This window comes from Struthio camelus, chromosome 3 (genome assembly GCF_040807025.1).
Source record: "Struthio camelus isolate bStrCam1 chromosome 3, bStrCam1.hap1, whole genome shotgun sequence".
In the NCBI taxonomy this organism is placed as follows: domain Eukaryota; kingdom Metazoa; phylum Chordata; class Aves; order Struthioniformes; family Struthionidae; genus Struthio; species Struthio camelus.
Window position 1 is genome coordinate 2,090,988 of NC_090944.1, and position 144,179 is coordinate 2,235,166.

A 144,179-nucleotide genomic window follows, 5' to 3' on the forward strand; every position below is an offset into this window, starting at 1 on the left:
CTCCAGTTGTCCAAGAGAACTGTGGCAATGTCTCCCTGTGGCTAGAGGAATTTGGGAGCAGACTTGGAGCTAATTCTGAACTTCCCAGAAGTCATCTGAAAAGCACTGAGCATCAAGAAAGAAAGGAGCTAGAGCTCCTGGAGGAGGCAATGAGTAAAGCTCTGGCCCCTGTGCTAGCAAACCTGAAACAGGCATTTTCCATGCCTCATCTGAAAGCTTGGAACTGGAAACCTCATACAATCGGAGTTGAAGGGCTGCACGGCTGCTGGAAGCAATGCCCGTTGTGCAGCGCTCTTTGCACAGACACAATACGTGCTCCTGATGGGGACCACAGTGTTCACTTCCATCGCCCTCAAGTCCTCAATGGTAGCCAGTGGGTTAGAAGAAATCGGTTTGTCCCTGCCCTTTGCTCCAGTCTTGTAGCAAGTCACTGTTGCCTCGTGCTTGAGGATAACAAGGAAGCTGCCTATACAAAGTCTAGAGAAGCAGGAGCAGCTTCTGCCAGTTGGAGCCTCACGCCAGAAAGCTCCCCGCAGGCATGCTGCAAATGGCTTGTGTGCCGTTTCCGCTCACAATTGCAACAAGATTGCTGTGCACAATTGGAGGGCACAGCAGCAACCCGTCCAGAAGGGGAAAAGTGCCCAAAGGAAGAACGAGCCACGGGCTCGGCATGGGCTTGTCAGGGACGACTCTGGGCTTTGGTTGGGCTTTGTGCTGGCGGGAGCTGTGTTGGGGCTGGCCTTGGCGGGCTGCGCCTTGTTGGGGTTTGGGTGAGAGCAGCGTCAGGTGGGGCCTGGGGGTGCCCTGGCAGACCAGGTGTGTGGAAGTGATGTGGCCATGGCATCACAATGCCGGGGTCTTTCTGGAGGTGGGGCTGGGGGAAGTGCTGCTGTCACTTTGCCTGCGAGCGAGCGAGCGAGCGAGTGTGCGAGCGAGTGCGCGAGCAGGTGGAGAGCGTGGCGTTGAGCTGGGGCGAAGGAGCAAGGCAGCGGGGTAAGAGGTGGCTCCTTCCGTCTCTCTGCAGTCTCTCCTCCCCTCGGGGCGCTCTCCCTGGCTTTGTCGCCCCCCCAGCGCCCACCACCCGCTGCACGCTCCCTCGGTGGGCACAAGTGCCACAATCAGGCAAACGTCCCCGCCGCGAAGCCCAGCCACGCTCGGGCACCATTCTGCGCCCTTGCTGCTCACCACCCGGTGTCCCCGCGTCACACGTGGGAAAGCAGCGGCGGGAGCGGGCAGCCAGGCAAGGCCGACGGAGTGAGGGCACCGTGCCCTGCTTTTTGCAGAGTTGCTCTCGGCGGCCTTTGGCTCTTCTCCTGGTGTCAGATTGACGCTGTCGATCTTGGGGTGCGGAGGAGCGTGCACAGGGTGAGCCGCAGAGCAGAGCGGAGCGGTCAGGGTCGGGGGAGGTTGGTGGAGGGGCGTTGGAGGGGCGGTGGGGAGCAGGGCTTTGGGGGCTGCTGGTCTGCCTTGGTCGGGGAGGGGGAGGGTGGCTGCAAGGGGCGGCGTGCTCAGAGGTGGGTGCTGTGTTTTGGGTGGCACTCTTGGAGCAGGACGTGGAGGCGGAGCGCTGAGCAGGCTGCACGCTCGCGGCGCGCTTCCGGTGGCGGCATGGAGCCTCGGAGGCTGAGCATCGTGGGCGAGTTTGTGGTGCTGAGCTTCTTTGTGGTGTGCCTGGCCCACATGCCCTCGGTCGTCAACGTCTTCACGATCCTGTGCATAGCGGTGGTGTTGGTGCCGGCGGGGAAAAGGCCCTGGCCCAAGGTAGGAGTCAGCCTGGGCATGGCCCCGAGCTGGCGCGGGCAGCGAGAGGGCTGAGGCCGCGGCAGCACCTGCAGCAAGGGCAGCCTGATGGTGCTGCGCGCAAGCCTGCCTCCAGCCTCAGCTCTGCGTGCCCCGCGCAGCCCTTCCGCGAGCAGGGCGCCTCTTGGCGCAGCTTGGATGCTCGCCACTAAGGCAGCGCTCTCTTGGGCTGTGCAGGGGCCTCGCGGCAGTGCTGGCAGCCTGGGCAACGGCAGCGTGGACGAGCCCGGAGGTGAGCAACCCCGGCCCAGAGCGTAGGCGCGCTCGGCAGCGCCTCCCGGCCAAGACAGCCCAGCGCCGCCAGCGCCCACCGCCCTCGGCCCCAGCTGGGGCTCCGCCGACGGGCTGCCCTCGCTCACTGCCTCTCTGCCTCCTCTTCCAGCAGCCTCCTTCCTGCCCACGGTGGACACGCAGGACTGTGCAGCCAGCCGGCAGGCAGGGTAAGCGGAGGCGTGGCCTGCAGGGGGGCTGCCCCACAGCCCTGGCCAGGCCCACCGCAGGCAAGAGCCCGATGCAGCCCAGAGCCACAGACCTGCGCCTGGCCTGGGCCCCCCAAAGAGCAGGGCATGGCATGGCTAGGGCTGGGGTCGACGCGCGGGATGCCCAGGACATGCCGCATGCCTGCTGCTCACCAACTGGGAAGCCCCTTTGCTCCTTGCCCACTGCTGCAGCCCTGGCCCCAGCGCCCCCTCCGCCCGCACCCTGGCACCCTTTAGCATCTGCTGCCACCAGGGCTTCCCCCTGGGGCACCCAAGGCAGCCTCCTCACCTCCTTTCTCCCTCCCAGGCTCACAAGCGAGGACACCTTGCCCCCTCGCCACTTCCTGCCGACCTCCGAGCCACACACGGATGGATGGAAGTTGGATGGTCCTCTCCCACTGCCACCAACCTCCATCCTGCTGGACGCTCCCCCAACACCTGCAGCAGTGCTGGGTGAGCTGCTTGTGCCCACAGCCCTCCCGCCATCCCCACCACGCAGGCGGGTCCGCTTTGGGCGCAACCAGACCGTGTTGCTCAGCGAGGAAGGACACGAGCTGCTGGACTGCCTCCCCAAAGCCCCACACCTTGACTGGCCAGCCCACATCCCGCGCCGGTCCATCCTGCACTGTGCCTGGGCACCCGTCCCGCTGGCAGGGGAAGGCACAGTGCGGCCAGTTTCGCCCCCCGGGCAGTCCGAGGAGGAAGAGGACGAGGAGCCAGCGTGTGCCACCTCCCTGCAGCGCTGGCCCACCATGCAGCTCTGGAGCCCACCACCGGAGGCGCCCTCCCCTCCCGCTCCAGCCACCGGCTGCACAGCGGCCCTGGCCTGCCTGCTGTGCCCAGCCTGCCCAGCCTGCCCTGCAGGCGCCTTCAGAGGGCTGCGCAAGGGCCTCCGCAGATGCGCCTCCTTCCTGCGAGGGCCACGGCGAGTGCTCAGGAGGCGCCAGGCAAGGGCCAGCTGATTGGGGCCAGCAGCAGGCTCCGCGCCTGGGCACACGTGCCAGTAACCAGCGCCCGCGGAGCTAGACGCCTTCGCCACCTCCGGGCCAGCGTCAATAAACCTCTGAGCAAGACTCTGCGGGAGGCGAGAGTGAAACACCATGTGAAGTGAAAAGAAGGCGGCGCAGGAATGCTCCCTGAGTCTTAGGAAGCCAGCCGTTCCCCGAACTCAGGCTTTCCTGCTCCTGACAGGGCTGAGTAGAGCAGCAACATGCAAAAACATGTCTCCAGAACAGAAGTTTAAATGCTTAGCTCAGATGAACCATCACATAGGAAACTGGCTGTCAGAAGAAGTCCGTGAGATCCTTACAAAGCGCAGTGGATGTGATCCTGGGGGCACTCTGGAGCAAGATCTGAATTCCCCTGTGAATGGAGACTATGTAGCCTCCAACAGTGATCTGCAGAAAGAAGTTATAAAACAGGGGAGAATTGATATCGGTCAGGGGGCTGAGCGGAAAGATTCATCCAAGCCATCACCCTCAGCAGAACAGTGGGAGGATCCTAAAAGGAATGAGCGTTCCAGAGGCCAAGAGGTCTTCCACTTGATCAAACACCCGGGACTAGAAAATTGCTACGCAAGGAAAAGGGGGAGGGCAGATCTTCAGGTTATCGACAAGACTGCCCTGTGTGACAGCCAGCCCAGGATTGGCAGTGAATACCCCTTCCCTTTTCGGCACAAGCTGCTGATGCTGGACTACCGTGGAAGGTATCTGGTTTGCCAGGAGGATGGCAAAGCAAAAGAAGGCGTTCTGAGCACTCCGAATGCAACAAGCCTTGGCACTGAGTGCTCAGATAATGCCTCAGATATTGACAGTGAGTTTTTCAATGCTGAGCGTGAAGAAGGGGATGCCTCTGTTACAGCAGGTCTGACACACATACATGCCATGGACCTCCAGGTGGCGATGTTTCATGGTGCCCCTGATTTCACGAGCCAGTACATTTCAACAAACCTCGCTTTGTGCCACTTGGCGCTCCCCCTCCTGCTACCAAATCCATGCACCGCACCAAGAGAGTTCCCTCAGCCAAGTTAAAAAGAGCTGGAAAGCCACGGAACAATTGGGAAAGCAGACCACAATTCAGAGGAGCAGACCACAATTCAGAGGCACAAAAACAAACCGATTGATCAGGCAGACACACCCATCATGTCCTTCATACGGATCGGGAGTTCTCCTTCCTCTTCCAAGGCTCAGCTCCTGAATGCTCTGCCGACTAAACACAAACACGACACTTTCTTCCACCGACATTGCAAAGGCAGCACCAAAGGCTGTCTTCTAATGACAGGTGTTGTGCAGATCTCTTGGTCCTGTGCCAGTGGCAGTGCTGATGGCACTTTTGACGGCTGTGTTGCTTTTTGTAACCTGCATGGGGATGCTAGAGGTCATGAACAACAATTGCCGTTTTTACAGCAGATCTCTTCTGTGAAGGAGGCTCTCAGTTAGCTGAGTCTGACCAGAGTGACAAGAAAGGCATGAACATTGTACGTGACCTGTGGCAGTCTCAAAAGCCTTTGATTTGTCTTTTCACTGAAGAAGAGAATGTTGCATGTGGCCGATCTAGCCAGAATGTAAAAAGAGGTATCCAGAACAGAAACAAAGCAGAATTGGTAGAGGAGCTGGTAAAAACAATCAGAGACCTGCTAGCAAGGTCAAACAACCTTTTAAGGCTTGATGCTTGTCAGGACACAGCTCGCCAACGTGGATTTATTGTGGCTAAAGAGGCAGAAGAGTGTGTGAGAGCCAAAGCAAAGGCAAGAACCTTGGTGGGATTCTTGACAAAGGAGAAATTGTGTTTGAGATCAAGTCACAGCTACTGCCTCTTCAAGGACAACTATGGTACCCATGGTGTAAAAAGGAGAAAGAGCTCCCCCGCTTGCAGGAAAAGAGGAACAAGAACATAGAACATCATGGGAGCCAAACTGAGCCAGAGAAGTGTGCAGGACGAAGAAAGCAACTCGACAGAGCGTTCCCCCTCAAGCAGCTGATGAAATCAGTCCTCGCTTTTCTCCAGGCACAGTCAAGAGACACCAAGAAATACTTGCTGCAGTGGATGAAGGTCTTTAGGGATGACCTGTCCTCTGAGCACGTGGAGGAACTTCAGAAAGAGTTTCATCAGTGAAGGTATCAAATCCTGGAAATAAAGAAAAGCAAGGAAAAAAACCACTCTGAAAACAGCATTGATGAATAAGTTAGAAGCCCTCTCCAATGCAGTCAATGATTCATCCATTGGTCTCAAGCGTCTTTTGAGAGAAGTAGGGCAGATTCGTGAAGCTCTAGAATCCTTGAACTCAAAAGATGAATGTTTTTGCAAACTACCTGACGTGGCAGTCGATCTGATGGTTTCAGGGTATGCCCTTGAAGTGGTGGATGGTGATGCTTCGTCTGTACGGTGACGATGGCTTGGGGCAATCTTTGACAAGTTAATTGAGAAGCTAGGGGAGAGAAGAGCGTTTGTTCTCTCAGTGCTTGGCATCCAGAGCCCGGGGAAGTCAAGCCTGCTGAATGCCATGTTTGGTCTGCAGTGGAACGTCAGTGCGGGGAGAGGCACGCGGGGAGTGTTTATGCAGCTGCTTCAGGTGGATGAGAAACCCCAAGAGGCTGTGGACTTTGATTACAGGCTGATTGTTGACACAGCAGGACTTTGTGCCATGGAGGTGGCCAATAAGCAGTCACTTAATGATAACAATGAGCTAGCCACCTTTGGCATTGGCATTGGCAACATGACTCTGATCAATATCTTGGGAGAAAATCCTGGAGACATGCAAGATGTCCTTCAGCTAGCTGGGCAGGCTTTTCTCCGCATGAAGCAAGTCAATCTTTCGCCAAGCTGCTGCTTTGTGCACCACAATGTTGCAGAAATAACTGCCCAGGAACAAAACATGCAAGGACAAAGACGCCTGCAGGAAAAGCTGGAGGAAATGGCAGGGACAGCCACCCAGCCGCCCAGCAGGCATTCTGCCATGTCACCCACAGTCACTACTTTGCTCACCTCTGGGTGGCAAGGAAACCCACCCAGGGCCCCACCCAACCCCACACACAGCCAGCACGTGCAGCAGTTAAAGAGCACAATTCTCCAAGCTGCCAAGAAGGGATCGCAGGGCACTATTTCAAGGCTCTCGAGCTTGAAAGTTCGTATGAGTGACTTGTGGAAGGCTCTGCTGAATGGAAAGTTTGTTTTCCCTTTCCAAAACACTCGGGAAGTTGCCGCAGACAACAGCTTAGGAACAACCGACAGCCAGTGGACCTGGCAGCTGGGGAGCCACATCCTAGACTTGCAAATGAAACGGAACAATCGGATTAGAAAGGGAGACGTTCCGCATGTGACTCGAAGAAGCTTTATGGAGGAAGTGCAAGATAAATATGAGACCCTCTGGAAAGGCTTGGAACCGTATTTCAGGGAAGATGACGCCAGTGGGCTTTTGATTCAGCGGAAAGCAAGCATTGAAAATCAACCGCAAGATCTGAGAGAAGCACTTGTGGAAGAGACACAGAGAAAGTCTGCCGAGTTCATTGAACGGGAGAAGAATCCGAGCAAAGGGCATCAGAAGAAGCCAGAATGTGAACACGAGCTTGTCAAGAGAAGGCAACTGGTGGCCTGGTCGCTAAAGAAGGAAGAGCTGCATGAAGAAAAGCTGCGGCAACACTTGGCTAGCCTCTGGAAACAATGGCTCTACAAAGTATCTTCCAGTGCACCTCCTCCTGCAGAACCAAACATAAACCTCCCTAGTGAGACCACTGTGCTGGAACATTTCAAGCAAGAGCCAAACAGAGAGGAAGAAATAAAATGCTTCTTGCCAAAGGATGCATTTCCCATGGCATCCCTTGCAGGCAGTGCAAGAGATCATTGCTGCGGGAAGCTGCATTTCATTTCATCGCTTTGTATTTCAGATGCTAGTCGTACTTCCCAAAACATGTCTACAATAAACTCGCGGGCTAGCCTTCTGGTCAGGGTGTCTGCTGGTGCTGGGCTTGTGGCGGGGGTGCAGGGGGGAGTGGGGCGTTGTGTTGGGGGTGCTGGTCTTGTCGTGGGGGGTGCAGAGGGGAGTTGGGCCTTGTGTTGGGGGTGCTGGTCTTTGTTTTGAGGTGCAGAGGGGATCTGGACCTCGTGTTGGGGGTGCATAGGGGATCTGGGTGTTGTTGTGGGGGTGCTTAGAGGAGGTGGGCCTTGTGTTGGGGGAGCTGGGCTTGTCATGGGGGTGCAGAGGGGATCAGGGCCTTGTTTTTGGGGTGCTGGGCCTTGTTTTGGGAGTGCTGGGCTTGTTGTGGGGGTGCTGAGGGGATCAGGGCATTGTGTTGGGGGTGCTGGGCATTGTGTAGGGTTTGCTGGGCTTGTTATGGGGGTGCAGAGGGGATCTGGGTCTTGTTTTGGGGGCGCTTAGAGGACGTGGGCCTTGTGTTGGGGGTGCTGGGCTTGTCGTGGGGGTCCTGAGTGGTCATGGTGTTGTATTGGGGGTGGTGGGCCTTGTTTTGGGAGAACTAGGCTTGTTTTCAGGGTGCTTAGGGGATCTGGGCCTTGTTTTCGGGGTACGGTGGGGATCTGGGCATTGTTTTGGGTGTGCTGGGCCTTGTCATGGGGGTGTTGAGGGAATCTAGGCCTTTTTTTGGGGGTGCGGAGAGGGTTACGGAGCACTCGACCAGGTTGCCCTGAGAGGTTGTGGAGTCTCCTTCCCTGGAGATATTCAAAAGCCGCCTGGCCCAATCCTGGGCAATATGCTCCAGAGGACCCTGGCTGAGCAGGGGCGTTGGACTCCAGGATCTCCGGAGGTCCCTTCCAACCTCCACCATTCTCTGAGCCTGTGATTCTGTGAAATGTTAAGGCTAAAATTTTAACACTCACATCCCAGAAGTTTTCTTTTCCTTTCTTCTCAGAATTGGTTCCCATCGATGGTCGAGCCCATCACACATCTTCCACAATCACCTGTAATGTGCTCATGTAGTGTTCAAATGCTATAGGTCATATGGTTGCTACAGGGGTTGGTTCACCTAGTTGATTTAAACCAGTTGAGGGAATGGTTAGAACGTACAGCTAGCAATCTGGTTTTGGAGCTAAGGAAAGGTTTTGCACATTGAGTGACTACTCCCCAAATTACAGCTTGGTTGCCACTGCCCACGCACACAGGGAGCCCCATTCCCCTTGGGATCATTCCAGTTAATATGAAAGAGAGAATCAACTGTATCGGGAATAATACCAACGGTGCGTCTATATGATTGGGGCCTGGGCATACAAGTCTCAAACTCCCATCTCTCCATCATATGTCTAGCAAGCCAAGAATCTTCCACAAGACTTGAACTGGAGGAATGTGTGGGATCAAAACTGTCATGTCACCTGGGGGAGTGAACCAGACACCGTGCGTAGGGCCTACGAAATAGATGGCTCAGTGTTACAGTGGGGACAACAAACAATTGTACTCGGGACCTGAGAGGACCACTCCCTGAGAGAGACCTGCCCAATCGAAGCTATTTCCAAGCAGGTGGTCCTGAAGGGAGCACTGCCCTTCAGGAAAAAGCCTTTGCGCAGCTGCGCTATTACCAGAACGGAGCAGCTTCACGACCACATCACACAGCTCATCAGCCTCCCCATCGACACAAAGGAACAGGAGCCAATGCATGACAACCAAAGTTGCATTCATGACAGACTGCATGAAATAGGAAAACAGGTGGACTCGGCAGCCAGGAACTCCACATATGTCTTCACTCATGGATACAGAAGACATTCAGCAGTGTCTCTAGGCAAAGTGGCAGCAGAAAGGTTGGCAAAGATGCAGAAGGCTTTCACAAGAGCAAACGACCGCACTTTCTACCTGCGGGGCCAGAGAGAAGACTTCTTCACAAGTTTCCACATGTCCTGCCAAGCAGTGCCCTCTATCACAGCAGTTGCTGATTTTTTTTATGTGACGAGCTTTCAGGAGCTCTTTGACAGGCAGTGTCTGTGAAGACTGCTCTTGATATAGCCTGGGAAAGGAGCTCTAACTCTCCAGCTTTCAATGGCCATCGATCTCAACTAGAAACGGCTATTCTCCTCTCTCTTGCGGAGGAAGAGAATGGTGAGAAGTTCAGGCAGCACATTCATTTCCCCCAACATGTTTTAGAAGGTTTCGTTGAGAAGTGTGTTAACAACTATTGCTTAGACAAGAACAATTCAAGGCTGAAGAACTTGTTCCATGTTTCCCTGAATTCATTCCAGACTCTTGTTGCTGCTGCTAGCTTTGCGCCTACAACTCCAGTTGTCCAAGAGAACTGTGGCAATGTCTCCCTGTGGCTAGAGGAATTTGGGAGCAGACTTGGAGCTAATTCTGAACTTCCCAGAAGTCATCTGAAAAGCACTGAGCATCAAGAAAGAAAGGAGCTAGAGCTCCTGGAGGAGGCAATGAGTAAAGCTCTGGCCCCTGTGCTAGCAAAGCTGAAACAGGCATTTTCCATGACTCATCTGAAAGCTTGGAACTGGAAACCTCATACAATCGGAGTTGAAGGGCTGCACGGCTGCTGGAAGCAATGCCCGTTGTGCAGCGCTCTTTGCACAGACACAATACGTGCTCCTGATGGGGACCACAGTGTTCACTTCCATCGCCCTCAAGTCCTCAATGGTAGCCAGTGGGTTAGAAGAAATCGGTTTGTCCCTGCCCTTTGCTCCAGTCTTGTAGCAAGTCACTGTTGCCTCGTGCTTGAGGATAACAAGGAAGCTGCCTATACAAAGTCTAGAGAAGCAGGAGCAGCTTCTGCCAGTTGGAGCCTCACGCCAGAAAGCTCCCCGCAGGCATGCTGCAAATGGCTTGTGTGCCGTTTCCGCTCACAATTGCAACAAGATTGCTGTGCACAATTGGAGGGCACAGCAGCAACCCGTCCAGAAGGGGAAAAGTGCCCAAAGGAAGAACGAGCCACGGGCTCGGCATGGGCTTGTCAGGGACGACTCTGGGCTTTGGTTGGGCTTTGTGCTGGCGGGAGCTGTGTTGGGGCTGGCCTTGGCGGGCTGCGCCTTGTTGGGGTTTGGGTGAGAGCAGCGTCAGGTGGGGCCTGGGGGTGCCCTGGCAGACCAGGTGTGTGGAAGTGATGTCACCATGGCATCACAATGCCGGGGTCTTTCTGGAGGTGGGGCTGGGGGAAGTGCTGCTGTCACTTTGCCTGCGAGCGAGCGAGCGAGCGAGTGTGCGAGCGAGTGCGCGAGCAGGTGGAGAGCGTGGCGTTGAGCTGGGGCGAAGGAGCAAGGCAGCGGGGTAAGAGGTGGCTCCTTCCGTCTCTCTGCAGTCTCTCCTCCCCTCGGGGCGCTCTCCCTGGCTTTGTCGCCCCCCCAGCGCCCACCACCCGCTGCACGCTCCCTCGGTGGGCACAAGTGCCACAATCAGGCAAACGTCCCCGCCGCGAAGCCCAGCCACGCTCGGGCACCATTCTGCGCCCTTGCTGCTCACCACCCGGTGTCCCCGCGTCACACGTGGGAAAGCAGCGGCGGGAGCGGGCAGCCAGGCAAGGCCGACGGAGTGAGGGCACCGTGCCCTGCTTTTTGCAGAGTTGCTCTCGGCGGCCTTTGGCTCTTCTCCTGGTGTCAGATTGACGCTGTTGATCTTGGGGTGCGGAGGAGCGTGCACAGGGTGAGCCGCAGAGCAGAGCGGAGCGGTCAGGGTCGGGGGAGGTTGGTGGAGGGGCGTTGGAGGGGCGGTGGGGAGCAGGGCTTTGGGGGCTGCTGGTCTGCCTTGGTCGGGGAGGGGGAGGGTGGCTGCAAGGGGCGGCGTGCTCAGAGGTGGGTGCTGTGTTTTGGGTGGCACTCTTGGAGCAGGACGTGGAGGCGGAGCGCTGAGCAGGCTGCACGCTCGCGGCGCGCTTCCGGTGGCGGCATGGAGCCTCGGAGGCTGAGCATCGTGGGCGAGTTTGTGGTGCTGAGCTTCTTTGTGGTGTGCCTGGCCCACATGCCCTCGGTCGTCAACGTCTTCACGATCCTGTGCATAGCGGTGGTGTTGGTGCCGGCGGGGAAAAGGCCCTGGCCCAAGGTAGGAGTCAGCCTGGGCATGGCCCCGAGCTGGCGCGGGCAGCGAGAGGGCTGAGGCCGCGGCAGCACCTGCAGCAAGGGCAGCCTGATGGTGCTGCGCGCAAGCCTGCCTGCAGCCTCAGCTCTGCGTGCCCCGCGCAGCCCTTCCGCGAGCAGGGCGCCTCTTGGCGCAGCTTGGATGCTCGCCACTAAGGCAGCGCTCTCTTGGGCTGTGCAGGGGCCTCGCGGCAGTGCTGGCAGCCTGGGCAACGGCAGCGTGGACGAGCCCGGAGGTGAGCAACCCCGGCCCAGAGCGTAGGCGCGCTCGGCAGCGCCTCCCGGCCAAGACAGCCCAGCGCCGCCAGCGCCCACCGCCCTCGGCCCCAGCTGGGGCTCCGCCGACGGGCTGCCCTCGCTCACTGCCTCTCTGCCTCCTCTTCCAGCAGCCTCCTTCCTGCCCACGGTGGACACGCAGGACTGTGCAGCCAGCCGGCAGGCAGGGTAAGCGGAGGCCTGGCCTGCAGGGGGGCTGCCCCACAGCCCTGGCCAGGCCCACCGCAGGCAAGAGCCCGATGCAGCCCAGAGCCACAGACCTGCGCCTGGCCTGGGCCCCCCAAAGAGCAGGGCATGGCATGGCTAGGGCTGGGGTCGACGCGCGGGATGCCCAGGACATGCCGCATGCCTGCTGCTCACCAACTGGGAAGCCCCTTTGCTCCTTGCCCACTGCTGCAGCCCTGGCCCCAGCGCCCCCTCCGCCCGCACCCTGGCACCCTTTAGCATCTGCTGCCACCAGGGCTTCCCCCTGGGGCACCCAAGGCAGCCTCCTCACCTCCTTTCTCCCTCCCAGGCTCACAAGCGAGGACACCTTGCCCCCTCGCCACTTCCTGCCGACCTCCGAGCCACACACGGATGGATGGAAGTTGGATGGTCCTCTCCCACTGCCACCAACCTCCATCCTGCTGGACGCTCCCCCAACACCTGCAGCAGTGCTGGGTGAGCTGCTTGTGCCCACAGCCCTCCCGCCATCCCCACCACGCAGGCGGGTCCGCTTTGGGCGCAACCAGACCGTGTTGCTCAGCGAGGAAGGACACGAGCTGCTGGACTGCCTCCCCAAAGCCCCACACCTTGACTGGCCAGCCCACATCCCGCGCCGGTCCATCCTGCACTGTGCCTGGGCACCCGTCCCGCTGGCAGGGGAAGGCACAGTGCGGCCAGTTTCGCCCCCCGGGCAGTCCGAGGAGGAAGAGGACGAGGAGCCAGCGTGTGCCACCTCCCTGCAGCGCTGGCCCACCATGCAGCTCTGGAGCCCACCACCGGAGGCGCCCTCCCCTCCCGCTCCAGCCACCGGCTGCACAGCGGCCCTGGCCTGCCTGCTGTGCCCAGCCTGCCCAGCCTGCCCTGCAGGCGCCTTCAGAGGGCTGCGCAAGGGCCTCCGCAGATGCGCCTCCTTCCTGCGAGGGCCACGGCGAGTGCTCAGGAGGCGCCAGGCAAGGGCCAGCTGATTGGGGCCAGCAGCAGGCTCCGCGCCTGGGCACACGTGCCAGTAACCAGCGCCCGCGGAGCTAGACGCCTTCGCCACCTCCGGGCCAGCGTCAATAAACCTCTGAGCAAGACTCTGCGGGAGGCGAGAGTGAAACACCATGTGAAGTGAAAAGAAGGCGGCGCAGGAATGCTCCCTGAGTCTTAGGAAGCCAGCCGTTCCCCGAACTCAGGCTTTCCTGCTCCTGACAGGGCTGAGTAGAGCAGCAACATGCAAAAACATGTCTCCAGAACAGAAGTTTAAATGCTTAGCTCAGATGAACCATCACATAGGAAACTGGCTGTCAGAAGAAGTCCGTGAGATCCTTACAAAGCGCAGTGGATGTGATCCTGGGGGCACTCTGGAGCAAGATCTGAATTCCCCTGTGAATGGAGACTATGTAGCCTCCAACAGTGATCTGCAGAAAGAAGTTATAAAACAGGGGAGAATTGATATCGGTCAGGGGGCTGAGCGGAAAGATTCATCCAAGCCATCACCCTCAGCAGAACAGTGGGAGGATCCTAAAAGGAATGAGCGTTCCAGAGGCCAAGAGGTCTTCCACTTGATCAAACACCCGGGACTAGAAAATTGCTACGCAAGGAAAAGGGGGAGGGCAGATCTTCAGGTTATCGACAAGACTGCCCTGTGTGACAGCCAGCCCAGGATTGGCAGTGAATACCCCTTCCCTTTTCGGCACAAGCTGCTGATGCTGGACTACCGTGGAAGGTATCTGGTTTGCCAGGAGGATGGCAAAGCAAAAGAAGGCGTTCTGAGCACTCCGAATGCAACAAGCCTTGGCACTGAGTGCTCAGATAATGCCTCAGATATTGACAGTGAGTTTTTCAATGCTGAGCGTGAAGAAGGGGATGCCTCTGTTACAGCAGGTCTGACACACATACATGCCATGGACCTCCAGGTGGCGATGTTTCATGGTGCCCCTGATTTCACGAGCCAGTACATTTCAACAAACCTCGCTTTGTGCCACTTGGCGCTCCCCCTCCTGCTACCAAATCCATGCACCGCACCAAGAGAGTTCCCTCAGCCAAGTTAAAAAGAGCTGGAAAGCCACGGAACAATTGGGAAAGCAGACCACAATTCAGAGGAGCAGACCACAATTCAGAGGCACAAAAACAAACCGATTGATCAGGCAGACACACCCATCATGTCCTTCATACGGATCGGGAGTTCTCCTTCCTCTTCCAAGGCTCAGCTCCTGAATGCTCTGCCGACTAAACACAAACACGACACTTTCTTCCACCGACATTGCAAAGGCAGCACCAAAGGCTGTCTTCTAATGACAGGTGTTGTGCAGATCTCTTGGTCCTGTGCCAGTGGCAGTGCTGATGGCACTTTTGACGGCTGTGTTGCTTTTTGTAACCTGCATGGGGATGCTAGAGGTCATGAACAACAATTGCCGTTTTTACAGCAGATCTCTTCTGTGAAGGAGGCTCTCAGTTAGCTGAGTCTGACCAGAGTGACAAGAAAGGCATGAACATTGTACGTGACCTGTGGCAGTCTCAAAAGCCTTTGATTTGTCTTTTCACTGAAGAAGAGAATGTTGCATGTGGCCGATCTAGCCAGAATGTAAAAAGAGGTATCCAGAACAGAAACAAAGCAGAATTGGTAGAGGAGCTGGTAAAAACAATCAGAGACCTGCTAGCAAGGTCAAACAACCTTTTAAGGCTTGATGCTTGTCAGGACACAGCTCGCCAACGTGGATTTATTGTGGCTAAAGAGGCAGAAGAGTGTGTGAGAGCCAAAGCAAAGGCAAGAACCTTGGTGGGATTCTTGACAAAGGAGAAATTGTGTTTGAGATCAAGTCACAGCTACTGCCTCTTCAAGGACAACTATGGTACCCATGGTGTAAAAAGGAGAAAGAGCTCCCCCGCTTGCAGGAAAAGAGGAACAAGAACATAGAACATCATGGGAGCCAAACTGAGCCAGAGAAGTGTGCAGGACGAAGAAAGCAACTCGACAGAGCGTTCCCCCTCAAGCAGCTGATGAAATCAGTCCTCGCTTTTCTCCAGGCACAGTCAAGAGACACCAAGAAATACTTGCTGCAGTGGATGAAGGTCTTTAGGGATGACCTGTCCTCTGAGCACTTGGAGGAACTTCAGAAAGAGTTTCATCAGTGAAGGTATCAAATCCTGGAAATAAAGAAAAGCAATGAAAAAAACCAGTCTGAAAACAGCATTGATGAATAAGTTAGAAGCCCTCTCCAATGCAGTCAATGATTCATCCATTGGTCTCAAGCGTCTTTTGAGAGAAGTAGGGCAGATTCGTGAAGCTCTAGAATCCTTGAACTCAAAAGATGAATGTTTTTGCAAACTACCTGACGTGGCAGTCGATCTGATGGTTTCAGGGTATGCCCTTGAAGTGGTGGATGGTGATGCTTCGTCTGTACGGTGACGATGGCTTGGGGCAATCTTTGACAAGTTAATTGAGAAGCTAGGGGAGAGAAGAGCGTTTGTTCTCTCAGTGCTTGGCATCCAGAGCCCGGGGAAGTCAAGCCTGCTGAATGCCATGTTTGGTCTGCAGTGGAACGTCAGTGCGGGGAGAGGCACGCGGGGAGTGTTTATGCAGCTGCTTCAGGTGGATGAGAAACCCCAAGAGGCTGTGGACTTTGATTACAGGCTGATTGTTGACACAGCAGGACTTTGTGCCATGGAGGTGGCCAATAAGCAGTCACTTAATGATAACAATGAGCTAGCCACCTTTGGCATTGGCATTGGCAACATGACTCTGATCAATATCTTGGGAGAAAATCCTGGAGACATGCAAGATGTCCTTCAGCTAGCTGGGCAGGCTTTTCTCCGCATGAAGCAAGTCAATCTTTCGCCAAGCTGCTGCTTTGTGCACCACAATGTTGCAGAAATAACTGCCCAGGAACAAAACATGCAAGGACAAAGACGCCTGCAGGAAAAGCTGGAGGAAATGGCAGGGACAGCCACCCAGCCGCCCAGCAGGCATTCTGCCATGTCACCCACAGTCACTACTTTGCTCACCTCTGGGTGGCAAGGAAACCCACCCAGGGCCCCACCCAACCCCACACACAGCCAGCACGTGCAGCAGTTAAAGAGCACAATTCTCCAAGCTGCCAAGAAGGGATCGCAGGGCACTATTTCAAGGCTCTCGAGCTTGAAAGTTCGTATGAGTGACTTGTGGAAGGCTCTGCTGAATGGAAAGTTTGTTTTCCCTTTCCAAAACACTCGGGAAGTTGCCGCAGACAACAGCTTAGGAACAACCGACAGCCAGTGGACCTGGCAGCTGGGGAGCCACATCCTAGACTTGCAAATGAAACGGAACAATCGGATTAGAAAGGGAGACGTTCCGCATGTGACTCGAAGAAGCCTTATGGAGGAAGTGCAAGATAAATATGAGACCCTCTGGAAAGGCTTGGAACCGTATTTCAGGGAAGATGACGCCAGTGGGCTTTTGATTCAGCGGAAAGCAAGCATTGAAAATCAACCGCAAGATCTGAGAGAAGCACTTGTGGAAGAGACACAGAGAAAGTCTGCCGAGTTCATTGAACGGGAGAAGAATCCGAGCAAAGGGCATCAGAAGAAGCCAGAATGTGAACACGAGCTTGTCAAGAGAAGGCAACTGGTGGCCTGGTCGCTAAAGAAGGAAGAGCTGCATGAAGAAAAGCTGCGGCAACACTTGGCTAGCCTCTGGAAACAATGGCTCTACAAAGTATCTTCCAGTGCACCTCCTCCTGCAGAACCAAACATAAACCTCCCTAGTGAGACCACTGTGCTGGAACATTTCAAGCAAGAGCCAAACAGAGAGGAAGAAATAAAATGCTTCTTGCCAAAGGATGCATTTCCCATGGCATCCCTTGCAGGCAGTGCAAGAGATCATTGCTGCGGGAAGCTGCATTTCATTTCATCGCTTTGTATTTCAGATGCTAGTCGTACTTCCCAAAACATGTCTACAATAAACTCGCGGGCTAGCCTTCTGGTCAGGGTGTCTGCTGGTGCTGGGCTTGTGGCGGGGGTGCAGGGGGGAGTGGGGCGTTGTGTTGGGGGTGCTGGTCTTGTCGTGGGGGGTGCAGAGGGGAGTTGGGCCTTGTGTTGGGGGTGCTGGTCTTTGTTTTGAGGTGCAGAGGGGATCTGGACCTCGTGTTGGGGGTGCATAGGGGATCTGGGTGTTGTTGTGGGGGTGCTTAGAGGAGGTGGGCCTTGTGTTGGGGGAGCTGGGCTTGTCATGGGGGTGCAGAGGGGATCAGGGCCTTGTTTTTGGGGTGCTGGGCCTTGTTTTGGGAGTGCTGGGCTTGTTGTGGGGGTGCTGAGGGGATCAGGGCATTGTGTTGGGGGTGCTGGGCATTGTGTAGGGTTTGCTGGGCTTGTTATGGGGGTGCAGAGGGGATCTGGGTCTTGTTTTGGGGGCGCTTAGAGGACGTGGGCCTTGTGTTGGGGGTGCTGGGCTTGTCGTGGGGGTCCTGAGTGGTCATGGTGTTGTATTGGGGGTGGTGGGCCTTGTTTTGGGAGAACTAGGCTTGTTTTCAGGGTGCTTAGGGGATCTGGGCCTTGTTTTCGGGGTACGGTGGGGATCTGGGCATTGTTTTGGGTGTGCTGGGCCTTGTCATGGGGGTGTTGAGGGAATCTAGGCCTTTTTTTGGGGGTGCGGAGAGGGTTACGGAGCACTCGACCAGGTTGCCCAGAGAGGTTGTGGAGTCTCCTTCCCTGGAGATATTCAAAAGCCGCCTGGCCCAATCCTGGGCAATATGCTCCAGAGGACCCTGGCTGAGCAGGGGCGTTGGACTCCAGGATCTCCGGAGGTCCTTTCCAACCTCCACCATTCTGTGAGCCTGTGATTCTGTGAAATGTTAAGGCTAAAATTTTAACACTCACATCCCAGAAGTTTTCTTTTCCTTTCTTCTCAGAATTGGTTCCCATCGATGGTCGAGCCCATCACACACCTCCCACAATCGCCTGTAATGTGCTCATGTAGTGTTCCAATGCTATAGGTCATATGGTTGCTACAGGGGTTGGTTCACCTAGTTGATTTAAACCAGTTGAGGGAATGGTTAGAACGTACAGCTAGCAATCTGGTTTTGGAGCTAAGGAAAGGTTTTGCACATTGAGTGACTACTCCCCAAATTACAGCTTGGTTGCCACTGCCCATGCACACAGGGAGCCCCATTCCCCTTGGGATCATTCCAGTTAATATGAAAGAGAGAATCAACTGTATCGGGAATAATACCAACGGTGCGTCTATATGATTGGGGCCTGGGCATACAAGTCTCCAACTCCCATCTCTCCATCATATGTCTAGCAAGCCAAGAATCTTCCACAAGACTTGAACTGGAGGAATGCGTGGGATCAAAACTGTCATGTCACCTGGGGGAGTGAACCAGACACCGTGCGTAGGGCCTACGAAATAGATGGCTCAGCGTTACAGTGGGGACAACAAACAATTGTACTCGGGACCTGAGAGGACCACTCCCTGAGAGAGACCTGCCCAATCGAAGCTATTTCCAAGCAGGTGGTCCTGAAGGGAGCACTGCCCTTCAGGAAAAAGCCTTTGCGCAGCTGCGCTATTACCAGAACGGAGCAGCTTCACGACCGCATCACACAGCTCATCAGCCTCCCCATCGACACAAAGGAACAGGAGCCAATGCATGACAACCAAAGTTGCATTCATGACAGACTGCATGAAATAGGAAAACAGGTGGACTCGGCAGCCAGGAACTCCACATATGTCTTCACTCATGGATACAGAATACATTCAGCAGTGTCTCTAGGCAAAGTGGCAGCAGAAAGGTTGGCAAAGATGCAGAAGGCTTTCACAAGAGCAAACAACCCCACTTTCTACCTGCGGGGCCAGAGAGAAGACTTCTTCACAAGTTTCCACATGTCCTGCCAAGCAGTGCCCTCTATCACAGCAGTTGCTGATTTTTTTTATGTGACGAGCTTTCAGGAGCTCTTTGACAGGCAGTGTCTGTGAAGACTGCTCTTGATATAGCCTGGGAAAGGAGCTCTAACTCTCCAGCTTTCAATGGCCATCGATCTCAACTAGAAACGGCTATTCTCCTCTCTCTTGCGGAGGAAGAGAATGGTGAGAAGTTCAGGCAGCACATTCATTTCCCCCAACATGTTTTAGAAGGTTTCGTTGAGAAGTGTGTTAACAACTATTGCTTAGACAAGAACAATTCAAGGCTGAAGAACTTGTTCCATGTTTCCCTGAATTCATTCCAGACTCTTGTTGCTGCTGCTAGCTTTGCGCCTACAACTCCAGTTGTCCAAGAGAACTGTGGCAATGTCTCCCTGTGGCTAGAGGAATTTGGGAGCAGACTTGGAGCTAATTCTGAACTTCCCAGAAGTCATCTGAAAAGCACTGAGCATCAAGAAAGAAAGGAGCTAGAGCTCCTGGAGGAGGCAATGAGTAAAGCTCTGGCCCCTGTGCTAGCAAACCTGAAACAGGCATTTTCCATGACTCATCTGAAAGCTTGGAACTGGAAACCTCATACAATCGGAGTTGAAGGGCTGCACGGCTGCTGGAAGCAATGCCCGTTGTGCAGCGCTCTTTGCACAGACACAGTACGTGCTCCTGATGGGGACCACAGTGTTCACTTCCATCGCCCTCAAGTCCTCAATGGGACCCAGTGGGTTACAAGAAATCGGTTTGTCCCTGCCCTTTGCTCCAGTCTTGTAGCAAGTCACTGTTGCCTTGTGCTTGAGGATAACAAGGAAGCTGCCTATACAAAGTCTAGAGAAGCAGGAGCAGCTTCTGCCAATTGGGGCCTCACGCCAGAAAGCTCCCCGCAGGCATGCTGCAAATGGCTTGTGTGCCGTTTCCGCTCACAATTGCAACAAGATTACTGTGCACAATTGGAGGGCAAAGGAGCAGCAACCCGTCCAGAAGGGGAAAAGTGCCCAAAGAAAGAACGAGCCACGGGCTCGGCATGGGCTTGTCAGGGACGACTCTGGTCTTTGGTTGGGCTTTGTGCTGGCGGGAGCTGTGTTGGGGCTGGCCTTGGTGGGCTGCGCCTTGTTGGGGTTTGGGTGAGAGCAGTGTCAGGTGGGGCCTGGGGGTGCCCTGGCAGACCAGGTGTGTGGAAGTGATGTCGCCATGGCATCACAATGCCGGGGTCTTTCTGGAGGTGGGGCTGGGGGAAGGGCCGCTGTCACTTTGCCTGCGAGCGAGCGAGCGAGCGAGCGAGAGTGCGAGCGAGTGCGCGAGCAGGTGGAGAGCGTGGTGTTGAGCTGGGGCGAAGGAGCGAGGCAGCGGGGTAAGAGCTGGCTCCTTCCGTCTCTCTGCAGTCTCTCCTCCCCTCGGGGCGCTCTCCCTGGCTTTGTCGCCCCCCCAGCGCCCACCACCCGCTGCACGCTCCCTCGGTGGGCACAAGTGCCACAATCAGGCAAACGTCCCCGCCGCGAAGCCCAGCCACGCTCGGGCACCATTCTGCGCCCTTGCTGCTCACCACCCGGTGTCCCCGCGTCACACATGGGAAAGCAGCGGCGGGAGCGGGCAGCCGGGCAAGGCTGACGGAGTGAGGGCACCGTGCCCTGCTTTTTGCAGAGTTGCTCTCGGCGGCCTTTGGCTCTTCTCCTGGTGTCGGATTGACGCTGTCGATCTTGGGGTGCGGAGGAGCGTGCACAGGGTGAGCCGCAGAGCAGAGCGGAGCGGTCAGGGTCGGGGGAGGTTGGTGGAGGGGCGTTGGAGGGGCGGTGGGGAGCAGGGCTTTGGGGGCTGCTGGTCTGCCTTGGTCGGGGAGGGGGAGGGTGGCTGCAAGGGGCGGCGTGCTCAGAGGTGGGTGCTGTGTTTTGGGTGGCACTCTTGGAGCAGGACGTGGAGGCGGAGCACTGAGCAGGCTGCACGCTCGCGGCGCGCTTCCGGTGGCGGCATGGAGCCTCGGAGGCTGAGCGTCGTGGGCGAGTTTGTGGTGCTGAGCCTCTTTGTGGTGTGCCTGGCCCACATGCCCTCGGTCGTCAACGTCTTCACGATCCTGTGCATAGCGGTGGTGTTGGTGCCGGCGGGGAAAAGGCCCTGGCCCAAGGTAGGAGTCAGCCTGGGCATGGCCCCGAGCTGGCGCGGGCAGCGAGAGGGCTGAGGCCGCGGCAGCACCTGCAGCAAGGGCAGCCTGACGGTGCTGCGCGCAAGCCTGCCTCCAGCCTCAGCTCTGCGTGCCCCGCGCAGCCCTTCCGCGAGCAGGGCGCCTCTTGGCGCAGCGTGGATGCTCGCCACTAAGGCAGCGCTCTCTTGGGCTGTGCAGGGGCCTCGCGGCAGTGCTGGCAGCCTGGGCAACGGCAGCGTGGACGAGCCCGGAGGTGAGCAGCCCCGGCCCAGAGCACAGGCGCGCTCGGCAGCGCCTCCCGGCCAAGACAGCCCAGCGCCGCCAGCGCCCACCGCCCTCGGCCCCAGCTGGGGCTCCGCCGACGGGCTGCCCTCGCTCACTGCCTCTCTGCCTCCTCTTCCAGCAGCCTCCTTCCTGCCCACGGTGGACACGCAGGACTGTGCAGCCAGCCGGCAGGCAGGGTAAGCGGAGGCCTGGCCTGCAGGGGGGCTGCCCCACAGCCCTGGCCAGGCCCACCGCAGGCAAGAGCCCGATGCAGCCCAGAGCCACAGACCTGCGCCTGGCCTGGGCCCCCCAAAGAGCAGGGCATGGCATGGCTAGGGCTGGGGTCGACGCGCGGGATGCCCAGGACATGCCGCATGCCTGCTGCTCACCAACTGGGAAGCCCCTTTGCTCCTTGCCCACTGCTGCAGCCCTGGCCCCAGCGCCCCCTCCGCCCGCACCCTGGCACCCTTTAGCATCTGCTGCCACCAGGGCTTCCCCCTGGGGCACCCAAGGCAGCCTCCTCACCTCCTTTCTCCCTCCCAGGCTCACAAGCGAGGACACCTTGCCCCCTCGCCACCTCCTGCCCACCTCCGAGCCGGACACGGATGGATGGAAGTTGGATGGCCCTCTCCCACTGCCACCAACCTCCATCCTGCTGGACGCTCCCCCAACACCTGCAGCAGTGCTGGGTGAGCTGCTTGTGCCCACAGCCCTCCCGCCATCCCCACCACGCAGGCGGGTCCGCTTTGGGCGCAACCAGACCGTGTTGCTGAGCGAGGAAGGTCACGAGCTGCTGGACTGCCTCCCCAAAGCCCCACACCTCGACTGGCCAGCCCACATCCCGCGCCGGTCCATCCTGCACTGTGCCTGGGCACCCGTCCCGCTGGCAGGGGAAGGCACAGTGCGGCCACTTTCGCCCCCCGAGCAGTCCGAGGAGGAAGAGGACGAGGAGCCAGCGTGTGCCACCTCCCTGCAGCGCTGGCCCACCATGCAGCTCTGGAGCCCACCACCGGAGGCGCCCTCCCCTCCCGCTCCAGCCACCGGCTGCACAGCGGCCCTGGCCTGCCTGCTGTGCCCAGCCTGCCCAGCCTGCCCTGCAGGCGCCTTCAGAGGGCTGCGCAAGGGCCTCCGCAGATGCGCCTCCTTCCTGCGAGGGCCACGGCGAGTGCTCAGGAGGCGCCAGGCAAGGGCCAGCTGATTGGGGCCAGCAGCAGGCTCCGCGCCTGGGCAGAGGTGCCAGTAACCAGCGCCCGCGGAGCTAGACGCCTTCGCCACCTCCGGGCCAGCGTCAATAAACCTCTGAGCAAGACTCTGCGGGAGGCGAGAGTGAAACACCATGTGAAGTGAAAAGAAGGCGGCGCAGGAATGCTCCCTGAGTCTTAGGAAGCCAGCCGTTCCCCGAACTCAGGCTTTCCTGCTCCTGACAGGGCTGAGTAGAGCAGCAACATGCAAAAACATGTCTCCAGAACAGAAGTTTAAATGCTTAGCTCAGATGAACCATCACATAGGAAACTGGCTGCCAGAAGAAGTCCGTGAGATCCTTACAAAGTGCGGTGGATGTGATCCTGGGGGCGCTCTGGAGCAAGATCTGAATTCCCCTGTGAATGGAGACTATGTAGCCTCCAACAGCGATCTGCAGAAAGAAGTTATAAAACGGGGGAGAATTGATATTGGTCAGGGGGCTGAGCAGAAAGATTCATCCAAGCCATCACCCTCAGCAGAACAGTGGGAGGATCCTAAAAGGAATGAGCGTTCCAGAGGCCAAGAGGTCTTCCACTTGATCAAACACTCGGGACGAGAAAATTGCTACGCAAGGAAAAGGGGGAGGGCAGATCTTCAGGTTATCGACAAGACTGCCCTGTGTGACAGCCAGCCCAGGATTGGCAGTGAATACCCCTTCCATTTTCGGCACAAGCTGCTGATGCTGGACTACCGTGGAAGGTATCTGGTTTGCCAGGAGGATGGCAAAGCAAAAGAAGGCGTTCTGAGCACTCCGAATGCAACAAGCCTTGGCGCTGAGTGCTCAGATAGTGCCTCAGATATTGACAGTGAGTTTTTCAATGCTGAGCGTGAAGAAGGGGATGCCTCTGTTACAGCAGGTCTGACACACATACATGCCATGGACCTCCAGGTGGCGATGTTTCATGGTGCCCCTGATTTCACGAGACAGTACATTTCAACAAACCTCGCTTTGTGCCACTTGGCGCTCCCCCTCCTGCTACCAAATCCATGCACCGCACCAAGAGAGTTCCCTCAGCCAAGTTAAAAAGAGCTGGAAAGCCACGGAACAATTGGGAAAGCAGACCACAATTCAGAGGAGCAGACCACAATTCAGAGGCACAAAAACAAACCGATTGATCAGGCAGACACACCCATCGTGTCCTTCCTACGGATCGGGAGTTCTCCTTCCTCTTCCAAGGCTCAGCTCCTGAATGCTCTGCCGACTAAACACAAACACGACACTTTCTTCCACCGACATTGCAAAGGCAGCACCAAAGGCTGTCTTCTAACGACAGGTGTTGTGGAGATCTCTTGGTCCTGTGCCAGTGGCAGTGCTGATGACACTTTTGACGGCTGTGTTGCTTTTTGTAACCTGCATGGGGATGCTAGAGGTCATGAACAACAATTGCCGTTTTTACAGCAGATCTCTTCTGTGAAGGAGGCTCTCAGTTAGCTGAGTCTGACCAGAGTGACAAGAAAGGCATGAACATTGTACGTGACCTGTGGCAGTCTCAAAAGCCTTTGATTTGTCTTTTCACTGAAGAAGAGAATGTTGCATGTGGCCGATCTAGCCAGAATGTAAAAAGAGGTATCCAGAACAGAAACAAAGCAGAATTGGTAGAGGAGCTGGTAAAAACAATCAGAGACCTGCTAGCAAGGTCAAACAACCTTTTAAGGCTTGATGCTTGTCAGGACACAGCTCGCCAACGTGGATTTATTGTGGCTAAAGAGGCAGAAGAGTGTGTGAGAGCCAAAGCAAAGGCAAGAACCTTGGTGGGATTCTTGACAAAGGAGAAATTGTGTTTGAGATCAAGTCACAGCTACTGCCTCTTCAAGGACAACTATGGTACCCATGGTGTAAAAAGGAGAAAGAGCTCCCCCGCTTGCAGGAAAAAAGGAACAAGAACATAGAACATCATGGGAGCCAAACTGAGCCAGAGAAGTGTGCAGGACGAAGAAAGCAACTCGACAGAGCGTTCCCCCTCAAGCAGCTGCTGAAATCAGTCCTCGCTTTTCTCCAGGCACAGTCAAGAGACACCAAGAAATACTTGCTGCAGTGGATGAAGGTCTTTAGGGATGACCTGTCCTCTGAGCACTTGGAGGAACTTCAGAAAGAGTATCATCAGTGAAGGTATCAAATCCTGGAAATAAAGAAAAGCAATGAAAAAAACCACTCTGAAAACAGCATTGATGAATAAGTTAGAAGCCCTCTCCAATGCAGTCAATGATTCATCCATTGGTCTTAAGCGTCTTTTGAGAGAAGTAGGGCAGATTCGTGAAGCTCTAGAATCCTTGAACTCAAAAGATGAATGTTTTTGCAAACTACCTGAAGTGGCAGTCGATCTGACGGTTTCAGGGTATGCCCTTGAAGTGGTGGATGGTGATGCTTCGTCTGTACGGTGACGATGGCTTGGGGCAATCTTTGACAAGTTAATTGAGAAGCTAGGGGAGAGAAGAGCGTTTGTTCTCTCAGTGCTTGGCATCCAGAGCCCGGGGAAGTCAAGCCTGCTGAATGCCATGTTTGGTCTGCAGTGGAACGTCAGTGTGGGGAGAGGCACGCGGGGAGTGTTTATGCAGCTGCTTCAGGTGGACGAGAAACCCCAAGAGGCTGCCACCTTTGGCATTGGCATTGGCAACATGACTCTGATCAATATCTTGGGAGAAAATCCTGGAGACATGCAAGATGTCCTTCAGCTAGCTGGGCAGGCTTTTCTCCGGATGAAGCAAGTCAATCTTTCGCCAAGCTGCTGCTTTGTGCACCACAATGTTGCAGAAATAACTGCCCAGGAACAAAACATGCAAGCACAAAGACGCCTGCAGGAAAAGCTGGAGGAAATGGCAGGGACAGCCGCCCAGCCGCCCAGCAGGCGTTCTGCCATGTCACCCACAGTCACTACTTTGCTCACCTCTGGGTGGCAAGGAAACCCACCCAGGGCCCCACCCAACCCCACACACAGCCAGCACGTGCAGCAGTTAAAGAGCACAATTCTCCAAGCTGCCAAGAAGGGATCGCAGGGCACTATTTCAAGGCTCTCGAGCTTGAAAGTTCGTATGAGTGACTTGTGGAAGGCTCTGCTGAATGAAAAGTTTGTTTTCCCTTTCCAAAACACTCGGGAAGTTGCCGCAGACAACAGCTTAGGAACAACCGACAGCCAGTGGACCTGGCAGCTGGGGAGCCACATCCTAGACTTGCAAATGAAACGGAACAATCGGATTAGAAAGGGAGACGTTCCGCATGTGACCCGAAGAAGCCTTATGGAGGAAGTGCAAGATAAATATGAGACCCTCTGGAAAGGCTTGGAACCGTATTTCAGGGAAGATGACGCCAGTGGGCTTTTGATTCAGCGGAAAGCAAGCATTGAAAATCAACCGCAAGATCTGAGAGAAGCACTTGTGGAAGAGACACAGAGAAAGTCTGCCGAGTTCATTGAACGGGAGAAGAATCCGAGCAAAGGGCATCAGAAGAAGCCAGAATGTGAACACGAGCTTGTCAAGAGAAGGCAACTGGTGGCCTGGTCGCTAAAGAAGGAAGAGCTGCATGAAGAAAAGCTGCGGCAACACTTGGCTAGCCTCTGGAAACAATGGCTCTACAAAGTATCTTCCAGTGCACCTCCTCCTGCAGAACCAAACATAAACCTCCCTAGTGAGACCACTCTGCTGGAACATTTCAAGCAAGAGCCAAACAGAGAGGAAGAAATAAAATGCTTCTTGCCAAAGGATGCATTTCCCATGGCATCCCTTGCAGGCAGTGCAAGAGATCATTGCTGCTGGAAGCTGCATTTCATTTCATCCCTTTGTATTTCAGATGCTAGTCGTACTTCCCAAAACATGTCTACAATAAACTCGCGGGCTAGCCTTCTGGTCAGGGTGTCTGCTGGTGCTGGGCTTGTGGCGGGGGTGCAGGGGGGAGTGGGGTGTTGTGTTGGGGGTGCTGGTCTTGTCGTGGGGGGTGCAGAGGGGAGTTGGTCCTTGTGTTGGGGGTGCTGGTCTTTGTTTTGAGGTGCAGAGGGGATCTGGACCTTGTGTTGGGGGTGCATAGGGGATCTGGGTGTTGTTGTGGGGGTGCTTAGAGGAGGTGGGCCTTGTGTTGGGGGTGCTGGGTTTGTTGTGGGGGTGGAGAGGGGATCAGGGCCTTGTTTCTGGGGTGCTGGGCCTTGTTTTGGGAGTGCTGGGCTTGTTGTGGGGGTGCTGAGGGGATCAGGGCATTGTGTTGGGGGTGCTGGGCATTGTGTAGGGTTTGCTGGGCTTGTCATGGGGGTGCTGAGGGGATCTGGGTGTTGTTGTGGGGGTGCTTAGAGGACGTGGGCCTTGTGTTGGGGGTGCTGGGCTTGTCGTGGGGGTCCTGAGTGGTCATGGTGTTGTGTTGGGGGTGGTGGGGGTTGTTTTGGGAGAACTAGGCTTGTTTTCGGGGTGCTAAGGGGATCTGGGCCTTGTTTTCGGGGTGTGGGCCTTGTTTTGGGGGTACTGGGCTTGTCCTAAGGGTGCTGAGGGGATCTGGGCCTTGTTTTCGGGGTACTGAGGGGATCTGGGCATTGTTTTGGCGGTGCTGGGCCTTGTCATGGGGGTGTTGAGGGGATCTAGGCCTTTTTTTGGGGGTGCGGAGAGGGTTACGGAGCACTCGACCAGGTTGCCCAGAGAGGTTGTGGAGTCTCCTTCCCTGGAGATATTCAAAAGCCGCCTGGCCCAATCCTGGGCAATATGCTCCAGAGGACCCTGGCTGAGCAGGGGCGTTGGACTCCAGGATCTCCGGAGGTCCCTTCCAACCTCCACCATTCTGTGAGCCTGTGATTCTGTGAAATGTTAAGGCTAAAATTTTAACACTCACATCCCAGAAGTTTTCTTTTCCTTTCTTCTCAGAATTGGTTCCCATCGATGGTTGAGCCCATCACACATCTTCCACAATCACCTGTAATGTGCTCATGTAGTGTTCCAATGCTATAGGTCATATGGTTGCTACAGGGGTTGGTTCACCTAGTTGATTTAAACCAGTTGAGGGAATGGTTAGAACGTACAGCTAGCAATCTGGTTTTGGAGCTAAGGAAAGGTTTTGCACATTGAGTGACTACTCCCCAAATTACAGCTTGGTTGCCACTGCCCACGCACACAGGGAGCCCCATTCCCCTTGGGATCATTCCAGTCAATATGAAAGAGAGAATCAACCGTATCTGGAATAATACCAACGGTGCGTCTATATGATTGGGGCCTGGGCATACAAGTCTCCAACTCCCATCTCTCCATCATATGTCTAGCAAGCCAAGAATCTTCCACAAGACTTGAACTGGAGGAATGTGTGGGATCAAAACTGTCATGTCACCTGGGGGAGTGAACCAGACACCGTGCGTAGGGCCTACGAAATAGATGGCTCAGCGTTACAGTGGGGACAACAAACAATTGTACTCGGGACCTGAGAGGACCACTCCCTGAGAGAGACCTGCCCAATCGAAGCTATTTCCAAGCAGGTGGTCATGAAGGGAGCACTGCCCTTCAGGAAAAAGCCTTTGCGCAGCTGCGCTATTACCAGAACGGAGCAGCTTCACGACCGCATCACACAGCTCATCAGCCTCCCCATCGACACACAGGAACAGGAGCCAATGCATGACAACCAAAGTTGCATTCATGACAGACTGCATGAAATAAGGAAACAGGTGGACTCGGCAGCCAGGAACTCCACATATGTCTTCACTCATGGATACAGAATACATTCAGCAGTGTCTCTAGGCAAAGTGGCAGCAGAAAGGTTGGCAAAGATGCAGAAGGCTTTCACAAGAGCAAACGACCGCACTTTCTACCTGCAGGGCCAGAGAGAAGACTTCTTCACAAGTTTCCACATGTCCTGCCAAGCAGTGCCCTCTATCACAGCAGTTGCTGATTTTTTTATGTGACAAGCTTTCAGGAGCTCTTTGACAGGCAGTGTCTGTGAAGACTGCTTTTGATATAGCCTGGGCTCATACAATCGTAGTTGAACGGCTGCACGGCTGCTGGAAGCAATGCCCGTTGTGCAGCGCTCTTTGCACAGACACAATATGTGCTCCTGATGGGGACCACAGTGTTCACTTCCATCGCCCTCAAGTCCTCAATGGGACCCAGTGGGTTAGAAGAAATCAGTTCGTCCCTGCCCTTTGCTCCAGTCTTGTAGCAAGTCACTGTTGCCTTGTGCTTGAGGATAACAAGGAAGCTGCCTATACAAAGTCTAGAGAAGCAGGAGCAGCTTCTGCCAGTTGGAGCCTCACGCCAGAAAGCTCCCCGCAGGCATGCTGCAAATGGCTTGTGTGCCGTTTCCGCTCACAATTGCAACAAGATTGCTGTGCACAATTGGAGGGCACAGCAGCAACCTGTCCAGAAGGGGAAAAGTGCCCAAAGACAGTTGTGATCTCTGAGCTGGAACAGCTATCCCCTCCACATAGCATCTCCCAGCACCAAAACGGTCTGCAATGGCAATGGCCTGAATGTATTGGCATCCCTTGCCGGCAGTCCAAGAGATCACTCCTGCTGGAAGCTGCATTTCATTTCATCCCTTTGTTTTTCAGGTCCCAGTCTTACTTCCCGAAACATGTATGCAATCAACTCAAGCTTTCAGCAAAGAACTCAAACAATAGCCAGCACAGTTGGCAAGATACAAACATGGGTATTTTGGACTTCTGGACTCCATGAAGCAGAGTCTCTGCTGAAGTCTGTGCTTTTAAAGTCCAACTGGACTGATAGGATCCCCTCATCTGATGGCCTCGGCAACAAACATGTCACGGAATGTCACCCTTCACCAAGGTCTCTCTCTTGTGTTTGATCCTGTGGCTCTGCTCTGTCTGTAACACATGTTCCCACGTTCATAGCTCTGTACCAGCAACAAGCAGTAAAAGGGGCCTGTTGCCTGCTCTCGCTTCCTGACGTTCTCCTTGTATGTGGGAAGCATCGTGCGGGTGCTGGCGGGGAGGTTGTGGGGAGAGAAAGTGCTAGGTGCCTTTGGGAAGGTCTTCTGCAGGAGCCAGGCCTGAAGCCCCCTTACGAAGCCTTGCTGCAGAGTGCAGGCGTCTCCTGCTGAGCCTGGCAAGAGCTGGTCGCACTCTCCTGTGGCAAGTCAGGTCCAGTACGCTCGTCTGCACGGGCAGGACTGGAGGCTGTTGTCCCAAGAGGGCCACCTCTCCCTCCTGGCTCAGCTGGTGCACATAGAGATTTGCACGGCTCCTGCCACAGACGCGCAGAGATTGAAGCAATGTGGGATGAGGGCCAGGGCGCATACAAGGTGTGAAAAGCAGCAGAGCGGCTGCAACGCTAGTCAGGCTCTCTCCTGGTGCTGGGCTTGTCATGGGGGTGCTGAGGGCATCTGGGCGTTGTGTTGGGGGTGCTGGGCTTGTCGTGGCGGTGGAGAGGGGACGTGGGCCTTGTGTTTGGGGTGCAGGGCCTGTTGTGGGGGTCCTGAGTAGTCAGGGCGTTGTTTTGGGGGTGCTGGGACTTGTTTTGGGAGAGCTAGGCTTGTTTTGGGGTGCTGAGGGGACCTAGGCATTGTTTTGGGAGTGCTGGAGGTATCTGGGCCTTGTATTGGGGGTGCTGGGCTTTTCATGAAGGTGCTGAGGGGATCTGGGCATTGTGTTGTGGGCACTGGGCTTGTTGTGGTGCTTAGGGGATCTAGGCCTTGTGTTGGGCGTCCTGAGAGTATTGGGGCCTTTTTCTGGGGGTGCTGGGTCTTGTTTTAGGGGTGCTGGTCTTGTCGTTGGGGTGCTGAGGGGATCTGGGCTGTGTTTTTGGGGTGCTGGGCATTGCTTTTGGGGGTGCTGGGCATTGTGTTGGAGGTGCGGGGCTTTTTTTGGGGGTGTGGAGGGGATCTGGGCCTGGTTTTAGGAGCGCTGAGGGTATCTGGGGCTTTTATTGGAAATGCTGGTCTTGTCATGGGGACGTTGAGGGGATTTGGGCCTTGTATTGGGAGTGCTGGGCTTTGTGTTGGGGGTTCTGATGGGATCTGTGTCTTTTTTGGGGGGTGGTGAGGGGATCTGGGCCTTGTGTTAGTAGTGCTGAGGGGATCTTGGCCTTGTTTTGTGAGTGGTGGGTCTTGTTTTGCACGTGCTGAGGCGATCTGGGCATTGTTTTGGGGGTGCTGGGCCTTGCTGTGGGGGTGCTGAGGGGATATGTTGGGGGTGCGGGGCTTGTGTTGTGGGTGCTGAGGAGATCTGGGCATTTTGTTGGGGGGCTGGGCTTATGGTGGTGCTGAGGGGATCTGGGCCTTGTGTTGGGGGTGCTGGGCTTGTTTTGGGAGTGCTGAGGGGATCTGGGCCTTGTATTGGGGAGAGCTGGGCTTGTCGTGGGTGTGCTGAGGAGAGCTAGGTGTTGTTTTAGGGGTGCTGGGGCTTGTTTTGGGAGTCCTGAGGGGATCTGGGCCTTGTGTTGGGGGTGCGCGGCTTGTCATGGGGGTGCTGAACGGGATCTGGGCCTTATGTTTGGGAGTGCTGGGCCTTGTTTTGGGGGTGCTGGGCCTTGTTTTTCGAGTTCTGGGCTTTGTTTTAGGGTGCTGAGGGGATCTGGGCCGTGTGTGGGGCGTTCCTGAGGGGATCTGGACGTTGTATTGGGGGTCAGGGCGCATACAAGGTGTGAAAAGCAGCAGAGCGGCTTCAACGCTAGTCAGGCTCTCTCCTGGTGCTGGAGACAGTGGGGTGGGGGGACAAGCGGCAGGTCCTCGTCCCAGGAGCTGCCCAAGACGTGGGCACTCGTCGTGGCGCCAAGGGGAGAAGCCATCTGGCAAGCAGCGCCCAGGAGGCCGTACCGGGGCGGTCCGGCTGGATTTCCTGCCACAGACAGCTCTCGCCACGCCAGCCAGAAACGCAGCAGCCTCCACCGCAGCCTTCTCCATCGCCAATTGTTATTGGAGCGGCTCTTGGAGGGGCAAGGGGGAAAGGATTCCCCACATTTTCACTTTTTTGGGGGAGGGGGTGGCACATTTCCTTTCTGATTTGCAACTATTTCTTTTTTTTTTCTCCCTGTCTTTTGGCAGATGGAGGGTGGTGGTTGCCCATATTTGAGCAGCTTGTGTGCAGGTTTTTAAAATGTATTTCCTGAGGAAGTTTTTTACAGGCTTGAAACTCTCCAGGTTTTTTTCCAGCAGTTTTTTTTTTGGTCTTTTTCTTCTTCCTCCCCCACAAGCAATCACCCATAGGGGTCATTTATTTACTTACACACTGTGGGTTTTATTTATTTACCCATGGGAAGGTGGCTGGGTTGGGGTTTGGCTGTTCTTTGTTTTTCAGCAGCTCCCCCTTTCCCCTCACCCTCCCCCCCCCCCCGCCATTTCCTTGGGGCGTTCCTGATTAATTTTCACTCGGGGGTTACAGAGTCAGGCGCAGGGGCAGGGGGTGGGATGCCCTCTCCCCCCGAGCAGCTGGTTGTGGCTCCATTACTCCTTTTCTCCGGAGCCCGTTTTCTCTGGGCATTTCCTCACTCCCTGCTGGCCCGGGGAAGCTTCTAGAAGGTGCCGGAGCAACAGCTGCGGTAGGAGCCTCCTGATTGGTGGGTGTGGGAGTGTTAGCTGTGTCCTGATTGGCGGGTTGTGGATGGCAGCGTGGGGCGGGGAGTGAAGCCTTGTCTGTCCCTGCTGAGGGGATCTGGGGGTTGTGGGGGGTGCGGGGGGGATCTGGGGGTTGGGGGCGCTGGGGGTGTTTTGGGGGCAGAGAGGCGGGAGGCAGGGCAAGGGGAGGCCTTGGCTGCAGAGGTCTGCCCCTGCGGCAGGTGCTGGAATGGGGAGGGCACTAGTGTGTGCCTGTGGCCTGGGCAGGTGCTGCAGGAGCGGGGGGAGGCGCAGGCCGGGGCAGAGCAGGATGCAGCCCAGAGGCAGAGAGGTGGGCATGGCCGTGCTGAGCTGCCGAGGCCAAGAGAGGATTGTGGTGGGGGGGTGCTGAGAAGAGGGCAACAGCAACATCTGCACTGCACAGGCAGAGCCGGCTCCGTTGTGCTGACAACCAGGCGGTGCTGGTGAGCGATGAAGGCCATGAGCTGCTGGACTGCCTCCCAAAAGTTGCACACAAAGAGTGGCCGGCGCACGTGAGACATCGCCAGCGCATCGTGCAGAAGCCTCCAGAGGCCCAGAGCGCAAACTGGGCATGAGGTGCAAGCTGCCTCGGCCCTCAGGTGCCCAACGGGACAGGGCCTGCGAGATTGCTGGTGGGGCGCTGCTGGCGCATCGGAGGCTCGAAGGCATCATCTTGGGCTGCTGCAGAAGGGCAGGTGAGAGGCAAGTGGGGGACGGAGCAGGCGCAGAGGCGGCAAGAGGCGGAGAGCAAGGGCTTGCCTGAGAAGAAGCAAGGGGCTGCTGCTCATGCAAAAGAGCCAGCAGCACACTCGTGCTGCACTAGTGCGAGAGCTCTGCCGAGGACAATTTGAGGCAGAGAGAGAGGAAGGAGGAGGCTGGAGGTGAGCAACCGCATGCAAGAGTGAGTGCGGCACTGTGCAGTTGGTCGCAGCAAGAAATCGCCGCCACTGCCGGCGCCCACGTGCCTCTGGCGCAGGCAAGGCTTGGCAGAGGAGCTGCCCTCGCTCACTCTGTGTGTGCCTCTTCTTGCAGCAGCCTGTGTGGTGCACAAGGAAGCGGAGGAGGAGTGTGGAGCAAGGCAGGAGGCAGGGTAGGCAGAGGCCTTGGCTGCAGGGCATCAGGCTGTGCGAGAGACCGTGATGCAGGGGGCTCCCTGAATGTGTGCCTGTGGGCCTTGCAGCTGCGGCGTGGCCCTGGGGAGACTGAGGGCAGGATGGAGCCCAGAGGCAGAGAGGTGCTCATGGCGTGGCTGAGGTGCAGAGGCCAAGGAGGGGATGGGTGTTGGGAGTGCTGAAGAGCAGGCAATGGCTTAGGGAGGGCCAGGGTAAATGGAAAGGCTGCCGCAGAGCTGCCCGAAAGGCTGCCTGGTGCTGAGACACAGCCCAGGCGCCCAGTGCAGGTGTGTCTGCAGGGCCCCTCTGTGCGGCAAGGCTGAGTGCCTTTGGGGCCTGCCTGGCGCAGGGGTGCCTGCTCAGGGGCAAAAGGGAGCCCTGAGGGAGGGTTGTCACCTGCTTTCTGCCTCCCAGGTGGAGCAAAGAAACATTGGGCAGCATGCGAGTGGCCCCATGCTGCCTATGGAAGATGCCCAGGTAGTGCTGGCTCTTGCCTGGCCAACAGCAGCCCCTGGCAGTGGCTCTGGTGGCTCTCAGCTAGGCAGGAGTGCTGAGGCAGAGGTGTGGTGGCATGCCACTCAGAGGGGAAGGCAGAGCTGTGACTGTGTCGCTGCGTGTGCTGCCAAGGGGCTGTGGGCAAGAGGAGCGGCCACATGCCTCGTGCCTTGTTGTGACCCAGGTGAGCTGCAGCTCCAAGCATCTGCGGAGGCCTCCGGAGGCGTGGACAAGAACAATCGGGAAGCTGCATGAGCCATGGCACACGCAGTGGTGGAGGGCATGCAGGCTGCCTGCCGGGGGGTGAGTAGCCCCATTCAAGAGGCTGCAGCTGAGGCTTTCAAGGAGCCATCGACACAGTCTCTGCACTCCCAAAACAAAGCGCAGATCCCCTCAGGATGCTGATAAGCCCAGTACCCCGAACATAACACCCAGAACCCCTCAGCACCCCCAACACACCGCCCAGATCCCCGCTACAAAACCCAGGTCATGCCCAGCACCCCAAATACAAGGCCCAGATGCCCACAGCACCCCCATGACAAGCCCAGCACCCCCAACACAAGGCCCAGATCCGCTCGGAAACCCCAAAACAAACCCCAACACCCCCACCACAACGCCCCGATCTCCTCAGCACCCCCACCACAACGCCCAGATCCCCTCAGCAACCCCAAAACAAGGCCCAGATTCCCTCAGCAAACCCATTACAAGACCAGCTCCCCCGACACAAGGCCCACATCCCCTAAGCACCCCCAAAACAAGGCCCAGCACTCCCAACACAACGCCCCGATCCCCTTCAGTACCTCCAACACAATGCCCAGCTCCCCTCTGCACCCCCAAAACAAGGCTAGCACCCTGCATGACAAGCCCAGCACCCCCAAAACAAGCCCATGATCCCCTCAGCACTCCCACAAGCCCAACACAACAAACACACGGCCCAGATCTCCTCTGCACCCCCAACACAAGGCCCAGCACTCCCAAGACAAGGCCCAGAGCCCTCAGTACCCCCATGACAAGCCCGACACCCCCGCAACAAGACCCAGATCCCCTCTGCACACCCACCACTATCCCAGCACCCCCACCACAAGCCCAGCACCCCAAACACAACGCCCAGATCCCCTCAGCACCTCCACCACAAGCCCAGCACCCCCAACACAATGCCCCGATCTCCTCAGCACCCCCACCACAACGCCCAGATCCCCTCAGCACCCCCACCACAAGCCCAGCACCCCCAACACAATGCCCAGATTTCCTCTGCACCACGGAAAAAAGGTCCAGCACCTCGAAAACAAAGCCCAGATCCCCTCAACACCCCTAACACAAGTCCAGCACCCACAACACAATGCCCCGATCCCCTCAGCAATCCCAAAACAAGGCCCACATACCCTCAGCACCCCCAAAACAATGCCCCAGATCCCCTCAGCACCCCCAAAACAAGGCCCAGCAACGCCAACACAACGCCCAGCTCGCCTCTGCACTTCCACAAAAAGCCCAGCAGCCTGCATGACAAGCCCAGCACCTCAAAACAAGCCCCATATTCCCTCAGCACCCCCACAAGAAGGTCCAGATCCCCTCAGCACCCCCATGACAAGCCCAGATCCCCTCTGCACTCCCACAAGCCCAAAACAACAAACACACAGCCCAGATCCCCTCTGCACCCCCATAACAGGCCCAGCACCTCCACCACAATGTCCAGATCCCGTCAGCACGTCCACGACAAGCCCAGCACATCCAACACAAGCCCCAGATCCCCTCCGCACTCGTACAACACACCCAGCACCCCCAACACAAGGACCAGATCCCCTCAGCACCACTATGACAAGTCCAGCAGCCACAACACACAGCCCAGATCCCCTCAGCACCCCCACCACAAGCCCAGCACTCCCACAACAAGCCCTGCACCTCCAAAACAATGCACCGATCCCCTCAGCACCCCCACCACAAGCCCAGCACCCACAACACAATGCCCCAGATCCCCTCAGCTACCCCAAAACAAGGCCCACATCCCCTCAGCAAACCCATTACAAGACCACCTCCCCCGACACAAGGCCCACATCCCCTCAGCACCCCTAAAACAAGGCCCAGCAACTCCAGCACAATGCCCAGCTCCCCTCTGCACTTCCACAAAAAGCCCAGCAGCCTGCATGACAAGCCCAGCACCTCAAAACAAGCCCCATATTCCCTCAGCACCCCCACAAGAAGGTCCAGATCCCCTCAGCACCCCCATGACAAGCCCAGATCCCCTCTGCACTCCCACAAGCCCAACACAACAAACACACAGCCCAGATCCCCTCTGCACCCCCATAACAGGCCCAACACCTCCAATGCAAGCCCCAGATCCACTCCGCACTGGCACAACACGCCCAGCACCCCTAACACAAGCCCAGATACCCTCTGCACCCCCACAACAAAGCCCAGCACACCAAACACAATGCCCAGATCCCCTCTGCACCCCCACCACAAGGCCCTGATCCCCTCTGCACTCCCAAAACACATCCAGCACCTCGAAAACAAGCCCCTGATCCCCTCAGTACCCCCAATACAAGGCCCCGTTCTCCTCAGCACCCCCACCACAACGCCCAGATCCCCTCAGCACCCCCACCACAAGCCCAGCACCCCCAACACAATGCCCAGATCTCCTCTGCACCACGGAAAAAAAGGCCCAGCACCTCGAAAACATGGCCAGATCCCCTCAGCACCCCCACTACAAGCCCCGCATCTCCAAAACAATGCCCGAGATCCCCTCAGCAGCCCCACCACAATGCCCAGATCCCCTCTGCACCCCCAACGCAATGCCCACATGCCCTCAGCACCCCTATCACAAGCCCAGCACCCCCTACAAAATGCCCCGATCCCCTCAGCACCCCCACCACAAGCCCAGCACCCACAACACAATGCCCCAGATCCCCTCAGCAACCCCAAAACAAGGCCCTGATCCCGTCTGCACTCCCAAAACACATCCAGCACCTCGAAAACAAGCCCCTGATCCCCTCAGTACCCCCAATACATGGCCCCGTTCTCCTCAGCACCCCCACCACAACGCCCAGATCCCCTCTGCACCCCCACAACAAAGCCCAGCACCTCAAAAACAATGCCCAGATCCCCTCAGCACCCCCACCACAAGCCGAGCACCCCCAACACAATGCCCATATCCCCTTCAGTACCCTCATGACAAGACCAGCACCCCCAACACAACACTCAGCTCCGGTGAGCAGCCCGAAAACAAGCCTAGCACCCCCAACACAACACCCAGATCCCCCAAAACAAGTCCCAGCACCTCCAACACAACGCCCAGCTTCCCTCTGCACCCCCAAAACAAGCCCAGCACCCGCAACACAAGCCCAGCACCTCGAAAACAAGCCCAGATCCCCTCAACACTCCCACAAGCTCAACACAACAAACACACAGCCCAGATCCCCTCTGCACCCCCATAACAGGCCCAACACCTCCAATACAAGCCCCAGATCCCCTCCGCACTCGCACAACACGCCCAGCTCCCCTAACACAAGCCCAGATCCCCTCTGCACCCCCACAACAAAGTCCAGCACCACCAAAACAAGGCCCTGATCCCCTCTGCACTCCGAAAACAAGGCCTAGCACCCCTAAAATAAAACCTAGCTTTCCTCAGCACACCCACGACAAGCCCAGCTCTCCCCCATACAAGCCCAAATCCCCTAAGCACCCTCCATGACAAGCCCAGCACTCCCAACACAATGTCCAGATCCCCTCAGCACTCCCACAAGTTCACCACAACAAACACACTGCCCAGATCCCCTCAGCAGCCCCAACACAAGGCCCAGCACTCCCAAGACAAGGCCCAGACCCCTCAGTACCCCTATGACAAGCCCAACACCTCCGACACCATGCCCACATCCTCTCAGCACTCCCACAACAAGCCCCAGATCCCCTCGGCACTCCCACAAGCTCAAAACAACAAACACGCAGCCCAGATCCCCTCTGCACCCCCATAACAGGCCCAACACCTCCAATACAAGCCCCAGATCCCCTCCGCACTCGCACAACACGCCCAGCACCTCAAAAACAATGCCCAGATCCCCTCAGCACCCCCACAACAAAGCCCAGCACCTCAAAAACAATGCCCAGACACCCTAAGCACCCCCAAAACAAAGCCCAGCACCCCCAACACAACGCCCAGATCCCCTTCAGTACCCTCATGACAAGACCAGCACCCCCAACACAACACTCAGCTCCAGTGAGCAGCCTGAAAACAAGCATAGCAACCCCAACACAACACCCAGATCCCCCAAAACAAGGCCCAGCACCTCCAACACAATGCCCAGCTCCCCTCTGCACCCCCAAAACAAGGCTAGCACCCTGCATGACAAGCCCAGCACCCCCAAAACAAGCCCATGATCCCCTCAGCACTCCCACAAGCCCAACACAACAAACACACGGCCCAGATCTCCTCTGCACCCCCAACACAAGGCCCAGCACTCCCAAGACAAGGCCCAGAGCCCTCAGTACCCCCATGACAAGCCCGACACCACCGCAACAAGACCCAGATCCCCTCTGCACACCCACCACTATCCCAGCACCCCCACCACAAGCCCAGCACCCCAAACACAACGCCCAGATCCCCTCAGCACCTCCACCACAAGCCCAGCACCCCCAACACAATGCCCAGATCCCCTCAGCACCCCCACCACAAGGCGCTGATCCCCTCTGCACTCCCAAAACACATCCAGCACCTCGAAAACAAGCCCCTGATCCCCTCAGTACCCCCAATACAAGGCCCCGTTCTCCTCAGCACCCCCACCACAACGCCCAGATCCCCTCAGCACCCCCACCACAAGCCCAGCACCCCCAACACAATGCCCAGATCTCCTCTGCACCACGGAAAAAAGGTCCAGCACCTCGAAAACAAAGCCCAGATCCCCTCAACACCCCTAACACAAGTCCAGCACCCACAACACAATGCCCCGATCCCCTCAGCAATCCCAAAACAAGGCCCACATACCCTCAGCACCCCCAAAACAATGCCCCAGATCCCCTCAGCACCCCCAAAACAAGGCCCAGCAACGCCAACACAACGCCCAGCTCGCCTCTGCACTTCCACAAAAAGCCCAGCAGCCTGCATGACAAGCCCAGCACCTCAAAACAAGCCCCATATTCCCTCAGCACCCCCACAAGAAGGTCCAGATCCCCTCAGCACCCCCATGACAAGCCCAGATCCCCTCTGCACTCCCACAAGCCCAACACAACAAACACACAGCCCAGATCCCCTCTGCACCCCCATAACAGGCCCAGCACCTCCACCACAATGTCCAGATCCCGTCAGCACGTCCACGACAAGCCCAGCACATCCAACACAAGCCCCAGATCCCCTCCGCACTCGTACAACACACCCAGCACCCCCAACACAAGGACCAGATCCCCTCAGCACCACTATGACAAGTCCAGCAGCCACAACACACAGCCCAGATCCCCTCAGCACCCCCACCACAAGCCCAGCACTCCCACAACAAGCCCTGCACCTCCAAAACAATGCCCAGATCCCCTCAGCACCCCCACCACAAGCCCAGCACCCACAACACAATGCCCCAGATCCCCTCAGCTACCCCAAAACAAGGCCCACATCCCCTCAGCAAACCCATTACAAGACCACCTCCCCCGACACAAGGCCCACATCCCCTCAGCACCCCTAAAACAAGGCCCAGCAACTCCAGCACAATGCCCAGCTCCCCTCTGCACTTCCACAAAAAGCCCAGCAGCCTGCATGACAAGCCCAGCACCTCAAAACAAGCCCCATATTCCCTCAGCACCCCCACAAGAAGGTCCAGATCCCCTCAGCACCCCCATGACACAGCCCAGATCCCCTTTGCACTCCCACAAGCCCAACACAACAAACACACAGCCCAGATCCCCTCTGCACCCCCATAACAGGCCCAACACCTCCAATGCAAGCCCCAGATCCACTCCGCACTGGCACAACACGCCCAGCACCCCTAACACAAGCCCAGATCCCCTCTGCACCCCCACAACAAAGCCCAGCACACCAAACACAATGCCCAGATCCCCTCTGCACCCCCACCACAAGGCCCTGATCCCCTCTGCACTCCCAAAACACATCCAGCACCTCGAAAACAAGCCCCTGATCCCCTCAGTACCCCCAATACAAGGCCCCGTTCTCCTCAGCACCCCCACCACAACGCCCAGATCCCCTCAGCACCCCCACCACAAGCCCAGCACCCCCAACACAATGCCCAGATCTCCTCTGCACCACGGAAAAAAAGGCCCAGCACCTCGAAAACATGGCCAGATCCCCTCAGCACCCCCACTACAAGCCCCGCATCTCCAAAACAATGCCCGAGATCCCCTCAGCAGCCCCACCACAATGCCCAGATCCCCTCTGCACCCCCAACGCAATGCCCACATGCCCTCAGCACCCCTATCACAAGCCCAGCACCCCCTACAAAATGCCCCGATCCCCTCAGCACCCCCACCACAAGCCCAGCACCCCCAACACAATGCCCCAGATCCCCTCAGCAACCCCAAAACAAGGCCCAGATCCCCTCAGCAAACCCATTACAAGACCAGCTCCCCCGACACAAGGCCCACATCCCCTCAGCACCCGCAAAACAAGGCCCAGCAACTCCAACACAACGCCCATATCCCCTTCAGTACCCTCATGACAAGACCAGCACCCCCAACACAACACTCAGCTCCGGTGAGCAGCCCGAAAACAAGCCTAGCACCCCCAACACAACACCCAGATCCCCCAAAACAAGGCCCAGCACCTCCAACACAATGCCCAGCTTCCCTCTGCACCCCCAAAACAAGCCCAGCACCCGCAACACAAGCCCAGCACCTCGAAAACCAGCCCAGATCCCCTCAACACTCCCACAAGCTCAACACAACAAACACACCGCCCAGATCCCCTCTGCACCCCCATAACAGGCCCAACACCTCCAATACAAGCCCCAGATCCCCTCCGCACTCGCAAAACACACCCAGCACCCCCAACACAAGGCACAGATCCCCTCTGCACCCCCACCACAAGCCCAGCACTCCCAACACAACGCCCCGATCCCGTTCAGTACCCTCATGACAAGACCAGCACCCCCAACACAACACTCAGCTCCACTGAGCAGCCCGAAAACAAGCCGAGCACCCCCAACACAACACCCAGATCCCCCAAAACTAGGCCCAGCACCTCCAACACAATGCCCAGCTCCCCTCTGCACCCCCAAAACAAGGCTAGCACCCTGCATGACAATCCCAGCACCCCCAAAACAAGCCCATGATCCCCTCAACACTCCCACAAGCCCTACACAACAAACACACGGCCCAGATCTCCTCTGCACCCCCAACACAAGGCCCAGCACTCCCAAGACAAGGCCCAGAGCCCTCAGTACCCCCATGACAAGCCCGACACCCCCACAACAAGACCCAGATCCCCTCTGCACACCCACCACTAGCCCAGCACTCCCACAACAAGCCCAGCACCCCCAGTGCAAGACCTAGCTCTCCTCAGCACCCCCACCACAAGCCCAGCACCCCCAACACAACGCCCAGATCCCCTCTGCACCCCCACCACAAGGCCCTGATCCCCTCTGCACTCCCAAAACACATCCAGCACCTCGAAAACAAGCCCCTGATCCCCTCAGTACCCCCAATACAAGGCCCCGATCTCCTCTGCACCCCCACTACAAACCCAGCACCTCCAAAACAATGCCCCGATCACCTCAGCAGCCGCACCACAAGCCCTGAACCCCCAACGCAATGCCCAGTTCCCCTCAGCACCCCTACCACAAGCCCAGCACCCCCACCACAATGCCCCGATCCCCTCAGCAACCCCAAAACAAGGCCCAGCTCCCCTCAGCAAACCCATTACAAGACCAGCTCCCCCGACACAAGGCCCACATCCCCTAAGCACCCCCAAAACAAGGCCCAGCACTCCCAACACAATGCCCCGATCCCCTTCAGTACCTCCAACACAATGCCCAGCTCCCCTCTGCACCCCCAAAACAAGGCTAGCACCATGCATGACAATCCCAGCACCCCCAAAACAAGCCCATGATCCCCTCAGCACTCCCACAAGCCCAACACAACAAACACACGGCCCAGATCTCCTCTGCACCCCCAACACAAGGCCCAGCACTCCCAAGACAAGGCCCAGAGCCCTCAGTACCCCCATGACAAGCCCGACACCCCCACAACAAGACCCAGATCCCCTCTGCACACCCACCACTAGCCCAGCACTCCCACAACAAGCCCAGCACCACCAGTGCAAGACCTAGCTCTCCTCAGCACCCCCACCAAAAGCCCAGCAGCCCAAACACAACGCCCAGATCCCCTCAGCACCCCCACCAGAAGGCGCTGATCCACTCTGCACTCCCAAAACACATCTAGCACCTCGAAAACAAGCCCCTGATCCCCTCAGTACCCCCAATACAAGGCCCCGATCTCCTCAGCACCCCCACCACAACGCCCAGATCCCCTCAGCACCCCCACCACAAGCCCAGCACCCCCAACACAATGCCCAGATCTCCTCTGCACCACGGAAAAAAAGGCCCAGCACCTCGAAAACATGGCCAGATCCCCTCAGCACCCCCACTACAAGACCCGCATCTCCAAAACAATGCCCGAGATCCCCTCAGCAGCCCCACCACAATGCCCAGATCCCCTCTGCACCCCCAACGCAATGCCCACATGCCCTCAGCACCCCTATCACAAGCCCAGCACCCCCTACAAAATGCCCCGATCCCCTCAGCACCCCCACCACAAGCCCTGCACCCCCAACACAATGCCCCAGCTCCCCTCTGCACTTCCACAAAAAGCCCAGCAGCCTGCATGACAAGCCCAGCACCTCAAAACAAGCCCCATATTCCCTCAGCACCCCCACAAGAAGGTCCAGATCCCCTCAGCACCCCCATGACACAACCCAGATCCCCTCTGCACTCCCACAAGCCCAACACAACAAACACACAGCCCAGATCCCCTCTGCACCCCCATAACAGGCCCAACACCTCCAATACAAGCCCCAGATCCCCTCCGCACTCGCAAAAGACACCCAGCACCCCCAACACAAGGCACAGATCCCCTCAGCACCCCCACCACAAGCCCAGCACTCCCAACACAACGCCCCGATCCCGTTCAGTACCCTCATGACAAGACCAGCACCCCCAACACAACACTCAGCTCCACTGAGCAGCCCGAAAACAAGCCGAGCACCCCCAACACAACACCCAGATCCCCCAAAACTAGGCCCAGCACCTCCAACACAATGCCCAGCTCCCCTCTGCACCCCCAAAACAAGGCTAGCACCCTGCATGACAAGCCCAGCACCCCCAAAACAAGCCCATGATCCCCTCAGCACTCCCACAAGCCCAACACAACAAACACACGGCCCAGATCTCCTCTGCACCCCCAACACAAGGCCCAGCACTCCCAAGACAAGGCCCAGAGCCCTCAGTACCCCCATGACAAGCCCGACACCCCCACAACAAGACCCAGATCCCCTCTGCACACCCACCACTAGCCCAGCACTCCCACAACAAGCCCAGCACCCCCAGTGCAAGACCTAGCTCTCCTCAGCACCCCCACCACAAGCCCAGCACCCCCAACACAACGCCCAGATCCCCTCTGCACCCCCACCACAAGGCCCTGATCCCCTCTGCACTCCCAAAACACATCCAGCACCTCGAAAACAAGCCCCTGATCCCCTCAGTACCCCCAATACAAGGCCCCGATCTCCTCAGCACCCCCACCACAACGCCCAGATCCCCTCAGCACCCCCACCACAAGCCCAGCACCCCCAACACAATGCCCAGATCTCCTCTGCACCACGGAAAAAAAGGCCCAGCACCTCGAAAACATGGCCAGATCCCCTCAGCACCCCCACTACAAGCCCCGCACCACCAAAACAATGCCCCAGATCCCCTCAGCAGCCCCACCACAATGCCCAGATCCCCTCTGCACCCCAAATGCAATGCCCACATGCCCTCAGCAACCCCTATCACAAGCCCAGCACCCCCTACAAAATGCCCCGATCCCCTGAGCACCCCCACAACAAGCCCTGCACCCCCAACACAATGCCCCAGATCCCCTCAGCAACCCCAAAACAAGGCCCACATCCCCTCAGCAAACCCATTACAAGACCAGCTCCCCCGACACAAGGCCCACATCCCCTAAACACCCCCAAAACAAAGCCCAGCACCCCAAACACAACACCCCGATCCCGTTCAGTACCCTCATGACAAGACCAGCACCCCCAACACAACACTCAGCTCCACTGAGCAGCCCGAAAACAAGCCTAGCATCACCAACACAACACCCAGATCCCCAAAAACTAAGCCCAGCACCTCCAAAACAATGCCCAGATCCCCTCAGCACCCCCACCACAAGCCCAGCACTCCCACAACAAGCCCTGCACCTCCAAAACAATGCCCAGATCCCCTCAGCACCCCCACCACAAGCCCAGCACCCACAACACAATGCCCCAGATCCCCTCAGCTACCCCAAAACAAGGCCCAGATCCCCTCAACAAACCCATTACAAGACCACCTCCCCCGAAACAAGGCCCACATCCCCTCAGCACCCCCAAAACAAGGCCCAGCAACTCCAACACAATGCCCAGCTCCCCTCTGCACTTCCACAAAAAGCCCAGCAGCCTGCATGACAAGCCCAGCACCTCAAAACAAGCCCCATATTCCCTCAGCACCCCCACAAGAAGGTCCAGATCCCCTCAGCACCCCCATGACAAGCCCAGATCCCCTCTGCACTCCCACAAGCCCAACACAACAAACACACAGCCCACATCCCCTCTGCACCCCCATAACAGGCCCAACACCTCCAATACAAGCCCCAGATCCCCTCCGCACTGGCACAACACGCCCAGCTCCCCTAACACAAGCCCAGATCCCCTCTGCACCCCCACAACAAAGCCCAGCACACCAAACACAATGCCCAGATCCCCTCTGCACCCCCACCACAAGGCCCTGATCCCCTCTGCACTCCCAAAACACATCCAGCACCTCGAAAACAAGCCCCTGATCCCCTCAGTACCCCCAATACAAGGCCCCGTTCTCCTCAGCACCCCCACCACAACGCCCAGATCCCCTCAGCACCCCCACCACAAGCCCAGCACCCCCAACACAATGCCCAGATCTCCTCTGCACCACGGAAAAAAAGGCCCAGCACCTCGAAAACATGGCCAGATCCCCTCAGCACCCCCACTACAAGCCCCGCACCACCAAAACAATGCCCCAGATCCCCTCAGCAGCCCCACCACAATGCCCAGATCCCCTCTGCACCCCAAATGCAATGCCCACATGCCCTCAGCAACCCCTATCACAAGCCCAGCACCCCCTACAAAATGCCCCGATCCCCTGAGCACCCCCACAACAAGCCCTGCACCCCCAACACAATGCCCCAGATCCCCTCAGCAACCCCAAAACAAGGCCCACATCCCCTCAGCAAACCCATTACAAGACCAGCTCCCCCGACACAAGGCCCACATCCCCTAAACACCCCCAAAACAAAGCCCAGCACCCCAAACACAACACCCCGATCCTGTTCAGTACCCTCATGACAAGACCAGCACCCCCAACACAACACTCAGCTCCACTGAGCAGCCCGAAAACAAGCCTAGCATCACCAACACAACACCCAGATCCCCAAAAACTAAGCCCAGCACCTCCAAAACAATGCCCAGATCCCCTCAGCACCCCCACCACAAGCCCAGCACTCCCACAACAAGCCCTGCACCTCCAAAACAATGCCCAGATCCCCTCAGCACCCCCACCACAAGCCCAGCACCCACAACACAATGCCCCAGATCCCCTCAGCTACCCCAAAACAAGGCCCACATCCCCTCAGCAAACCCATTACAAGACCACCTCCCCCGAAACAAGGCCCACATCCCCTCAGCACCCCCAAAACAAGGCCCAGCAACTCCAACACAATGCCCAGCTCCCCTCTGCACTTCCACAAAAAGCCCAGCAGCCTGCATGACAAGCCCAGCACCCCAAAACAAGCCCCATATTCCCTCAGCACCCCCACAAGAAGGTCCAGATCCCCTCAGCACCCCCATGACAAGCCCAGATCCCCTCTGCACTCCCACAAGCCCTACACAACAAACACACAGCCCAGATCCCCTCTGCACCCCCATAACAGGCCCAACACCTCCAATACAAGCCCCAGATCCCCTCCACACTGGCACAACACGCCCAGCTCCCCTAACACAAGCCCAGATCCCCTCTGCACCCCCACAACAAAGCCCAGCACACCAAACACAATGCCCAGATCCCCTCTGCACCCCCACCACAAGGCCCTGATCCCCTCTGCACTCCCAAAACACATCCAGCACCTCGAAAACAAGCCCCTGATCCCCTCAGTACCCCCAATACAAGGCCCCGTTCTCCTCAGCACCCCCACCACAACGCCCAGATCCCCTCAGCACCCCCACCACAAGCCCAGCACCCCCAACACAATGCCCAGATCTCCTCTGCACCACGGAAAAAAAGGCCCAGCACCTCGAAAACATGGCCAGATCCCCTCAGCACCCCCACTACAAGCCCCGCATCTCCAAAACAATGCCCGAGATCCCCTCAGCAGCCCCACCACAATGCCCAGATCCCCTCTGCACCCCCAACGCAATGCCCACATACCCTCAGCACCCCTATCACAAGCCCAGCACCCCCTACAAAATGCCCCGATCCCCTCAGCACCCCCACCACAAGCCCTGCACCCCCAACACAATGCCCCAGCTCCCCTCTGCACTTCCACAAAAAGCCCAGCAGCCTGCATGACAAGCCCAGCACCTCAAAACAAGCCCCATATTCCCTCAGCACCCCCACAAGAAGGTCCAGATCCCCTCAGCACCCCCATGACACAACCCAGATCCCCTCTGCACTCCCACAAGCCCAACACAACAAACACACAGCCCAGATCCCCTCTGCACCCCCATAACAGGCCCAACACCTCCAATACAAGCCCCAGATCCCCTCCGCACTCGCAAAAGACACCCAGCACCCCCAACACAAGGCACAGATCCCCTCAGCACCCCCACCACAAGCCCAGCACTCCCAACACAACGCCCCGATCCCGTTCAGTACCCTCATGACAAGACCAGCACCCCCAACACAACACTCAGCTCCACTGAGCAGCCCGAAAACAAGCCGAGCACCCCCAACACAACACCCAGATCCCCCAAAACTAGGCCCAGCACCTCCAACACAATGCCCAGCTCCCCTCTGCACCCCCAAAACAAGGCTAGCACCCTGCATGACAATCCCAGCACCCCCAAAACAAGCCCATGATCCCCTCAACACTCCCACAAGCCCAACACAACAAACACACGGCCCAGATCTCCTCTGCACCCCCAACACAAGGCCCAGCACTCCCAAGACAAGGCCCAGAGCCCTCAGTACCCCCATGACAAGCCCGACACCCCCACAACAAGACCCAGATCCCCTCTGCACACCCACCACTAGCCCAGCACTCCCACAACAAGCCCAGCACCCCCAGTGCAAGACCTAGCTCTCCTCAGCACCCGCACCACAAGCCCAGCACCCCCAACACAACGCCCAGATCCCCTTTGCACCCCCACCACAAGGCCCTGATCCCCTCTGCACTCCCAAAACACATCCAGCACCTCGAAAACAAGCCCCTGATCCCCTCAGTACCCCCAATACAAGGCCCCGATCTCCTCTGCACCCCCACTACAAGCCCAGCACCTCCAAAACAATGCCCCGATCACCTCAGCAGCCGCACCACAAGCCCTGAACCCCCAACGCAATGCCCAGTTCCCCTCAGCACCCCTACCACAAGCCCAGCACCCCCAGCACAATGCCCCGATCCCCTCAGCAACCCCAAAACAAGGCCCAGCTCCCCTCAGCAAACCCATTACAAGACCAGCTCCCCCGACACAAGGCCCACATCCCCTCAGCACCCCCAAAACAAGGCCCAGCACTCCCAACACAACGCCCCGATCCCCTTCAGTACCTCCAACACAATGCCCAGCTCCCCTCTGCACCCCCAAAACAAGGCTAGCACCCTGCATGACAAGCCCAGCACCCCCAAAACAAGCCCATGATCCCCTCAGCACTCCCACAAGCCCAACACAACAAACACACGGCCCAGATCTCCTCTGCACCCCCAACACAAGGCCCAGCACTCCCAAGACAAGGCCCAGAGCCCTCAGTACCCCCATGACAAGCCCGACACCCCCACAACAAGACCCAGATCCCCTCTGCACACCCACCACTAGCCCAGCACTCCCACAACAAGCCCAGCACCCCCAGTGCAAGACCTAGCTCTCCTCAGCACCCCCACCACAAGCCCAGCACCCCCAACACAACGCCCAGATCCCCTCTGCACCCCCACCACAAGGCCCTGATCCCCTCTGCACTCCCAAAACACATCCAGCACCTCGAAAACAAGCCCCTGATCCCCTCAGTACCCCCAATACAAGGCCCCGATCTCCTCAGCACCCCCACCACAACGCCCAGATCCCCTCAGCACCCCCACCACAAGCCCAGCACCCCCAACACAATGCCCAGATCTCCTCTGCACCACGGAAAAAAAGGCCCAGCACCTCGAAAACATGGCCAGATCCCCTCAGCACCCCCACTACAAGCCCCGCACCACCAAAACAATGCCCCAGATCCCCTCAGCAGCCCCACCACAATGCCCAGATCCCCTCTGCACCCCAAATGCAATGCCCACATGCCCTCAGCAACCCCTATCACAAGCCCAGCACCCCCTACAAAATGCCCCGATCCCCTCAGCACCCCCACAACAAGCCCTGCACCCCCAACACAATGCCCCAGATCCCCTCAGCAACCCCAAAACAAGGCCCACATCCCCTCAGCAAACCCATTACAAGACCAGCTCCCCCGACACAAGGCCCACATCCCCTAAACACCCCCAAAACAAAGTCCAGCACCCCAAACACAACACCCCGATCCCGTTCAGTACCCTCATGACAAGACCAGCACCCCCAACACAACACTCAGCTCCACTGAGCAGCCCGAAAACAAGCCTAGCATCACCAACACAACACCCAGATCCCCAAAAACTAAGCCCAGCACCTCCAAAACAATGCCCAGATCCCCTCAGCACCCCCACCACAAGCCCAGCACTCCCACAACAAGCCCTGCACCTCCAAAACAATGCCCAGATCCCCTCAGCACCCCCACCACAAGCCCAGCACCCACAACACAATGCCCCAGATCCCCTCAGCTACCCCAAAACAAGGCCCAGATCCCTCAACAAACCCATTACAAGACCACCTCCCCCGAAACAAGGCCCACATCCCCTCAGCACCCCCAAAACAAGGCCCAGCAACTCCAACACAATGCCCAGCTCCCCTCTGCACTTCCACAAAAACCCCAGCAGCCTGCATGACAAGCCCAGCACCTCAAAACAAGCCCCATATTCCCTCAGCACCCCCACAAGAAGGTCCAGATCCCCTCAGCACCCCCATGACAAGCCCAGATCCCCTCTGCACTCCCACAAGCCCAACACAACAAACACACAGCCCACATCCCCTCTGCACCCCCATAACAGGCCCAACACCTCCAATACAAGCCCCAGATCCCCTCCGCACTGGCACAACACGCCCAGCTCCCCTAACACAAGCCCAGATCCCCTCTGCACCCCCACAACAAAGCCCAGCACACCAAACACAATGCCCAGATCCCCTCTGCACCCCCACCACAAGGCCCTGATCCCCTCTGCACTCCCAAAACACATCCAGCACCTCGAAAACAAGCCCCTGATCCCCTCAGTACCCCCAATACAAGGCCCCGTTCTCCTCAGCACCCCCACCACAACGCCCAGATCCCCTCAGCACCCCCACCACAAGCCCAGCACCCCCAACACAATGCCCAGATCTCCTCTGCACCACGGAAAAAAAGGCCCAGCACCTCGAAAACATGGCCAGATCCCCTCAGCACCCCCACTACAAGCCCCGCACCACCAAAACAATGCCCCAGATCCCCTCAGCAGCCCCACCACAATGCCCAGATCCCCTCTGCACCCCAAATGCAATGCCCACATGCCCTCAGCAACCCCTATCACAAGCCCAGCACCCCCTACAAAATGCCCCGATCCCCTGAGCACCCCCACAACAAGCCCTGCACCCCCAACACAATGCCCCAGATCCCCTCAGCAACCCCAAAACAAGGCCCACATCCCCTCAGCAAACCCATTACAAGACCAGCTCCCCCGACACAAGGCCCACATCCCCTAAACACCCCCAAAACAAAGCCCAGCACCCCAAACACAACACCCCGATCCTGTTCAGTACCCTCATGACAAGACCAGCACCCCCAACACAACACTCAGCTCCACTGAGCAGCCCGAAAACAAGCCTAGCATCACCAACACAACACCCAGATCCCCAAAAACTAAGCCCAGCACCTCCAAAACAATGCCCAGATCCCCTCAGCACCCCCACCACAAGCCCAGCACTCCCACAACAAGCCCTGCACCTCCAAAACAATGCCCAGATCCCCTCAGCACCCCCACCACAAGCCCAGCACCCACAACACAATGCCCCAGATCCCCTCAGCTACCCCAAAACAAGGCCCACATCCCCTCAACAAACCCATTACAAGACCACCTCCCCCGAAACAAGGCCCACATCCCCTCAGCACCCCCAAAACAAGGCCCAGCAACTCCAACACAATGCCCAGCTCCCCTCTGCACTTCCACAAAAAGCCCAGCAGCCTGCATGACAAGCCCAGCACCCCAAAACAAGCCCCATATTCCCTCAGCACCCCCACAAGACGGTCCAGATCCCCTCAGCACCCCCATGACAAGCCCAGATCCCCTCTGCACTCCCACAAGCCCTACACAACAAACACACAGCCCACATCCCCTCTGCACCCCCATAACAGGCCCAACACCTCCAATACAAGCCCCAGATCCCCTCCGCACTCGCACAACACGCCCAGCTCCCCTAACACAAGCCCAGATCCCCTCTGCACCCCCACAACAAAGCCCAGCACACCAAACACAATGCCCAGATCCCCTCTGCACCCCCACCACAAGGCCCTGATCCCCTCTGCACTCCCAAAACACATCCAGCACCTCGAAAACAAGCCCCTGATCCCCTCAGTACCCCCAATACAAGGCCCCGTTCTCCTCAGCACCCCCACCACAACGCCCAGATCCCCTCAGCACCCCCACCACAAGCCCAGCACCCCCAACACAATGCCCAGATCTCCTCTGCACCACGGAAAAAAAGGCCCAGCACCTCGAAAACATGGCCAGATCCCCTCAGCACCCCCACTACAAGCCCCGCATCTCCAAAACAATGCCCGAGATCCCCTCAGCAGCCCCACCACAATGCCCAGATCCCCTCTGCACCCCCAACGCAATGCCCACATACCCTCAGCACCCCTATCACAAGCCCAGCACCCCCTACAAAATGCCCCGATCCCCTCAGCACCCCCACCACAAGCCCTGCACCCCCAACACAATGCCCCAGCTCCCCTCTGCACTTCCACAAAAAGCCCAGCAGCCTGCATGACAAGCCCAGCACCTCAAAACAAGCCCCATATTCCCTCAGCACCCCCACAAGAAGGTCCAGATCCCCTCAGCACCCCCATGACACAACCCAGATCCCCTCTGCACTCCCACAAGCCCAACACAACAAACACACAGCCCAGATCCCCTCTGCACCCCCATAACAGGCCCAACACCTCCAATACAAGCCCCAGATCCCCTCCGCACTCGCAAAAGACACCCAGCACCCCCAACACAAGGCACAGATCCCCTCAGCACCCCCACCACAAGCCCAGCACTCCCAACACAACGCCCCGATCCCGTTCAGTACCCTCATGACAAGACCAGCACCCCCAACACAACACTCAGCTCCACTGAGCAGCCCGAAAACAAGCCGAGCACCCCCAACACAACACCCAGATCCCCCAAAACTAGGCCCAGCACCTCCAACACAATGCCCAGCTCCCCTCTGCACCCCCAAAACAAGGCTAGCACCCTGCATGACAATCCCAGCACCCCCAAAACAAGCCCATGATCCCCTCAACACTCCCACAAGCCCAACACAACAAACACACGGCCCAGATCTCCTCTGCACCCCCAACACAAGGCCCAGCACTCCCAAGACAAGGCCCAGAGCCCTCAGTACCCCCATGACAAGCCCGACACCCCCACAACAAGACCCAGATCCCCTCTGCACACCCACCACTAGCCCAGCACTCCCACAACAAGCCCAGCACCCCCAGTGCAAGACCTAGCTCTCCTCAGCACCCGCACCACAAGCCCAGCACCCCCAACACAACGCCCAGATCCCCTTTGCACCCCCACCACAAGGCCCTGATCCCCTCTGCACTCCCAAAACACATCCAGCACCTCGAAAACAAGCCCCTGATCCCCTCAGTACCCCCAATACAAGGCCCCGATCTCCTCTGCACCCCCACTACAAGCCCAGCACCTCCAAAACAATGCCCCGATCACCTCAGCAGCCGCACCACAAGCCCTGAACCCCCAACGCAATGCCCAGTTCCCCTCAGCACCCCTACCACAAGCCCAGCACCCCCAGCACAATGCCCCGATCCCCTCAGCAACCCCAAAACAAGGCCCAGCTCCCCTCAGCAAACCCATTACAAGACCAGCTCCCCCGACACAAGGCCCACATCCCCTCAGCACCCCCAAAACAAGGCCCAGCACTCCCAACACAACGCCCCGATCCCCTTCAGTACCTCCAACACAATGCCCAGCTCCCCTCTGCACCCCCAAAACAAGGCTAGCACCCTGCATGACAAGCCCAGCACCCCCAAAACAAGCCCATGATCCCCTCAGCACTCCCACAAGCCCAACACAACAAACACACGGCCCAGATCTCCTCTGCACCCCCAACACAAGGCCCAGCACTCCCAAGACAAGGCCCAGAGCCCTCAGTACCCCCATGACAAGCCCGACACCCCCACAACAAGACCCAGATCCCCTCTGCACACCCACCACTAGCCCAGCACTCCCACAACAAGCCCAGCACCCCCAGTGCAAGACCTAGCTCTCCTCAGCACCCCCACCACAAGCCCAGCACCCCCAACACAACGCCCAGATCCCCTCTGCACCCCCACCACAAGGCCCTGATCCCCTCTGCACTCCCAAAACACATCCAGCACCTCGAAAACAAGCCCCTGATCCCCTCAGTACCCCCAATACAAGGCCCCGATCTCCTCAGCACCCCCACCACAACGCCCAGATCCCCTCAGCACCCCCACCACAAGCCCAGCACCCCCAACACAATGCCCAGATCTCCTCTGCACCACGGAAAAAAAGGCCCAGCACCTCGAAAACATGGCCAGATCCCCTCAGCACCCCCACTACAAGCCCCGCACCACCAAAACAATGCCCCAGATCCCCTCAGCAGCCCCACCACAATGCCCAGATCCCCTCTGCACCCCAAATGCAATGCCCACATGCCCTCAGCAACCCCTATCACAAGCCCAGCACCCCCTACAAAATGCCCCGATCCCCTGAGCACCCCCACAACAAGCCCTGCACCCCCAACACAATGCCCCAGATCCCCTCAGCAACCCCAAAACAAGGCCCACATCCCCTCAGCAAACCCATTACAAGACCAGCTCCCCCGACACAAGGCCCACATCCCCTAAACACCCCCAAAACAAAGCCCAGCACCCCAAACACAACACCCCGATCCTGTTCAGTACCCTCATGACAAGACCAGCACCCCCAACACAACACTCAGCTCCACTGAGCAGCCCGAAAACAAGCCTAGCATCACCAACACAACACCCAGATCCCCAAAAACTAAGCCCAGCACCTCCAAAACAATGCCCAGATCCCCTCAGCACCCCCACCACAAGCCCAGCACTCCCACAACAAGCCCTGCACCTCCAAAACAATGCCCAGATCCCCTCAGCACCCCCACCACAAGCCCAGCACCCACAACACAATGCCCCAGATCCCCTCAGCTACCCCAAAACAAGGCCCAGATCCCCTCAACAAACCCATTACAAGACCACCTCCCCCGAAACAAGGCCCACATCCCCTCAGCACCCCCAAAACAAGGCCCAGCAACTCCAACACAATGCCCAGCTCCCCTCTGCACTTCCACAAAAAGCCCAGCAGCCTGCATGAAAAGCCCAGCACCTCAAAACAAGCCCCATATTCCCTCAGCACCCCCACAAGAAGGTCCAGATCCCCTCAGCACCCCCATGACAAGCCCAGATCCCCTCTGCACTCCCACAAGCCCAACACAACAAACACACAGCCCAGATCCCCTCTGCACCCCCATAACAGGCCCAACACCTCCAATACAAGCCCCAGATCCCCTCCGCACTGGCACAACACGCCCAGCTCCCCTAACACAAGCCCAGATCCCCTCTGCACCCCCACAACAAAGCCCAGCACACCAAACACAACACCCAGATCCCCTCTGCACCCCCACCACAAGGCCCTGATCCCCTCTGCACTCCCAAAACACATCCAGCACCTCGAAAACAAGCCCCTGATCCCCTCAGTACCCCCAATACAAGGCCCCGTTCTCCTCAGCACCCCCACCACAACGCCCAGATCCCCTCAGCACCCCCACCACAAGCCCAGCACCCCCAACACAATGCCCAGATCTCCTCTGCACCACGGAAAAAAAGGCCCAGCACCTCGAAAACATGGCCAGATCCCCTCAGCACCCCCACTACAAGCCCCGCATCTCCAAAACAATGCCCGAGATCCCCTCAGCAGCCCCACCACAATGCCCAGATCCCCTCTGCACCCCCAACGCAATGCCCACATGCCCTCAGCACCCCTATCACAAGCCCAGCACCCCCTACAAAATGCCCCGATCCCCTCAGCACCCCCACCACAAGCCCTGCACCCCCAACACAATGCCCCAGATCCCCTCAGCAACCCCAAAACAAGGCCCACATCCCCTCAGCAAACCCATTACAAGACCAGCTCCCCCGACACAAGGCCCACATCCCCTCAGCACCCGCAAAACAAGGCCCAGCAACTCCAACACTACGCCCAGCTCCCCTCTGCACTTCCACAAAAACCCCAGCAGCCTGCATGACAAGCCCAGCACCTCAAAACAAGCCCCATATTCCCTCAGCACCCCCACAAGAAGGTCCAGATCCCCTCAGCACCCCCATGACAAGCCCAGATCCCCTCTGCACTCCCACAAGCCCAACACAACAAACACACAGCCCACATCCCCTCTACACCCCCATAACAGGCCCAACACCTCCAATACAAGCCCCAGATCCCCTCCACACTCGCACAACACGCCCAGCTCCCCTAACACAAGCCCAGATCCCCTCAGCACCACTATGACAAGTCCAGCACCCCCAACACAAGGCCCAGATCCCCTCTGCACCCCCACAACAAAGCCCAGCACCTCAAAAACAATGCCCAGATCCCCTAAGCACCCCCACAACAAAGCCCAGCACCCCGAACACAACACCCAGATCCCCTCAGCACCCCCATGACAAGCCCCGCACCCCCAACACAACGCCCAGATCCCCTTCAGTACCCTCATGACAAGACCAGCACCCCCAACACAACACTCAGATCCCCCAAAACAAGGCCCAGCAACTCCAACACAACGCGCAGCTTCCCTCTGCACCCCCAAAACAAGCCCAGCACCCACAACACAAGCCCAGCACCTCCAAAACAAGCCCATGATCCCCTCAACACTTCCACAAGCTCAACACAACAAACACACAGCCCAGATCCCCTCTGCACCCCCATAACAGGCCCAACACCTCCAATACAAGCCCCAGATCCCCTCCACACTCGCACAACACGCCCAGCTCCCCTAACACAAGCCCAGATCCCCTCAGCACCACTATGACAAGTCCAGCACCCCCAACACAAGGCCCAGATCCCCTCTGCACCCCCACAACAAAGCCCAGCACCTCAAAAACAATGCCCAGATCCCCTCTGCACCCCCACAACAAAGCCCAGCACCCCAAACACAACGCCCAGATCCCCTCAGCACCCCCATGACAAGCCCAGCACCCCCAACACAACGCCCAGATCCCCTTCAGTACCCTCATGACAAGACCAGCACCCCCAACACAACACTCAGATCCCCCAAAACAAGGCCCAGCAACTCCAACACAACGCCCAGCTTCCCTCTGCACCCCCAAAACAAGCCCAGCACCCGCAACACAAGCCCAGCACCTCCAAAACAAGCCCATGATCCCCTCAACACTCCCACAAGCTCAACACAACAAACACACAGCCCAGATCCCCTCTGCACCCCCATAACAGGCCCAACACCTCCAATACAAGCCCCAGATCCCCTCCGCACTCGCACAACACGCCCAGCACCCCCAACACAACGCCCAGATCCCCTTCAGTACCCTCATGACAAGACCAGCACCCCCAACACAACACTCAGATCCCCCAAAACAAGGCCCAGCAACTCCAACACAACGCCCAGCTTCCCTCTGCACCCCCAAAACAAGCCCAGCACCCGCAACACAAGCCCAGCACCTCCAAAACAACCCAATGATCCCCTCAACACTCCCACAAGCTCAACACAACAAACACACAGCCCAGATCCCCTCTGCACCCCCATAACAGGCCCAACACCTCCAATACAAGACCCAGATCCCCTCCACACTCGCACAACACGCCCAGCTCCCCTAACACAAGCCCAGATCCCCTCAGCACCACTATGACAAGTCCAGCACCCCCAACACAAGGCCCAGATCCCCTCTGCACCCCCACAACAAAGCCCAGCACCTCAAAAACAATGCCCAGATCCCCTCTGCACCCCCACCACAAGGCCCTGATCCCCTCTGCACTCCCAAAACACATCCAGCACCTCGAAAACAAGCCCCTGATCCCCTCAGTACCCCCAATACAAGGCCCCGTTCTCCTCAGCACCCCCACCACAACGCCCAGATCCCCTCAGCACCCCCACCACAAGCCCAGCACCCCCAACACAATGCCCAGATCTCCTCTGCACCACGGAAAAAAAGGCCCAGCACCTCGAAAACATGGCCAGATCCCCTCAGCACCCCCACTACAAGCCCCGCATCTCCAAAACAATGCCCGAGATCCCCTCAGCAGCCCCACCACAATGCCCAGATCCCCTCTGCACCCCCAACGCAATGCCCACATGCCCTCAGCACCCCTATCACAAGCCCAGCACCCCCTACAAAATGCCCCGATCCCCTCAGCACCCCCACCACAAGCCCAGCACCCCCAACACAATGCCCCAGATCCCCTCAGCAACCCCAAAACAAGGCCCACATCCCCTCAGCAAACCCATTACAAGACCAGCTCCCCCGACACAAGGCCACATCCCCTCAGCACCCCTAAAACAAGGCCCAGCAACTCCAACACAATGCTCAGCTCCCCTCTGCACTTCCACAAAAAGCCCAGCAGCCTGCATGACAAGCCCAGCACCTCAAAACAAGCCCCATATTCCCTCAGCACCCCCACAAGAAGGTCCAGATCCCCTCAGCACCCCCATGACAAGCCCAGATCCCCTCTGCACTCCCACAAGCCCAACACAACAAACACACAGCCCAGATCCCCTCTGCACCCCCATAACAAAGCCCAGCACACCAAACACAATGCCCAGATCCCCTCTGCACCCCCACAACAAAGCCCAGCACCTCAAAAACAATGCCCAGATCCCCTCAGCACCCCCACAACAAAGCCCAGCACCCCGAACACAACGCCCAGATCCCCTCAGCACCCCCATGACAAGCCCAGCACCCCCAACACAACGCCCAGATCCCCTTCAGTACCCTCATGACAAGACCAGCACCCCCAACACAACACTCAGATCCCCCAAAACAAGGCCCAGCAACTCCAACACAACGCCCAGCTTCCCTCTGCACCCCCAAAACAAGCCCAGCACCCGCAACACAAGCCCAGCACCTCCAAAACAAGCCCATGATCCCCTCAACACTCCCACAAGCTCAACACAACAAACACACAGCCCAGATCCCCTCTGCACCCCCATAACAGGCCCAACACCTCCAATACAAGCCCCAGATCCCCTCCACACTCGCACAACACGCCCAGCTCCCCTAACACAAGCCCAGATCCCCTCAGCACCACTATGACAAGTCCAGCACCCCCAACACAAGGCCCAGATCCCCTCTGCACCCCCACAACAAAGCCCAGCACCTCAAAAACAATGCCCAGATCCCCTAAGCACCCCCACCACAAGGCCCTGATCCCCTCTGCACTCCCAAAACACATCCAGCACCTCGAAAACAAGCCCCTGATCCCCTCAGTACCCCCAATACAAGGCCCCGTTCTCCTCAGCACCCCCACCACAACGCCCAGATCCCCTCAGCACCCCCACCACAAGCCCAGCACCCCCAACACAATGCCCAGATCTCCTCTGCACCACGGAAAAAAAGGCCCAGCACCTCGAAAACATGGCCAGATCCCCTCAGCACCCCCACTACAAGCCCCGCATCTCCAAAACAATGCCCGAGATCCCCTCAGCAGCCCCACCACAATGCCCAGATCCCCTCTGCACCCCCAACGCAATGCCCACATGCCCTCAGCACCCCTATCACAAGCCCAGCACCCCCTACAAAATGCCCCGATCCCCTCAGCACCCCCACCACAAGCCCTGCACCCCCAACACAATGCCCCAGATCCCCTCAGCAACCCCAAAACAAGGCCCACATCCCCTCAGCAAACCCATTACAAGACCAGCTCCCCCGACACAAGGCCCACATCCCCTCAGCACCCCTAAAACAAGGCCCAGCAACTCCAACACAACGCTCAGCTCCCCTCTGCACTTCCACAAAAAGCCCAGCAGCCTGCATGACAAGCCCAGCACCTCAAAACAAGCCCCATATTCCCTCAGCACCCCCACAAGAAGGTCCAGATCCCCTCAGCACCCCCATGACAAGCCCAGATCCCCTCTGCACTCCCACAAGCCCAACACAACAAACACACAGCCCAGATCCCCTCTGCACCCCCATAACAAAGCCCAGCACACCAAACACAATGCCCAGATCCCCTCTGCACCCCCACAACAAAGCCCAGCACCTCAAAAACAACGCCCAGATCCCCTCAGCACCCCCACAACAAAGCCCAGCACCCCGAACACAACGCCCAGATCCCCTCAGCACCCCCATGACAAGCCCAGCACCCCCAACACAACGCCCAGATCCCCTTCAGTACCCTCATGACAAGACCAGCACCCCCAACACAACACTCAGATCCCCCAAAACAAGGCCCAGCAACTCCAACACAACGCGCAGCTTCCCTCTGCACCCCCAAAACAAGCCCAGCACCCGCAACACAAGCCCAGCACCTCCAAAACAAGCCCATGATCCCCTCAACACTTCCACAAGCTCAACACAAACACACAGCCCAGATCCCCTCTGCACCCCCATAACAGGCCCAACACCTCCAATACAAGCCCCAGATCCCCTCCACACTGGCACAACACGCCCAGCTCCCCTAACACAAGCCCAGATCCCCTCAGCACCACTATGACAAGTCCAGCACCCCCAACACAAGGCCCAGATCCCCTCTGCACCCCCACAACAAAGCCCAGCACCTCAAAAACAATGCCCAGATCCCCTAAGCACCCCCACCACAAGGCCCTGATCCCCTCTGCACTCCCAAAACACATCCAGCACCTCGAAAACAAGCCCCTGATCCCCTCAGTACCCCCAATACAAGGCCCCGTTCTCCTCAGCACCCCCACCACAACGCCCAGATCCCCTCAGCACCCCCACCACAAGCCCAGCACCCCCAACACAATGCCCAGATCTCCTCTGCACCACGGAAAAAAAGGCCCAGCACCTCGAAAACATGGCCAGATCCCCTCAGCACCCCCACTACAAGCCCCGCATCTCCAAAACAATGCCCGAGATCCCCTCAGCAGCCGCACCACAATGCCCAGATCCCCTCTGCACCCCCAACGCAATGCCCACATGCCCTCAGCACCCCTATCACAAGCCCAGCACCCCCTACAAAATGCCCCGATCCCCTCAGCACCCCCACCACAAGCCCTGCACCCCCAACACAATGCCCCAGATCCCCTCAGCAACCCCAAAACAAGGCCCACATCCCCTCAGCAAACCCATTACAAGACCAGCTCCCCCGACACAAGGCCCACATCCCCTCAGCACCCGCAAAACAAGGCCCAGCAACTCCAACACAACGCCCAGCTCCCCTCTGCACTTCCACAAAAACCCCAGCAGCCTGCATGACAAGCCCAGCACCTCAAAACAAGCCCCATATTCCCTCAGCACCCCCACAAGAAGGTCCAGATCCCCTCAGCACCCCCATGACAAGCCCAGATCCCCTCTGCACTCCCACAAGCCCAACACAACAAACACACAGCCCACATCCCCTCTGCACCCCCATAACAGGCCCAACACCTCCAATACAAGGCCCAGATCCCCTCCGCACTCGCACAACATGCCCAGCACCCCCAACACAAGCCCAGATCCCCTCTGCACCCCCACAACAAAGCCCAGCACACCAAACACAACACCCAGATCCCCTCTGCACCCCCACAACAAAGCCCAGCTCCTCAAAAACAATGCCCAGATCCCCTCAGCACCCCCACCACAAGGCCCTGATCCCCTCTGCACTCCCAAAACACATCCAGCACCTCGAAAACAAGCCCCTGATCCCCTCAGTACCCCCAATACAAGGCCCCGTTCTCCTCAGCACCCCCACCACAACGCCCAGATCCCCTCAGCACCCCCACCACAAGCCCAGCACCCCCAACACAATGCCCAGATCTCCTCTGCACCACGGAAAAAAAGGCCCAGCACCTCGAAAACATGGCCAGATCCCCTCAGCACCCCCACTACAAGCCCCGCATCTCCAAAACAATGCCCGAGATCCCCTCAGCAGCCCCACCACAATGCCCAGATCCCCTCTGCACCCCCAACGCAATGCCCACATGCCCTCAGCACCCCTATCACAAGCCCAGCACCCCCTACAAAATGCCCCGATCCCCTCAGCACCCCCACCACAAGCCCTGCACCCCCAACACAATGCCCCAGATCCCCTCAGCAACCCCAAAACAAGGCCCACATCCCCTCAGCAAACCCATTACAAGACCAGCTCCCCCGACACAAGGCCCACATCCCCTCAGCACCCCTAAAACAAGGCCCAGCAACTCCAACACAACGCTCAGCTCCCCTCTGCACTTCCACAAAAAGCCCAGCAGCCTGCATGACAAGCCCAGCACCTCAAAACAAGCCCCATATTCCCTCAGCACTCCCACAAGAAGGTCCAGATCCCCTCAGCACCCCCATGACAAGCCCAGATCCCCTCTGCACTCCCACAAGCCCAACACAACAAACACACAGCCCAGATCCCCTCTGCACCCCCATAACAGGCCCAACACCTCCAATACAAGCCCCAGATCCCCTCCGCACTCGCACAACACGCCCAGCTCCCCTAACACAAGCCCAGATCCCCTCAGCACCACTATGACAAGTCCAGCACCCCCAACACAAGGCCCAGATCCCCTCTGCACCCCCACAACAAAGCCCAGCACCTCAAAAACAATGCCCAGATCCCCTAAGCACCCCCACAACAAAGCCCAGCACCCCGAACACAACGCCCAGATCCCCTCAGCACCCCCATGACAAGCCCAGCACCCCCAACACAACGCCCAGATCCCCTTCAGTACCCTCATGACAAGACCAGCACCCCCAACACAACACTCAGATCCCCCAAAACAAGGCCCAGCAACTCCAACACAACGCCCAGCTTCCCTCTGCACCCCCAAAACAAGCCCAGCACCCGCAACACAAGCCCAGCACCCCCAATACAAGGCCCAGATCCCCTCTGCACCCCCACAACAAAGCCCAGCACCTCAAAAACAATGCCCAGATCCCCTCTGCACCCCCACCACAAGGCCCTGATCCCCTCTGCACTCCCAAAACACATCCAGCACCTCGAAAACAAGCCCCTGATCCCCTCAGTACCCCCAATACAAGGCCCCGTTCTCCTCAGCACCCCCACCACAACGCCCAGATCCCCTCAGCACCCCCACCACAAGCCCAGCACCCCCAACACAATGCCCAGATCTCCTCTGCACCACGGAAAAAAAGGCCCAGCACCTCGAAAACATGGCCAGATCCCCTCAGCACCCCCACTACAAGCCCCGCATCTCCAAAACAATGCCCGAGATCCCCTCAGCAGCCCCACCACAATGCCCAGATCCCCTCTGCACCCCCAACGCAATGCCCACATGCCCTCAGCACCCCTATCACAAGCCCAGCACCCCCTACAAAATGCCCCGATCCCCTCAGCACCCCCACCACAAGCCCTGCACCCCCAACACAATGCCCCAGATCCCCTCAGCAACCCCAAAACAAGGCCCACATCCCCTCAGCAAACCCATTACAAGACCAGCTCCCCCGACACAAGGCCCACATCCCCTCAGCACCCGCAAAACAAGGCCCAGCAACTCCAACACTACGCCCAGCTCCCCTCTGCACTTCCACAAAAACCCCAGCAGCCTGCATGACAAGCCCAGCACCTCAAAACAAGCCCCATATTCCCTCAGCACCCCCACAAGAAGGTCCAGATCCCCTCAGCACCCCCATGACAAGCCCAGATCCCCTCTGCACTCCCACAAGCCCAACACAACAAACACACAGCCCACATCCCCTCTACACCCCCATAACAGGCCCAACACCTCCAATACAAGCCCCAGATCCCCTCCACACTCGCACAACACGCCCAGCTCCCCTAACACAAGCCCAGATCCCCTCAGCACCACTATGACAAGTCCAGCACCCCCAACACAAGGCCCAGATCCCCTCTGCACCCCCACAACAAAGCCCAGCACCTCAAAAACAATGCCCAGATCCCCTAAGCACCCCCACAACAAAGCCCAGCACCCCGAACACAACACCCAGATCCCCTCAGCACCCCCATGACAAGCCCCGCACCCCCAACACAACGCCCAGATCCCCTTCAGTACCCTCATGACAAGACCAGCACCCCCAACACAACACTCAGATCCCCCAAAACAAGGCCCAGCAACTCCAACACAACGCCCAGCTTCCCTCTGCACCCCCAAAACAAGCCCAGCACCCGCAACACAAGCCCAGCACCTCCAAAACAAGCCCATGATCCCCTCAACACTCCCACAAGCTCAACACAACAAACACACAGCCCAGATCCCCTCTGCACCCCTATAACAGGCCCAACACCTCCAATACAAGCCCCAGATCCCCTCCGCACTCGCACAACACGCCCAGCTCCCCTAACACAAGCCCAGATCCCCTCTGCACCCCCACAACAAAGCCCAGCACACCAAACACAATGCCCTGATCCCCTCTGCACTCCCAAAACACATCCAGCACCTCGAAAACAAGCCCCTGATCCCCTCAGTACCCCCAATACAAGGCCCCGTTCTCCTCAGCACCCCCACCACAACGCCCAGATCCCCTCAGCACCCCCACCACAAGCCCAGCACCCCCAACACAATGCCCAGATCTCCTCTGCACCACGGAAAAAAAGGCCCAGCACCTCGAAAACATGGCCAGATCCCCTCAGCACCCCCACTACAAGCCCCGCATCTCCAAAACAATGCCTGAGATCCCCTCAGCAGCCCCACCACAATGCCCAGATCCCCTCTGCACCCCCAACGCAATGCCCACATGCCCTCAGCACCCCTATCACAAGCCCAGCACCCCCTACAAAATGCCCCGATCCCCTCAGCACCCCCACCACAAGCCCAGCACCCCCAACACAATGCCCCAGATCCCCTCAGCAACCCCAAAACAAGGCCCACATCCCCTCAGCAAACCCATTACAAGACCAGCTCCCCCGACACAAGGCCCACATCCCCTCAGCACCCGCAAAACAAGGCCCAGCAACTCCAACACAATGCCCAGCTCCCCTCTGCACTTCCACAAAAAGCCCAGCAGCCTGCATGACAAGCCCAGCACCTCAAAACAAGCCCCATATTCCCTCAGCACCCCCACAAGAAGGTCCAGATCCCCTCAGCACCCCCATGACAAGCCCAGATCCCCTCTGCACTCCCACAAGCCCAACACAACAAACACACAGCCCAGATCCCCTCTGCACCCCCATAACAGGCCCAACACCTCCAATACAAGCCCCAGATCCCCTCCGCACTCGCACAACACGTCCAGCTCCCCTAACACAAGCCCAGATCCCCTCAGCACCACTATGACAAGTCCAGCACCCCCAACACAAGGCCCAGATCCCCTCTGCACCCCCACAACAAAGCCCAGCACCTCAAAAACAATGCCCAGATCCCCTAAGCACCCCCACAACAAAGCCCAGCACCCCGAACACAACACCCAGATCCCCTCAGCACCCCCATGACAAGCCCCGCACCCCCAACACAACGCCCAGATCCCCTTCAGTACCCTCATGACAAGACCAGCACCCCCAACACAACACTCAGATCCCCCAAAACAAGGCCCAGCAACTCCAACACAACGCGCAGCTTCCCTCTGCACCCCCAAAACAAGCCCAGCACCCGCAACACAAGCCCAGCACCTCCAAAACAAGCCCATGATCCCCTCAACACTTCCACAAGCTCAACACAAACACACAGCCCAGATCCCCTCTGCACACCCATAACAGGCCCAACACCTCCAATACAAGCCCCAGATCCCCTCCACACTCGCACAACACGCCCAGCTCCCCTAACACAAGCCCAGATCCCCTCAGCACCACTATGACAAGTCCAGCACCCCCAACACAAGGCCCAGATCCCCTCTGCACCCCCACAACAAAGCCCAGCACCTCAAAAACAATGCCCAGATCCCCTCAGCACCCCCACAACAAAGCCCAGCACCCCAAACACAACGCCCAGATCCCCTCAGCACCCCCATGACAAGCCCAGCACCCCCAACACAACGCCCAGATCCCCTTCAGTACCCTCATGACAAGACCAGCACCCCCAACACAACACTCAGATCCCCCAAAACAAGGCCCAGCAACTCCAACACAACGCCCAGCTTCCCTCTGCACCCCCAAAACAAGCCCAGCACCCGCAACACAAGCCCAGCACCTCCAAAACAAGCCCATGATCCCCTCAACACTCCCACAAGCTCAACACAACAAACACACAGCCCAGATCCCCTCTGCACCCCCATAACAGGCCCAACACCTCCAATACAAGCCCCAGATCCCCTCCGCACTCGCACAACACGCCCAGCACCCCCAACACAACGCCCAGATCCCCTTCAGTACCCTCATGACAAGACCAGCACCCCCAACACAACACTCAGATCCCCCAAAACAAGGCCCAGCAACTCCAACACAACGCCCAGCTTCCCTCTGCACCCCCAAAACAAGCCCAGCACCCGCAACACAAGCCCAGCACCTCCAAAACAACCCAATGATCCCCTCAACACTCCCACAAGCTCAACACAACAAACACACAGCCCAGATCCCCTCTGCACACCCATAACAGGCCCAACACCTCCAATACAAGACCCAGATCCCCTCCACACTCGCACAACACGCCCAGCTCCCCTAACACAAGCCCAGATCCCCTCAGCACCACTATGACAAGTCCAGCACCCCCAACACAAGGCCCAGATCCCCTCTGCACCCCCACAACAAAGCCCAGCACCTCAAAAACAATGCCCAGATCCCCTAAGCACCCCCACAACAAAGCCCAGCACCCCGAACACAACGCCCAGATCCCCTCAGCACCCCCATGACAAGCCCAGCACCCCCAACACAACGCCCAGATCCCCTTCAGTACCCTCATGACAAGACCAGCACCCCCAACACAACACTCAGATCCCCCAAAACAAGGCCCAGCAACTCCAACACAACGCCCAGCTTCCCTCTGCACCCCCAAAACAAGCCCAGCACCCGCAACACAAGCCCAGCACCCCCAATACAAGGCCCAGATCCCCTCTGCACCCCCACAACAAAGCCCAGCACCTCAAAAACAATGCCCAGATCCCCTCTGCACCCCCACCACAAGGCCCTGATCCCCTCTGCACTCCCAAAACACATCCAGCACCTCGAAAACAAGCCCCTGATCCCCTCAGTACCCCCAATACAAGGCCCCGTTCTCCTCAGCACCCCCACCACAACGCCCAGATCCCCTCAGCACCCCCACCACAAGCCCAGCACCCCCAACACAATGCCCAGATCTCCTCTGCACCACGGAAAAAAAGGCCCAGCACCTCGAAAACATGGCCAGATCCCCTCAGCACCCCCACTACAAGCCCCGCATCTCCAAAACAATGCCCGAGATCCCCTCAGCAGCCCCACCACAATGCCCAGATCCCCTCTGCACCCCCAACGCAATGCCCACATGCCCTCAGCACCCCTATCACAAGCCCAGCACCCCCTACAAAATGCCCCGATCCCCTCAGCACCCCCACCACAAGCCCTGCACCCCCAACACAATGCCCCAGATCCCCTCAGCAACCCCAAAACAAGGCCCACATCCCCTCAGCAAACCCATTACAAGACCAGCTCCCCCGACACAAGGCCCACATCCCCTCAGCACCCGCAAAACAAGGCCCAGCAACTCCAACACTACGCCCAGCTCCCCTCTGCACTTCCACAAAAACCCCAGCAGCCTGCATGACAAGCCCAGCACCTCAAAACAAGCCCCATATTCCCTCAGCACCCCCACAAGAAGGTCCAGATCCCCTCAGCACCCCCATGACAAGCCCAGATCCCCTCTGCACTCCCACAAGCCCAACACAACAAACACACAGCCCAGATCCCCTCTGCACCCCCATAACAGGCCCAACACCTCCAATACAAGCCCCAGATCCCCTCCACACTCGCACAACACGCCCAGCTCCCCTAACACAAGCCCAGATCCCCTCAGCACCACTATGACAAGTCCAGCACCCCCAACACAAGGCCCAGATCCCCTCTGCACCCCCACAACAAAGCCCAGCACCTCAAAAACAATGCCCAGATCCCCTAAGCACCCCCACAACAAAGCCCAGCACCCCGAACACAACACCCAGATCCCCTCAGCACCCCCATGACAAGCCCCGCACCCCCAACACAACGCCCAGATCCCCTTCAGTACCCTCATGACAAGACCAGCACCCCCAACACAACACTCAGATCCCCCAAAACAAGGCCCAGCAACTCCAACACAACGCCCAGCTTCCCTCTGCACCCCCAAAACAAGCCCAGCACCCGCAACACAAGCCCAGCACCTCCAAAACAAGCCCATGATCCCCTCAACACTCCCACAAGCTCAACACAACAAACACACAGCCCAGATCCCCTCTGCACCCCTATAACAGGCCCAACACCTCCAATACAAGCCCCAGATCCCCTCCGCACTCGCACAACACGCCCAGCTCCCCTAACACAAGCCCAGATCCCCTCTGCACCCCCACAACAAAGCCCAGCACACCAAACACAATGCCCTGATCCCCTCTGCACTCCCAAAACACATCCAGCACCTCGAAAACAAGCCCCTGATCCCCTCAGTACCCCCAATACAAGGCCCCGTTCTCCTCAGCACCCCCACCACAACGCCCAGATCCCCTCAGCACCCCCACCACAAGCCCAGCACCCCCAACACAATGCCCAGATCTCCTCTGCACCACGGAAAAAAAGGCCCAGCACCTCGAAAACATGGCCAGATCCCCTCAGCACCCCCACTACAAGCCCCGCATCTCCAAAACAATGCCTGAGATCCCCTCAGCAGCCCCACCACAATGCCCAGATCCCCTCTGCACCCCCAACGCAATGCCCACATGCCCTCAGCACCCCTATCACAAGCCCAGCACCCCCTACAAAATGCCCCGATCCCCTCAGCACCCCCACCACAAGCCCAGCACCCCCAACACAATGCCCCAGATCCCCTCAGCAACCCCAAAACAAGGCCCACATCCCCTCAGCAAACCCATTACAAGACCAGCTCCCCCGACACAAGGCCCACATCCCCTCAGCACCCGCAAAACAAGGCCCAGCAACTCCAACACAATGCCCAGCTCCCCTCTGCACTTCCACAAAAAGCCCAGCAGCCTGCATGACAAGCCCAGCACCTCAAAACAAGCCCCATATTCCCTCAGCACCCCCACAAGAAGGTCCAGATCCCCTCAGCACCCCCATGACAAGCCCAGATCCCCTCTGCACTCCCACAAGCCCAACACAACAAACACACAGCCCAGATCCCCTCTGCACCCCCATAACAGGCCCAACACCTCCAATACAAGCCCCAGATCCCCTCCGCACTCGCACAACACGTCCAGCTCCCCTAACACAAGCCCAGATCCCCTCAGCACCACTATGACAAGTCCAGCACCCCCAACACAAGGCCCAGATCCCCTCTGCACCCCCACAACAAAGCCCAGCACCTCAAAAACAATGCCCAGATCCCCTAAGCACCCCCACAACAAAGCCCAGCACCCCGAACACAACGCCCAGATCCCCTCAGCACCCCCATGACAAGCCCAGCACCCCCAACACAACGCCCAGATCCCCTTCAGTACCCTCATGACAAGACCAGCACCCCCAACACAACACTCAGATCCCCCAAAACAAGGCCCAGCAACTCCAACACAACGCGCAGCTTCCCTCTGCACCCCCAAAACAAGCCCAGCACCCGCAACACAAGCCCAGCACCTCCAAAACAAGCCCATGATCCCCTCAACACTTCCACAAGCTCAACACAAACACACAGCCCAGATCCCCTCTGCACCCCCATAACAGGCCCAACACCTCCAATACAAGCCCCAGATCCCCTCCACACTCGCACAACACGCCCAGCTCCCCTAACACAAGCCCAGATCCCCTCAGCACCACTATGACAAGTCCAGCACCCCCAACACAAGGCCCAGATCCCCTCTGCACCCCCACAACAAAGCCCAGCACCTCAAAAACAATGCCCAGATCCCCTCAGCACCCCCACAACAAAGCCCAGCACCCCAAACACAACGCCCAGATCCCCTCAGCACCCCCATGACAAGCCCAGCACCCCCAACACAACGCCCAGATCCCCTTCAGTACCCTCATGACAAGACCAGCACCCCCAACACAACACTCAGATCCCCCAAAACAAGGCCCAGCAACTCCAACACAACGCCCAGCTTCCCTCTGCACCCCCAAAACAAGCCCAGCACCCGCAACACAAGCCCAGCACCTCCAAAACAAGCCCATGATCCCCTCAACACTCCCACAAGCTCAACACAACAAACACACAGCCCAGATCCCCTCTGCACCCCCATAACAGGCCCAACACCTCCAATACAAGCCCCAGATCCCCTCCGCACTCGCACAACACGCCCAGCACCCCCAACACAACGCCCAGATCCCCTTCAGTACCCTCATGACAAGACCAGCACCCCCAACACAACACTCAGATCCCCCAAAACAAGGCCCAGCAACTCCAACACAACGCCCAGCTTCCCTCTGCACCCCCAAAACAAGCCCAGCACCCGCAACACAAGCCCAGCACCTCCAAAACAACCCAATGATCCCCTCAACACTCCCACAAGCTCAACACAACAAACACACAGCCCAGATCCCCTCTGCACACCCATAACAGGCCCAACACCTCCAATACAAGCCCCAGATCCCCTCCACACTCGCACAACACGCCCAGCTCCCCTAACACAAGCCCAGATCCCCTCAGCACCACTATGACAAGTCCAGCACCCCCAACACAAGGCCCAGATCCCCTCTGCACCCCCACAACAAAGCCCAGCACCTCAAAAACAATGCCCAGATCCCCTAAGCACCCCCACCACAAGGCCCTGATCCCCTCTGCACTCCCAAAACACATCCAGCACCTCGAAAACAAGCCCCTGATCCCCTCAGTACCCCCAATACAAGGCCCCGTTCTCCTCAGCACCCCCACCACAACGCCCAGATCCCCTCAGCACCCCCACCACAAGCCCAGCACCCCCAACACAATGCCCAGATCTCCTCTGCACCACGGAAAAAAAGGCCCAGCACCTCGAAAACATGGCCAGATCCCCTCAGCACCCCCACTACAAGCCCCGCATCTCCAAAACAATGCCCGAGATCCCCTCAGCAGCCCCACCACAATGCCCAGATCCCCTCTGCACCCCCAACGCAATGCCCACATGCCCTCAGCACCCCTATCACAAGCCCAGCACCCCCTACAAAATGCCCCGATCCCCTCAGCACCCCCCCCACAAGCCCTGCACCCCCAACACAATGCCCCAGATCCCCTCAGCAACCCCAAAACAAGGCCCACATCCCCTCAGCAAACCCATTACAAGACCAGCTCCCCCGACACAAGGCCCACATCCCCTCAGCACCCCTAAAACAAGGCCCAGCAACTCCAACACAATGCTCAGCTCCCCTCTGCACTTCCACAAAAAGCCCAGCAGCCTGCATGACAAGCCCAGCACCTCAAAACAAGCCCCATATTCCCTCAGCACCCCCACAAGAAGGTCCAGATCCCCTCAGCACCCCCATGACAAGCCCAGATCCCCTCTGCACTCCCACAAGCCCAACACAACAAACACACAGCCCAGATCCCCTCTGCACCCCCATAACAAAGCCCAGCACACCAAACACAATGCCCAGATCCCCTCTGCACCCCCACAACAAAGCCCAGCACCTCAAAAACAATGCCCAGATCCCCTAAGCACCCCCACAACAAAGCCCAGCACCCCGAACACAACGCCCAGATCCCCTCAGCACCCCCATGACAAGCCCAGCACCCCCAACACAACGCCCAGATCCCCTTCAGTACCCTCATGACAAGACCAGCACCCCCAACACAACACTCAGATCCCCCAAAACAAGGCCCAGCAACTCCAACACAACGCCCAGCTTCCCTCTGCACCCCCAAAACAAGCCCAGCACCCGCAACACAAGCCCAGCACCTCCAAAACAAGCCCATGATCCCCTCAACACTCCCACAAGCTCAACACAACAAACACACAGCCCAGATCCCCTCTGCACCCCCATAACAGGCCCAACACCTCCAATACAAGCCCCAGATCCCCTCCACACTCGCACAACACGCCCAGCTCCCCTAACACAAGCCCAGATCCCCTCAGCACCACTATGACAAGTCCAGCACCCCCAACACAAGGCCCAGATCCCCTCTGCACCCCCACAACAAAGCCCAGCACCTCAAAAACAATGCCCAGATCCCCTAAGCACCCCCACCACAAGGCCCTGATCCCCTCTGCACTCCCAAAACACATCCAGCACCTCGAAAACAAGCCCCTGATCCCCTCAGTACCCCCAATACAAGGCCCCGTTCTCCTCAGCACCCCCACCACAACGCCCAGATCCCCTCAGCACCCCCACCACAAGCCCAGCACCCCCAACACAATGCCCAGATCTCCTCTGCACCACGGAAAAAAAGGCCCAGCACCTCGAAAACATGGCCAGATCCCCTCAGCACCCCCACTACAAGCCCCGCATCTCCAAAACAATGCCCGAGATCCCCTCAGCAGCCCCACCACAATGCCCAGATCCCCTCTGCACCCCCAACGCAATGCCCACATGCCCTCAGCACCCCTATCACAAGCCCAGCACCCCCTACAAAATGCCCCGATCCCCTCAGCACCCCCACCACAAGCCCAGCACCCCCAACACAATGCCCCAGATCCCCTCAGCAACCCCAAAACAAGGCCCACATCCCCTCAGCAAACCCATTACAAGACCAGCTCCCCCGACACAAGGCCCACATCCCCTCAGCACCCGCAAAACAAGGCCCAGCAACTCCAACACAACGCCCAGCTCCCCTCTGCACTTCCACAAAAAGCCCAGCAGCCTGCATGACAAGCCCAGCACCTCAAAACAAGCCCCATATTCCCTCAGCACCCCCACAAGAAGGTCCAGATCCCCTCAGCACCCCCATGACAAGCCCAGATCCCCTCTGCACTCCCACAAGCCCAACACAACAAACACACAGCCCACATCCCCTCTGCACCCCCATAACAGGCCCAACACCTCCAATACAAGGCCCAGATCCCCTCCGCACTCGCACAACACGCCCAGCACCCCCAACACAAGCCCAGATCCCCTCAGCACCACTATGACAAGTCCAGCACCCCCAACACAAGGCCCAGATCCCCTCAGTACCCCCAATACAAAGCCCAGCACCTCAAAAACAATGCCCAGATCCCCTAAGCACCCCCACAACAAAGCCCAGCACCCCGAACACAACACCCAGATCCCCTCAGCACCCCCATGACAAGCCCCGCACCCCCAACACAACGCCCAGATCCCCTTCAGTACCCTCATGACAAGACCAGCACCCCCAACACAACACTCAGATCCCCCAAAACAAGGCCCAGCAACTCCAACACAACGCGCAGCTTCCCTCTGCACCCCCAAAACAAGCCCAGCACCCGCAACACAAGCCCAGCACCTCCAAAACAAGCCCATGATCCCCTCAACACTTCCACAAGCTCAACACAACAAACACACAGCCCAGATCCCCTCTGCACCCCCATAACAGGCCCAACACCTCCAATACAAGACCCAGATCCCCTCCACACTCGCACAACACGCCCAGCTCCCCTAACACAAGCCCAGATCCCCTCAGCACCACTATGACAAGTCCAGCACCCCCAACACAAGGCCCAGATCCCCTCTGCACCCCCACAACAAAGCCCAGCACCTCAAAAACAATGCCCAGATCCCCTAAGCACCCCCACCACAAGGCCCTGATCCCCTCTGCACTCCCAAAACACATCCAGCACCTCGAAAACAAGCCCCTGATCCCCTCAGTACCCCCAATACAAGGCCCCGTTCTCCTCAGCACCCCCACCACAACGCCCAGATCCCCTCAGCACCCCCACCACAAGCCCAGCACCCCCAACACAATGCCCAGATCTCCTCTGCACCACGGAAAAAAAGGCCCAGCACCTCGAAAACATGGCCAGATCCCCTCAGCACCCCCACTACAAGCCCCGCATCTCCAAAACAATGCCCGAGATCCCCTCAGCAGCCCCACCGCAATGCCCAGATCCCCTCTGCACCCCCAACGCAATGCCCACATGCCCTCAGCACCCCTATCACAAGCCCAGCACCCCCTACAAAATGCCCCGATCCCCTCAGCACCCCCACCACAAGCCCAGCACCCCCAACACAATGCCCCAGATCCCCTCAGCAACCCCAAAACAAGGCCCAGATCCCCTCAGCAAACCCATTACAAGACCAGCTCCCCCGACACAAGGCCCACATCCCCTCAGCACCCGCAAAACAAGGCCCAGCAACTCCAACACAACGCCCAGCTCCCCTCTGCACTTCCACAAAAAGCCCAGCAGCCTGCATGACAAGCCCAGCACCTCAAAACAAGCCCCATATTCCCTCAGCACCCCCACAAGAAGGTCCAGATCCCCTCAGCACCCCCATGACAAGCCCAGATCCCCTCTGCACTCCCACAAGCCCAACACAACAAACACACAGCCCACATCCCCTCTGCACCCCCATAACAGGCCCAACACCTCCAATACAAGGCCCAGATCCCCTCCGCACTCGCACAACACGCCCAGCACCCCCAACACAAGCCCAGATCCCCTCAGCACCACTATGACAAGTCCAGCACCCCCAACACAAGGCCCAGATCCCCTATGCACCCCCACAACAAAGCCCAGCACCTCAAAAACAATGCCCAGATCCCCTAAGCACCCCCACAACAAAGCCCAGCACCCCGAACACAACACCCAGATCCCCTCAGCACCCCCATGACAAGCCCCGCACCCCCAACACAACGCCCAGATCCCCTTCAGTACCCTCATGACAAGACCAGCACCCCCAACACAACACTCAGATCCCCCAAAACAAGGCCCAGCAACTCCAACACAACGCCCAGCTTCCCTCTGCACCCCCAAAACAAGCCCAGCACCCGCAACACAAGCCCAGCACCTCCAAAACAAGCCCATGATCCCCTCAACACTTCCACAAGCTCAACACAACAAACACACAGCCCAGATCCCCTCTGCACCCCCATAACAGGCCCAACACCTCCAATACAAGCCCCAGATCCCCTCCGCACTCGCACAACACGCCCAGCACCCCCAACACAACGCCCAGATCCCCTTCAGTACCCTCATGACAAGACCAGCACCCCCAACACAACACTCAGATCCCCCAAAACAAGGCCCAGCAACTCTAACACAACGCCCAGCTTCCCTCTGCACCCCCAAAACAAGCCCAGCACCCGCAACACAAGCCCAGCACCTCCAAAACAACCCAATGATCCCCTCAACACTCCCACAAGCTCAACACAACAAACACACAGCCCAGATCCCCTCTGCACCCCCATAACAGGCCCAACACCTCCAATACAAGACCCAGATCCCCTCCACACTCGCACAACACACCCAGCTCCCCTAACACAAGCCCAGATCCCCTCAGCACCACTATGACAAGTCCAGCACCCCCAACACAAGGCCCAGATCCCCTCTGCACCCCCACAACAAAGCCCAGCACCTCAAAAACAATGCCCAGATCCCCTCTGCACCCCCACCACAAGGCCCTGATCCCCTCTGCACTCCCAAAACACATCCAGCACCTCGAAAACAAGCCCCTGATCCCCTCAGTACCCCCAATACAAGGCCCCGTTCTCCTCAGCACCCCCACCACAACGCCCAGATCCCCTCAGCACCCCCACCACAAGCCCAGCACCCCCAACACAATGCCCAGATCTCCTCTGCACCACGGAAAAAAAGGCCCAGCACCTCGAAAACATGGCCAGATCCCCTCAGCACCCCCACTACAAGCCCCGCATCTCCAAAACAATGCCCGAGATCCCCTCAGCAGCCCCACCACAATGCCCAGATCCCCTCTGCACCCCCAACGCAATGCCCACATGCCCTCAGCACCCCTATCACAAGCCCAGCACCCCCTACAAAATGCCCCGATCCCCTCAGCACCCCCACCACAAGCCCTGCACCCCCAACACAATGCCCCAGATCCCCTCAGCAACCCCAAAACAAGGCCCACATCCCCTCAGCAAACCCATTACAAGACCAGCTCCCCCGACACAAGGCCCACATCCCCTCAGCACCCGCAAAACAAGGCCCAGCAACTCCAACACAACGCCCAGCTCCCCTCTGCACTTCCACAAAAACCCCAGCAGCCTGCATGACAAGCCCAGCACCTCAAAACAAGCCCCATATTCCCTCAGCACCCCCACAAGAAGGTCCAGATCCCCTCAGCACCCCCATGACAAGCCCAGATCCCCTCTGCACTCCCACAAGCCCAACACAACAAACACACAGCCCACATCCCCTCTGCACCCCCATAACAGGCTCAACACCTCCAATACAAGCCCCAGATCCCCTCCGCACTCGCACAACACGCCCAGCTCCCCTAACACAAGCCCAGATCCCCTCAGCACCACTATGACAAGTCCAGCACCCCCAACACAAGGCCCAGATCCCCTCTGCACCCCCACAACAAAGCCCAGCACCTCAAAAACAATGCCCAGCTCCCCTAAGCACCCCCACAACAAAGCCCAGCACCCCGAACACAACACCCAGATCCCCTCAGCACCCCCATGACAAGCCCCGCACCCCCAACACAACGCCCAGATCCCCTTCAGTACCCTCATGACAAGACCAGCACCCCCAACACAACACTCAGATCCCCCAAAACAAGGCCCAGCAACTCCAACACAACGCCCAGCTTCCCTCTGCACCCCCAAAACAAGCCCAGCACCCGCAACACAAGCCCAGCACCTCCAAAACAAGCCCATGATCCCCTCAACACTTCCACAAGCTCAACACAACAAACACACAGCCCAGATCCCCTCTGCACCCCCATAACAGGCCCAACACCTCCAATACAAGCCCCAGATCCCCTCCACACTCGCACAACACGCCCAGCTCCCCTAACACAAGCCCAGATCCCCTCAGCACCACTATGACAAGTCCAGCACCCCCAACACAAGGCCCAGATCCCCTCTGCACCCCCACAACAAAGCCCAGCACCTCAAAAACAATGCCCAGATCCCCTCAGCACCCCCACAACAAAGCCCAGCACCCCAAACACAACGCCCAGATCCCCTCAGCACCCCCATGACAAGCCCAGCACCCCCAACACAATGCCCAGATCCCCTTCAGTACCCTCATGACAAGACCAGCACCCCCAACACAACACTCAGATCCCCCAAAACAAGGCCCAGCAACTCCAACACAACGCCCAGCTTCCCTCTGCACCCCCAAAACAAGCCCAGCACCCGCAACACAAGCCCAGCACCTCCAAAACAAGCCCATGATCCCCTCAACACTCCCACAAGCTCAACACAACAAACACACAGCCCAGATCCCCTCTGCACCCCCATAACAGGCCCAACACCTCCAATACAAGCCCCAGATCCCCTCCGCACTCGCACAACACGCCCAGCACCCCCAACACAACGCCCAGATCCCCTTCAGTACCCTCATGACAAGACCAGCACCCCCAACACAACACTCAGATCCCCCAAAACAAGGCCCAGCAACTCCAACACAACGCGCAGCTTCCCTCTGCACCCCCAAAACAAGCCCAGCACCCGCAACACAAGCCCAGCACCTCCAAAACAACCCAATGATCCCCTCAACACTCCCACAAGCTCAACACAACAAACACACAGCCCAGATCCCCTCTGCACACCCATAACAGGCCCAACACCTCCAATACAAGACCCAGATCCCCTCCACACTCGCACAACACACCCAGCTCCCCTAACACAAGCCCAGATCCCCTCAGCACCACTATGACAAGTCCAGCACCCCCAACACAAGGCCCAGATCCCCTCTGCACCCCCACAACAAAGCCCAGCACCTCAAAAACAATGCCCAGATCCCCTCTGCACCCCCACCACAAGGCCCTGATCCCCTCTGCACTCCCAAAACACATCCAGCACCTCGAAAACAAGCCCCTGATCCCCTCAGTACCCCCAATACAAGGCCCCGTTCTCCTCAGCACCCCCACCACAACGCCCAGATCCCCTCAGCACCCCCACCACAAGCCCAGCACCCCCAACACAATGCCCAGATCTCCTCTGCACCACGGAAAAAAAGGCCCAGCACCTCGAAAACATGGCCAGATCCCCTCAGCACCCCCACTACAAGCCCCGCATCTCCAAAACAATGCCCGAGATCCCCTCAGCAGCCCCACCACAATGCCCAGATCCCCTCTGCACCCCCAACGCAATGCCCACATGCCCTCAGCACCCCTATCACAAGCCCAGCACCCCCTACAAAATGCCCCGATCCCCTCAGCACCCCCACCACAAGCCCTGCACCCCCAACACAATGCCCCAGAACCCCTCAGCAACCCCAAAACAAGGCCCACATCCCCTCAGCAAACCCATTACAAGACCAGCTCCCCCGACACAAGGCCCACATCCCCTCAGCACCCGCAAAACAAGGCCCAGCAACTCCAACACAACGCCCAGCTCCCCTCTGCACTTCCACAAAAAGCCCAGCAGCCTGCATGACAAGCCCAGCACCTCAAAACAAGCCCCATATTCCCTCAGCACCCCCACAAGAAGGTCCAGATCCCCTCAGCACCCCCATGACAAGCCCAGATCCCCTCTGCACTCCCACAAGCCCAACACAACAAACACACAGCCCACATCCCCTCTGCACCCCCATAACAGGCCCAACACCTCCAATACAAGCCCCAGATCCCCTCCACACTCGCACAACACGCCCAGCTCCCCTAACACAAGCCCAGATCCCCTCAGCACCACTATGACAAGTCCAGCACCCCCAACACAAGGCCCAGATCCCCTCTGCACCCCCACAACAAAGCCCAGCACCTCAAAAACAATGCCCAGATCCCCTCAGCACCCCCACAACAAAGCCCAGCACCCCAAACACAACGCCCAGATCCCCTCAGCACCCCCATGACAAGCCCAGCACCCCCAACACAATGCCCAGATCCCCTTCAGTACCCTCATGACAAGACCAGCACCCCCAACACAACACTCAGATCCCCCAAAACAAGGCCCAGCAACTCCAACACAACGCCCAGCTTCCCTCTGCACCCCCAAAACAAGCCCAGCACCCGCAACACAAGCCCAGCACCTCCAAAACAAGCCCATGATCCCCTCAACACTCCCACAAGCTCAACACAACAAACACACAGCCCAGATCCCCTCTGCACCCCCATAACAGGCCCAACACCTCCAATACAAGCCCCAGATCCCCTCCGCACTCGCACAACACGCCCAGCACCCCCAACACAACGCCCAGATCCCCTTCAGTACCCTCATGACAAGACCAGCACCCCCAACACAACACTCAGATCCCCCAAAACAAGGCCCAGCAACTCCAACACAACGCGCAGCTTCCCTCTGCACCCCCAAAACAAGCCCAGCACCCGCAACACAAGCCCAGCACCTCCAAAACAACCCAATGATCCCCTCAACACTCCCACAAGCTCAACACAACAAACACACAGCCCAGATCCCCTCTGCACACCCATAACAGGCCCAACACCTCCAATACAAGACCCAGATCCCCTCCACACTCGCACAACACACCCAGCTCCCCTAACACAAGCCCAGATCCCCTCAGCACCACTATGACAAGTCCAGCACCCCCAACACAAGGCCCAGATCCCCTCTGCACCCCCACAACAAAGCCCAGCACCTCAAAAACAATGCCCAGATCCCCTCTGCACCCCCACCACAAGGCCCTGATCCCCTCTGCACTCCCAAAACACATCCAGCACCTCGAAAACAAGCCCCTGATCCCCTCAGTACCCCCAATACAAGGCCCCGTTCTCCTCAGCACCCCCACCACAACGCCCAGATCCCCTCAGCACCCCCACCACAAGCCCAGCACCCCCAACACAATGCCCAGATCTCCTCTGCACCACGGAAAAAAAGGCCCAGCACCTCGAAAACATGGCCAGATCCCCTCAGCACCCCCACTACAAGCCCCGCATCTCCAAAACAATGCCCGAGATCCCCTCAGCAGCCCCACCACAATGCCCAGATCCCCTCTGCACCCCCAACGCAATGCCCACATGCCCTCAGCACCCCTATCACAAGCCCAGCACCCCCTACAAAATGCCCCGATCCCCTCAGCACCCCCACCACAAGCCCTGCACCCCCAACACAATGCCCCAGAACCCCTCAGCAACCCCAAAACAAGGCCCACATCCCCTCAGCAAACCCATTACAAGACCAGCTCCCCCGACACAAGGCCCACATCCCCTCAGCACCCGCAAAACAAGGCCCAGCAACTCCAACACAACGCCCAGCTCCCCTCTGCACTTCCACAAAAAGCCCAGCAGCCTGCATGACAAGCCCAGCACCTCAAAACAAGCCCCATATTCCCTCAGCACCCCCACAAGAAGGTCCAGATCCCCTCAGCACCCCCATGACAAGCCCAGATCCCCTCTGCACTCCCACAAGCCCAACACAACAAACACACAGCCCACATCCCCTCTGCACCCCCATAACAGGCCCAACACCTCCAATACAAGGCCCAGATCCCCTCCGCACTCGCACAACACGCCCAGCACCCCCAACACAAGCCCAGATCCCCTCAGCACCACTATGACAAGTCCAGCACCCCCAACACAAGGCCCAGATCCCCTATGCACCCCCACAACAAAGCCCAGCACCTCAAAAACAATGCCCAGATCCCCTAAGCACCCCCACAACAAAGCCCAGCACCCCGAACACAACACCCAGATCCCCTCAGCACCCCCATGACAAGCCCCGCACCCCCAACACAACGCCCAGATCCCCTTCAGTACCCTCATGACAAGACCAGCACCCCCAACACAACACTCAGATCCCCCAAAACAAGGCCCAGCAACTCCAACACAACGCCCAGCTTCCCTCTGCACCCCCAAAACAAGCCCAGCACCCGCAACACAAGCCCAGCACCTCCAAAACAAGCCCATGATCCCCTCAACACTTCCACAAGCTCAACACAACAAACACACAGCCCAGATCCCCTCTGCACCCCCATAACAGGCCCAACACCTCCAATACAAGCCCCAGATCCCCTCCGCACTCGCACAACACGCCCAGCACCCCCAACACAACGCCCAGATCCCCTTCAGTACCCTCATGACAAGACCAGCACCCCCAACACAACACTCAGATCCCCCAAAACAAGGCCCAGCAACTCTAACACAACGCCCAGCTTCCCTCTGCACCCCCAAAACAAGCCCAGCACCCGCAACACAAGCCCAGCACCTCCAAAACAACCCAATGATCCCCTCAACACTCCCACAAGCTCAACACAACAAACACACAGCCCAGATCCCCTCTGCACCCCCATAACAGGCCCAACACCTCCAATACAAGACCCAGATCCCCTCCACACTCGCACAACACGCCCAGCTCCCCTAACACAAGCCCAGATCCCCTCAGCACCACTATGACAAGTCCAGCACCCCCAACACAAGGCCCAGATCCCCTCTGCACCCCCACAACAAAGCCCAGCACCTCAAAAACAATGCCCAGATCCCCTCTGCACCCCCACCACAAGGCCCTGATCCCCTCTGCACTCCCAAAACACATCCAGCACCTCGAAAACAAGCCCCTGATCCCCTCAGTACCCCCAATACAAGGCCCCGTTCTCCTCAGCACCCCCACCACAACGCCCAGATCCCCTCAGCACCCCCACCACAAGCCCAGCACCCCCAACACAATGCCCAGATCTCCTCTGCACCACGGAAAAAAAGGCCCAGCACCTCGAAAACATGGCCAGATCCCCTCAGCACCCCCACTACAAGCCCCGCATCTCCAAAACAATGCCCGAGATCCCCTCAGCAGCCCCACCACAATGCCCAGATCCCCTCTGCACCCCCAACGCAATGCCCACATGCCCTCAGCACCCCTATCACAAGCCCAGCACCCCCTACAAAATGCCCCGATCCCCTCAGCACCCCCACCACAAGCCCAGCACCCCCAACACAATGCCCCAGATCCCCTCAGCAACCCCAAAACAAGGCCCACATCCCCTCAGCAAACCCATTACAAGACCAGCTCCCCCGACACAAGGCCCACATCCCCTCAGCACCCGCAAAACAAGGCCCAGCAACTCCAACACAACGCCCAGCTCCCCTCTGCACTTCCACAAAAACCCCAGCAGCCTGCATGACAAGCCCAGCACCTCAAAACAAGCCCCATATTCCCTCAGCACCCCCACAAGAAGGTCCAGATCCCCTCAGCACCCCCATGACAAGCCCAGATCCCCTCTGCACTCCCACAAGCCCAACACAACAAACACACAGCCCACATCCCCTCTGCACCCCCATAACAGGCTCAACACCTCCAATACAAGCCCCAGATCCCCTCCGCACTCGCACAACACGCCCAGCTCCCCTAACACAAGCCCAGATCCCCTCAGCACCACTATGACAAGTCCAGCACCCCCAACACAAGGCCCAGATCCCCTCTGCACCCCCACAACAAAGCCCAGCACCTCAAAAACAATGCCCAGCTCCCCTAAGCACCCCCACAACAAAGCCCAGCACCCCGAACACAACACCCAGATCCCCTCAGCACCCCCATGACAAGCCCCGCACCCCCAACACAACGCCCAGATCCCCTTCAGTACCCTCATGACAAGACCAGCACCCCCAACACAACACTCAGATCCCCCAAAACAAGGCCCAGCAACTCCAACACAACGCCCAGCTTCCCTCTGCACCCCCAAAACAAGCCCAGCACCCGCAACACAAGCCCAGCACCTCCAAAACAAGCCCATGATCCCCTCAACACTTCCACAAGCTCAACACAACAAACACACAGCCCAGATCCCCTCTGCACCCCCATAACAGGCCCAACACCTCCAATACAAGCCCCAGATCCCCTCCACACTCGCACAACACGCCCAGCTCCCCTAACACAAGCCCAGATCCCCTCAGCACCACTATGACAAGTCCAGCACCCCCAACACAAGGCCCAGATCCCCTCTGCACCCCCACAACAAAGCCCAGCACCTCAAAAACAATGCCCAGATCCCCTCAGCACCCCCACAACAAAGCCCAGCACCCCAAACACAACGCCCAGATCCCCTCAGCACCCCCATGACAAGCCCAGCACCCCCAACACAATGCCCAGATCCCCTTCAGTACCCTCATGACAAGACCAGCACCCCCAACACAACACTCAGATCCCCCAAAACAAGGCCCAGCAACTCCAACACAACGCCCAGCTTCCCTCTGCACCCCCAAAACAAGCCCAGCACCCGCAACACAAGCCCAGCACCTCCAAAACAAGCCCATGATCCCCTCAACACTCCCACAAGCTCAACACAACAAACACACAGCCCAGATCCCCTCTGCACCCCCATAACAGGCCCAACACCTCCAATACAAGCCCCAGATCCCCTCCGCACTCGCACAACACGCCCAGCACCCCCAACACAACGCCCAGATCCCCTTCAGTACCCTCATGACAAGACCAGCACCCCCAACACAACACTCAGATCCCCCAAAACAAGGCCCAGCAACTCCAACACAACGCGCAGCTTCCCTCTGCACCCCCAAAACAAGCCCAGCACCCGCAACACAAGCCCAGCACCTCCAAAACAACCCAATGATCCCCTCAACACTCCCACAAGCTCAACACAACAAACACACAGCCCAGATCCCCTCTGCACACCCATAACAGGCCCAACACCTCCAATACAAGACCCAGATCCCCTCCACACTCGCACAACACACCCAGCTCCCCTAACACAAGCCCAGATCCCCTCAGCACCACTATGACAAGTCCAGCACCCCCAACACAAGGCCCAGATCCCCTCTGCACCCCCACAACAAAGCCCAGCACCTCAAAAACAATGCCCAGATCCCCTCTGCACCCCCACCACAAGGCCCTGATCCCCTCTGCACTCCCAAAACACATCCAGCACCTCGAAAACAAGCCCCTGATCCCCTCAGTACCCCCAATACAAGGCCCCGTTCTCCTCAGCACCCCCACCACAACGCCCAGATCCCCTCAGCACCCCCACCACAAGCCCAGCACCCCCAACACAATGCCCAGATCTCCTCTGCACCATGGAAAAAAAGGCCCAGCACCTCGAAAACATGGCCAGATCCCCTCAGCACCCCCACTACAAGCCCCGCATCTCCAAAACAATGCCCGAGATCCCCTCAGCAGCCCCACCACAATGCCCAGATCCCCTCTGCACCCCCAACGCAATGCCCACATGCCCTCAGCACCCCTATCACAAGCCCAGCACCCCCTACAAAATGCCCCGATCCCCTCAGCACCCCCACCACAAGCCCAGCACCCCCAACACAATGCCCCAGATCCCCTCAGCAACCCCAAAACAAGGCCCACATCCCCTCAGCAAACCCATTACAAGACCAGCTCCCCCGACACAAGGCCCACATCCCCTCAGCACCCGCAAAACAAGGCCCAGCAACTCCAACACAACGCCCAGCTCCCCTCTGCACTTCCACAAAAACCCCAGCAGCCTGCATGACAAGCCCAGCACCTCAAAACAAGCCCCATATTCCCTCAGCACCCCCACAAGAAGGTCCAGATCCCCTCAGCACCCCCATGACAAGCCCAGATCCCCTCTGCACTCCCACAAGCCCAACACAACAAACACACAGCCCACATCCCCTCTGCACCCCCATAACAGGCTCAACACCTCCAATACAAGCCCCAGATCCCCTCCGCACTCGCACAACACGCCCAGCTCCCCTAACACAAGCCCAGATCCCCTCAGCACCACTATGACAAGTCCAGCACCCCCAACACAAGGCCCAGATCCCCTCTGCACCCCCACAACAAAGCCCAGCACCTCAAAAACAATGCCCAGCTCCCCTAAGCACCCCCACAACAAAGCCCAGCACCCCGAACACAACACCCAGATCCCCTCAGCACCCCCATGACAAGCCCCGCACCCCCAACACAACGCCCAGATCCCCTTCAGTACCCTCATGACAAGACCAGCACCCCCAACACAACACTCAGATCCCCCAAAACAAGGCCCAGCAACTCCAACACAACGCCCAGCTTCCCTCTGCACCCCCAAAACAAGCCCAGCACCCGCAACACAAGCCCAGCACCTCCAAAACAAGCCCATGATCCCCTCAACACTTCCACAAGCTCAACACAACAAACACACAGCCCAGATCCCCTCTGCACCCCCATAACAGGCCCAACACCTCCAATACAAGCCCCAGATCCCCTCCACACTCGCACAACACGCCCAGCTCCCCTAACACAAGCCCAGATCCCCTCAGCACCACTATGACAAGTCCAGCACCCCCAACACAAGGCCCAGATCCCCTCTGCACCCCCACAACAAAGCCCAGCACCTCAAAAACAATGCCCAGATCCCCTCAGCACCCCCACAACAAAGCCCAGCACCCCAAACACAACGCCCAGATCCCCTCAGCACCCCCATGACAAGCCCAGCACCCCCAACACAATGCCCAGATCCCCTTCAGTACCCTCATGACAAGACCAGCACCCCCAACACAACACTCAGATCCCCCAAAACAAGGCCCAGCAACTCCAACACAACGCCCAGCTTCCCTCTGCACCCCCAAAACAAGCCCAGCACCCGCAACACAAGCCCAGCACCTCCAAAACAAGCCCATGATCCCCTCAACACTCCCACAAGCTCAACACAACAAACACACAGCCCAGATCCCCTCTGCACCCCCATAACAGGCCCAACACCTCCAATACAAGCCCCAGATCCCCTCCGCACTCGCACAACACGCCCAGCACCCCCAACACAACGCCCAGATCCCCTTCAGTACCCTCATGACAAGACCAGCACCCCCAACACAACACTCAGATCCCCCAAAACAAGGCCCAGCAACTCCAACACAACGCGCAGCTTCCCTCTGCACCCCCAAAACAAGCCCAGCACCCGCAACACAAGCCCAGCACCTCCAAAACAACCCAATGATCCCCTCAACACTCCCACAAGCTCAACACAACAAACACACAGCCCAGATCCCCTCTGCACACCCATAACAGGCCCAACACCTCCAATACAAGACCCAGATCCCCTCCACACTCGCACAACACACCCAGCTCCCCTAACACAAGCCCAGATCCCCTCAGCACCACTATGACAAGTCCAGCACCCCCAACACAAGGCCCAGATCCCCTCTGCACCCCCACAACAAAGCCCAGCACCTCAAAAACAATGCCCAGATCCCCTCTGCACCCCCACCACAAGGCCCTGATCCCCTCTGCACTCCCAAAACACATCCAGCACCTCGAAAACAAGCCCCTGATCCCCTCAGTACCCCCAATACAAGGCCCCGTTCTCCTCAGCACCCCCACCACAACGCCCAGATCCCCTCAGCACCCCCACCACAAGCCCAGCACCCCCAACACAATGCCCAGATCTCCTCTGCACCACGGAAAAAAAGGCCCAGCACCTCGAAAACATGGCCAGATCCCCTCAGCACCCCCACTACAAGCCCCGCATCTCCAAAACAATGCCCGAGATCCCCTCAGCAGCCCCACCACAATGCCCAGATCCCCTCTGCACCCCCAACGCAATGCCCACATGCCCTCAGCACCCCTATCACAAGCCCAGCACCCCCTACAAAATGCCCCGATCCCCTCAGCACCCCCACCACAAGCCCTGCACCCCCAACACAATGCCCCAGATCCCCTCAGCAACCCCAAAACAAGGCCCACATCCCCTCAGCAAACCCATTACAAGACCAGCTCCCCCGACACAAGGCCCACATCCCCTCAGCACCCCTAAAACAAGGCCCAGCAACTCCAACACAACGCTCAGCTCCCCTCTGCACTTCCACAAAAAGCCCAGCAGCCTGCATGACAAGCCCAGCACCTCAAAACAAGCCCCATATTCCCTCAGCACCCCCACAAGAAGGTCCAGATCCCCTCAGCACCCCCATGACAAGCCCAGATCCCCTCTGCACTCCCACAAGCCCAACACAACAAACACACAGCCCAGATCCCCTCTGCACCCCCATAACAAAGCCCAGCACACCAAACACAATGCCCAGATCCCCTCTGCACCCCCACAACAAAGCCCAGCACCTCAAAAACAATGCCCAGATCCCCTAAGCACCCCCACAACAAAGCCCAGCACCCCGAACACAACGCCCAGATCCCCTCAGCACCCCCATGACAAGCCCAGCACCCCCAACACAACGCCCAGATCCCCTTCAGTACCCTCATGACAAGACCAGCACCCCCAACACAACACTCAGATCCCCCAAAACAAGGCCCAGCAACTCCAACACAACGCCCAGCTTCCCTCTGCACCCCCAAAACAAGCCCAGCACCCGCAACACAAGCCCAGCACCTCCAAAACAAGCCCATGATCCCCTCAACACTCCCACAAGCTCAACACAACAAACACACAGCCCAGATCCCCTCTGCACCCCCATAACAGGCCCAACACCTCCAATACAAGCCCCAGATCCCCTCCACACTCGCACAACACGCCCAGCTCCCCTAACACAAGCCCAGATCCCCTCAGCACCACTATGACAAGTCCAGCACCCCCAACACAAGGCCCAGATCCCCTCTGCACCCCCACAACAAAGCCCAGCACCTCAAAAACAATGCCCAGATCCCCTAAGCACCCCCACCACAAGGCCCTGATCCCCTCTGCACTCCCAAAACACATCCAGCACCTCGAAAACAAGCCCCTGATCCCCTCAGTACCCCCAATACAAGGCCCCGTTCTCCTCAGCACCCCCACCACAACGCCCAGATCCCCTCAGCACCCCCACCACAAGCCCAGCACCCCCAACACAATGCCCAGATCTCCTCTGCACCACGGAAAAAAAGGCCCAGCACCTCGAAAACATGGCCAGATCCCCTCAGCACCCCCACTACAAGCCCCGCATCTCCAAAACAATGCCCGAGATCCCCTCAGCAGCCCCACCACAATGCCCAGATCCCCTCTGCACCCCCAACGCAATGCCCACATGCCCTCAGCACCCCTATCACAAGCCCAGCACCCCCTACAAAATGCCCCGATCCCCTCAGCACCCCCACCACAAGCCCAGCACCCCCAACACAATGCCCCAGATCCCCTCAGCAACCCCAAAACAAGGCCCAGATCCCCTCAGCAAACCCATTACAAGACCAGCTCCCCCGACACAAGGCCCACATCCCCTCAGCACCCGCAAAACAAGGCCCAGCAACTCCAACACAACGCCCAGCTCCCCTCTGCACTTCCACAAAAAGCCCAGCAGCCTGCATGACAAGCCCAGCACCTCAAAACAAGCCCCATATTCCCTCAGCACCCCCACAAGAAGGTCCAGATCCCCTCAGCACCCCCATGACAAGCCCAGATCCCCTCTGCACTCCCACAAGCCCAACACAACAAACACACAGCCCAGATCCCCTCTGCACCCCCATAACAGGCCCAACACCTCCAATACAAGCCCCAGATCCCCTCCGCACTGGCACAACACGCCCAGCTCCCCTAACACAAGCCCAGATCCCCTCTGCACCCCCACAACAAAGCCCAGCACACCAAACACAATGCCCAGATCCCCTCTGCACCCCCACCACAAGGCCCTGATCCCCTCTGCACTCCCAAAACACATCCAGCACCTCGAAAACAAGCCCCTGATCCCCTCAGTACCCCCAATACAAGGCCCCGTTCTCCTCAGCACCCCCACCACAACGCCCAGATCCCCTCAGCACCCCCACCACAAGCCCAGCACCCCCAACACAATGCCCAGATCTCCTCTGCACCACGGAAAAAAAGGCCCAGCACCTCGAAAACATGGCCAGATCCCCTCAGCACCCCCACTACAAGCCCCGCATCTCCAAAACAATGCCCGAGATCCCCTCAGCAGCCCCACCACAATGCCCAGATCCCCTCTGCACCCCCAACGCAATGCCCACATGCCCTCAGCACCCCTATCACAAGCCCAGCACCCCCTACAAAATGCCCCGATCCCCTCAGCACCCCCACCACAAGCCCAGCACCCCCAACACAATGCCCCAGATCCCCTCAGCAACCCCAAAACAAGGCCCACATCCCCTCAGCAAACCCATTACAAGACCAGCTCCCCCGACACAAGGCCCACATCCCCTCAGCACCCGCAAAACAAGGCCCAGCAACTCCAACACAACGCCCAGCTCCCCTCTGCACTTCCACAAAAAGCCCAGCAGCCTGCATGACAAGCCCAGCACCTCAAAACAAGCCCCATATTCCCTCAGCACCCCCACAAGAAGGTCCAGATCCCCTCAGCACCCCCATGACAAGCCCAGATCCCCTCTGCACTCCCACAAGCCCAACACAACAAACACACAGCCCAGATCCCCTCTGCACCCCCATAACAGGCCCAACACCTCCAATACAAGCCCCAGATCCCCTCCGCACTCGCACAACACGCCCAGCTCCCCTAACACAAGCCCAGATCCCCTCAGCACCACTATGACAAGTCCAGCACCCCCAACACAAGGCCCAGATCCCCTCTGCACCCCCACAACAAAGCCCAGCACCTCAAAAACAATGCCCAGATCCCCTAAGCACCCCCACAACAAAGCCCAGCACCCCGAACACAACGCCCAGATCCCCTCAGCACCCCCATGACAAGCCCCGCACCCCCAACACAACGCCCAGATCCCCTTCAGTACCCTCATGACAAGACCAGCACCCCCAACACAACACTCAGATCCCCCAAAACAAGGCCCAGCAACTCCAACACAACGCCCAGCTTCCCTCTGCACCCCCAAAACAAGCCCAGCACCCGCAACACAAGCCCAGCACCTCCAAAACAAGCCCATGATCCCCTCAACACTTCCACAAGCTCAACACAACAAACACACAGCCCAGATCCCCTCTGCACCCCCATAACAGGCCCAACACCTCCAATACAAGCCCCAGATCCCCTCCACACTCGCACAACACGCCCAGCTCCCCTAACACAAGCCCAGATCCCCTCAGCACCACTATGACAAGTCCAGCACCCCCAACACAAGGCCCAGATCCCCTCTGCACCCCCACAACAAAGCCCAGCACCTCAAAAACAATGCCCAGATCCCCTCAGCACCCCCACAACAAAGCCCAGCACCCCAAACGCAACGCCCAGATCCCCTCAGCACCCCCATGACAAGCCCAGCACCCCCAACACAACGCCCAGATCCCCTTCAGTACCCTCATGACAAGACCAGCACCCCCAACACAACACTCAGATCCCCCAAAACAAGGCCCAGCAACTCCAACACAACGCCCAGCTTCCCTCTGCACCCCCAAAACAAGCCCAGCACCCGCAACACAAGCCCAGCACCTCCAAAACAAGCCCATGATCCCCTCAACACTCCCACAAGCTCAACACAACAAACACACAGCCCAGATCCCCTCTGCACCCCCATAACAGGCCCAACACCTCCAATACAAGCCCCAGATCCCCTCCGCACTCGCACAACACGCCCAGCACCCCCAACACAACGCCCTGATCCCCTTCAGTACCCTCATGACAAGACCAGCACCCCCAACACAACACTCAGATCCCCCAAAACAAGGCCCAGCAACTCTAACACAACGCCCAGCTTCCCTCTGCACCCCCAAAACAAGCCCAGCACCCGCAACACAAGCCCAGCACCTCCAAAACAACCCAATGATCCCCTCAACACTCCCACAAGCTCAACACAACAAACACACAGCCCAGATCCCCTCTGCACCCCCATAACAGGCCCAACACCTCCAATACAAGACCCAGATCCCCTCCACACTCGCACAACACACCCAGCTCCCCTAACACAAGCCCAGATCCCCTCAGCACCACTATGACAAGTCCAGCACCCCCAACACAAGGCCCAGATCCCCTCTGCACCCCCACAACAAAGCCCAGCACCTCAAAAACAATGCCCAGATCCCCTCTGCACCCCCACCACAAGGCCCTGATCCCCTCTGCACTCCCAAAACACATCCAGCACCTCGAAAACAAGCCCCTGATCCCCTCAGTACCCCCAATACAAGGCCCCGTTCTCCTCAGCACCCCCACCACAACGCCCAGATCCCCTCAGCACCCCCACCACAAGCCCAGCACCCCCAACACAATGCCCAGATCTCCTCTGCACCACGGAAAAAAAGGCCCAGCACCTCGAAAACATGGCCAGATCCCCTCAGCACCCCCACTACAAGCCCCGCATCTCCAAAACAATGCCCGAGATCCCCTCAGCAGCCCCACCACAATGCCCAGATCCCCTCTGCACCCCCAACGCAATGCCCACATGCCCTCAGCACCCCTATCACAAGCCCAGCACCCCCTACAAAATGCCCCGATCCCCTCAGCACCCCCACCACAAGCCCAGCACCCCCAACACAATGCCCCAGATCCCCTCAGCAACCCCAAAACAAGGCCCACATCCCCTCAGCAAACCCATTACAAGACCAGCTCCCCCGACACAAGGCCCACATCCCCTCAGCACCCGCAAAACAAGGCCCAGCAACTCCAACACAACGCCCAGCTCCCCTCTGCACTTCCACAAAAACCCCAGCAGCCTGCATGACAAGCCCAGCACCTCAAAACAAGCCCCATATTCCCTCAGCACCCCCACAAGAAGGTCCAGATCCCCTCAGCAGCCCCATGACAAGCCCAGATCCCCTCTGCACTCCCACAAGCCCAACACAACAAACACACAGCCCACATCCCCTCTGCACCCCCATAACAGGCTCAACACCTCCAATACAAGCCCCAGATCCCCTCCGCACTCGCACAACACGCCCAGCTCCCCTAACACAAGCCCAGATCCCCTCAGCACCACTATGACAAGTCCAGCACCCCCAACACAAGGCCCAGATCCCCTCTGCACCCCCACAACAAAGCCCAGCACCTCAAAAACAATGCCCAGATCCCCTAAGCACCCCCACAACAAAGCCCAGCACCCCGAACACAACACCCAGATCCCCTCAGCACCCCCATGACAAGCCCCGCACCCCCAACACAACGCCCAGATCCCCTTCAGTACCCTCATGACAAGACCAGCACCCCCAACACAACACTCAGATCCCCCAAAACAAGGCCCAGCAACTCCAACACAACGCCCAGCTTCCCTCTGCACCCCCAAAACAAGCCCAGCACCCGCAACACAAGCCCAGCACCTCCAAAACAAGCCCATGATCCCCTCAACACTTCCACAAGCTCAACACAACAAACACACAGCCCAGATCCCCTCTGCACCCCCATAACAGGCCCAACACCTCCAATACAAGCCCCAGATCCCCTCCACACTCGCACAACACGCCCAGCTCCCCTAACACAAGCCCAGATCCCCTCAGCACCACTATGACAAGTCCAGCACCCCCAACACAAGGCCCAGATCCCCTCTGCACCCCCACAACAAAGCCCAGCACCTCAAAAACAATGCCCAGATCCCCTCAGCACCCCCACAACAAAGCCCAGCACCCCAAACACAACGCCCAGATCCCCTCAGCACCCCCATGACAAGCCCAGCACCCCCAACACAATGCCCAGATCCCCTTCAGTACCCTCATGACAAGACCAGCACCCCCAACACAACACTCAGATCCCCCAAAACAAGGCCCAGCAACTCCAACACAACGCGCAGCTTCCCTCTGCACCCCCAAAACAAGCCCAGCACCCGCAACACAAGCCCAGCACCTCCAAAACAACCCAATGATCCCCTCAACACTCCCACAAGCTCAACACAACAAACACACAGCCCAGATCCCCTCTGCACCCCCATAACAGGCCCAACACCTCCAATACAAGCCCCAGATCCCCTCCGCACTCGCACAACACGCCCAGCACCCCCAACACAACGCCCAGATCCCCTTCAGTACCCTCATGACAAGACCAGCACCCCCAACACAACACTCAGATCCCCCAAAACAAGGCCCAGCAACTCCAACACAACGCCCAGCTTCCCTCTGCACCCCCAAAACAAGCCCAGCACCCGCAACACAAGCCCAGCACCTCCAAAACAACCCAATGATCCCCTCAACACTCCCACAAGCTCAACACAACAAACACACAGCCCAGATCCCCTCTGCACACCCATAACAGGCCCAACACCTCCAATACAAGCCCCAGATCCCCTCCACACTCGCACAACACGCCCAGCTCCCCTAACACAAGCCCAGATCCCCTCAGCACCACTATGACAAGTCCAGCACCCCCAACACAAGGCCCAGATCCCCTCTGCACCCCCACAACAAAGCCCAGCACCTCAAAAACAATGCCCAGATCCCCTCTGCACCCCCACCACAAGGCCCTGATCCCCTCTGCACTCCCAAAACACATCCAGCACCTCGAAAACAAGCCCCTGATCCCCTCAGTACCCCCAATACAAGGCCCCGTTCTCCTCAGCACCCCCACCACAACGCCCAGATCCCCTCAGCACCCCCACCACAAGCCCAGCACCCCCAACACAATGCCCAGATCTCCTCTGCACCACGGAAAAAAAGGCCCAGCACCTCGAAAACATGGCCAGATCCCCTCAGCACCCCCACTACAAGCCCCGCATCTCCAAAACAATGCCCGAGATCCCCTCAGCAGCCCCACCACAATGCCCAGATCCCCTCTGCACCCCCAACGCAATGCCCACATGCCCTCAGCACCCCTATCACAAGCCCAGCACCCCCTACAAAATGCCCCGATCCCCTCAGCACCCCCACCACAAGCCCTGCACCCCCAACACAATGCCCCAGATCCCCTCAGCAACCCCAAAACAAGGCCCACATCCCCTCAGCAAACCCATTACAAGACCAGCTCCCCCGACACAAGGCCCACATCCCCTCAGCACCCCTAAAACAAGGCCCAGCAACTCCAACACAACGCTCAGCTCCCCTCTGCACTTCCACAAAAAGCCCAGCAGCCTGCATGACAAGCCCAGCACCTCAAAACAAGCCCCATATTCCCTCAGCACCCCCACAAGAAGGTCCAGATCCCCTCAGCACCCCCATGACAAGCCCAGATCCCCTCTGCACTCCCACAAGCCCAACACAACAAACACACAGCCCAGATCCCCTCTGCACCCCCATAACAAAGCCCAGCACACCAAACACAATGCCCAGATCCCCTCTGCACCCCCACAACAAAGCCCAGCACCTCAAAAACAATGCCCAGATCCCCTAAGCACCCCCACAACAAAGCCCAGCACCCCGAACACAACGCCCAGATCCCCTCAGCACCCCCATGACAAGCCCAGCACCCCCAACACAACGCCCAGATCCCCTTCAGTACCCTCATGACAAGACCAGCACCCCCAACACAACACTCAGATCCCCCAAAACAAGGCCCAGCAACTCCAACACAACGCCCAGCTTCCCTCTGCACCCCCAAAACAAGCCCAGCACCCGCAACACAAGCCCAGCACCTCCAAAACAAGCCCATGATCCCCTCAACACTCCCACAAGCTCAACACAACAAACACACAGCCCAGATCCCCTCTGCACCCCCATAACAGGCCCAACACCTCCAATACAAGCCCCAGATCCCCTCCACACTCGCACAACACGCCCAGCTCCCCTAACACAAGCCCAGATCCCCTCAGCACCACTATGACAAGTCCAGCACCCCCAACACAAGGCCCAGATCCCCTCTGCACCCCCACAACAAAGCCCAGCACCTCAAAAACAATGCCCAGATCCCCTAAGCACCCCCACCACAAGGCCCTGATCCCCTCTGCACTCCCAAAACACATCCAGCACCTCGAAAACAAGCCCCTGATCCCCTCAGTACCCCCAATACAAGGCCCCGTTCTCCTCAGCACCCCCACCACAACGCCCAGATCCCCTCAGCACCCCCACCACAAGCCCAGCACCCCCAACACAATGCCCAGATCTCCTCTGCACCACGGAAAAAAAGGCCCAGCACCTCGAAAACATGGCCAGATCCCCTCAGCACCCCCACTACAAGCCCCGCATCTCCAAAACAATGCCCGAGATCCCCTCAGCAGCCCCACCACAATGCCCAGATCCCCTCTGCACCCCCAACGCAATGCCCACATGCCCTCAGCACCCCTATCACAAGCCCAGCACCCCCTACAAAATGCCCCGATCCCCTCAGCACCCCCACCACAAGCCCAGCACCCCCAACACAATGCCCCAGATCCCCTCAGCAACCCCAAAACAAGGCCCAGATCCCCTCAGCAAACCCATTACAAGACCAGCTCCCCCGACACAAGGCCCACATCCCCTCAGCACCCGCAAAACAAGGCCCAGCAACTCCAACACAACGCCCAGCTCCCCTCTGCACTTCCACAAAAAGCCCAGCAGCCTGCATGACAAGCCCAGCACCTCAAAACAAGCCCCATATTCCCTCAGCACCCCCACAAGAAGGTCCAGATCCCCTCAGCACCCCCATGACAAGCCCAGATCCCCTCTGCACTCCCACAAGCCCAACACAACAAACACACAGCCCACATCCCCTCTGCACCCCCATAACAGGCTCAACACCTCCAATACAAGCCCCAGATCCCCTCCGCACTCGCACAACACGCCCAGCTCCCCTAACACAAGCCCAGATCCCCTCAGCACCACTATGACAAGTCCAGCACCCCCAACACAAGGCCCAGATCCCCTCTGCACCCCCACAACAAAGCCCAGCACCTCAAAAACAATGCCCAGCTCCCCTAAGCACCCCCACAACAAAGCCCAGCACCCCGAACACAACACCCAGATCCCCTCAGCACCCCCATGACAAGCCCCGCACCCCCAACACAACGCCCAGATCCCCTTCAGTACCCTCATGACAAGACCAGCACCCCCAACACAACACTCAGATCCCCCAAAACAAGGCCCAGCAACTCCAACACAACGCCCAGCTTCCCTCTGCACCCCCAAAACAAGCCCAGCACCCGCAACACAAGCCCAGCACCTCCAAAACAAGCCCATGATCCCCTCAACACTTCCACAAGCTCAACACAACAAACACACAGCCCAGATCCCCTCTGCACCCCCATAACAGGCCCAACACCTCCAATACAAGCCCCAGATCCCCTCCACACTCGCACAACACGCCCAGCTCCCCTAACACAAGCCCAGATCCCCTCAGCACCACTATGACAAGTCCAGCACCCCCAACACAAGGCCCAGATCCCCTCTGCACCCCCACAACAAAGCCCAGCACCTCAAAAACAATGCCCAGATCCCCTAAGCACCCCCACAACAAAGCCCAGCACCCCGAACACAACACCCAGATCCCCTCAGCACCCCCATGACAAGCCCCGCACCCCCAACACAACGCCCAGATCCCCTTCAGCACCCCCATGACAAGCCCCGCACCCCCAACACAACGCCCAGATCCCCTTCAGTACCCTCATGACAAGACCAGCACCCCCAACACAACACTCAGATCCCCCAAAACAAGGCCCAGCAACTGCAACACAACGCCCAGCTTCCCTCTGCACCCCCAAAACAAGCCCAGCACCCGCAACACAAGCCCAGCACCTCCAAAACAAGCCCATGATCCCCTCAACACTTCCACAAGCTCAACACAACAAACACACAGCCCAGATCCCCTCTGCACCCCCATAACAGGCCCAACACCTCCAATACAAGCCCCAGATCCCCTCCACACTCGCACAACACGCCCAGCTCCCCTAACACAAGCCCAGATCCCCTCAGCACCACTATGACAAGTCCAGCACCCCCAACACAAGGCCCAGATCCCCTCTGCACCCCCACAACAAAGCCCAGCACCTCAAAAACAATGCCCAGATCCCCTCAGCACCCCCACAACAAAGCCCAGCACCCCAAACACAACGCCCAGATCCCCTCAGCACCCCCATGACAAGCCCAGCACCCCCAACACAATGCCCAGATCCCCTTCAGTACCCTCATGACAAGACCAGCACCCCCAACACAACACTCAGATCCCCCAAAACAAGGCCCAGCAACTCCAACACAACGCGCAGCTTCCCTCTGCACCCCCAAAACAAGCCCAGCACCCGCAACACAAGCCCAGCACCTCCAAAACAACCCAATGATCCCCTCAACACTCCCACAAGCTCAACACAACAAACACACAGCCCAGATCCCCTCTGCACCCCCATAACAGGCCCAACACCTCCAATACAAGCCCCAGATCCCCTCCGCACTCGCACAACACGCCCAGCACCCCCAACACAACGCCCAGATCCCCTTCAGTACCCTCATGACAAGACCAGCACCCCCAACACAACACTCAGATCCCCCAAAACAAGGCCCAGCAACTCCAACACAACGCCCAGCTTCCCTCTGCACCCCCAAAACAAGCCCAGCACCCGCAACACAAGCCCAGCACCTCCAAAACAACCCAATGATCCCCTCAACACTCCCACAAGCTCAACACAACAAACACACAGCCCAGATCCCCTCTGCACCCCCATAACAGGCCCAACACCTCCAATACAAGACCCAGATCCCCTCCACACTCGCACAACACACCCAGCTCCCCTAACACAAGCCCAGATCCCCTCAGCACCACTATGACAAGTCCAGCACCCCCAACACAAGGCCCAGATCCCCTCTGCACCCCCACAACAAAGCCCAGCACCTCAAAAACAATGCCCAGATCCCCTCTGCACCCCCACCACAAGGCCCTGATCCCCTCTGCACTCCCAAAACACATCCAGCACCTCGAAAACAAGCCCCTGATCCCCTCAGTACCCCCAATACAAGGCCCCGTTCTCCTCAGCACCCCCACCACAACGCCCAGATCCCCTCAGCACCCCCACCACAAGCCCAGCACCCCCAACACAATGCCCAGATCTCCTCTGCACCACGGAAAAAAAGGCCCAGCACCTCGAAAACATGGCCAGATCCCCTCAGCACCCCCACTACAAGCCCCGCATCTCCAAAACAATGCCCGAGATCCCCTCAGCAGCCCCACCACAATGCCCAGATCCCCTCTGCACCCCCAACGCAATGCCCACATGCCCTCAGCACCCCTATCACAAGCCCAGCACCCCCTACAAAATGCCCCGATCCCCTCAGCACCCCCACCACAAGCCCTGCACCCCCAACACAATGCCCCAGATCCCCTCAGCAACCCCAAAACAAGGCCCACATCCCCTCAGCAAACCCATTACAAGACCAGCTCCCCCGACACAAGGCCCACATCCCCTCAGCACCCCTAAAACAAGGCCCAGCAACTCCAACACAACGCTCAGCTCCCCTCTGCACTTCCACAAAAAGCCCAGCAGCCTGCATGACAAGCCCAGCACCTCAAAACAAGCCCCATATTCCCTCAGCACCCCCACAAGAAGGTCCAGATCCCCTCAGCACCCCCATGACAAGCCCAGATCCCCTCTGCACTCCCACAAGCCCAACACAACAAACACACAGCCCAGATCCCCTCTGCACCCCCATAACAAAGCCCAGCACACCAAACACAATGCCCAGATCCCCTCTGCACCCCCACAACAAAGCCCAGCACCTCAAAAACAATGCCCAGATCCCCTAAGCACCCCCACAACAAAGCCCAGCACCCCGAACACAACGCCCAGATCCCCTCAGCACCCCCATGACAAGCCCAGCACCCCCAACACAACGCCCAGATCCCCTTCAGTACCCTCATGACAAGACCAGCACCCCCAACACAACACTCAGATCCCCCAAAACAAGGCCCAGCAACTCCAACACAACGCCCAGCTTCCCTCTGCACCCCCAAAACAAGCCCAGCACCCGCAACACAAGCCCAGCACCTCCAAAACAAGCCCATGATCCCCTCAACACTCCCACAAGCTCAACACAACAAACACACAGCCCAGATCCCCTCTGCACCCCCATAACAGGCCCAACACCTCCAATACAAGCCCCAGATCCCCTCCACACTCGCACAACACGCCCAGCTCCCCTAACACAAGCCCAGATCCCCTCAGCACCACTATGACAAGTCCAGCACCCCCAACACAAGGCCCAGATCCCCTCTGCACCCCCACAACAAAGCCCAGCACCTCAAAAACAATGCCCAGATCCCCTAAGCACCCCCACCACAAGGCCCTGATCCCCTCTGCACTCCCAAAACACATCCAGCACCTCGAAAACAAGCCCCTGATCCCCTCAGTACCCCCAATACAAGGCCCCGTTCTCCTCAGCACCCCCACCACAACGCCCAGATCCCCTCAGCACCCCCACCACAAGCCCAGCACCCCCAACACAATGCCCAGATCTCCTCTGCACCACGGAAAAAAAGGCCCAGCACCTCGAAAACATGGCCAGATCCCCTCAGCACCCCCACTACAAGCCCCGCATCTCCAAAACAATGCCCGAGATCCCCTCAGCAGCCCCACCACAATGCCCAGATCCCCTCTGCACCCCCAACGCAATGCCCACATGCCCTCAGCACCCCTATCACAAGCCCAGCACCCCCTACAAAATGCCCCGATCCCCTCAGCACCCCCACCACAAGCCCAGCACCCCCAACACAATGCCCCAGATCCCCTCAGCAACCCCAAAACAAGGCCCAGATCCCCTCAGCAAACCCATTACAAGACCAGCTCCCCCGACACAAGGCCCACATCCCCTCAGCACCCGCAAAACAAGGCCCAGCAACTCCAACACAACGCCCAGCTCCCCTCTGCACTTCCACAAAAAGCCCAGCAGCCTGCATGACAAGCCCAGCACCTCAAAACAAGCCCCATATTCCCTCAGCACCCCCACAAGAAGGTCCAGATCCCCTCAGCACCCCCATGACAAGCCCAGATCCCCTCTGCACTCCCACAAGCCCAACACAACAAACACACAGCCCACATCCCCTCTGCACCCCCATAACAGGCTCAACACCTCCAATACAAGCCCCAGATCCCCTCCGCACTCGCACAACACGCCCAGCTCCCCTAACACAAGCCCAGATCCCCTCAGCACCACTATGACAAGTCCAGCACCCCCAACACAAGGCCCAGATCCCCTCTGCACCCCCACAACAAAGCCCAGCACCTCAAAAACAATGCCCAGCTCCCCTAAGCACCCCCACAACAAAGCCCAGCACCCCGAACACAACACCCAGATCCCCTCAGCACCCCCATGACAAGCCCCGCACCCCCAACACAACGCCCAGATCCCCTTCAGTACCCTCATGACAAGACCAGCACCCCCAACACAACACTCAGATCCCCCAAAACAAGGCCCAGCAACTCCAACACAACGCCCAGCTTCCCTCTGCACCCCCAAAACAAGCCCAGCACCCGCAACACAAGCCCAGCACCTCCAAAACAAGCCCATGATCCCCTCAACACTCCCACAAGCTCAACACAACAAACACACAGCCCAGATCCCCTCTGCACCCCCATAACAGGCCCAACACCTCCAATACAAGCCCCAGATCCCCTCCACACTCGCACAACACGCCCAGCTCCCCTAACACAAGCCCAGATCCCCTCAGCACCACTATGACAAGTCCAGCACCCCCAACACAAGGCCCAGATCCCCTCTGCACCCCCACAACAAAGCCCAGCACCTCAAAAACAATGCCCAGATCCCCTAAGCACCCCCACCACAAGGCCCTGATCCCCTCTGCACTCCCAAAACACATCCAGCACCTCGAAAACAAGCCCCTGATCCCCTCAGTACCCCCAATACAAGGCCCCGTTCTCCTCAGCACCCCCACCACAACGCCCAGATCCCCTCAGCACCCCCACCACAAGCCCAGCACCCCCAACACAATGCCCAGATCTCCTCTGCACCACGGAAAAAAAGGCCCAGCACCTCGAAAACATGGCCAGATCCCCTCAGCACCCCCACTACAAGCCCCGCATCTCCAAAACAATGCCCGAGATCCCCTCAGCAGCCCCACCACAATGCCCAGATCCCCTCTGCACCCCCAACGCAATGCCCACATGCCCTCAGCACCCCTATCACAAGCCCAGCACCCCCTACAAAATGCCCCGATCCCCTCAGCACCCCCACCACAAGCCCAGCACCCCCAACACAATGCCCCAGATCCCCTCAGCAACCCCAAAACAAGGCCCAGATCCCCTCAGCAAACCCATTACAAGACCAGCTCCCCCGACACAAGGCCCACATCCCCTCAGCACCCGCAAAACAAGGCCCAGCAACTCCAACACAACGCCCAGCTCCCCTCTGCACTTCCACAAAAAGCCCAGCAGCCTGCATGACAAGCCCAGCACCTCAAAACAAGCCCCATATTCCCTCAGCACCCCCACAAGAAGGTCCAGATCCCCTCAGCACCCCCATGACAAGCCCAGATCCCCTCTGCACTCCCACAAGCCCAACACAACAAACACACAGCCCACATCCCCTCTGCACCCCCATAACAGGCTCAACACCTCCAATACAAGCCCCAGATCCCCTCCGCACTCGCACAACACGCCCAGCTCCCCTAACACAAGCCCAGATCCCCTCAGCACCACTATGACAAGTCCAGCACCCCCAACACAAGGCCCAGATCCCCTCTGCACCCCCACAACAAAGCCCAGCACCTCAAAAACAATGCCCAGCTCCCCTAAGCACCCCCACAACAAAGCCCAGCACCCCGAACACAACACCCAGATCCCCTCAGCACCCCCATGACAAGCCCCGCACCCCCAACACAACGCCCAGATCCCCTTCAGTACCCTCATGACAAGACCAGCACCCCCAACACAACACTCAGATCCCCCAAAACAAGGCCCAGCAACTCCAACACAACGCCCAGCTTCCCTCTGCACCCCCAAAACAAGCCCAGCACCCGCAACACAAGCCCAGCACCTCCAAAACAAGCCCATGATCCCCTCAACACTTCCACAAGCTCAACACAACAAACACACAGCCCAGATCCCCTCTGCACCCCCATAACAGGCCCAACACCTCCAATACAAGCCCCAGATCCCCTCCACACTCGCACAACACGCCCAGCTCCCCTAACACAAGCCCAGATCCCCTCAGCACCACTATGACAAGTCCAGCACCCCCAACACAAGGCCCAGATCCCCTCTGCACCCCCACAACAAAGCCCAGCACCTCAAAAACAATGCCCAGATCCCCTCAGCACCCCCACAACAAAGCCCAGCACCCCAAACACAACGCCTAGATCCCCTCAGCACCCCCATGACAAGCCCAGCACCCCCAACACAATGCCCAGATCCCCTTCAGTACCCTCATGACAAGACCAGCACCCCCAACACAACACTCAGATCCCCCAAAACAAGGCCCAGCAACTCCAACACAACGCGCAGCTTCCCTCTGCACCCCCAAAACAAGCCCAGCACCCGCAACACAAGCCCAGCACCTCCAAAACAACCCAATGATCCCCTCAACACTCCCACAAGCTCAACACAACAAACACACAGCCCAGATCCCCTCTGCACCCCCATAACAGGCCCAACACCTCCAATACAAGCCCCAGATCCCCTCCGCACTCGCACAACACGCCCAGCACCCCCAACACAACGCCCAGATCCCCTTCAGTACCCTCATGACAAGACCAGCACCCCCAACACAACACTCAGATCCCCCAAAACAAGGCCCAGCAACTCCAACACAACGCCCAGCTTCCCTCTGCACCCCCAAAACAAGCCCAGCACCCGCAACACAAGCCCAGCACCTCCAAAACAACCCAATGATCCCCTCAACACTCCCACAAGCTCAACACAACAAACACACAGCCCAGATCCCCTCTGCACACCCATAACAGGCCCAACACCTCCAATACAAGACCCAGATCCCCTCCACACTCGCACAACACACCCAGCTCCCCTAACACAAGCCCAGATCCCCTCAGCACCACTATGACAAGTCCAGCACCCCCAACACAAGGCCCAGATCCCCTCTGCACCCCCACAACAAAGCCCAGCACCTCAAAAACAATGCCCAGATCCCCTCTGCACCCCCACCACAAGGCCCTGATCCCCTCTGCACTCCCAAAACACATCCAGCACCTCGAAAACAAGCCCCTGATCCCCTCAGTACCCCCAATACAAGGCCCCGTTCTCCTCAGCACCCCCACCACAACGCCCAGATCCCCTCAGCACCCCCACCACAAGCCCAGCACCCCCAACACAATGCCCAGATCTCCTCTGCACCACGGAAAAAAAGGCCCAGCACCTCGAAAACATGGCCAGATCCCCTCAGCACCCCCACTACAAGCCCCGCATCTCCAAAACAATGCCCGAGATCCCCTCAGCAGCCCCACCACAATGCCCAGATCCCCTCTGCACCCCCAACGCAATGCCCACATGCCCTCAGCACCCCTATCACAAGCCCAGCACCCCCTACAAAATGCCCCGATCCCCTCAGCACCCCCACCACAAGCCCTGCACCCCCAACACAATGCCCCAGATCCCCTCAGCAACCCCAAAACAAGGCCCACATCCCCTCAGCAAACCCATTACAAGACCAGCTCCCCCGACACAAGGCCCACATCCCCTCAGCACCCCTAAAACAAGGCCCAGCAACTCCAACACAACGCTCAGCTCCCCTCTGCACTTCCACAAAAAGCCCAGCAGCCTGCATGACAAGCCCAGCACCTCAAAACAAGCCCCATATTCCCTCAGCACCCCCACAAGAAGGTCCAGATCCCCTCAGCACCCCCATGACAAGCCCAGATCCCCTCTGCACTCCCACAAGCCCAACACAACAAACACACAGCCCAGATCCCCTCTGCACCCCCATAACAAAGCCCAGCACACCAAACACAATGCCCAGATCCCCTCTGCACCCCCACAACAAAGCCCAGCACCTCAAAAACAATGCCCAGATCCCCTAAGCACCCCCACAACAAAGCCCAGCACCCCGAACACAACGCCCAGATCCCCTCAGCACCCCCATGACAAGCCCAGCACCCCCAACACAACGCCCAGATCCCCTTCAGTACCCTCATGACAAGACCAGCACCCCCAACACAACACTCAGATCCCCCAAAACAAGGCCCAGCAACTCCAACACAACGCCCAGCTTCCCTCTGCACCCCCAAAACAAGCCCAGCACCCGCAACACAAGCCCAGCACCTCCAAAACAAGCCCATGATCCCCTCAACACTCCCACAAGCTCAACACAACAAACACACAGCCCAGATCCCCTCTGCACCCCCATAACAGGCCCAACACCTCCAATACAAGCCCCAGATCCCCTCCACACTCGCACAACACGCCCAGCTCCCCTAACACAAGCCCAGATCCCCTCAGCACCACTATGACAAGTCCAGCACCCCCAACACAAGGCCCAGATCCCCTCTGCACCCCCACAACAAAGCCCAGCACCTCAAAAACAATGCCCAGATCCCCTAAGCACCCCCACCACAAGGCCCTGATCCCCTCTGCACTCCCAAAACACATCCAGCACCTCGAAAACAAGCCCCTGATCCCCTCAGTACCCCCAATACAAGGCCCCGTTCTCCTCAGCACCCCCACCACAACGCCCAGATCCCCTCAGCACCCCCACCACAAGCCCAGCACCCCCAACACAATGCCCAGATCTCCTCTGCACCACGGAAAAAAAGGCCCAGCACCTCGAAAACATGGCCAGATCCCCTCAGCACCCCCACTACAAGCCCCGCATCTCCAAAACAATGCCCGAGATCCCCTCAGCAGCCCCACCACAATGCCCAGATCCCCTCTGCACCCCCAACGCAATGCCCACATGCCCTCAGCACCCCTATCACAAGCCCAGCACCCCCTACAAAATGCCCCGATCCCCTCAGCACCCCCACCACAAGCCCAGCACCCCCAACACAATGCCCCAGATCCCCTCAGCAACCCCAAAACAAGGCCCAGATCCCCTCAGCAAACCCATTACAAGACCAGCTCCCCCGACACAAGGCCCACATCCCCTCAGCACCCGCAAAACAAGGCCCAGCAACTCCAACACAACGCCCAGCTCCCCTCTGCACTTCCACAAAAAGCCCAGCAGCCTGCATGACAAGCCCAGCACCTCAAAACAAGCCCCATATTCCCTCAGCACCCCCACAAGAAGGTCCAGATCCCCTCAGCACCCCCATGACAAGCCCAGATCCCCTCTGCACTCCCACAAGCCCAACACAACAAACACACAGCCCAGATCCCCTCTGCACCCCCATAACAGGCCCAACACCTCCAATACAAGCCCCAGATCCCCTCCGCATTGGCACAACACGCCCAGCTCCCCTAACACAAGCCCAGATCCCCTCTGCACCCCCACAACAAAGCCCAGCACACCAAACACAATGCCCAGATCCCCTCTGCACCCCCACCACAAGGCCCTGATCCCCTCTGCACTCCCAAAACACATCCAGCACCTCGAAAACAAGCCCCTGATCCCCTCAGTACCCCCAATACAAGGCCCCGTTCTCCTCAGCACCCCCACCACAACGCCCAGATCCCCTCAGCACCCCCACCACAAGCCCAGCACCCCCAACACAATGCCCAGATCTCCTCTGCACCACGGAAAAAAAGGCCCAGCACCTCGAAAACATGGCCAGATCCCCTCAGCACCCCCACTACAAGCCCCGCATCTCCAAAACAATGCCCGAGATCCCCTCAGCAGCCCCACCACAATGCCCAGATCCCCTCTGCACCCCCAACGCAATGCCCACATGCCCTCAGCACCCCTATCACAAGCCCAGCACCCCCTACAAAATGCCCCGATCCCCTCAGCACCCCCACCACAAGCCCAGCACCCCCAACACAATGCCCCAGATCCCCTCAGCAACCCCAAAACAAGGCCCACATCCCCTCAGCAAACCCATTACAAGACCAGCTCCCCCGACACAAGGCCCACATCCCCTCAGCACCCGCAAAACAAGGCCCAGCAACTCCAACACAACGCCCAGCTCCCCTCTGCACTTCCACAAAAAGCCCAGCAGCCTGCATGACAAGCCCAGCACCTCAAAACAAGCCCCATATTCCCTCAGCACCCCCACAAGAAGGTCCAGATCCCCTCAGCACCCCCATGACAAGCCCAGATCCCCTCTGCACTCCCACAAGCCCAACACAACAAACACACAGCCCACATCCCCTCTGCACCCCCATAACAGGCCCAACACCTCCAATACAAGCCCCAGATCCCCTCCGCACTCGCACAACACGCCCAGCTCCCCTAACACAAGCCCAGATCCCCTCAGCACCACTATGACAAGTCCAGCACCCCCAACACAAGGCCCAGATCCCCTCTGCACCCCCACAACAAAGCCCAGCACCTCAAAAACAATGCCCAGATCCCCTAAGCACCCCCACAACAAAGCCCAGCACCCCGAACACAACACCCAGATCCCCTCAGCACCCCCATGACAAGCCCAGCACCCCCAACACAACGCCCAGATCCCCTTCAGTACCCTCATGACAAGACCAGCACCCCCAACACAACACTCAGATCCCCCAAAACAAGGCCCAGCAACTCCAACACAACGCCCAGCTTCCCTCTGCACCCCCAAAACAAGCCCAGCACCCGCAACACAAGCCCAGCACCTCCAAAACAAGCCCATGATCCCCTCAACACTTCCACAAGCTCAACACAACAAACACACAGCCCAGATCCCCTCTGCACCCCCATAACAGGCCCAACACCTCCAATACAAGCCCCAGATCCCCTCCACACTCGCACAACACGCCCAGCTCCCCTAACACAAGCCCAGATCCCCTCAGCACCACTATGACAAGTCCAGCACCCCCAACACAAGGCCCAGATCCCCTCTGCACCCCCACAACAAAGCCCAGCACCTCAAAAACAATGCCCAGATCCCCTCAGCACCCCCACAACAAAGCCCAGCACCCCAAACACAACGCCCAGATCCCCTCAGCACCCCCATGACAAGCCCAGCACCCCCAACACAACGCCCAGATCCCCTTCAGTACCCTCATGACAAGACCAGCACCCCCAACACAACACTCAGATCCCCCAAAACAAGGCCCAGCAACTCCAACACAACGCCCAGCTTCCCTCTGCACCCCCAAAACAAGCCCAGCACCCGCAACACAAGCCCAGCACCTCCAAAACAAGCCCATGATCCCCTCAACACTCCCACAAGCTCAACACAACAAACACACAGCCCAGATCCCCTCTGCACCCCCATAACAGGCCCAACACCTCAAATACAAGCCCCAGATCCCCTCCGCACTCGCACAACACGCCCAGCACCCCCAACACAACGCCCAGATCCCCTTCAGTACCCTCATGACAAGACCAGCACCCCCAACACAACACTCAGATCCCCCAAAACAAGGCCCAGCAACTCCAACACAACGCCCAGCTTCCCTCTGCACCCCCAAAACAAGCCCAGCACCCGCAACACAAGCCCAGCACCTCCAAAACAACCCAATGATCCCCTCAACACTCCCACAAGCTCAACACAACAAACACACAGCCCAGATCCCCTCTGCACCCCCATAACAGGCCCAACACCTCCAATACAAGACCCAGATCCCCTCCACACTCGCACAACACGCCCAGCTCCCCTAACACAAGCCCAGATCCCCTCAGCACCACTATGACAAGTCCAGCACCCCCAACACAAGGCCCAGATCCCCTCTGCACCCCCACAACAAAGCCCAGCACCTCAAAAACAATGCCCAGATCCCCTCTGCACCCCCACCACAAGGCCCTGATCCCCTCTGCACTCCCAAAACACATCCAGCACCTCGAAAACAAGCCCCTGATCCCCTCAGTACCCCCAATACAAGGCCCCGTTCTCCTCAGCACCCCCACCACAACGCCCAGATCCCCTCAGCACCCCCACCACAAGCCCAGCACCCCCAACACAATGCCCAGATCTCCTCTGCACCACGGAAAAAAAGGCCCAGCACCTCGAAAACATGGCCAGATCCCCTCAGCACCCCCACTACAAGCCCCGCATCTCCAAAACAATGCCCGAGATCCCCTCAGCAGCCCCACCACAATGCCCAGATCCCCTCTGCACCCCCAACGCAATGCCCACATGCCCTCAGCACCCCTATCACAAGCCCAGCACCCCCTACAAAATGCCCCGATCCCCTCAGCACCCCCACCACAAGCCCTGCACCCCCAACACAATGCCCCAGATCCCCTCAGCAACCCCAAAACAAGGCCCAGATCCCCTCAGCAAACCCATTACAAGACCAGCTCCCCCGACACAAGGCCCACATCCCCTCAGCACCCCTAAAACAAGGCCCAGCAACTCCAACACAATGCTCAGCTCCCCTCTGCACTTCCACAAAAAGCCCAGCAGCCTGCATGACAAGCCCAGCACCTCAAAACAAGCCCCATATTCCCTCAGCACCCCCACAAGAAGGTCCAGATCCCCTCAGCACCCCCATGACAAGCCCAGATCCCCTCTGCACTCCCACAAGCCCAACACAACAAACACACAGCCCAGATCCCCTCTGCACCCCCATAACAAAGCCCAGCACACCAAACACAATGCCCAGATCCCCTCTGCACCCCCACAACAAAGCCCAGCACACCAAACACAATGCCCAGATCCCCTAAGCACCCCCACAACAAAGCCCAGCACCCCGAACACAACGCCCAGATCCCCTCAGCACCCCCATGACAAGCCCAGCACCCCCAACACAACGCCCAGATCCCCTTCAGTACCCTCATGACAAGACCAGCACCCCCAACACAACACTCAGATCCCCCAAAACAAGGCCCAGCAACTCCAACACAACGCCCAGCTTCCCTCTGCACCCCCAAAACAAGCCCAGCACCCGCAACACAAGCCCAGCACCTCCAAAACAAGCCCATGATCCCCTCAACACTCCCACAAGCTCAACACAACAAACACACAGCCCAGATCCCCTCTGCACCCCCATAACAGGCCCAACACCTCCAATACAAGCCCCAGATCCCCTCCACACTCGCACAACACGCCCAGCTCCCCTAACACAAGCCCAGATCCCCTCAGCACCACTATGACAAGTCCAGCACCCCCAACACAAGGCCCAGATCCCCTCTGCACCCCCACAACAAAGCCCAGCACCTCAAAAACAATGCCCAGATCCCCTAAGCACCCCCACCACAAGGCCCTGATCCCCTCTGCACTCCCAAAACACATCCAGCACCTCGAAAACAAGCCCCTGATCCCCTCAGTACCCCCAATACAAGGCCCCGTTCTCCTCAGCACCCCCACCACAACGCCCAGATCCCCTCAGCACCCCCACCACAAGCCCAGCACCCCCAACACAATGCCCAGATCTCCTCTGCACCACGGAAAAAAAGGCCCAGCACCTCGAAAACATGGCCAGATCCCCTCAGCACCCCCACTACAAGCCCCGCATCTCCAAAACAATGCCCGAGATCCCCTCAGCAGCCCCACCACAATGCCCAGATCCCCTCTGCACCCCCAACGCAATGCCCACATGCCCTCAGCACCCCTATCACAAGCCCAGCACCCCCTACAAAATGCCCCGATCCCCTCAGCACCCCCACCACAAGCCCTGCACCCCCAACACAATGCCCCAGATCCCCTCAGCAACCCCAAAACAAGGCCCACATCCCCTCAGCAAACCCATTACAAGACCAGCTCCCCCGACACAAGGCCCACATCCCCTCAGCACCCCTAAAACAAGGCCCAGCAACTCCAACACAATGCTCAGCTCCCCTCTGCACTTCCACAAAAAGCCCAGCAGCCTGCATGACAAGCCCAGCACCTCAAAACAAGCCCCATATTCCCTCAGCACCCCCACAAGAAGGTCCAGATCCCCTCAGCACCCCCATGACAAGCCCAGATCCCCTCTGCACTCCCACAAGCCCAACACAACAAACACACAGCCCAGATCCCCTCTGCACCCCCATAACAAAGCCCAGCACACCAAACACAATGCCCAGATCCCCTCTGCACCCCCACAACAAAGCCCAGCACACCAAACACAATGCCCAGATCCCCTAAGCACCCCCACAACAAAGCCCAGCACCCCGAACACAACGCCCAGATCCCCTCAGCACCCCCATGACAAGCCCAGCACCCCCAACACAACGCCCAGATCCCCTTCAGTACCCTCATGACAAGACCAGCACCCCCAACACAACACTCAGATCCCCCAAAACAAGGCCCAGCAACTCCAACACAACGCCCAGCTTCCCTCTGCACCCCCAAAACAAGCCCAGCACCCGCAACACAAGCCCAGCACCTCCAAAACAAGCCCATGATCCCCTCAACACTCCCACAAGCTCAACACAACAAACACACAGCCCAGATCCCCTCTGCACCCCCATAACAGGCCCAACACCTCCAATACAAGCCCCAGATCCCCTCCACACTCGCACAACACGCCCAGCTCCCCTAACACAAGCCCAGATCCCCTCAGCACCACTATGACAAGTCCAGCACCCCCAACACAAGGCCCAGATCCCCTCTGCACCCCCACAACAAAGCCCAGCACCTCAAAAACAATGCCCAGATCCCCTAAGCACCCCCACCACAAGGCCCTGATCCCCTCTGCACTCCCAAAACACATCCAGCACCTCGAAAACAAGCCCCTGATCCCCTCAGTACCCCCAATACAAGGCCCCGTTCTCCTCAGCACCCCCACCACAACGCCCAGATCCCCTCAGCACCCCCACCACAAGCCCAGCACCCCCAACACAATGCCCAGATCTCCTCTGCACCACGGAAAAAAAGGCCCAGCACCTCGAAAACATGGCCAGATCCCCTCAGCACCCCCACTACAAGCCCCGCATCTCCAAAACAATGCCCGAGATCCCCTCAGCAGCCCCACCACAATGCCCAGATCCCCTCTGCACCCCCAACGCAATGCCCACATGCCCTCAGCACCCCTATCACAAGCCCAGCACCCCCTACAAAATGCCCCGATCCCCTCAGCACCCCCACCACAAGCCCTGCACCCCCAACACAATGCCCCAGATCCCCTCAGCAACCCCAAAACAAGGCCCACATCCCCTCAGCAAACCCATTACAAGACCAGCTCCCCCGACACAAGGCCCACATCCCCTCAGCACCCCTAAAACAAGGCCCAGCAACTCCAACACAATGCTCAGCTCCCCTCTGCACTTCCACAAAAAGCCCAGCAGCCTGCATGACAAGCCCAGCACCTCAAAACAAGCCCCATATTCCCTCAGCACCCCCACAAGAAGGTCCAGATCCCCTCAGCACCCCCATGACAAGCCCAGATCCCCTCTGCACTCCCACAAGCCCAACACAACAAACACACAGCCCAGATCCCCTCTGCACCCCCATAACAAAGCCCAGCACACCAAACACAATGCCCAGATCCCCTCTGCACCCCCACAACAAAGCCCAGCACACCAAACACAATGCCCAGATCCCCTAAGCACCCCCACAACAAAGCCCAGCACCCCGAACACAACGCCCAGATCCCCTCAGCACCCCCATGACAAGCCCAGCACCCCCAACACAACGCCCAGATCCCCTTCAGTACCCTCATGACAAGACCAGCACCCCCAACACAACACTCAGATCCCCCAAAACAAGGCCCAGCAACTCCAACACAACGCCCAGCTTCCCTCTGCACCCCCAAAACAAGCCCAGCACCCGCAACACAAGCCCAGCACCTCCAAAACAAGCCCATGATCCCCTCAACACTCCCACAAGCTCAACACAACAAACACACAGCCCAGATCCCCTCTGCACCCCCATAACAGGCCCAACACCTCCAATACAAGCCCCAGATCCCCTCCACACTCGCACAACACGCCCAGCTCCCCTAACACAAGCCCAGATCCCCTCAGCACCACTATGACAAGTCCAGCACCCCCAACACAAGGCCCAGATCCCCTCTGCACCCCCACAACAAAGCCCAGCACCTCAAAAACAATGCCCAGATCCCCTAAGCACCCCCACCACAAGGCCCTGATCCCCTCTGCACTCCCAAAACACATCCAGCACCTCGAAAACAAGCCCCTGATCCCCTCAGTACCCCCAATACAAGGCCCCGTTCTCCTCAGCACCCCCACCACAACGCCCAGATCCCCTCAGCACCCCCACCACAAGCCCAGCACCCCCAACACAATGCCCAGATCTCCTCTGCACCACGGAAAAAAAGGCCCAGCACCTCGAAAACATGGCCAGATCCCCTCAGCACCCCCACTACAAGCCCCGCATCTCCAAAACAATGCCCGAGATCCCCTCAGCAGCCCCACCACAATGCCCAGATCCCCTCTGCACCCCCAACGCAATGCCCACATGCCCTCAGCACCCCTATCACAAGCCCAGCACCCCCTACAAAATGCCCCGATCCCCTCAGCACCCCCACCACAAGCCCTGCACCCCCAACACAATGCCCCAGATCCCCTCAGCAACCCCAAAACAAGGCCCAGATCCCCTCAGCAAACCCATTACAAGACCAGCTCCCCCGACACAAGGCCCACATCCCCTCAGCACCCGCAAAACAAGGCCCAGCAACTCCAACACAACGCCCAGCTCCCCTCTGCACTTCCACAAAAAGCCCAGCAGCCTGCATGACAAGCCCAGCACCTCAAAACAAGCCCCATATTCCCTCAGCACCCCCACAAGAAGGTCCAGATCCCCTCAGCACCCCCATGACAAGCCCAGATCCCCTCTGCACTCCCACAAGCCCAACACAACAAACACACAGCCCAGATCCCCTCTGCACCCCCATAACAGGCCCAACACCTCCAATACAAGCCCCAGATCCCCTCCGCACTCGCACAACACGCCCAGCTCCCCTAACACAAGCCCAGATCCCCTCTGCACCCCCACAACAAAGCCCAGCACACCAAACACAATGCCCAGATCCCCTCTGCACCCCCACCACAAGGCCCTGATCCCCTCTGCACTCCCAAAACACATCCAGCACCTCGAAAACAAGCCCCTGATCCCCTCAGTACCCCCAATACAAGGCCCCGTTCTCCTCAGCACCCCCACCACAACGCCCAGATCCCCTCAGCACCCCCACCACAAGCCCAGCACCCCCAACACAATGCCCAGATCTCCTCTGCACCACGGAAAAAAAGGCCCAGCACCTCGAAAACATGGCCAGATCCCCTCAGCACCCCCACTACAAGCCCCGCATCTCCAAAACAATGCCCGAGATCCCCTCAGCAGCCCCACCACAATGCCCAGATCCCCTCTGCACCCCCAACGCAATGCCCACATGCCCTCAGCACCCCTATCACAAGCCCAGCACCCCCTACAAAATGCCCCGATCCCCTCAGCACCCCCACCACAAGCCCTGCACCCCCAACACAATGCCCCAGATCCCCTCAGCAACCCCAAAACAAGGCCCACATCCCCTCAGCAAACCCATTACAAGACCAGCTCCCCCGACACAAGGCCCACATCCCCTCAGCACCCGCAAAACAAGGCCCAGCAACTCCAACACAACGCCCAGCTCCCCTCTGCACTTCCACAAAAAGCCCAGCAGCCTGCATGACAAGCCCAGCACCTCAAAACAAGCCCCATATTCCCTCAGCACCCCCACAAGAAGGTCCAGATCCCCTCAGCACCCCCATGACAAGCCCAGATCCCCTCTGCACTCCCACAAGCCCAACACAACAAACACACAGCCCACATCCCCTCTGCACCCCCATAACAGGCCCAACACCTCCAATACAAGCCCCAGATCCCCTCCGCACTCGCACAACACGCCCAGCTCCCCTAACACAAGCCCAGATCCCCTCAGCACCACTATGACAAGTCCAGCACCCCCAACACAAGGCCCAGATCCCCTCTGCACCCCCACAACAAAGCCCAGCACCTCAAAAACAATGCCCAGCTCCCCTAAGCACCCCCACAACAAAGCCCAGCACCCCGAACACAACACCCAGATCCCCTCAGCACCCCCATGACAAGCCCCGCACCCCCAACACAACGCCCAGATCCCCTTCAGTACCCTCATGACAAGACCAGCACCCCCAACACAACACTCAGATCCCCCAAAACAAGGCCCAGCAACTCCAACACAACGCCCAGCTTCCCTCTGCACCCCCAAAACAAGCCCAGCACCCGCAACACAAGCCCAGCACCTCCAAAACAAGCCCATGATCCCCTCAACACTTCCACAAGCTCAACACAACAAACACACAGCCCAGATCCCCTCTGCACCCCCATAACAGGCCCAACACCTCCAATACAAGCCCCAGATCCCCTCCACACTCGCACAACACGCCCAGCTCCCCTAACACAAGCCCAGATCCCCTCAGCACCACTATGACAAGTCCAGCACCCCCAACACAAGGCCCAGATCCCCTCTGCACCCCCACAACAAAGCCCAGCACCTCAAAAACAATGCCCAGATCCCCTCAGCACCCCCACAACAAAGCCCAGCACCCCAAACACAACGCCCAGATCCCCTCAGCACCCCCATGACAAGCCCAGCACCCCCAACACAACGCCCAGATCCCCTTCAGTACCCTCATGACAAGACCAGCACCCCCAACACAACACTCAGATCCCCCAAAACAAGGCCCAGCAACTCCAACACAACGCCCAGCTTCCCTCTGCACCCCCAAAACAAGCCCAGCACCCGCAACACAAGCCCAGCACCTCCAAAACAAGCCCATGATCCCCTCAACACTCCCACAAGCTCAACACAACAAACACACAGCCCAGATCCCCTCTGCACCCCCATAACAGGCCCAACACCTCCAATACAAGCCCCAGATCCCCTCCGCACTCGCACAACACGCCCAGCACCCCCAACACAACGCCCAGATCCCCTTCAGTACCCTCATGACAAGACCAGCACCCCCAACACAACACTCAGATCCCCCAAAACAAGGCCCAGCAACTCCAACACAACGCGCAGCTTCCCTCTGCACCCCCAAAACAAGCCCAGCACCCGCAACACAAGCCCAGCACCTCCAAAACAACCCAATGATCCCCTCAACACTCCCACAAGCTCAACACAACAAACACACAGCCCAGATCCCCTCTGCACCCCCATAACAGGCCCAACACCTCCAATACAAGCCCCAGATCCCCTCCACACTCGCACAACACGCCCAGCTCCCCTAACACAAGCCCAGATCCCCTCAGCACCACTATGACAAGTCCAGCACCCCCAACACAAGGCCCAGATCCCCTCTGCACCCCCACAACAAAGCCCAGCACCTCAAAAACAATGCCCAGATCCCCTCTGCACCCCCACCACAAGGCCCTGATCCCCTCTGCACTCCCAAAACACATCCAGCACCTCGAAAACAAGCCCCTGATCCCCTCAGTACCCCCAATACAAGGCCCCGTTCTCCTCAGCACCCCCACCACAACGCCCAGATCCCCTCAGCACCCCCACCACAAGCCCAGCACCCCCAACACAATGCCCAGATCTCCTCTGCACCACGGAAAAAAAGGCCCAGCACCTCGAAAACATGGCCAGATCCCCTCAGCACCCCCACTACAAGCCCCGCATCTCCAAAACAATGCCCGAGATCCCCTCAGCAGCCCCACCACAATGCCCAGATCCCCTCTGCACCCCCAACGCAATGCCCACATGCCCTCAGCACCCCTATCACAAGCCCAGCACCCCCTACAAAATGCCCCGATCCCCTCAGCACCCCCACCACAAGCCCTGCACCCCCAACACAATGCCCCAGATCCCCTCAGCAACCCCAAAACAAGGCCCACATCCCCTCAGCAAACCCATTACAAGACCAGCTCCCCCGACACAAGGCCCACATCCCCTCAGCACCCCTAAAACAAGGCCCAGCAACTCCAACACAATGCTCAGCTCCCCTCTGCACTTCCACAAAAAGCCCAGCAGCCTGCATGACAAGCCCAGCACCTCAAAACAAGCCCCATATTCCCTCAGCACCCCCACAAGAAGGTCCAGATCCCCTCAGCACCCCCATGACAAGCCCAGATCCCCTCTGCACTCCCACAAGCCCAACACAACAAACACACAGCCCAGATCCCCTCTGCACCCCCATAACAAAGCCCAGCACACCAAACACAATGCCCAGATCCCCTCTGCACCCCCACAACAAAGCCCAGCACACCAAACACAATGCCCAGATCCCCTAAGCACCCCCACAACAAAGCCCAGCACCCCGAACACAACGCCCAGATCCCCTCAGCACCCCCATGACAAGCCCAGCACCCCCAACACAACGCCCAGATCCCCTTCAGTACCCTCATGACAAGACCAGCACCCCCAACACAACACTCAGATCCCCCAAAACAAGGCCCAGCAACTCCAACACAACGCCCAGCTTCCCTCTGCACCCCCAAAACAAGCCCAGCACCCGCAACACAAGCCCAGCACCTCCAAAACAAGCCCATGATCCCCTCAACACTCCCACAAGCTCAACACAACAAACACACAGCCCAGATCCCCTCTGCACCCCCATAACAGGCCCAACACCTCCAATACAAGCCCCAGATCCCCTCCACACTCGCACAACACGCCCAGCTCCCCTAACACAAGCCCAGATCCCCTCAGCACCACTATGACAAGTCCAGCACCCCCAACACAAGGCCCAGATCCCCTCTGCACCCCCACAACAAAGCCCAGCACCTCAAAAACAATGCCCAGATCCCCTAAGCACCCCCACCACAAGGCCCTGATCCCCTCTGCACTCCCAAAACACATCCAGCACCTCGAAAACAAGCCCCTGATCCCCTCAGTACCCCCAATACAAGGCCCCGTTCTCCTCAGCACCCCCACCACAACGCCCAGATCCCCTCAGCACCCCCACCACAAGCCCAGCACCCCCAACACAATGCCCAGATCTCCTCTGCACCACGGAAAAAAAGGCCCAGCACCTCGAAAACATGGCCAGATCCCCTCAGCACCCCCACTACAAGCCCCGCATCTCCAAAACAATGCCCGAGATCCCCTCAGCAGCCCCACCACAATGCCCAGATCCCCTCTGCACCCCCAACGCAATGCCCACATGCCCTCAGCACCCCTATCACAAGCCCAGCACCCCCTACAAAATGCCCCGATCCCCTCAGCACCCCCACCACAAGCCCTGCACCCCCAACACAATGCCCCAGATCCCCTCAGCAACCCCAAAACAAGGCCCACATCCCCTCAGCAAACCCATTACAAGACCAGCTCCCCCGACACAAGGCCCACATCCCCTCAGCACCCCTAAAACAAGGCCCAGCAACTCCAACACAATGCTCAGCTCCCCTCTGCACTTCCACAAAAAGCCCAGCAGCCTGCATGACAAGCCCAGCACCTCAAAACAAGCCCCATATTCCCTCAGCACCCCCACAAGAAGGTCCAGATCCCCTCAGCACCCCCATGACAAGCCCAGATCCCCTCTGCACTCCCACAAGCCCAACACAACAAACACACAGCCCAGATCCCCTCTGCACCCCCATAACAAAGCCCAGCACACCAAACACAATGCCCAGATCCCCTCTGCACCCCCACAACAAAGCCCAGCACACCAAACACAATGCCCAGATCCCCTAAGCACCCCCACAACAAAGCCCAGCACCCCGAACACAACGCCCAGATCCCCTCAGCACCCCCATGACAAGCCCAGCACCCCCAACACAACGCCCAGATCCCCTTCAGTACCCTCATGACAAGACCAGCACCCCCAACACAACACTCAGATCCCCCAAAACAAGGCCCAGCAACTCCAACACAACGCCCAGCTTCCCTCTGCACCCCCAAAACAAGCCCAGCACCCGCAACACAAGCCCAGCACCTCCAAAACAAGCCCATGATCCCCTCAACACTCCCACAAGCTCAACACAACAAACACACAGCCCAGATCCCCTCTGCACCCCCATAACAGGCCCAACACCTCCAATACAAGCCCCAGATCCCCTCCACACTCGCACAACACGCCCAGCTCCCCTAACACAAGCCCAGATCCCCTCAGCACCACTATGACAAGTCCAGCACCCCCAACACAAGGCCCAGATCCCCTCTGCACCCCCACAACAAAGCCCAGCACCTCAAAAACAATGCCCAGATCCCCTAAGCACCCCCACCACAAGGCCCTGATCCCCTCTGCACTCCCAAAACACATCCAGCACCTCGAAAACAAGCCCCTGATCCCCTCAGTACCCCCAATACAAGGCCCCGTTCTCCTCAGCACCCCCACCACAACGCCCAGATCCCCTCAGCACCCCCACCACAAGCCCAGCACCCCCAACACAATGCCCAGATCTCCTCTGCACCACGGAAAAAAAGGCCCAGCACCTCGAAAACATGGCCAGATCCCCTCAGCACCCCCACTACAAGCCCCGCATCTCCAAAACAATGCCCGAGATCCCCTCAGCAGCCCCACCACAATGCCCAGATCCCCTCTGCACCCCCAACGCAATGCCCACATGCCCTCAGCACCCCTATCACAAGCCCAGCACCCCCTACAAAATGCCCCGATCCCCTCAGCACCCCCACCACAAGCCCTGCACCCCCAACACAATGCCCCAGATCCCCTCAGCAACCCCAAAACAAGGCCCACATCCCCTCAGCAAACCCATTACAAGACCAGCTCCCCCGACACAAGGCCCACATCCCCTCAGCACCCCTAAAACAAGGCCCAGCAACTCCAACACAATGCTCAGCTCCCCTCTGCACTTCCACAAAAAGCCCAGCAGCCTGCATGACAAGCCCAGCACCTCAAAACAAGCCCCATATTCCCTCAGCACCCCCACAAGAAGGTCCAGATCCCCTCAGCACCCCCATGACAAGCCCAGATCCCCTCTGCACTCCCACAAGCCCAACACAACAAACACACAGCCCAGATCCCCTCTGCACCCCCATAACAAAGCCCAGCACACCAAACACAATGCCCAGATCCCCTCTGCACCCCCACAACAAAGCCCAGCACACCAAACACAATGCCCAGATCCCCTAAGCACCCCCACAACAAAGCCCAGCACCCCAAACACAACGCCCAGATCCCCTCAGCACCCCCATGACAAGCCCAGCACCCCCAACACAACGCCCAGATCCCCTTCAGTACCCTCATGACAAGACCAGCACCCCCAACACAACACTCAGATCCCCCAAAACAAGGCCCAGCAACTCCAACACAACGCCCAGCTTCCCTCTGCACCCCCAAAACAAGCCCAGCACCCGCAACACAAGCCCAGCACCTCCAAAACAAGCCCATGATCCCCTCAACACTCCCACAAGCTCAACACAACAAACACACAGCCCAGATCCCCTCTGCACCCCCATAACAGGCCCAACACCTCCAATACAAGCCCCAGATCCCCTCCACACTCGCACAACACGCCCAGCTCCCCTAACACAAGCCCAGATCCCCTCAGCACCACTATGACAAGTCCAGCACCCCCAACACAAGGCCCAGATCCCCTCTGCACCCCCACAACAAAGCCCAGCACCTCAAAAACAATGCCCAGATCCCCTAAGCACCCCCACCACAAGGCCCTGATCCCCTCTGCACTCCCAAAACACATCCAGCACCTCGAAAACAAGCCCCTGATCCCCTCAGTACCCCCAATACAAGGCCCCGTTCTCCTCAGCACCCCCACCACAACGCCCAGATCCCCTCAGCACCCCCACCACAAGCCCAGCACCCCCAACACAATGCCCAGATCTCCTCTGCACCACGGAAAAAAAGGCCCAGCACCTCGAAAACATGGCCAGATCCCCTCAGCACCCCCACTACAAGCCCCGCATCTCCAAAACAATGCCCGAGATCCCCTCAGCAGCCCCACCACAATGCCCAGATCCCCTCTGCACCCCCAACGCAATGCCCACATGCCCTCAGCACCCCTATCACAAGCCCAGCACCCCCTACAAAATGCCCCGATCCCCTCAGCACCCCCACCACAAGCCCTGCACCCCCAACACAATGCCCCAGATCCCCTCAGCAACCCCAAAACAAGGCCCACATCCCCTCAGCAAACCCATTACAAGACCAGCTCCCCCGACACAAGGCCCACATCCCCTCAGCACCCGCAAAACAAGGCCCAGCAACTCCAACACAACGCCCAGCTCCCCTCTGCACTTCCACAAAAAGCCCAGCAGCCTGCATGACAAGCCCAGCATCTCGAAAACAAGCCCCATATTCCCTCAGCACCCCCACAAGAAGGTCCGGATCCCCTCAGCACCCCCATGACAAGCCCAGATCCTCTCTGCACTCTCACAAGCCCTACACAACAAACACACAGCCCAGATCCCCTCTGCACCCCCATAACAGGCCCAGCACCTCCACCACAATGCCCAGATCCCGTCAGCACGTCCACGACAAGCCCAGCGCACCCAACACAAGCCCCAGATCCCTTCTGCACTCGCACAACACGCCCAGCACCCCCAACACAAGGACCAGATCCCCTCAGCACCCCTAAAACAAAGCCCAGCAACTCCAACACAACGCCCAGCTCCCCTCTGCACTTCCACAAAAAGCCCAGCAGCCTGCATGACAAGCCCAGCACCTCGAAAACAAGCCCCATATTCCCTCAGCACCCCCACAAGAAGGTCCAGATCCCCTCAGCCCCCCGACACACAGCTCAGATCCCCTCTGCACTCCCACAAGCCCTACACAACAAACACACAGCCCAGATCCCCTCTGCACCCCCATAAGAAGCCCAGCACCTCCACCACAATGTCAGGATCCCGTCAGCACGTCCACGACAAGCCCAGCGCATCCAACACAAGCCCCAGATCCCCTCCACACTCGCACAACACGCCCAGCACCCCCAACACAAGGACCAGATCCCCTCAGCACCACTATGACAAGTCCAGCCCCCACAACACACGGCCCAGATCCCCTCTGCACCCCCACAACAAAGCCCAGCACCTCAAAAAAAATGCCCAGATCCCCTAAGCACCCCCACAACAAAGCCCCGCACCCCGAACACAACGCCCCGATCCCCTCAGCACCCCCACCACAAGCCCAGCACCCCCAACACAACGCCCAAATCCCCTCAGCACCCCCACCACAAGCCCCAGATCCCCTCAGCACTCCCACAAGCTCAACACAACAAACACACCGCCCAGATCCCCTCTGCACACCCACCAGAAGCCCAGCACCCCCAATGCAATGCCCAGATCCCCTCAGCACCCTGAACACAACGCCCAGCACCCCCAACACAACGCCCAGATCCCCTCAGCAATCTGCATCACAAGCCCAGCACCCCGAACACAACGCCCAGATACCCTCAGCACCCCCACCACAAGCCCAGCACCCCAAACACAATGCCCAGATCCCGTTCAGTACCCTCATGACAAGACCAGCACCCCCAACACAACACTCAGCTCCACTGAGCAGCCCGAAAACAAGCCTAGCACCCCCAACACAACACCCAGATCCCCCGACACAAGGCCCAGCACCTCCAACACAATGCCCAGCTCCCCTCTTCACCCCCAAAACAAGCCCAGCACCCGCAACACAAGCCCAGCACCTCCAAAACAAGCCCATGATCCCCTCAACACTCCCACAAGCTCAACACAACAAACACACAGCCCAGATCCCCTCTGCACCCCCATAACAGGCCCAACACCTCCAATACAAGCCCCAGATCCCCTCCGCACTCGCACAACACGCCCAGCACCCACAACACAATGCCCAGATCCCCTCTGCACCCCCACAACAAAGCCCAGGACTCCCAACACAATGCCCAGATCCCCTCTGCACCCCCACCACAAGGCCCTGATCCCCTCTGCACTCCCAAAACACATCCAGCACCTCGAAAACAAGCCCCTGATCCCCTCAGTACCCCCAATACAAGGCCCCAATCCCCTCAGCACCCCCAACACAACGCCCAGATCCCCTCAGCACCCCCATGACAAGCCCAGGACTCCCAACACAATGCCCAGATCCCCTTAGTACCCCCACCACAAGCCCAGCATCTCCAATACAAGCTCGAGATCCCCTCAGCACTCCCACAAGCCCAACACAAGAAACACAGAGCCCAGATCTACTCAGCACCCCCAAAACAGGGCCCTGATCCCCTCTGCACTCCCAAAACAAGGCCCAGCACCCCTAAAACAACACCTAGCTTTCCTCAGCACCCCCACAACAAGCCCAGCTCTCCCAACACAAGGCCCAGATCCCCTCAGCACCCTCCATGACAAGCCCAGCACCCCCAACACAATGTCCTGATCCCCTCAGCACCCCCACAACAAGCCCCAGATCCTCTCCGCACTCCCACAAGCTCAACACAACAAAAACACAGCCCAGATCCCCTCAGCACCCCCAACACAAGGCCCAGCACTCCCAAGACAAGGCCCAGATCCCCTAAGTACCCCTATGACAAGCCCAACACCTCCAACACAATGCCCAGCTCCCCTCTGCACCCCACAAAAAGCCCAGCACCCCCAACACAAGCCCATGATCCCCTCAGCACTCCCACAAGCTCAACACAACAAACACACAGCCCAAATCCACTCAGCACCCCCAACACAAGGGCCAGATCCCCTCTGCACTCCCTAAACAAGGCCCAGCACCCTCAACACAAGGCCCCGATCCCCTCAGCAGCCCCATAACAAACCCAACACCTCCAATACAAGCCCCAGATCCCCTCCGCACTCGCACAACACGCCCAGCACCCCTAACACAAGCCCAGATCCCCTCAGCACCACTATGACAAGTCCAGCACCCCCAACACAAGGCCCAGATCCCCTCAGCACCCCCAACGCAATGTCCAGATCCCCTCTGCAACCCCACCACAAGCGCAGCATCTCCAAAACAAGTACCTGATAAACCTCTGCACCACCAAAAAAAGGCCCAGCACCTTGAAAACAAGCCCCACATCCCTTCAGCACCTCCACTACAAGCCTAGCACGCCCAACACAATGCCCAGGCCCCCTCAGCACCCCGACCACAAGCCCAGCATTTCGAAAACAAGCCCCAGATCTCCTCTGCACCACGGAAAAAAGGCCCAGCACCCCTAAAACAAGCCCCAGATCCCCTCAGCACCCTGCATGACAAGCCCAGCACCCCCAACACAAGCCCCAGATCCCCTCTGCACCCCCACAACAAAGCTCAGCACCTCGAAAACAAAGCCCAGATCCCCTAAGCACAGCCACAACAAGCCCAGCACCCCCAACACTACGCCCAAATCCCCTCAGCACCCCCACAACAAGCCCCAGATCTCCTCAGCACTCCCACAAGCTCAACACAACAAACACAACGCCCAGATCCGCTGAGCACCCCCGACACACAGCCCAGATCCCCTAGGCACTCCCACACGCCCAACACAACAAAAACAGGGCCTAAATCACCTCAGCATCCCCACCACAAGCCCAGCAGTCCAAAAACAACACCCAGCACCCCCAACACAATGCCCCGATCCCCTCAGCACCCCCAACACAATGCCCAGATCCCCTCAGCACCCCCACCACAAGGCCCTGATCCGCTCTGCACCCCCACCACAAGCCCAGCACCCCCAACACAATGCCCAGATTTCCTCTGCACCACGGAAAAAAAGGCCCAGCACCTCGAAAACATGGCCAGATCCCCTCAGCACCGCCACTACAAGCCCCGCACCTCCAAAACAATGCCCCGATCACCTCAGCAGCTGCACCACAAGCCCTGCACCCCCAACGCAATGCCCAGATCCCCTCAGCACCCCTACCCCAAGCCCAGCACCCCCAACACAATGCCCCGATCCCCTCAGCAACCCCAAAACAAGGCCCACATCCCCTCAGCAAACCCATTACAAGACCAGCTCCCCCGACACAAGGCCCACATCCCCTCAGCACACCACCACAAGCCCAGCACCCCCAACACAACGCCCAGCTCCCCTCTGCACCCCCAAAACAAGGCTAGCACCCTGCATGACAAGCCCAGCACCTCGAAAACAGGCCCAGATCCCCTCAGCACCCCCACCACAAGCCCAGGACCCCCAAAACAAGCCCATCATCCCCTCTGCACTCCCCCAAGCCCAACTCAAGAAACACACCACCCACATCCCCTCGACAAGCCCCAACACAAGGCCCAGCACCCCCAACACAATGCCCTAGATCCCCTCAGAACCCCCAAAAAAGGCCCAGATCCCCTCAGCAAACCCATTACAAGACCAGCTCCCCCGACACAAGGCCCACATCCCCTCAGCACCCGCAAAACAAGGCCCAGCAACTCCAACACAACGCCCAGCTCCCCTCTTCACCCCCAAAACAATGCCCCAGATCCCCTCAGCACCCCCAAAACAAGGCCCAGCAACGCCAACACAACGCCCAGCTCCCCTCTGCACTTCCACAAAAACCCCAGCAGCCTGCATGACAAGCCCAGCATCTCAAAACAAGCCCCATATTCCCTCAGCACCCCCACAAGAAGGTCCAGATCCCCTCAGCACCCCCATGACAAGCCCAGATCCCCTCTGCACTCCCACAAGCCCAACACAACAAACACACAGCCCAGATCCCCTCTGCACCCCCATAACAGGCCCAACACCTCCAATACAAGGCCCAGATCCCCTCCGCACTCGCACAACACGCCCAGCACTCCCAACACAAAGCCCAGATCCTGTTCAGTACCCTCATGACAAGACCAGCACCCCCAACACAACACTCAGCTCCACTGAGCAGCCCGAAAACAAGCCTAGCACCCCCAACACAACACCCAGATCCCCAAAAACAAGGCCCAGCACCTCCAACACAATGCCCAGCTCCCCTCTGCACCCCCAAAACAAGGCTAGCACCCTGCATGACAAGCCCAGCACCTCGAAAACAGGCCCAGATCCCCTCAGCACCCCCAACACAAGGCCCAGCACCCCCAACAACAAGGCCCAGATCCCCTCTGCACTCCCACAAGCCCAAAACAACAAACACACAGCCCAGATCCCCTCAGCAGCCCAAACACAAGGCCCAACACCTCCAATACAAGCCCCAGATCCCCTCCTCACTCACACAACACGCCCAGCACCCCCCACACAAGCCCAGATCCCCTCAGCACCACTATGACAAGTCCAGCACCCCCAACACAAGGCCCAGATCCCCTCGGCACCCCCACAACAAAGCCCAGCACCTCGAAAACAAGCCCCAGATCCCCTCTGCACCCCCACCACAAGCCCAGCATCTCCAATAGAAACCCCAGATCCCCACCGCACTCGCACAGAACGCCCAGCACCCCCAACACAAGGCCCCGATCCCCTCAGCACTCCCACAAGCCCAAAACAACAAACACACAGCCCAGATCCCCTCTGCACACCCACCACAAGCCCAGCACCTCGAAAACAATGTCCAAAAACCCTCAGCACCCCCACAACAAGCCCAGCACCCCCAACACCACACCCAGATCCCAGTCAGTACCCTCATGACAAGACCAGCACCCCCAACACAACACCCAGATCCCCTCTGCACCCCCAAAACAAGGCCAGCCCCCGCAACACACGCCCAGCACCTCGAAAACAAGCCCAGATCCCCTCTGCACTCCCACAAGCTCAACGCAACAAACACAAAGCCCAGATCCCCTCAGCACCCCGAAGACAAGGCCCTGCACCCCCAAGACAAGGCCCAGACCCCTCAGTATCCCTATGACAAACCCGACACCTCCAACACAAGGCCCAGATCCCTTCAGCACCCCCACCACAAGCCCAGCACTCCCACCACAATCCCAGCACTCCCAATACAAGGCCTAGATTCCCTCAGCACCACTACGACAAGCCCAGCAATCCCAAGACAAGGCCCAGACCACTCAGTACCCCCACGACAAGACTAGCACCCCCAACACAACGCCCAGATCCCCTCAGCACCGCCCACCACAAGCCCAGCACCTCCAAAAGAATGATCAGATCCCCTCAGTACCCCCAAAACAAAGCCCAGCACCCCCAACACCACACCCAGATCCCGTTCAGTACCCTCATGACAAGACCAGCACCCCCAACACAATGCCCCAGATCCCCCAAAACAAGACCCAGCACCTCCAACACAACGCCCAGCTCCCCTCTGCACCCCCAAAACAAGGCCAGCCCCCGCAACACAAGCCCAGCACCTCGAAAACAAGCCCAGATCCCCTTAGCAACCCCACAACAAGGCCTAGCAACTCCAACACAACGCCCAGCTCCCCTCTGCACCCCCACAGAAAGCCCTGCACCTGCAACACAAGCCCAACACCTCCAAAACAAGCCCCAGATGCCCTCAGCACTCCCACAAGCTCAACGCAACAAACACGAAGCCCAGATCCCCTCAGCAGCCCCACCACAAGCCCTGCACCCCCAACGCAATACCAAGATCCCCTCAGCACTCCCAACACAAGGCCCAGCAACCCCAACACAAAGCTCAGACCCCTCAGCACCCCCACCAGAAGCCCAGCATCTCCAATACAAGCTCAAGATCCCCTCAGCACTCCCACAAGCCCAACACAACAAACTCACCGCCCAGATCTACTCAGCACCCCCAAAACAGGGCCCTGATCCCCTCTGCACTCCCAAAACAAGGCCCAGCACCCCAAAAACAAGACCTAGCTTTCCTCAGCACCCCCACAACAAGCCCTGCTCTCCCCAACACAAGGCCCTGATCCCCTCAGCACCCTGCATGACAAGCCCAGCAGTCCCAACACAATGTCCCGATCCCCTCAGCAGACCCACAAGCCCAGCACCCCCAACACAAGGCCCAGATCCCCCAAAACAAGCCCAGCAGCCCCATAAGAAAGGTCCAGATCCTCTCTGCACCCCCGCGACAAGCCTAGCACTCGCAACAAAAGGCTCAGCACCTCCTGCACAACGCCCAGATCCCCTAAGCACCACCATGACAACCCCAGCACCCCCAACACAAGGCTCAGCTCCACTGAGCAGCCCGAAAACAAACCTAGCACCCCCAACACAACAAGCAGATCCACTCAGCACTCCCAACACAAAGTTCAGTGACCCTCAGCACCCGCACAACAAGCCCAGCACCCCCAACACAAGGCCCAGATCCCCTGAGCAAACCTATGACAAGACCAGCTCCCCCAAAGGGCACGGAGGAGCTGCCCTCCCTCACTCTCTGTGTGGCTCTTGTTGCCACAGCCTCCTTGCTTCCCCCCCGGCAGACGGGGAGCTTTGGGCAGAGAGGCGGGAGGCAGGGTTAAGGGGAGGCCTTGGCTGCAGAGGTCTGCCCCTGCGGCAGGTGCTGGAATGGGGAGGGCACTAGTGTGTGCCTGTGGCCTGTGCAGATGCCCCAGGAGCAGGGGGAGGTACAGGCCGGGGCAGAGCAGGATGCAGCCCAGAGGCAGAGAGGTGGGCATGGCCGTGCTGAGCTGCCGAGGCCAAGAAAGGATTGTGGGGGCGCGTGCTGAAAAGAGGGCAACAGCAACATCTGCACTGCACAGGCAGAGCCGGATGGCTCTGTTTTGGTGAAAACGCACCTGTTCTTGTCATGGTGCAGTGATGAGCTGCAGAGCACAGCAAACAGACGCAGCAAACAGACGCAGCAGTTTGCACAGCAGTGTCTGGGCTCTGCCTGGGCCTTTTGTGGGCCTTGTTGGAAGTTGGGGAGGCTTTCTGGGGACCCCCGAGGAACTAGACGGTGCTTGCTGCTAGCAGGAAGGGAGAGCTAGGCAAGGACTACTGCAGGGGGCCTTGACTTAACTTCTCCTGGGAAGTCCTAGCTAGGTGGGGCTGCTGCTAACGAGCTCTCTGGGCTGGCCTGGTCAGAGGGAGTTGGGGCTTTTGTTTCAGGTGGCTCCTGATTGGGTGGGTCAAGCACCCTTGTGAGTCACTGCTGGGCAGAGGCCTATGTAAGAGCCAGGCCTGGAGCCCAGCTCCCAGAGTGGGGCCAGCAGAGGCAGCAGTTTGGGCAGCAGGCAAAGAAGGTGCCTCTCCCTTTTCTGCAGTGGTGTGTCCTTCCTTGGGGCATGGTCATGACATGCTGCAGAGCACTTTCCCCAGTGGCTGTTGGAGGTGCTGCCTCAGCTGTGTGTGAGACTTCAACCCAGACAGACCCTCAGACAGCAGATGCAGCTCTGCAGGTGTCAGGCTGCAGGCAGTGCCTGGGGCCTTTCTGTGAGGCCTGGGCTGACAGTCAGCTCTCCTGTGCAAGGTGTGCTGTGGTTGACCCTTTGTATTGCCAGATAAAGGAGCTGGGGGAGGAAGTGAGCAGGAAGTTAGCAGTCCCTCTTCTAACCTCAACCATTCTGTGATTCTGTGAAACCTCCTGTTGTCCCCTGTGTCACAGAGAACACCACTAAAAGTACAGGATACAATGAGTTCTTTCCCACGTCTTCTTCCAGAGCTGGGAAAGGAGTTTTTTCAGCCATGAAGCTTGGCAAGACGCGTCCACCAAAGGATGATCATCAGAAGCAAGGTAGGTGCTGGGAGGAGGTTGTTCCCTGATCCAGTACTGCTGTTCCAGGAAAGCCCCTGGTTCCATCCACTTATGGATGAGACCGACCCTGACCCCTCCCCCCCGGCCCTGTAAGTGGCACACATCAACGCTGTTGGTAACTCAGGGATTAGGCAGGGAGCATTTGGTGGACAGGGTGAAGGCTGGAGAGAGGGTCTCCATGGGGGAATCTGGGAAGCAGGGATAGATGGAGAGAGCCTTACACTGAAGGCTTTGCCAGATCTCACCCGCTTTGTGAGATCATGGTGAAACCTGGAAGTCAGGTGGGCAGTTTCTGGCTTATTTTAAGGATTACTTGCAAGTGTAAGAGCAAAAAGCGTGATTTAGCCCTTTCACTGCTTCTCTGTGATGCATGGAGACCTGCATGAATAGCATTGCAGCAGCACAGTGAGAGGTAGGGCTCTGTTGCCTCAAGGTTGTCTGTTCCAAGGTCTCGATACATGCTACAGTGCTGAAATGGGACACCTTCCTGGAAAGGCAGAAGGTGGTTAGCGATCGGAAATTTGTTGTTGTTTCCATTCGGCTCAAATTATGATGTTTCAGTGACAAAGAAATTGGGGAATGCCTTTTTGTGGAGGAAGACCAAATGTTGCTTTAGATATTCTTCATGGGCAAATCTTTGTTGTTGTTCAGCCAGCTTTTAAGAGAAGAAAGGAGGGATTTGGCCTGAGACACTATAGAGGTAGAGGCCTTGGCAGACTGTAGAGGCATAATACTGAAACCTTGGTGATCTTCCTGCCCCCCCCAGTGAAAGGGTGTTCTTCTTGTGGTGGAGACTTCACCTAAGGTGATGAGGAAAGCCATCTGGGATGCAAAGGCATGAAAAGGCTGTACTTCCAGATTGTGGAGTACATTCACATGTAGATTTACCAGTGGTGGGGGAACAGTTGCAACAACTGTTCATGTGGTCATTGCCTCACAGCTGTGTGTATCCTTCCTCCCCCTTTGCCCTCCACAGGGCGTAGTCCTCCCAGCATCCCTCCTGAGTGGTGGTCTGCTTCTTTCTGCCATCCCAGGCAGATTGCCAGTTCTGCTCGGGTCAAACAAACCCACTGAATCACTGCAAGCAGAGCTGGGAAGGTGCTGGTCTGTCCCTCCACCCACACGTGGCAGGATGGAATCTGCTTAGGTCCCTCAGTGGAAATGAGGACACTCTTTTCACACACAACTTGCTGCAGTGCCTCTCTCCACCTAGGAAAGCTTTTCCTAACATCCAGCCTAGATCCACCTCACTTCAGCTGAAGCCCAAGGTTATTTCTGTATTATCTCACAGAACCGGGCCAGACTATGGTGAAGCAACTGATCCAAGTCTTGGATTAGCCACGAGGTAGGAAACCTGTTTCCCAAAAGCGATGTCTGTGCTCTAGGCGTGGTTTTGGTAGTATTTCCCCCTGTGCCAACGAAACAAACCAGTGACCCTAAAGCAGCTCCCCACCTCCCTTCATCCTCAGCAGTGCATCACCTTATGGCAGTTAGAGCTGCAGCACATGTTCACATGCTCTTTTACCTCGTGAAGTCTGCATTGCTCATTTGTCGGATTTCAGTTTTCCAAAGCTTATTGCCTTCATGAAACTGTGCTGGCACACAGCACAGGTGGAATAATGTGTCACGCTACGCAAACCTCTTTTAAAATCCATTTTAAACCAGGTTGTCTGTGACCTGACCAGGTGACCACTGTTCTTTGTATTACCAGGAGAGGTTGATAGGATGTATTGGTTACCTTTCTCGGAGTCTTTAATTATCCACCGAGTGGAAACAACAAGAGACATTCTTTTGTCTGTGTGCCTTTATGCAGAGGAACCTGCTGTTTTGGAAGCAGAAGACCTGGGCCGAAAAGCCATGAGACTAGGAGGTGGACTGGACCCAGACACAGTCTCCTTGGCTTCCGTCACGGCTGTAACCACCAGTGTCTCCAACAAGAGGTGAAGGCCAGATGTGAGCTTGTGCAAGCCAGGAGGTGATGGCAAACTCTCAGACGTGCCTGCTCCCCAGAGCCATGTGTCCCCTGAGCTGAGATATGCTGGAAATCACGTTGCCCCATGCAACTGTTTTCAGAAACGCTTGAACAAAGAATGTTCAGTGGCATTTCACAGCCCCTGGAGTTTATATTCCTCTCATGCCAAGAGAGCTGGCACTGCGAGGAGTAACCCTGGGAAATGCTCTGTCACAGTCTGCAGTGAGTTCATCTGTTGTTTGACGGAGGTCTTTTTTCCTGCCCTTTGGAAGGTCCAAGCTTGATATCAAAATGGAGCCGAGTGCTGGGAGGCCGATGGATTATCAGGTAGGTGACAACGCTGTGCCCCCAACTTCAGCTCGGGGGGTTCAGAGCCCAGAGAGACCATTTCACAGGGAGCGTTTAAGGGGAGGAAGAGGCGAGTTGAGAACTTTTCTTTCACACTTTCTTGGACCACAACTATCAGCAGAGTAGTTACTTGAGGAGCTGAATCTCTTAGTTGAAGCCTTTGTCCCCGATGGCCTGTGGGACAGCTCTGGGACCAGGAGGAAGGACTGACAGTCACTTGAGCAGGCCTAGGCTTGCTGGAGTCCCACCGAGGCTGTGCCTCCTCCCCGTGCAGCAGGTTATGGACCTTGGCATGGCATTGTTGGGAGCGAGTCCAGCGCGGGTTTCAATGTACTGCGCTCACAAAAGCAACTGACAATTTGTTTGTTAAGTCTGAAGGCTGGCTCACGTGTGAACGACTGTTTCAGGTATTGTTCCTGTGGGAGGATGACTTTCAAAAAGCTGGTGTTTAAATGCTAGAGTGATAAGCTATATCTCAAGTAGTTAACTGGATTTGCTGTCCATTGTGACAAGCCCAGAAAGCCCAGCTTAATCAGGGTTTGAAGCAGGCAATCTCCAACACAGTTCTCTTAATTTCCAAAGGCTTTCAGTACCTGTTTTAGCGTTCCCAATTGACACGAGGCCTGGCTGGCAGTACTCGTTGGATTTCCTCTGGTAGGTTGGTGCCTGGTTGCTGTTATCTTGTTCCTCTTCTCGCTTTCCCTGAGTCATGCTGATTCGGCAGCCGTTTACTTTTCTGTCCTTGTGTGTTAGCGCAGTAGCACGTTCCTAGGGATGTCTGGGACCAATGCAAATAATGATTTGTTGTTAAAGGTTTATTGTAGACCACTTACGGCGTCCACTTCTAAATCCCACGAGAGACCAGTTGACATCAGAAGATGCAGTAGAGCAGTATGTGGAAGAGGTTTAATTATACGCATAAAAAGCCTAAAGCAAGTTGCGAGGACTGAGTGTCCCTGGTTCGGGAATAGTATAATCAGAATGTAAGGAGGAGGAGGAAGGTGCAAGACGAATTATGTGCAAGACAGAGCAAGAGGTTCAGTTAATTGGCCAGTGCAAACAGGAGTATCACAAGGCTGCTCTTCATTGGGAATGGTGAGGGAACAGAGCAGTGACCTTAGCTGCTTACCTCCTCAGAAGGAGTCTGAGAGTATTCGCACCTACCTTGCTGCCCTTGAAATGAGGAAGGGATTTGAGCTGGGTTTGTTAAGCTGGTGCAGCTTTGGGTGAGGGGTAGGAGGTTGCATTTGCAACTCAGCTCCTCTGCAGTAAGTCAGTTTGTGCAGCAATCAATGCCAGGCAGTCTTGTCCTCTTCTTTAGAGAGCTCAGCTGTCTTTTCTGAGCGGTTTACCCCTTGTATTTTTTAGCAGAAGCAAGTTAAGCCAGTTAGGGCATCAGTAGCAGAGTGTCTGCTCCTGCAGCTTAGCTAAATCTGTTCAACTTTGTGCCTTACGTGCTCTTGGAGCAGAAGAGCCATCTGAATGGACAGGGCTGCTCTGATGCGCCTACCTCCCATGCCATGCCGCAGCGCGCTCAGGCTTGTAGGAGCAGCCCTGTCTCTTTTGTGTGATGAAGAGAGACTACCCAGCTGCCACCCCGGCACTGAAAGCACCTTGGAGAGGAGAGCCAGGTGGAGACATGGTTTAGGGCAGCCAAGGTGGAGGTCCATGAATCTCTCTCCCCAGGTCAGCATCACAGTCATTGAGGCACGGCAGCTGGTTGGGCTCAACATGGACCCCGTGGCCTGTGTGGAGGTTGGAGATGAAAAGAAATGCACGTCCATGAAGGACTCGACTAATTGCCCTTACTGCAATGAGGTGAGCTGGATTTTTCCTGAGGCGCTGCTCCAGAGGCTTGTTGCTCCTCAAGGCCTACACTGCAGTTTGACAGCAAATTACATTTATTTGACTTTGGTTTTTCTTTTTCTTCTGTTACCTTTTGCTGGAGTAAGATGAAATCAGAAACCATGCAGAAGGAGGGATGAAACCTTGGCCCTCTGGTATTTTACAAAATGGTGACAAAGAACCAAAGCAAGACAACCCCTCACTTGATCAGTTTCAAATTAAATGAGCCTGTGCCCACTTTCTGAGTCTTTCCAAGAAGTTAATGCTTTATTTTAGTTTCTCAGATCACTGATGCTGTCAGTTGTTGGGCTGACATGGGTCCCTCTGCAGCTGTGACATGAACTGCAGGCTGTTCCTCTGCCCAGACACGTCTCTGTTGGTGGGATATGGACCATAATGTTGTCCTTCAATTCAGAAGGAGCCCATGCCTGCTTCCCTGCTTTCACGCATGCTCCTTCTCTTTCAGTACTTTGTCTTTGATTTCAGTGTTCCCCCAGATGTCGTGTTCGATAAGATCATCAAGCTGTCCGTAAGTGAGCATGGTTGTGTTGCCCTTTTCAGTGGGCTTTGGTGGAAACCAACCCATTTTACTTACTTGTTGGGATGGATTTAAGACCCTTGATGCGAGACCTGTGGCAGGAGCGGAGGTGCTCAGTCCCTCTCTCTGAGCCCTCATGTCCTACGAGCCTCACCTCCTTTGCAGACCCCCCCAGTCCCTCTGTCAGTGTCCTTATTGCTGCAGCCACACCCCCCTCCACTCGTGTTCCCTCTGTTGCTCTGTGGCTGCTCTCTGGTATTTCCTAGCTAGGCAAAACTAAGCCTGTCTCAGGATGTCTCTTTAGGCTTGGGGAGAAGCAAGAGCTTCCTGAGGCTGCCAGTGGATTCCCTGAAGCATGAGGGTGGGTACAGCTCTTGAGGAAATTCAGAGTTGTAAATAATGAGAGCAAAACAGAGGCTCCAGCTCTCCCCAGAGCCGCAAAGGAAGACTAGGAAGGAGATTCGTAGATTCACAGATCAAAGCAGGCTGGCTAGGAGCATCCACATCTATCCCATGCATAGTCTGGCTGTGTAATTTCTCCCAGGAAGGGAATTAAAGCATAGATTTCAAGCATCTTTGAGACACTTCCTTGAGGAGAATGTCTCAGTGTTTGGTGCCATAGTAGCTGGAACACTGCATCTTGTTTCAGAGATGATTTTTTTTTTTACTTTTTTTTCCTATTGAATCCAAGTGTACACTTGCTTGCAAGACTGCTAAACAAGAGCTGCCAACCACACTGTGCTTCATAGAGTGATTATATCTCCTGCCCAAACTAAGCAAGATGCATCAAATCCTTTAGAAGGGTTCAGTGTCAAACATTAGAAACAGCCCTACCCCTCCCAGCATGCCTGGGCACAGAAAAAGCTCTGACTTGTTGTTCTCCCTCGCTTTTCAGGTGATCCACTCAAAAAATCTGTTGCGCAGTGGGACTTTGGTAGGCTCCTTCAAGGTGGATGTTGGAACTGTTTACACCCAGCCTGGTATGTCACCACAATTTGCAAGTGGTCATATAGATGCCTACCTTCACCATCAAACAAATGTCTTGGCAAGGTAGCCAGGCAGTCACTAGTTTCCTTTGGCAACACTTAGTCAACTTAATTTTAGTATCCCGGGTGCAAGCATGTCATCTAGGCTCCTTCTGCAGTCCGAAAAGAGCCCTCAGCCTCTCCAGAAGATGGTATATCCCATTCTAGGATAAGGCATAATGCACACAGGTAGAATTGTCCTCAGATGTGCCATTCTCTCTCCACTGACCTCCTAAGAAGCTTAGATTAGCTTGCTTAGGCAAGATGTTGACCTTTCCGAGAGCTGAAGGTCTAGCCCTGTGTGGCTGGCCTTTAGACCAAGACAGGAAGATGCCCAGTGTGCAAAGAAAGAGAGGTTAATTAGAGCTTCTGTGAGAATGTCATGTTGCTCACTGATTTTGTAACCTAAGGGTGATTCCAGTTGCAGCAGGATCTGCAGTGGCTTTATCCAGGGTGAATCCTGGCTCACAGCGGATGCTCAGGCTGCCTTGGGCAAACCAGAAGCATGAACCTGTTCTGCAGGGCATGCCTGCGATCCTGGCTCTTCCCCCCTCTTTTCTGTGCCATGACTATTGTCTCTCCATGCCACGTCCATCCCACAGACGAATGGAAATCTGGCAGCTCTGCAAACAGCAGAGACCTCTGCCTGTTGTGAAGGCCAGGGGGGTCTATAAGAAATGCTTGCTGGCTTTCAGAATAGGGTGTTAGTGCTTTGGTTTCACTTGTGCTCGCTCATGGTGTCTGCCTGCATGCGCTGTCACACTGGAGCACCTGGCCAATGCATGCAGCCCCAACCCTCCCTGGGCAGAGGCAGGGGTTAACCCAGGCAGGGCATGCCTGGGGGCAGTTTGGGTGGGCCTTGGCTGGGAGGGGAAAGTTCCCCCCAGGCATGGCTGGCCCAGCTGTGGACTTGGGTGGGGACCGGTCTGGTGCTAGGAATCACAGAATGGTTGTGGTTGGAAGGGACCTCTGGGGATCATCTAGTCCAACCCCCACCTCCGCTCAACCAGGGTCACCTACAACATTTTTCCCAGGACTGTGTCCAGATGCTTTTGAATATCTCCAAGGAAGGAGAGTCTGCAGTCTGTCTGGGCAACCTGGTCCCGTGCTCTGTCACCCTCACAGTCAACAAGTTTTTCTTCCTATTCATATGGAAGTTCCTGTGCTTCAGTTTGTGCCCGTTGCCTCTCGTCCTGTTGCTGGGCACCACGCAGAAGAGTCTGGCCTCCTCCTCTCGACGCCCTCCCTTCAGATACTTGTCCACATTGATGAGATTCCCCCTCAATTTTTTCTTCTGCAGGCTGAAGAGTCCCAGCTCCCTCAGCCTTTCCTCCTAGGGGAGATGCTCCAGCCCCTTCATCATCTTAGTGGCCCTTTGCTGGACTCACTCCAGGAGCTCCATGTCTCTCTTGTATTGGGGAGCCCAGATGTGGACACAGTACTCCAGATGTGGAAGGGTGCTAGGAGAGATGGAGTCTCTGTCCTTGAATGTGCAATTCATATATGCTACTCCCAGCGCCTTTCCTCTTGGCCTGACTTCATGTATATCCATTTCCCCATCCCAGCACTCTGACATGCTGGGGGAGGTGGGGGGCAATGGCCATTCCTGTCTGGGAGTGGTCCTACCACAGAACATCCTTCTGCTTCCTGTTGCAGGAACTGCTTCCACGTGCCATACTTTGAGAAGAAGGCCTGCAGGTACATCAAGAGCTGGTGGCCAGACCAGCGCCGGAGACTGTATAATGCCACCATCATGGACAAGATTGCAGACAAGGTGGTCAGTATGTGCTGGGGATGGAGCTGGCTCAGGGGATGGGGTAGGCCATTCCTGGCACATCCCGGCTCCCTGCATGTCTCTGCAGCTTGTTACAAAGCAGGGCCAGACCGTTGCAGAGAGCCTTTATCAAACTCATGCCAGGAAAGAGGAAGCTCCGCAATACTAAACACTCCACAGAATGAATGGCCAAACCCTGGGGGTTGAATGAATTTTGGTGTGGGTCAGACCCAGAGTGTCCCCCGGAAGGCTGAAGGAAGGTGGGAGACTTTACCTGCCTGGACTCCTGGAGTGAGCCCCTTTTGTGGCAGAGCCTCCTTTGTAGCCTGAACTGATTGCTGAGGAGCCTTTGTGATGCCTGCAGGTGGAGAGAGGTGAAATTCACATCAACTGAAGCCAACCTCCCCCAGCCAAACATGTGCCAGAGCTGAGCTCTGTGGCAGGAAAGCCTGGGGAAGAAGCAGGTGTGTGCTATTGGCAGTGCCAGGGCTGCTCTTCATGGAGTGGCTGTGGTGCTAAACCTCAGCCTGCTGTGGGGCTCTGCTCCACTGCCCCCTTCACTGCTTCCCCCCCATTGCCATTCCAGGAGGAAGGCCTCAGTGATGTGCAGGAAACGATCAAGAGTGAGAAGCCACAGCTGGAGCGCTGGCTCCGAGGGGTCCTGGAGGAGCTGAGCAGTGGGTGCTTGTGAGTAAAAGACTAGCAAAAGCTGCCCACCACAGACCTGTGCTCTCAGCTGGGATATGGGCAAGATCATGGGACTGAGAGCATAAGCTCCCCTTGCGTTATGCTCCGAGATGACAGGCAATCTTTTTCTTGGCTTAGCACACCACCATATTGATTGCCTTCTGCCTTGGAGCATGGGCGAGGTGGTACTCGCCTCTGAATTCCAAAGACCCCCAGCCAGTGATGGAAGCCACACAGACTCAGTCTTGTGGCCTCCACAGGCTAGTGCCTGAGCGTTCCCCCTCAAGCAGCTGATGAAATCAGTCCTCGCTTTTCTCCAGGCACAGGCAAGAGACACCAAGAAATACTTGCTGCAGTGGAGGAAGGTCTTTAGGGATGACCTGTCCTCTGAGCACTTGGAGGAACTTCAGAAAGAGTATCATCAGTGATGGTATCAAATCCTGGAAATAAAGAAAAGCAAGGAAAAAACCACTCTGAAAACAGCATTGATGAATAAGTTAGAAGCCCTCTCCAATGCAGTCAATGATTCATCCATTGGTCTCAAGCGTCTTTTGAGAGAAGTAGGGCAGATTCGTGAAGCTCTAGAATCCTTGAACTCAAAAGATGAATGTTTTTGCAAACTACCTGAAGTGGCAGTCGATCTGACGGTTTCAGGGTATGCCCTTGAAGTGGTGGATGGTGATGCTTCGTCTGTACGGTGACGATGGCTTGGGGCAATCTTTGACAAATTGAGAAGCTAGGGGAGAGAAGAGCGTTTGTTCTCTCAGTGCTTGGCATCCAGAGCCCGGGGAAGTCAAGCCTGCTGAATGCCATGTTTGGGCTGCAGTGGAACGTCAGTGCGGGGAGAGGCACGCGGGGAGCGTTTATGCAGCTGCTTGAGGTGGACGAGAAACCCCAAGAGGCCGTGGACTTTGATTACAGGCTGATTGTTGACACAGGAGGACTTTGTGCCATGGAGGTGGCCAATAAGCAGTCACTTAATGATGACAATGAGCTAGCCACCTTTGGCATTGGCAACATGACTCTGATCAATATCTTGGGAGAAAATCCTGGAGACATGCAAGATGTCCTTCAGCTAGCTGGGCAGGCTTTTCTCCGCATGAAGCAAGTCAATCTTTCGCCAAGCTGCTGCTTTGTGCACCACAATATTGGAGAAATAACTGCCCAGGAACAAAACATGCAAGCACAAAGACGCCTGCAGGAAAAGCTGGAGGAAATGGCAGGGACAGCCGCCCAGCCGCCCAGCAGGCATTCTGCCATGTCACCTGCTTCAGCGATGTCATCCGCTTTGATGTGAACAGCCACAGTCACTACTTTGCTCACCTCTGGGTGGCAAGGAAACCCACGCAGGGCCCCACCCAACCCCACACACAGCCAGCACGTGCAGCAGTTAAAGAGCACAATTCTCCAAGCTGCCAAGAAGGGATCGCAGGGCACTATTTCAAGGCTCTCGAGCTTGAAAGTTTGTATGAGTGACTTGTGGAAGGCTCTGCTGAATGAAAAGTTTGTTTTCCCTTTCCAAAACACTCGGGAAGTTGCCGCAGACAACAGCTTAGGAACAACCGACAGCCAGTGGACCTGGCAGCTGGGGAGCCACATCCTAGACTTGCAAATGAAACGGAACAATCGGATTAGAAAGGGAGACGTTCCGCAAGTGACTCGAAGAAGCCTTATGGAGGAAGTGCAAGATAAATATGAAAGACTCTCTCTCTTTCCCTCTGGAAAGGCTTGGAACCGTATTTCAGGGAAGATGACGCCAGTGGGCTTTTGATTCAGCGGAAAGCAAGCATTGAAAATCAACCGCAAGATCTGAGAGAAGCACTTGTGGAAGAGACACAGAGAAAGTCTGCCGAGTTCATTGAACGGGAGAAGAATCCGAGCAAAGGGCATCAGAAGAAGCCAGAATGTGAACACGAGCTTGTCAAGAGAAGGCAACTGGTGGCTTTGTCGCTAAAGAAGGAAGAGCTGCATGAAGAAAAGCTGAGGCAACACTTGGCTAGCCTCTGGAAACAATGGCTCTACAAAGTATCTTCCAGTGCACCTCCTCCTGCAGAACCAAACATAAACCTCCCTAGTGAGACCACTCTGCTGGAACATTTCAAGCAAGAGCCAAACAGAGAGGAAGAAATAAAATGCTTCTTGCCAAAGGATGCATTTCCCATGGCATCCCTTGCAGGCAGTGCAAGAGATCATTGCTGCTGGAAGCTGCATTTCATTTCATCCCTTTGTATTTCAGATGCTAGTCGTACTTCCCAAAACATGTCTACAATAAACTCGCGGGCTAGCCTTCTGGTCAGGGTGTCTCCTGGTGCTGGGCTTGTGGCGGGGGTGCCGAGGGGATCTGGGCATTGTGTTGGGGGTGCTGGTCTTGTCGTGGGGGGTGCAGAGGGGAGTTGGTCCTTGTGTTGGGGGTGCTGGTCTTTGTTTTGAGGTGCAGAGGGGATCTGGACCTTGTGTTGGGGGTGCAGAGGGGATCTGGGTGTTGTTGTGGGGGTGCTTAGAGGAGGTGGGCCTTGTGTTGGGGGAGCTGGTCTTGTCATGGGGGTGCAGAGGGGATCAGGGCCTTGTTTCTGGGGTGCTGGGCCTTGTTTTGGGAGTGCTGGGCTTGTCATGGTGCTGAGGGGATCAGGGCATTGTGTTGGGGGTGCTGGGCATTGTGTAGGGTTTGCTGGGCTTGTTCTGGGGGTGCAGAGGGGATCTGGGTCTTGTTGTGGGGGTGCTTAGAGGAGGTGGGCCTTGTGTTGGGGGTGCTGGGCTTGTCGTGGGGGTCCTGAGTGGTCATGGTGTTGTGTTGGGGGTGGTGGGCCTTGTTTTGGGAGAACTAGGCTTGTTTTCGGGGTGCTTAGGGGATCTGTGCCTTGTTTTCGGGGTGTGGGCCTTGTTTTGGGGGTACTGGGCTTGTTTTTGGGGTGCTTAGGGGATCTGGGCCTTGTTTTCGGGGTACTGTGGGGATCTGGGCGTTGTTTTGGGGGTGCTGGGCCTTGTTGTGGGGGTGTTGAGGGGATCTAGGCCTTTTTTTGGGGGTGCGGAGAGGGTTCCGGAGCACTCGACCAGGTTGCCCAGAGAGGTTGTGGAGTCTCCTTCCCTGGAGATATTCAAAAGCCGCCTGGCCCAATCCTGGGCAATATGCTCCAGAGGACCCTGGCTGAGCAGGGGCGTTGGACTCCAGGATCTCCGGAGGTCCCTTCCAACCTCCACCATTCTCTGAGCCTGTGATTCTGTGAAATGTTAAGGCTAAAATTTTAACACTCACATCCCAGAAGTTTTCTTTTCCTTTCTTCTCAGAATTGGTTCCCGTCGATGGTCGAGCCCATCACACACCTCCCACAATCGCCTGTAATGTGCTCATGTAGTGTTCCAATGTTATAGGTCCTATGGATTGGCATGGGGTTGGTTCACCTAGTTGATTTAAACCAGTTGAGGGAATGGTTAGAACGTACAGCTAGCAATCTGGTTTTGGAGCTAAGGAAAGGTTTTGCACATTGAGTGACTACTCCCCAAATTACAGCTTGGTTGCCACTGGCCACGCACACAGGGAGCCCCATTCCCCTTGGGATCATTCCAGTTAATATGAAAGAGAGAACAACCGTATCGGGAATAATACCAACGGTGCGTCTATATGATTGGGGCCTGGGCATACAAGTCTCGAACTCCCATCTCTCCATCATATGTCTAGCAAGCCATGAATCTTCCACAAGACTTGAACTGGAGGAAAGTGTGGGATCAAAACTGTCATGTCACCTGGGGGAGTGAACCAGACACCGTGCGTAGGGCCTACGAAATAGATGGCTCAGCGTTACAGTGGAGACAACAAACAATTGTACTCGGGACCTGAGAGGACCACTCCCTGAGAGAGACCTGCCCAATCGAAGCTATTTCCAAGCAGGTGGTCCTGAAGGGAGCACTGCCCTTCAGGAAAAAGCCTTTGTGCAGCTGTGCTATTACCAGAACGGAGCAGCTTCACGACCGCATCGCACAGCTCATCAGCCTCCCCATCGACACAAAGGAACAGGAGCCAATGCATGACAACCAAAGTTGCATTCATGACAGACTGCATGAAATAAGAAAACAGGTGGACTCGGCAGCCAGGAACTCCGCATATGTTTTCACTCATGGATACAGAATACATTCAGCAGTGTCTCTAGGCAAAGTGGCAGCAGAAAGGTTGGCAAAGATGCAGAAGGCTTTCACAAGAGCAAACGACCCCACTTTCTACCTGCAGGGCCAGAGAGAAGACTTCTTCACAAGTTTCCACATGTCCTGCCAAGCAGTGCCCTCTATCACAGCAGTTGCTGATTTTTTCATGTGACGAGCTTTCAGGAGCTCTTTGACAGGCAGTGTCTGTGAAGACTGCTCTTGATATAGCCTGGGAAAGGAGCTCTAACTCTCCAGCTTTCAGTGGCCATCGATCTCAACTAGAAACGGCTATTCTCCTCTCTCTTGCGGAGGAAGAGAATTGTGAGAAGTTCAGGCAGCACATTCATTTCCCCCAACATGTTTTAGAAGGTTTCGTTGAGAAGTGTGTTAACAACTATTGCTTAGACAAGAACAATTCAAGGCTGAAGAACTTGTTCCATGTTTCCCTGAATTCATTCCAGACTCTTGCTGCTGCTGCTAGCTTTGCGCCTACAACTCCAGTTGTCCAAGAGAACTGTGGCAATGTCTCCCTGTGGCTAGAGGAATTTGGGAGCAGACTTGGAGCTAATTCTGAACTTCCCAGAAGTCATCTGAAAAGCACTGAGCATCAAGAAAGAAAGGAGCGAGAGCTCCTGAAGGAGGCAATGAGTAAAGCTCTGGCCCCTGTGCTAGCAAAGCTGAAACAGGCATTTTCCATGCCTCATCTGAAAGCTTGGAACTGGAAACCTCATACAATCGGAGTTGAAGGGCTGCACGGCTGCTGGAAGCAATGCCCGTTGTGCAGCGCTCTTTGCACAGACACAATACGTGCTCCTGATGGGGACCACAGTGTTCACTTCCATCGCCCTCAAGTCCTCAATGGGACCCAGTGGGTTAGAAGAAATCAGTTGGTCCCTGCCCTTTGCTCCAGTCTTGTAGCAAGTCACTGTTGCCTCGTGCTTGAGGATAACAAGGAAGCTGCCTATACAAAGTCTAGAGAAGCAGGAGCAGCTTCTGCCAGTTGGGGCCTCACGCCAGAAAGCTCCCCGCAGGCGTGCTGCAAATGGCTTGTGTGCCGTTTCCGCTCACAATTGCAACAAGATTGCTGTGCACAATTGGAGGGCACAGCAGCAACCCGTCCAGAAGGGGAAAAGTGCCCAAAGAAAGAACGAGCCACGGGCTCGGCATGGGCTTGTCAGGGACGACTCTGGGCTTTGGTTGGGCTTTGTGCTGGCGGGAGCTGTGTTGGGGCTGGCCTTGGCGGGCTGCGCCTTGTTGGGGTTTGGGTGAGAGCAGCGTCAGGTGGGGCCTGGGGGTGCCCTGGCAGACCAGGTGTGTGGAAGTGATGTCGCCATGGCATCACAATGCCGGGGTCTTTCTGGAGGTGGGGCTGGGGGAAGTGCCGCTGTCACTTTGCCTGCGAGCGAGCGAGCGAGCGAGAGTGCGAGCGAGTGCGCGAGCAGGTGGAGAGCGTGGTGTTGAGCTGGGGCAAAGGAGCGAGGCAGCGGGGTAAGAGCTGGCTCCTTCCGTCTCTCTGCAGTCTCTCCTCCCCTCGGGGCGCTCTCCCTGGCTTTGTCGCCCCCCCATCGCCCACCACCCGCTGCACGCTCCCTCGGTGGGCACAAGTGCCACAATCAGGCAAACGTCCCCGCCGCGAAGCCCAGCCACGCTCGGGCACCATTCTGCGCCCTTGCTGCTCACGACCCGGTGTCCCCGCGTCACCTGTGGGAAAGCAGCGGCGGGAGCGGGCAGCCAGGCAAGGCCGACGGAGTGAGGGCACCGTGCCCTGCTTTTTGCAGAGTTGCTCTCGGTGGCCTTTGGCTCTTCTCCTGGTGTCAGATTGACGCTGTCGATCTTGGGGTGCGGAGGAGCGTGCACAGGGTGAGCCGCAGAGCAGAGCAGAGCGGTCAGGGTCGGGGGAGGTTGGTGGAGGGGCGTTGGAGGGGCGGTGGGGAGCAGGGCTTTGGGGGCTGCTGGTCTGCCTTGGTCGGGGAGGGGGAGGGTGGCTGCAAGGGGCGGCGTGCTCAGAGGTGGGTGCTGTGTTTTGGGTGGCACTCTTGGAGCAGGACGTGGAGGCGGAGCGCTGAGCAGGCTGCACGCTCGCGGCGCGCTTCCGGTGGCGGCATGGAGCCTCGGAGGCTGAGCGTCGTGGGCGAGTTTGTGGTGCTGAGCCTCTTTGTGGTGTGCCTGGCCCACATGCCCTCGGTCGTCAACGTCCTCACGATCCTGTGCATAGCGGTGGTGTTGGTGCTGGCGGGGAAAAGGCTCTGGCCCAAGGTAGGAGTCAGCCTGGGCATGGCCCCGAGCTGGCGCGGGCAGCGAGAGGGCTGAGGCCGCGGCAGCACCTGCAGCAAGGGCAGCCTGACGGTGCTGCGCGCAAGCCTGCCTCCAGCCTCAGCTCTGCGTGCCCCGCGCAGCCCTTCTGCGAGCAGGGCGCCTCTTGGCGCAGCGTGGATGCTCGCCACTAAGGCAGCGCTCTCTTGGGCTGTGCAGGGGCCTCGCGGCAGTGCTGGCAGCCTGGGCAACGGCAGCGTGGACGAGCCCGGAGGTGAGCAGCCCCGGCCCAGAGTGTAGGCGCGCTCGGCAGCGCCTCCTGGCCAAGACAGCCCAGCGCCGCCAGCGCCCACCGCCCTCGGCCCCAGCTGGGGCTCCGCCGACGGGCTGCCCTCGCTCACTGCCTCTCTGCCTCCTCTTCCAGCAGCCTCCTTCCTGCCCACGGTGGAGACGCAGGACCGTGCAGCCAGCCGGCAGGCAGGGTAAGCGGAGGCCTGGCCTGCAGGGGGGCTGCCCCACAGCCCTGGCCAGGCCCACCGCAGGCAAGAGCCCGATGCAGCCCAGAGCCACAGACCTGCGCCTGGCCTGGGCCCCCCAAAGAGCAGGGCATGGCATGGCTAGGGCTGGGGTCGACGCGCGGGATGCCCAGGACATGCCGCATGCCTGCTGCTCACCAACTGGGAAACCCCTTTGCTCCTTGCCCACTGCTGCAGCCCTGGCCCCAGCGCCCCCTCCGCCCGCACCCTGGCACCCTTTGGCGTCTGCTGCCACCAGGGCTTCCCCCTGGGGCACCCAAGGCAGCCTCCTCACCTCCTTTCTCCCTCCCAGGCTCACAAGCGAGGACATCTTGTCCCCTCGCCACCTCCTGCCGACCTCGGAGCCAGACACGGATGGATGGAAGTTGGATGGCCCTCTCCCACTGCCACCAACCTCCATCCTGCTGGACGCTCCCCCAACACCTGCAGGAGTGCTGGGTGAGCTGCTTGTGCCCACAGCCCTCCCGCCATCCCCACCATGCAGGCGGGTCCGCTTTGGGCGCAACCAGACCGTGTTGCTGAGCGAGGAAGGTCACGAGCTGCTGGACTGCCTCCCCAAAGCCCCACACCTCGACTGGCCAGCCCACATCCCGCGCCGGTCCATCCTGCACTGTGCCTGGGCACCCGTCCCGCTGGCAGGGGAAGGCACAGTGCGGCCACTTTCACCCGCCGGGCAGTCCGAGGAGGAAGAGGACGAGGAGCCAGCGTGTGCCACCTCCCTGCAGCGCTGGCCCACCATGCAGCTCTGGAGCCCACCACCGGAGGCGCCCTCCCCTCCCGCTGCAGCCACCGGCTGCACAGCGGCCCTGGCCTGCCTGCTCTGCCCAGCCTGCCCTGCAGGCGCCTTCAGAGGGCTGCGCAAGGGCCTCCGCAGATGCGCCTCCTTCCTGCGAAGGCCACGGCGAGTGCTCAGGAGGCGCCAGGCAAGGGCCAGCTGATTGGGGCCAGCAGCAGGCTCCGCGCCTGGGCAGACGTGCCAGTAACCAGCGCCCGTGGAGCTAGACGCCTTCGCCACCTCCGGGCCAGCGTCAATAAACCTCTGAGCAAGACTCTGCGGGAGGCGAGAGTGAAACACCATGTGAAGTGATATGAAGGCGGCGCAGGAATGCTCCCTGAGTCTTAGGAAGCAGGCGTTCCCCGAACTCAGGCTTTCCTGCTCCTGACAGGGCTGAGTAGAGCAGCAACATGCAAAAACATGTCTCCAGAACAGAAGTTTAAATGCTTAGCTCAGATGAACCATCACATAGGAAACTGGCTGTCAGAAGAAGTCCGTGAGATCCTTAGAAAGTGCGGTGGATGTGATCCTGGGGGCGCTCTGGAGCAAGATCTGAATTCCCCTGTGAATGGAGACTATGTAGCCTCCAACAGTGATCTGCAGAAAGAAGTTCTAAAACGGGGGAGAATTGATATCGGTCAGGGGGCTGAGCGGAAAGATTCATCCAAGCCATTACCCTCAGCAGAACAGTGGGAGGATCCTAAAAGGAATGAGCGTTCCAGAGGCCAAGAGGTCCTCCACTTGATCAAACACCCGGGACTAGAAAATTGCTACGCAAGGAAAAGGGGGAGGGCAGATCTTCAGGTTATCGACAAGACTGCCCTATGTGACAGCCAGCCCAGGATTGGCAGTGAATACCCCTTCCATTTTCGGCACAAGCTGCTGATGCTGGACTACCGTGGAAGGTATCTGGTTTGCCAGGAGGATGGCAAAGCAAAAGAAGGCGTTCTGAGCACTCCGAATGCAACAAGCCTTGGCGCTGAGTGCTCAGATAGTGCCTCAGATATTGACAGTGAGTTTTTCAATGCTGAGCGTGAAGAAGGGGATGCCTCTGTTACAGCAGGTCTGACACACACACACATGCCATGGACCTCCAGGTGGTGATGTTTCATGGTGCCCATGATTTCACGAGACAGTACATTTCAACAAACCTCGCTTTGTGCCACTTGGCGCTCCCCCTCCTGCTACCAAATCCATGCACCGCACCAAGAGAGTTCCCTCAGCCAAGTTAAAAAGAGCTGGAAAACCAGGGAACAATCGGGAAAGCAGACCACAATTCAGAGGAGCAGACCACAATTCAGAGGCACAAAAACAAACCGATTGATCAGGCAGACACACTCATGGTGTCCTTCATACGGATCGGGAGTTCTCCTTCCTCTTCCAAGGCTCAGCTCCTGAATGCTCTGCCGACTAAACACAAACACGACACTTTCTGCCACCGACATTGCAAAGGCAGCACCAAAGGTTGTCTTCTAATGACAGGTGTTGTGGAGATCTCTTGGTCCTGTGCCAGTGGCAGTGCTGACGACACTTTTGACGGCTGTGTTGCTTTCTGTAACCTGCATGGAGATGCTAGAGGTCATGAACAACAATTGCCGTTTTTACAGCAGATCTCTTCTGTGAAGGAGGCTCTCAGTTAGCTGAGTCTGACCAGAGTGACAAGAAAGGCATGAACATTGTACGTGACCCGTGGCAGTCTCAAAAGCCTTTGATTTGTCTTTTCACTGAAGAAGAGAATGTTGCGTGTGGCCGATCTAGCCAGAATGTAAAAAGAGGTATCCAGAACAGAAACACAGCAGAATTAGTAGAGGAGCTGGTAAAAACAATCAGAGCTCTGCTAGCAAGGTCAAACAACCTTTTAAGGCTTGATGCTTGTCAGGACACAGCTCGCCAACGTGGATTTATTGTGGCTAAAGAGGCAGAAGAGTGTGTGAGAGCCAAAGCAAAGGCAAGAACCTTGGTGGGATTCTTGACAAAGGAGAAATTGTGTTTGAGATCAAATCACAGCTACTGCCTCTTCAAGGACAACTATGGTACCCATGGTGTAAAAAGGAGAAAGAGCTCCCCCGCTTGCAGGAAAAGAGGAACAAGAACATAGAACATCATGGGAGCCAAACTGAGCCAGAGAAGTGTGCAGGACGAAGAAAGCAAC